The 144,179-nt window shown below is 41.6% G+C and overlaps 2 protein-coding genes across 2 annotated transcripts; both read right to left on the bottom strand.

Annotated features, from left to right (window-relative positions):
- Positions 1-35,057: 35,057 nt before the first annotated feature.
- On the bottom strand, positions 35,058-89,579 carry ALOX5 (arachidonate 5-lipoxygenase). Its single transcript, XM_075841505.1, has 14 exons — positions 89,348-89,579; positions 69,307-69,505; positions 63,769-63,850; positions 62,463-62,585; positions 59,188-59,294; positions 58,538-58,710; positions 57,598-57,744; positions 56,119-56,322; positions 51,248-51,334; positions 48,723-48,901; positions 42,131-42,252; positions 39,916-40,016; positions 37,834-38,004; positions 35,058-35,963 (listed from the first exon to the last, which is right to left on the bottom strand). The coding sequence occupies exons 1-14, from the start codon at positions 89,495-89,497 to the stop codon at positions 35,784-35,786; spliced, it is 2,025 nt and encodes a 674-aa protein (XP_075697620.1). The 5' UTR covers positions 89,498-89,579; the 3' UTR covers positions 35,058-35,783.
- A 14,039-nt stretch (positions 89,580-103,618) lies between these two features.
- Positions 103,619-133,021, bottom strand: LOC142663150 (uncharacterized). The gene is made up of 5 exons (XM_075841506.1): positions 132,853-133,021; positions 130,991-131,130; positions 130,298-130,402; positions 111,996-112,099; positions 103,619-104,495 (listed from the first exon to the last, which is right to left on the bottom strand). The coding sequence occupies exons 1-5, from the start codon at positions 132,976-132,978 to the stop codon at positions 104,323-104,325; spliced, it is 648 nt and encodes a 215-aa protein (XP_075697621.1). The 5' UTR covers positions 132,979-133,021; the 3' UTR covers positions 103,619-104,322.
- Between the last annotated feature and the right edge of the window lie 11,158 nt (positions 133,022-144,179).

Genomic DNA, 144,179 nt, shown 5'->3' with positions numbered 1-144,179 from the left:
TCCAATATGTTTTCTGTTTTAATTCCTCATGGTTTTCAAGATCTCTGCTTGTTGTTATTCAGTAGGAACATTAAGGGCATGACCACACGTGGCGGATTTCCTCCGCAACTGTCCGCATCAATGCCGCACAGAATCTGCGTTGCAGATTCTGCTGCGGATCTGCACAAAATGTGCAGTACATTGATGCGGACTAGCTGCTGCGGACTGCGGGAAAAGTGCTTCCCTTCTCCCTATCAGTGCAGGATAGAGAGAAGGGACAGCACTTTCCCTAGTGAAAGTAAACGATTTTCATACTTACCGGCCGTTGTCTTGGTGACGCGTCCCTCTTTCGGCATCCAGCCCGACCTCCCTGGATGACGCGCCAGTCCATGTGACCGCTGCAGCCTGTGCTTGGCCTGTGATTGGCTGCAGCCGTCACTTAGACTCAAACGTCATCCTGGGAGGCCGGACTGGAGACAGACGCAGGGAGTTCTCGGTAAGTATGAACTTATATATTTTTTTACAGATACATGTATATTGAGATCGGTAGTCACTGTCCCGGGTGCAGAAACAGTTACTGCCGATCGCTTAACTCTTTCAGCACCCTGGACAGTGACTATTTACAGACGTCTCCTAGCAACGCTCCCGTCATTACGGGAGCCCCATTGACTTCCTCAGTCTGGCTGTAGACCTAGAAATACATAGGTCCAGCCAGAATGAAGAAATGTCAAGTTACGCTCCGCACCACATATAACATCTGCGGACTTCATTGCGGAATTTCGATTCTCCATTGAAGTGAATGGAGAACTTCCGCAATGAGTCCGCAACCAGTCCGCCACTGCTCCGCAACAGACAGAGCATGCTGCGGAAACCACATTCCGCTCCGCAGCCTATGCTCCGCAGCGGAATTGTACGCATCGTGTAAACGAACACTGCTAAATTAAAGTGAAAGTCAATGGAGAAACGGCTCCGCTGCGGATTAACGCTGCGGAGTGTCCGCAGCGGAATTTAAGTGAAATTCCGCCACGTGTGAACGTGCCCTTATGGTTTACTTCCAGTGGATAAAATTCTGTCCATGGTCATGTGATGCACACAGGTGCTGGGATTGTTAGAAGACACAGCTCTGATACACATACTGTAACGAGCCGTGCACCTGTGTGTCCATCACATGACCATGGACAGAATTTTATCCACTGGAAGTAAACCATAAGGGTATGTTCACACGCACTGTTTTCAGACGTAATTCGGGCGTTTTAGGGTATGTTCACACGCACTGTTTTCAGACGTAATTCGGGCGTTTTAGGGTATGTTCACACGCACTGTTTTCAGACGTAATTCGGGCGTTTTAGGGTATGTTCACACGCACTGTTTTCAGACATAATTCGGGCGTTTTACGCCTCGAATTAAGCCTGAAAAAACGGCTCCTTTAGGCCTACAAACATCTGCCCATTGCTTTCAATGGGTTTTACGATGTTCTGTTCCCACGAGGTGTTATTTTACGCGTCGCTGTCAAAATACGGCGCGTAAAAAGTCGCCCGCGAAAAAGAAGTGCATGTCACTTCTTGGGATGTTTTTGGAGCCGTTTTTCATTGACTCCATTGAAAAACAGCTCCAATAACATCCGTAAAATACGCCGCGAAAAACACGAGTTGCTCCAAAAACGTCTGAAAATCAGGAGCTGTTTTCGCCTGAAAACAGCTCCGTATTTTCAGACGTATTTTGCTAAGCCTTGTGAACATACCCTAAATGTTCCTACTGAATAACAACAAGCACAGATCTTGAAATCCATGAGGTACTAATACAGAAAGTATATTGGAAAATTAGATAACTTTTAATTATACAAAAAATAACATCATTTGTTGAAAGTGGGCAACCCCTTTAATAGGAGCAAAAGATGGTAGACCTGGGGACCTACATTAGGCCCCCATGCTGCCATTAGAACCATTGGCTTCTCACAATTTCATTGCAAGTGGGGCGATTGGAAATCAGAGGGGGCCACCCTCTGTTTCTAACGGCTAGATGCCGTCATTGCTATTGACGGTGCCGTCTAAGGGGTTAAACGAGCAGGGTCCCTCTCGTTGCAGTGAAGCGTGGGCTGTTTCATACAGCCGACATGATCATCTTTTGGAGCTTTAACCCCTGGCCTCCACAGTATATATATATATATATACACTACCGTTCAAAAGTTTAGGGTCACTTAGAAACTTCCTTATTTTTGCAAGAAAAGCACAGTTTTTTTCAATGAAGATAACATTAAATTAATCAGAAATGCACTCTATACATTGTTAATGTGGTAAATGACTATTCTAGCTGCAAACGTCTGGTTTTTAATGCAATATCTACATAGGTGTATAGAGGCCCATTTCCAGCAACCATCACTCCAGTGTTCTAATGGTACATTGTGTTTGCTAACTGTGTTAGAAGGCTAATGGATGATTAGAAAACACTTGAAAACCCTTGTGCAATTATGTTAGCACCGCTGTAAACAGTTTTGCTGTTTAGAGGAGCTATAAAACTGACCTTCCTTTGAGCTAGTTGAGAATCTGGAGCATTACATTTGTGGGTTCGATTAAACTCTCCAAATGGCTAGAAAAAGAGAGCTTTCATGTGAAACTCGACAGTCTATTCTTGTTCTTAGAAATTAAGGCTATTCCTTGCGAGAAATTGCCAAGAAACTGAAGATTTCCTACAACGGTGTGTACTACTCCCTTCAGAGGACAGCACACACAGGCTCTAACCAGAATAGAAAGAGAAGTGGGAGGCCCCGCTGCACAACTGAGCAACAAGACAAGTACATTAGAGTCTCTAGTTTGAGAAATAGACGCCTCACAGGTCCTCAACTGGCAGCTTCATTAAATAGTACCCGCAAAACGCCAGTGTCAATGTCTACAGTGAAGAGGCGACTCCGGGATGCTGGCCTTCAGGGCAGAGTGGCAAAGAAAAAGCCATATCTGAGACTGGCTAATAAAAGGAAAAGATTAATATGGGCAAAAGCACACAGACATTGGACAAAGGAAGATTGGAAAAAAGGGTTATGGACAGACGAATAGAAGTTTGAGGTGTTTGGATCACACAGAAGAACATTTGTGAGACACAGAACAACTGAAAAGATGCTGGAAGAGTGCCTGACGCCATCTGTCAAGCATGGTGGAGGTAATGTGATGGTCTGGGGTTGCTTTGGTGCTGGTAAAGTGGTAGATTTGTACAAGGTAAAAGGGATTTTGAATAAGGAAGGCTATCACTCCATTTTGCAACGCCATGCCATACCCTGTGGACAGCGCTTGATTGGAGGCAATTTCATCCTACAACAGGACAATGACTTAAAGCACACCTCCAAATTATGCAAGAACTATTTAGGGAAGAAGCAGGCAGCTGGTATTCTATCTGTAATGGAGTGGCCAGCGCAGTCACCAGATCTCAACCCCATAGAGCTGTTGTGGGAGCAGCTTGACCGTATGGTACGCAAGAAGTGCCCATCAAGCCAATCCAACTTGTGGGATGGGCTTCTGGAAGCATGGGGTGAAATTTCTCCCGATTACCTCAGCAGATTAACAGCTAGAATGCCAAAGGTCTGCAATGCTGTAATTGCTGCAAATGGAGCATTCTTTGACGAAAGCAAAGTTTGAAGGAGAAAATTATTATTTCAAATAAAAATCATTATTTCTAACCTTGTCAATGTCTGGACTATATTTTCTAGTCATTTTGCAACTCATTTGATAAATATAAGTGTGAGTTTTCATGGAAAACACAAAATGTCTGGGTGACCCCAAACTTTTGAACGGTAGTGTATATATGTGTGCACGGTTGATTTCAGGAAGGGGTTAAGATGAGGACAGTAAATGTCCAGCAGAAAAATTTGTAAACTCTGTGCTTGCTTTTTAGGAGTTGTGATGGCAGTGTCTTTGCTGTGCATAGACTGTGCTATTAACGTGAATATAAACCCCCTAGAGATCAATGGTGTTACTTGCAAATTAATAACAATTGTATGTTTTTTATATTTTATATTTTTTCTCCTGAGGTTACAACTCATCCCACCAATGAATATCATAACTCTTCAGCTAATAATAGGGAATCGGTTTAAACGTAATATAATCTTTAACATGCGCACAAACTAGAGCTTTAGGGCATGACCACACGTGGCGGATTTCCTCCGCAACTGTCCGCATCAATGCCGCACCTAATCCGGGTTGCGGATTACGGCTGCGGATCTGCACAAAATGTGCAGAAAATTGATGCGGACTAGCTGCTGCGGACTGCGGGAAAAGTGCTTCCCTTCTCCCTATCAGTGCAGGATAGAGAGAAGGGACAGCACTTTCCCTAGTGAAAGTGAACGAATTTCATACTTACCGGCCGTTGTCTTGGTGACGCGTCCCTCTTTCGGCATCCAGCCCGACCTCCTTGGATGACGCGCCAGTCCATGTGACCGCTGCAGCCTGTGCTTGGCCTGTGATTGGCTGCAGTCGTCACTTAGACTCAAACGTCATCCTGGGAGGCCGGACTGGAGACAGAAGCAGGGAGTTCTCGGTAAGTACGAACTTCATTTTTTTTTACAGATACATCTATATTGGGATCGGTAGTCACTGTCCCGGGTGCAGAAACAGTTACTGCCGATCGCTTAACTCTTTCAGCACCCTGGACAGTGACTATTTACTGACGTCTCCTAGCAACGCTCCCGTCATTACGGGAGCCCCATTGACTTCCTCAGTCTGGCTGTAGACCTAGAAATACATAGGTCCAGCCAGAATGAAGAAATGTCATGGCAAAAAAGCAAGACGCATCCGCAGCACACATGACATGTGCATGACAGCTGCGGACTTCATTGCGGAACTTTGAATCTCCATTGAAGTCAATGGAGAAATTCCGCCATGAGTCCGCCACTGCTCCGCAACAGACAGAGCATGCTGCGGACACCAAATTCCGCTCCCCAGCCTATGCTCCGCAGCGGAATTTTACGCCTCGTCTAAACGAACACTGCTAAATTAAAGTGTAAGTCAATGGACAAACGGCTCCGCTGCGGATTAACGCTGCGGAGTGTCCGCAGCGGAATTTAAGTGAAATTCCGCCACGTGTGGTCATGCCCTTAGTTGGAAAATAAAAACTCCAGTAAATAATGTGCAATAAAATGAGGTATATTGTCATTTCTCAATAATTTTTCCCTTTTTAGGAAACAGCGGTGTTCGGCCAACCAGCTCCGGAAGCACAATCTCTGATAACATCAAGAGGAGATTATTATTCCATCATGTGCTCGGCCGAGGAAGTTTTGGAAAGGTCCTGCTGGCGGAAGATCCATCTACCCACAAGCATTTTGCTGTTAAGATCATCAGCAAAAGAGCCCTGCTTGCTGAAGGTGATGAGGAGTACGTGATGGTGGAGCGACGCGTTTTACAGCTGGCATCTGGGTGCCCCTTCCTTGTCCACGCAGACTTTGCATTCCAGACCAAGGTACAATAGTGACTACATAATATTAGGAAATGCCATTTTGTGGACCACAAACGTCACTGCCTCATGGACCCCACTGGTGTCATCTTCTGACATTTATTCAACAAGACAGAAGATGATGTTCAATTTTCTCATTGACTGAATCAAAAAATGTAATTTGCAACACTGCTGATGTCAGGGGTGCATATATATCTTCACAAGCTACTGAAAGGGTGTGACACTTAGGTCAGATTCATGTGAACGAGTGAAAACTTGGATGTGAAAAACGTCAGTTTTTCACGTCCAAGTTGCACCCTTGTGGGACCTGTTCCCCTTAGGCCCTGTTCACACAGAGTTTTTTGCAGGCAGAAATATTTTACCTGCCTGCACGCTGTTTGCCTTGTTTTCCGCTGCATTTTTCGTCCTCAACCATTGAGCGCTGTGCGCAAAAGATGATGTGAAAAATGCTTTCTCTGCTTCCCATTGATGTCAATGGGAGGTCAGAGACGGAAATGCCCAAAGAAAAAGCATGTCGCTTCTTTTTGCCGCGAGCGTTTTTTCTGCTCACGGGAAAAAAACGCCTCCGTCTCCCATTGAAATCAATGGGAGACGATTTTGGCAGTTTTTTGCCGCGGTTTCCGCTGCATAATCTGCGGCAAAAAAACCTCTGTGTGAACAGGGCCTTACTGTGAAATTTCAGAAGTGCATACTGTAACTTTGAACCCCAGTGTCTTATTAGAGGTGTCTCATATATTCATCAAATGAACAGTGTTTTGCAGTCCAAATAGAGTCCTTGTTACATGGAAAATGTAGACAATAAAACATCCATTTACCATGTAGCCTATACTTATACTGAACTATTCTGCAATAAATGTGTAGATATTAGGATGGCTTTACCATGTACACATATATACTTATATGTCTCTACTATATAACAGATGTATGTGCTACTTGGGCTGGAATACGTGAGCTGCGGGAACTTTAACAACTTCTTGCTGATGAAGGGGCAGCTTGATATCTCCAGTGCAAGGTAAAGTTTGATGTCAATTACAAATCTGATAATAACGGTAAATAAATGAGATATAAGATCTGCGTTGTTTTATGTTCTTTATGAATTTCTTAGCGTTTCTTGTGTTATTATCAGAATACTACAATCCTTCGTTGTTTTTTTGCCAGATTCTATGCCGCTGAACTCGTCTGTGGTATCCAGTTCCTCCACTCTAAAGGCATCATCCACAGGTTATTACATTTGAATTGTTTTTTATTGGATTCACACTCAAGTCTGACCTAAAATCAGCCATTTTCCAAAGTTAACTCATTGTTGGATAAACTTTGCAAACAATATTTTTGTTTTACATATTCGACAGAGACCTTAAGCCCGAGAACATCTTGGTGGCTGAAACGGGCCACATTAAGATCACAGATTTCGGTCTCGCAATTGACAACATGCATGGAGACCGAACAGCCACCGAATACGCTGGAACACCAGGCTACATGGCTCCTGAGGTGAGAAGAATAGAGATTTCCTATTTTTTCCACAAATTAACGCACATTACAATCCCACTGCAGTGAATGGGAAATTCAGAAAACAGACTTATAGATCCAAAGAACTGCTGAGAATCAGATAACAAAGGGGCACGGTGCTTAGCGGAGCGCTGTGACCCCTTTTTTGAGTGATTAGTGGGAGTCATCAGCTAGATAGCCCTTTAGTGTTATACAAACTGATTATATAGAGCGATATATATTAGCATGGTGATATAACAGTCGTGGGACTTCTTCACCAACTTAGTAACTATTCTCTTTTTCATGATAGATTCTGGCTGGGAAGGAGTATAACGCCGGGGTGGACTGGTATTCTTTTGGTGTCATCTTAAAAGATATGGTTACCAGCGAGTGTACGTACCATCATGCACTAGTTGATGAGACATACTCCGGCATTGAGAACATCATTAAACAGGTCAGTAGTCTCACAAGTTATTAGTACTATGGTTTCTACAGTTTTATAGTAGTTTACACTGTGATAGTACATGGGCTGACGACTGCTTTATACATACATGACAGCTGTACGAGTTTATAAGAGGAAACAGATTTTCTCCAATTCTCCCACCAACATTTGAAATCTCCCTACCGGGGCTGGATAAAAAGGTGCTAGCTTAACCTCTTGAAGACGACTGCCTTCCAATGCCTGAATGTCCACAACAAAATATCAATTTTTGCAATGCCACATTTTAAGGGTGAATACTTTTTTTATTTTATACTTTGGGCAAATATTTTTATTATCTTTTTTTGTCTTCTTTTTTTTTTGGGACAGATGGGGCTTTAATGTGGTACCAAGATAGAACTGGTGTCTTTTCATTTTTTACATTTTTTTTAGGGGAAATTGGAAAAAATTGGAGAAAAAGTATACATTTCCTTAATGTTTTTCTTCTGTAATTTAACATAATTAGTTTAAATAGACAAATTCATATCACAAAATAATCCCGCCCTCACCTGTCTATAACAATACCAAATATGTGCACTTTACCCAAACTACGTTATCGCTATAACACCCAAGATCAAAGGTTACCATTTTTTTCTGTGCGCCTCCTACCTTTAGATGAGGGGTGGGGAACCTTTTTTCTGCCAAGGGCCATTTGGATATATAACATCATTCGCGGGCCGTACAAAATTATGAACTTAATAATGCCCCCCCATAGCTGCCCCCACACAGTATAATGCCCCAATAGCTGCCCCACAGTATAATGCCCCCATAGCTGCCCCACAGTATAATGCCCCCATAGCTGCCTCCACGGTATATTGCCACCCATAGCTGCCACATACAGTATAATGCCCCCATACAGTATAATGTCCCCCATAGCTGCCCCATACAGTATAATGCCCCCTTATAGTATAATTCCCCCCATACAGTATAATGCCCCCCATAGCTGCCCCATACATTATAATGCCCCCATACAGTATAATGCCCCCCATACAGTGTAATGCTCCCTATAGCTGCCCCATACAGTATAATGCCCCCATACAGTATAATGCCCCCATATATTATAATGCCCCCATATAGTATAATGTTCCCCATAGCTACCCCATACAGTATAATGCCCCCATACAGTATAATGCCCTCCATAGCTGTCCCATACAGTATAATGCCCCCATGCAGTATAATGCCCCCCATAGCTGACCCATACAGTATAATGCCCCCATAGCTGTCCCATACAGTATAATGCCTCCCTTAGCTGTCCAATACCCAGTATAATGCACCCTTAGCAACTACCATGTGAGCTCCCCTCCCATACCCAGTATAATGCCCTCCATAGCTGTCCCATGCAGTATAATGCTCCCCACGTAGTATAATGCCCCCCATAGCTGCCCCATACAGTATAATGCCCCCCATAGCGGTCCCAAACAGTATAATGCCCCCATAGCTGTCCCAAACAGTATAATGCCCCATAGCTGCCCCATACAGTATAATGTCCCCATAGCTGTCCCATACAGTATAATGCCCCCCTTAGCTGTCCCATACCCAGTATAATGCCCCACCAGCAGCTGCCATATGAGCACCCACTCCCGTACCCAGTATAATGCCCCCAATATGTTCATACCTAATAGAAAAGCAATAACATAACTACTTACCTATCCCCACGACAGGTTGCAACCCCTATAGCTACTCCACTGGCCGGCCCGGGAGTGGACCAGTCCGGTCACCTGACCTCACATCACTAACTCAGGTCTGGTGACTGGACTGATTCACTCTTGGGCTGTCACGCACTGATGTCACTCAGACGGCCGCCGCATTGCTTGGCTCCTAAATGTGAGTGAGTAGGGCGGAATCACGGCGGCAGCGGGGGTCAGAGTGAGGTCGCGCCTGTCCATGGCCCGCGGGCTGGACGTTCCCCACCCCTGCTTTAGATTGTATGTGGGATCTGTAAATGGGTGCAAGGCCTGTATTCACACAGAGTTTTTTTTGCAGGCAGAAAAATCGAGGTCGATTTTGACCTGCCTGCACACTTTTTGCCACGTTTTTTGCCCACGGCCATTGAGCACTGCTGGCAAAAAACGCTGCAAAAACGGCTTTCTCTGCCTCCCATTGATGTCGATGTGAGGTCAGAGGTGGAAACGCCTGAAGAGAGGGCATGCCGCTTCTTTTTCCCACAAGCATTTTTTTCTGCTCGTGGGAAAAAAACCCTCCGCATCCCATTGAAATCAATGTGTAAACTAGGCCTATGAGTAGATAGGGGCAGGCTAAGGAGACAGAAACTAGTGGCAGGTAATAATTTGTGTGGATTTGAGATAACAGATTCTGCGATATGGACGCATAATATATGCGTCTATGTAAAATGCTTCCATGTCACAGATTTTTTATTTTTTTATCATTTATTTATTTTTAATTTTAATATATTTTTTAATTGATCCATATATATTTTTTTTATTCTTGTCTGGTGTAAGCTGGAATAACATGATGTGTGTCATCCCAGCATTTCTCTGAATGCAGATCACAGATTGTAGTGATTTAATACCTGCTCGCTACTAGATCACTATTAGCACATCATGTTCTCCCAGCTTGCTCTTCCTTCCCATCAGACTGTTGTAAGCCGTGATGCCATCGAGCCACCTGGTTTTTATGGCAGCAGCCCGATTGCAGGAAGGAAGCATTCTGCATTTGGTCCCCATTACAGAACATCATTCACTTTGAGCGCTCTGTTTAGCGTATTTTGTTACAAAGAGCTAATAATTTCAGCTCCCTGTCACTTCAGGAGGATCGGGCTGACACTCTATAATAGCACTTTAATAGAGCGCTAAGCAGCGTGATCTGCCATTAAAGGGGATCACATTTAATTACGTCGCTGCAACTTCAGATAAATGCTTCAGCGACGTAAATATTTAGATTAGCGACGTGAGGGGGTTAAATTACGTCTTCCCTCTGTCTGACCTGGCAGGAATGTTCAGTAATAGTCCTCCTGATGGTCTCTTGACAGGCAATTTATGCGTTCTAGGACTGCACCCTGAGTCCAGAATTCAGGAAAATAGTGATCGCTGTGATCAGGTCTTATTGTCTTTACTGTTTACAGTGATTAGTTTTTGCTTTCTCACTTTTAGCTCCTTCAGAAAGATCCTACCAGCCGCTTAGGAGCCATCGGTAACATCAGAGAGCACAGATTCTTTCAGCGTATTGACTGGGTCTCAGTGGAAGCCCTAAAACTGCGTCCACCATACATACCTGTAGTAAGTATATGGGGAGATATTGTTCCAGGTCCTAGAGAATCTTTATATACATTATATGTTGCTGAATTGATAGTACATAAGCGCGTCACTGGAAGTAAAGGAACATTTATTCTGATCTTAAAGGGGTATTACCTTAGCCATGTGATATGCCAGAAATGCATGATAGGTTGTGTCCCTAAGGATATGCCATAAATGTTTTTTTATGGGAATAACCCTTTAAAGCCAATTGAGCAAGGGTATCACTGGTTACTCAACACTGAAAACGCAACTCCATCCAGATCTTCTGCTCCGCAGATATTGCCCCTAATGTGTAGGTACATATTTTAGGACTATATTTTTACGGGCTTTTTAGGAAAAAAACACTTATACAGATTCCATCTTTCCCAAGAAAGTCTGATTATATTATAAAGGGAGTTTCTTACAATCCTATTACATTAGTATTATACATTTAGTATTTGTCCTTTTAGTATTAATCAGCATCATCAGCTGTAAATTAGGACTGTGATAATTCATCATAATCCTCATATCATAATGTTCTTTTGTGTTTTTTTTTACAGCCAACTAAACCTCGTCACCGTCCTAGACCATTCCAACTGGACAAAATAGCAGCGGCAGAGGCTAGAAAGACGCCTATATCACCGAAGGACCAGGCCGTGTTTAAAGGGTTTTCTTTCATCAACTGGGAAACCCTTGACAAGACACCAGCTCCATAGTCACCAGAGCAAGTTGTCCTCCTGAGCCTCTGGAAGACCATCAAGTGAAGGACAGAAGAATGAACGTCTTTTCCAGCATTAACCATCAAATACTGCAAAAATGAAGGTGACGATCGAGACGCAGAGGGACCCCGAGAGAAGACACTGAGTATGGAGTAGCCAGCAGATCCTCTCAGACGCTGGCGGTAAGTATAAGAGACTAAATATCTGCTCTATTATAATCATAGGCATGTGCAGTACTTTTTATCGTTACCGGTAACTGGATTTCCTCATGCCCATTAACAGCACAAGCTTTTGGTGCTGTCCTGGGCAAAGGGGAAATAACAAGGTGTGTGATGGCCGGCTATTAAGGGGTGGAGGAGGCCGGATTTTTTTTTTTTTTTTTCAAATTAACATCTTAACATGCCTATGATAATTTTACCATTACCGGTAATTGCATTTCCTCAAACTTATGACACTGCTATCATGGGAATGGGGAAAAAGGTGCGTGATGGCCGGCTATTAAGGGGTGGAGGAGGCCGGATTTTTTTTTTTTTTTATTAACATCTTAGCACATCCCTATGATAATTCTACCATTATTAATAATTGGATTTCCTCTCACTCATGACGGTGCTGTCATGGATGATAGGAAAAAAAGGTTTGTAATGGCTGACTATTAAGGAGTGGAGGAGGCCAGAGTTTTTATTTCTTAATATAGATATAACGCTGTCCCGGACACCACAAGACGTAGTAGCCTGCAGAACTGCACAGCCCCAGATGTAAGTGGAAGTCTCAGAGCAGCAGTGTTGCTTAACAAGCACATTACATTAGAAAGACACTGAGGATGGAGACGCAGATCCTCTCAGACGATTACGGTATGTTTAAGCGCCAAAATATCTGCGCTCTATTATAATCATAGGCATGTGCAGTACTTTTTATAGTTACCGGTAACTGGATTTCCTCATGCCCATTAACAGCACCAGCTTTTGGTGCTGTCCTGGGCAAAGGGGAAATAACAAGGTGTGTGATTGCCGGCTATTAAGGGGTGGAGTAGGCCGGATTTATTTATTTATTTATTTATTTCAATTATCATCTGAACATGCCTATGATAATTTTACCTTACCGGTAATTGCATTTCCTCATACTTATGACATTGCTGTTATGGGAATGGGGGAAAAGGTATGAGATGGCGGCTATTAAGGGGTGGAGGAGGCCGGACCTTTTATTTTTTTTAAATTATTATTATTAACAACTTAGCACTTAACATGTCTATGCTAATTTTTCCCAATATTAGTAATTGGATTTTCTCACACTCATAATGGTGCTATCACATAGGATAAGAAAAAAGGTGTGTGATGACTGACTATTAAGGAGTGGAGGAGGCCAGAGTTTTTTTTTTCTTAAAGAGGCTATGTCACCAGTTTATAACTTCTCTATCTCCTACCTAATCTAATAGGCGCTTTGATGTAGATAACTACTGTTTTGTCTTTTTTTAAAATAAAAAACGTTTATTATTATTATTATTAAGTGATGAACATTTTTCGATGAATGCAAATTTTTTCTAAATGCCCAACTGGGTGTTTTTTTTCCATTCACCAAGTGGGCGTTGTATAGAAAAGTGTATGTCGCTGACCAATCAGTGTCATATACTTCTCTTCATTCCAGCCCAGCTTGATTCACAGCACAGCGAGATCACGCTGTGACTTGACTTCCTCCCGCAAGTCCTTCACCGTAATGATGGAAGACTGAACAGACATCGCCTCCAGCCGCTGCAGATTCGGATAAACGTCCTGGCACGGCTGGAGCCGATGTCTGTTCAGTCTTCCGTCGCTCCAGTGAAGGACCTGCGGGAGGAAGTCACATCACAGCGTGATCTCGCGAGATCGCGCTGTGCTGTGAATCAAGCTGGGGTGGAATGAAGAGAAGTGTATGACGCTGATTGGTCAAAAAAACAGTAGTTATCTACATCAAATCGCCTATTATATTAAGTATGAGATAGGGAAGTTATAAACTGGTGACAGAGCCTCTTTAATATAGACATAGTGCTGTTCCAGATCAGCACAAGACGTAGCAGCCAGCAGACCTACACAGCCCCAGACGTAAGTGGAAGACTTAACTAACACATTTCATTAGAAAGACACACAGGATGGAGAAACAGATCCTCTCAGATGCTGGCGGTAAGTATAAGCGCCGAAAAAGCAGCTGAGTAGTGTTGGAAAGTTGCTGGGCTTGGTGCCGGCAGAACTTGCTGGACTGGCTGGTTATATGGCAGTGCCTACAAAGCTCCTCATTACATCAAGTATCCTCTAACAGTGCAGAGCGTGGAATCCTAGCGTGAATTCGTGGGTAAAGAGCAGGACAATTTGGGGGCTTTATATCAGACCACCTTGCACTGCGCTCTTCCCATCTTCTAATTGTTGAGCAGAGGAGGCAGTGTCACGACCAAAGTACTGCTTGAAAATTATGCCACCTGGGGTGTGAGCAGAGAATAGGGAAATAGGCATCTACCAAAAAAATTAAGCTAATCGGTAGGGGTGGCAGCGCAAATGGGAGGTAGGACAAAGCAGCCTGGAAGCACCCAATTTAGAGAGGAGAATGAATGTGCCCAGTGCAGCCTTAAAGCGTAACTAAATGTTCGATCAACTTTTTATTTTCTAGCAGCATGTGTAATATAAATATGTTTTGTAATATACTTTATTAATGAATTTGGGCTCCTTTTTGTGTTATATGTGTTTTAAATGGCCACTCTGACACTTTTCTACCACATTTTATTTCTTGTATTTCTCCTGTTGCTAGCAGAAATCCGTAGTAATACACCGTTTGAATGTATCAGTGTACAAATTCTGCTGCCTATGAGTACGGGTGGGTGGTTGCCCCATCCTGACGTCAGATGTGCACGCCACCATCGTGACGTCTGAAAGGTCTCTCTGCTTCTATACACTACACAGTTCTCTAGCAGCAGAGCGCATAGAAGAGACTGTGTGCACTGGTCTCTGTGCCTGCATGATTCTCCCCCTTCCCTCCGGCAAAGAGTCTCAGGACACTAATCTGAGCTGCTAATTAGCATCAGATAAGACTAGGACTGCTCCGTCCATCCGTCCGTCCCCCCAATCACCCTGCCATCCTGTCTTGTCTTCCCTGCACTTGCCAGGGAAAGTGAAAAGAAAAACTCTGATTACTTTCTTCTTGAGTGTGTATAGATATTTCCATCTCTGTATATAATGTGTTGTGCTTTACATAGCTCAGTGCTCGCTCACAGTATTATAGCTCAGTGTACGCTCACAGTATTATAGCTCAGTGCTCGCTCACAGTATTATAGCTCAGTGCTCACTCACAGTATTATAGCTCAGTGCTCGCTCACAGTATTGTTGTGATCACCTCAGAGTTCACTGCCCATGATAGATACAGACAAATCGTAACATCACACACAGTAAGACACGCCCCTAGACACGCCCCTAGCAACTTGCCAGAACCAGGAAGTGTGAGAAAATACATGTGGACGGTTTCACAAGAAAAAAGGTACTTTGAAGTGAAAAAAATTGCTAGGAGTAATGTATTCACATAGAGGGACATTATAGCAGTTTCAATTTTTTTTTTTGCGAAAGTTTAGCTACGCTTTAACTATATGTACACGAAAATGATGCCTAACAAATCTACAACTCGTCCTGAAAAAAACAAGTCTACATATATCTACATAGACGTAAAAATAGAAATTTAATGACTGATAGAATCATGTAATGCGGCAAAACTAAAAATAGCACCTTAAAGCGTACCACCAATTATACAGACATTATTTAGAAAAACGATTACCGTACATCGCAGGAGTTCACAATAATTTCTAAATAACTTGCATTTTATAGTCCATGCTGCCGGTGGCTCATAGCTCTGCGTTAAGAGACAGAGTGGCTTCTCGTCTCCATGGGTCCCGTATCCAGAATCGCCACCAGCGCTGTAGAAAGTAATGTGAGCCTTCAGCGCTGGAGGCCGTTCTGGATTTGGGAGCCATGGAGATGAGCAGTACACTCTGTCTCTTAATGCAGAGTAATGAGCCGATGGCAGCACGAACTATGCACGGTCTGTGCCGCTCTAGAAGAAAAATCAGTAATATAAGTTATATAGAAAAACTATTATTGTGCACATTCCCGCACTATTATAATTTCTCTAAATAATGTCTGTGTAATTGGAGGGAAACTTTAAGGAAAATGAAACACAATTAGATGCTGTGTGTTTTATTTTTTTTCTATCTCCAAAATCTTTCCTTTGATCATTTTCTTTATTTAAAGAATCACTCCACTTTTTTCTTTTATTGAACCCTCCATTTGTACATTGGTGTTTCAGTGGGGTGCTGTGTGCATAAATACTTGCCGATCCGTTCATCTCGTAGTTTTCGGGTCCAGCGAAGCCCACGTGATCTTCACTCTGACCTGTCTGGAGTCACTGTGCTTTTCAGTAAACCGGAACTCAGGCTCTCAATGCATTCCTATGGATCCTTGTTCTGTCTCCCATAGGAATGCATTGAGAGCCTGAGTTCCGATTTTCTGAAAAGCACAGTGACTCCAGACAGATCAGAGTGAGGATCATGTGGGCGGCATTGGACCCGAAAACGACACGATACGGAGATCGGTAAGTATTTCTGCAAACAGCAATCCACTGAAACACCAATGTACAGATGGAGGGTGCAATAAAAGAAAAAAGTGGAGTGCTTCTTAAAGTTACGTATCCTATATATTCACTGAGAAAGATGAAATACATATGACTCTACACCCATTGCACCACCAGATGACAGTACTAGAGCATGTTGTAAGCAATGTTTCTTTTTAGATTTTGAAGTTATGAGGTTGAATATAGATTTATTTTTTTGCAGAAAGATCTAATTTCTCAAAATATTTGCCAAAGGGGTAAAATAATATACATACTGTGCATACCCCATGGTGTACAGATTTTGGTGATATAGTAACGGTACCATTTGCACCATCAATGTTTGTACTCTTCCTGGTACCCCTGGTGGCGGTGGGTAGCGGCATAATAATGGAGGGCTACTTCGGCCTTTTCAACGCCTAACATTAAGCCCCGCCTTAGTATTGGACGCTGTCAATAAAGTTTAAAAAAATACAAGGACATAGAAAAAATATTTTATTGAAATAAAAACAAACCACACAAACCATTTAATTGAGAATAAAAAAACAGCTGTAATCGAAGTAGTCCAACAACCGAACCTGTAAAAAAACACAAACACACCTTTCCGGGGTCCAGCGCTGGAACCACAATGTCAGCGAGCTGGACCCTATATCTAAGCCTATCGTGTGTAATACTGTCTGCTGAGCCTCTGTATCTAAGCCTATCATGTGTGATAAAGTCTGCTGAGACTATCCAGCGGTGTAGCTATAGGGACCTTTGTCTTATAGATATGCTATCTCCGATGTGTAAATTAAATATATGTCTTGGGTCTTGTGCTCCTGATCTTTTAAGACCCTAGCAGCGCCCCTGGTGTGGCATCTCTTCTCTCTGCAGGCAAACGCTCCTTCATCGGCTGATCGCATTGTTCATGCAGCAGAAAACATTATCATTGTCGGCAGCACTTCTCCTTATGTTAACAGTGAAACGTGCTGCCGACATGATAGAAATGTATGGGGACGAGCCATCATAGTAACAAACGCTTGTCCCTATACATAGCTCCTTGTGAAAGGAGCACACGAGAGACGATCAATGAGCTGTCTCGTTGATCTGCGCTCATTTACACGGCCCACGTCGGCCCGTGTAAGGGCACGTTCAGACATGGCGGAAATGTACCGCTGTGGATTTTGCTGCAAATTCGTGGCAATTACGCAACACATCTGCAACAAAATTTGCATATTTGCCAGTTTGTTTAGACATGGTGTATTTTGCAGTGGACTTGCCATAAATTTCAGTCTGTGCATTGCAAAGACTGAAATCCACAGTGAAAATCTGCTGCTTCTCCGCAACAGACTATGCATGCATGAGAGTGTAAATTCTTCACCGCAAGCTAGTTTCTGCAGTTCCGCAACATCTGCACTAAGTTACCTAAAAAACAATAGAAACCAAAGAAAGAAAGGTCTGCTGCAGATTTCTACTGAGGCATGTCTGCAGCGGAATTCCACAGCAAATCTGCCACGGCGGACCCTAAACAAGGGGAGTTGCTGCATGTAATCTTGCCCTGTATTATCTTCTATTTGTTATCTGCATGGCCATGGTTTTCAAGCTTTCATACTGTACTTCAAAACTAATTGCTAATGCGCTGTCTTTACAACTAATTGTGTAATTCTGAAACCACACACGTTGTACTTTTAAACCATACAGTGGTCGGGGTGAGGAAGTCAAAGGAGACAGAATTAAACATAAAAAAAACTGTTATTGCAAATAAAGTAAGAAGAGTAAAAGCCGATTGTAATTGTGTACGGGCCCATAGACTTTCTATTGAGTCCGTACACCTTCCATCATCTTTCCGACAAAAGCCGATCAGAAACCAAGCGGCTCAACGCTCATCCGAGCTCTTCTGCCGCTTAGTTTTAGCTGGGGGCCTCAGTCCTCCTACCCCCACCAATCAAAATTTTTAACATGTCAGCACCGGATGGATCAAAACATGAAGTTTATTACTCACTTTATGATCATGTGTTTCATGCTTTCAAGCTAAGTCACTTGGTGACTTTTAAGATTCTTCTAACTACAATTTTATAAAAATATGTAATGTTGCCAAAATATAAAGTTCTAAAAACAGTACAAAATTAAAGGGGTTGTCTAGTTTGTAAAACCCATTTTCATATACCCTGTTAGGGAATTCTTATTGATTTGAATGAGAACTCTGTAATGCTTAATTTTCCATGTGATGGCGCTGCAGGGAAAATAAACACTCACTTAGGTTTCCCCACAGATTATAGCTGATCGCTGGGGGTCCCAATAGGTGGACACTCTGTGATCATCTTATAGTCAAGGGACTATTTTTTTCCCCAATTTAGTTTTTATTGAAAATTTTTCAATAAGTAAAGAGTTTTATTTTATCCGATCAAAACAAGTGAAACTAGATTACAAGTAGAAAAGGTTATTAACTGAAAGCGGGTTAGGAAACGGCATTTGGATGGTGTTGACCATGAATAATATAGGGGTTATCATCCTTTATCAGTGTCGTGGGAACTACCTGGAGGTTGGGTGGGGTTGTTTTATATACCATGAGAGCCGCTGATTCGTCAAGGTACTCTTCTAACAAGTAGTGATTGCCCAAAGCGGAGAACCCTTTAGGGACTTTCCTGATATCCTAAAACACCTAATTTATCTTATTTATACCCTCATTTATATAGAACCATGCATCTTTCTCAAGGCGCAAGACCTTTTGGAGTCGGCTTTATATAGGACCATGCACCTTTCTGAAGGAATAAGCCCTTTTGGAGTTGACAGAAGTGGTTTCCACTGTATTTATGTTTAGTAGGTCTGTATTGTGATAATCAGGGGTTGGTTTTGAATAATCAGGGGTAGGTCTTGTCCCACCCCTGCCTAATTTGTTTATAAAAATTAATCTTCAATCTTTTTGTTTGCTTACCTTCCTCAGCAGTTAGTGATGATACACTTTCCATTTTGTCCAATGTACAAATTGCATAAGATCTTGTCAGTCACAAATAGTAGTGACACTGCAGTAAGGAAGCATGTATGAACAGTTGTATGTCCTGTTTAGTTATTTTCCTAAGGCCAGTATCATACACACAATTTTGATGCTGTTTTTATTGCAGATTTTGGCTTCGTTTTTTGAGCCAGAAGTGGATACAAAAGGAAGGAAATGTATAAAGAAAATACTGATGCATCTCCTTTTTTTTGTGTCCACTCATATGTTTGGCACAAAAACTGATCCAAAAACTGCCACAAAAAATGGGATCATAACTGTGTGTGTGATTCTGGCCTTAACGTGGAACATAGAATGTGGAATGTTCAGTAGAACAGTATATAGATTTTCTTTTCTCTGCAAACAAGACCTTAATACATTTATGATTCACACGTAGCATACAATGCCTCATGCAAATAAATTACCATCAGCCTTTATTTATGACTAGTGTAACCTTGGATAGGTACTATTGCACCTGTGGATAGGTAAATTATAAGCAAATGCAGAGAATTAAACCAGGATGACTTTTACTAGAACAGTGTTAACATGTGGAGTTTATATAATGGATACAGCCACTCATTAAAACAATAAAACGTCATGCATTAAGGCATATGTGCCATTGACAAAGGCCCTTGTAGAGCGGGTTTGCTCAGCTCCTTTTAGGCTCATCCTCCTTCCACTTGAGCAATATAAACCTGTGCAAAGATCTCACTTCAGTGACACCCCAATGTTAGAAAACAAGAGAGGGAGGACTAGATTGAGTCTCCATCCCTCTCTCTCTCCTTTAAGATATGAGATCAGGAGGGAGATAAAAGTTCCAGACTGTTCTGCCTCAAATGAAGCTTTATAGTAGCATCAGATAATACCAAATGGGTGGGGGCATTGTATTTTGCTCCATTCAGTCCGCTCTAAGAACCTGGCATTGATTGATTGATTGATTGATTGATTGATTGATTGATTGATTGACTGACAGTGATGTCAGGGGTTCCCTCTAGGAGCGGAATCCTCTGCCAGAGCGTAGGCAATCCTCTGGTAGGGGATTCCGCTCCAGAGGAGACCCTGAAGTCACTGTCCATATATGGACAGTGACGTCAGGGGTTCCCTCTAGGAGAGAAATCCCCGGCCAGAGCGTCGGCAACACTCTGACCGGTAATTCCGCTTAAAGAGGAGCCACTGACGCCACTGTCCATAAATGGACAGTGATGTCAAGGGCTTCCCCAGTCTCAGCACTTAATGCTTCAGCATTCGATTCAACTGTATCTGCATCCTGAGGACACATATACAGTTGACACCGGGACATGCCACCTGCCGCCCGGGAAAGCGTGACACTGCCCGGAATTCGCGACTGTCCCGTTGAATCCAGGACGGTTGAGAGGTATGTGTTTGTTATATATGGGAGAATAGATGCTAATCCAACTTGTCACGGTCCCAGGGTATGTTGACCCACTAGGCCGCTCCGCCGTAGCGGAGAGGCAGCTGACCAGGTCACAGTCTATACGAAAGTCTATAGTAGTAGTAACACTTGGATAACTGAACTAGTCCAGACAGTGGCTGTGGCTTCAGTACGGATGGAGGTTGGTTCAGCAGGTAGCACCAGAAGTTGCGGGCAGTATCCGATGTGGCAGAAGACACTGGACGTGGCAGAAGACACTGGATGCGGCAGAAGACACTGGACGTGGTAGAAGACACGGGACGTGGCAAACGACAGCAGGTGCAGAAGACACAACTCTGTCACTAGTAGGCACAGGAACAAGAATAGCACGGGATACAGGAACAGGTAAGGCCCCATGCCCACTTCAGTTTTTTCCTTCAGGGTGCTAGCCATTTTTCTGACGGCTAGCACACTGACCCATTCATTTCAATGGGGCCATGCACACTTCAGTTTTTTTGACGGTCCCGTTGCTCCATTCCGATCCAAAGTAGAGCATGTCCTACTTTGGTCCGAGATTCCGTGACCGTGAGGCCCATGCAAGTCAATGGGGCCATCAAAAAAACTGAAGGCACACGGAAGGCATCCGTGTGCCGTCTGTGTGTGACGGAGCCTTTGCCTAGCAACGGCCGGGCAGGCAGAAAAACATTACAGAAATATTACACTAATCAGCAGCCACTTGTATCTATCAATCACTGATAGAGAAAAGAGGCTGCTGATTAAAAATAAAATAAAAAGCAGTTGATACGTACCCGGTCGTTGTCTTGGTGACGAGTCCCTCTTCTTCTTCCAGTCCGACCTTCCTGAATGACGCGGCCGCCTGTGATTGGCTGCAGAGGCGGTCACGTGGGATGAAGCGTCATCCCTGGAGGCCGGCCTTCTGACGTCATCCTGACGTGTGTGACCGCCACTACAGCCTGTGATTGGCTGCAGCAGCGACATAGATGAAATGTCATGGCTGAGGGCCGGACAGGAGGAATGTAAGTATGAACTTTTAAAAAAAAAAAAATGTATTACATTAAAACTGTATTTTCCGAGCGCCGAGCATGGTACTGTCCAGGGTGCTGAAAGAGTTACCGCCGATCAGCGCAGCCCATTAACTCTTTCAGCACCCTGGACAGTACCATGCTCGGCGCTCGGAAACGGAAACACGGAATGAAAACGGCCGTTAAACCGGGCACACGGATCCATCAAAAACGGCCGTGTAAACGGTGTCGGAAGTGTGCACGAGGCATTACAGGGCACGGGAAACAACTGGAGCGGGAAACACTAAGGGACCATTTGCAAGACAGACTTGGGATAACTAACAACGCTCAGGCAAGGATCAGAAGGTCTGGGGCCTTCTTATGGACCAGGATATCGTGGGCAGTTGATGATTATGATTTCCTCTTGTGTGCGCGCACCCTACGGGATACAGCAGACCAGAGCGGAAGTGAGCGCTGGCGTCTCCTAGGAAGGAGATGGGGACCAGCGCTCACGGATCCATGGCTGCGGGCGTCAAGAGGTGAGTAAACCCGACAGCCGGTGGCCATGGACGCTACACAACTCCTTCACCTGTCCTCAAGCAACTGGAGTGTTCATACTTCGGTCCCAGTGAGCTGATGCTCTCTCAGGAGCACAATATGTGCATACTTCTTTAACACAGTCACCACAATTGCCTATACAACTATAGCCTTAGAAAAATATGGCCTTGTTCACACAATACAGATTTGCTGTAGTTTTGCATGTATTTTTAAAGGCAAAACCAGGAACGGAACCTAAACAGAAGAAATATATAAAGGGAGGCCTTATGGGTCTGCTCTCCTGGATGTAATTCTGGTTTTAAAAAATGCAAACAAAAGCTGCACTGTGAGAACAAGGCCTAAAGCTAAACTGCATAAGGCTTTGTTCACATCTGCGTCAGGGCTCCGTTTATGGGTTCCGTTGGAGGTTTCTGTCAAGAGAACCCATGAACGGAACCCTGACTGAAACAAACAGAAATCATAGGTTTCCATTTGCATCACCATTGAGTTCAATGGTGACAGCTCCGGTGCAAATGGTTTCCATTTGTCATCGTTGTTTAAGGGTTCAATCGTTTTGACGGAATGAATAACGCAGTTGACTATGGTATTGATTTTGTCAAAACGACTTAACCCTTAAACAACGGTGACAAACAGAAACCATTTGCACCGGATCCGTCACCGTTTAAATCAATGGTGATGCAAACGGAAACCTATGGTTTCTGTTTGTTTCAGTCGGGGTTCCGTTCATGGGTTCCCCTGACAGAAAGCTTTACTTTTTACACTTTTTTTAAACCTGCAGCACTAATCGCTGCTAGAATACATTACACTATCTAGTAGTGTAATGTATTCCAACTGTCAGTGTGACGTCACTGTCACTCTGACAGTAAGCCTATGAGGTCCTCATAGGCTTTCATACTTGGCAGACATGGAGGCCTCCGGATGCCATTACAACCATCGGCAACCCCCACAATTGCATGGGGAATACCAATGTGCTACAAACCACCTAAATGCGGCGATCGCCGCATTTAAGGGGTTAATTGCCTAAATCAGCGGTGATGAGCCGCTAATCGGCAACAGTGGAGTGTAGGCTGTCGTGGTTAACAGTGGAGTGTCAGCTGTCGCCATGCTAACCATCGGCAAACCTCGCAATTTCATTGTGAGGTCTGCCGATGTGCTAAAAACCCCTAAAATGCGGCGATTGCAATAGATCGCCACATTTAAGGAGTTAATTGCCAAAATCAGCAGCGATGAGTCGCTGATCGTCAACAGTGGAGTGTCAGCTGTCGTGGCTAACAGTGGAGTGTCAGCTGTCGCCATGCTAACCATCGACAAACCTCACGATTTCATTGTGAGGTCTGCCGATGTGCTAGAAACCACTTAGATGCGGCGACTGCAATCGATCGCCGCATTTAAGGGGTTAAGTGCCGAAATCGGCGAAAATAAGCCGATGATCGGCAACAGTGAAAATATGGATTAGGGAAGGGAAAAGAGGGATATGGATCCTTATCCCTCTTTTCCCTTCCCTAATCAATATTTGTACATTACTGGTGGTATACACCCTTGTGGTTCTCATTACCCACTCTATACAATATAAATGAGAGGGTATTTGCAAAATCTCCTATTTCGGCAACAGTGGAGTGTCAGCTGTCGGGGAGAACTGGCCTCCCGGTTCTCGGTGCACACTGTCTCCGGCAGTGTGCACCGGGAACCGCGCAGTAACTTTACGTCCTGGTGCTCTAAGACACTGGCCAACAGGACGTAGAGTTGTGTCGTGGTGCGCCTAGGGGTTAAAATTGGTGTTTCAAATTCCAGTCTGAAATGTATTTACTTTGGTGGGAGATGGGTACACCTCTTAATACGTTTGGCGAATCTTTGGCTGTCCGTGTGGCAGAAATGCAAATCTACGCCTGCTATGAGCAGGTGTGGATTTGAACCATAGCTTGCAACACTTCTAGTGTAAATTCTTATAAATCTGTCATTCCGACAGAGGCCCCACCCCCTCCTGCTAAATTCCACCCCTTTTCTCACCACTTTTGTAAAGTGTCGCGAAAAGTAAAAAGTCATTAATTTTTCGACTTTTTTTAAAATGAAACCTTATGATATATTCCCCCACTTTGTGTTCCCTCTCTTTTTGAAGTAAAGGTTCTTCAATGGCCACACTGCGTAATATACAATTCGGTGTCCTAGCGGTTGAAGAACATCCTTATCCACACCTCAGATGCTGCAGACTGTTAATAGAAAAGTCTTTTATTTCGAAAAGTGTGAGGACATTTCATACTAATCCATTTGTAGAGAGTTAGCTCCTCTCCTTATACGGTAGAAAGAGGTTCTGCAGCAGCACACGTGTGTATATTTCAAGCTCTGTATAAATGCAGCTTCTTACTTTTACATGGTCCTAGAACACCTTAGTGACACTAGGGGGTCCATTATCCTATGTAAAATATCATCATAAGTTTGGAAAACAGTAGAATGGATGTAAACTTTCAAAACATAATATACAGTAAATAGTGTCTTATATTATTTATTTGTTACCGTATATCACAATCAGCTTAGTTCTAATGAATGTATTACAGATAAGATTTCTGAAGAAATCTGTTAATCTTTTGCAAGACAGAGTTGGCTGCTGTGTATTTAAGTTGTGTAATTACAGATTGCTGCATCTGACCACAGTAAAGTTCTAACTAAAGGTCCTTTTACACGACCCAATATAGGCCGTGAAAACGAGCGCCGATGAATGAGACAGCTCGTTGATTGGTACTCGTTTCCTGTTTTCACAAGGAGCTAGTATGGGGACAAGCGCTTGTTAATACGATCGCTCGTCCCCATGCTTTTCCGGCAATTATAGTAATGTAATATTGTTAGGGCATGACCACACGTGGCGGATTTCCTCCGCAACTGTCCGCATCAATGCCGCACAGAATCTGCGTTGCAGATTCTGCTGCGGATCTGCACAAAATGTGCAGTACATTGATGCGGACTAGCTGCTGCGGACTGCGGGAAAAGTGCTTCCCTTCTCCCTATCAGTGCAGGATAGAGAGAAGGGACAGCACTTTCCCTAGTGAAAGTAAACGATTTTCATACTTACCGGCCGTTGTCTTGGTGACGCGTCCCTCTTTCGGCATCCAGCCCGACCTCCCTGGATGACGCGCCAGTCCATGTGACCGCTGCAGCCTGTGCTTGGCCTGTGATTGGCTGCAGCCGTCACTTAGACTGAAACGTCATCCTGGGAGGCCGGACTGGAGACAGACGCAGGGAGTTCTCGGTAAAGTATGAACTTATATGTTTTTTACAGATCCATGTATATTGAGATCGGTAGTCACTGTCCCGGGTGCAGAAACAGTTACTGCCGATCGCTTAACTCTTTCAGCACCCTGGACAGTGACTATTTACAGACGTCTCCTAGCAACGCTCCCGTCATTACGGGAGCCCCATTGACTTCCTCAGTCTGGCTGTAGACCTAGAAATACATAGGTCCAGCCAGAATGAAGAAATGTCATGGTAGTAAAAACAATACGCTCCGCAGCACACATAAGATCTGCGGACTTCATTGCGGAATTTTGACTCTCCATTGAAGTCAATGGAGAAATTCCGCCATGAGTCCGCCACGGCTCCGCAACAGACAGAGCATGCTGCGGACACCAAATTCCGCTCCGCAGCCTATGCTCCGCAGCGGAATTTTACGCCTCGTCTAAACGAACACTGCTAAATTAAAGTGTAAGTCAATGGACAAACGGCACCGCTGCGGATTAACGCTGCGGAGTGTCCGCAGCGGAATTTAAGTGAAATTCCGCCACGTGTGAACCCGCCCTAATAGTGACGTAATGTAGTATTGTTATAGTAATGTAATATTATTATAGTAATGTAATATTGTTATAGTAATGTAGTATTATAGTAATGTAGTATTGTTATAGTAATGTAGTATTATTATAGTAATGTATTATTATTATTATTATTATTATAGTAATATAGTATTGTTATAGTAATATAGTATTGTTATAGTAATGTAATATTATTATAGTAATGTAATATTGTTATAGTAATGTAGTATTATAGTAATGTAGTATTATAGTAATGTAGTAGTGTTATAGTAATGTAATATTGTTATAGTAATGTAGTATTGTTATAGTAATGTGGTATTAGTATAGTAATGTAGTATTATTATAGTAATGTAGTATATTATTATTATTATTATTATTATAGTAATGTAATGTAGTATTGTTATAGTAATGTAGTATTATTATAGTAATATAGTATTATAGTAATGTAGTATTATTGTTATAGTAATGTAGTATTATTATAGTAATGTAGTATTATTATAGTAATGTATTATTATTATTATTATTATTATAGTAATATAGTATTGTTATAGTAATATAGTATTGTTATAGTAATGTAATATTATTATAGTAATGTAACATTGTTATAGTAATGTAGTATTATAGTAATGTAGTATTATAGTAATGTAGTAGTGTTATAGTAATGTAATATTGTTATAGTAATGTAGTATTGTTATAGTAATGTGGTATTAGTATAGTAATGTAGTATTATTATAGTAATGTAGTATATTATTATTATTATTATTATTATAGTAATGTAATGTAGTATTGTTATAGTAATGTAGTATTATTATAGTAATATAGTATTATAGTAATGTAGTATTATTGTTATAGTAATGTAGTATTATTATAGTAATGTAGTATTATTATAGTAATGTATTATTATTATTATTATTATTATAGTAATATAGTATTGTTATAGTAATATAGTATTGTTATAGTAATGTAATATTATTATAGTAATGTAACATTGTTATAGTAATGTAGTATTATAGTAATGTAGTATTATAGTAATGTAGTAGTGTTATAGTAATGTAATATTGTTATAGTAATGTAGTATTGTTATAGTAATGTGGTATTAGTATAGTAATGTAGTATTATTATAGTAATGTAGTATATTATTATTATTATTATTATTATAGTAATGTAATGTAGTATTGTTATAGTAATGTAGTATTATTATAGTAATATAGTATTATAGTAATGTAGTATTATTGTTATAGTAATGTAGTATTATTATAGTAATGTAGTATTGTTATAGTAATGTATTATTATTATAGTAATGTAGTATTATCGTAATGTAGTATTATTATAGTAATGTAGTATTATCGTAATGTAGTATTATTATAGTAATGTAGTATTATCGTAATGTAGTATTATTATAGTAATATAGTATTGTTATAGTAATGTAGTATTATTATAGTAATGTAGTATTGTTATAGTAATATAGTATTGTTATAGTAATGTAGTATTATAGTAATGTAGTATTATTGTTATAGTAATGTAGTATTATTGTTATAGTAATGTAGTATTGTTATAGTAATATAGTATTGTTATAGTAATGTAGTATTATTGTTATAGTAATGTAATGTAGTATTGTTATAGTAATGTAGTATTATTGTTATAGTAATGTAATGTAGTATTGTTATAGTAATGTGGTATTGTTAGGCTGGGTTCACACGAGCACATTAACGTCCGTAATGGACGGACGTATTTCGGCCGGAAGTCCCGGACCGAACACATTGCAGGGAGCCGGGCTCCTAGCATCATAGTTATGTACGATGCTAGGAGTCCATGTCTCTCCGTGGAACTACTGTCCCGTACTGAAAACATGATTACAGTACGGGACAGTTGTCCTGCAGAGAGGCAGGGACTCCTAGCGTTGTACATAACTATGATTCTTGGAGCCCGGCTCCCTGCACTGAGTTCGGTCCGGGACTTCCGGACGAAATACGTCCGTCCATTACGGACATTAATGTGGTTGTGTGAACTCAGCCTTATAGTAATGTAATGTAGTATTGTTATAGTAATGTAGTATTATTGTTATAGTAATGTAATGTAGTATTGTTATAGTAATGTAGTATTGTTATTGTAATGTAATATAGTATTGTTATAGTAATGTAGTATTATTGTTATAGTAATGTAATATAGTATTGTTATAGTAATGTAGTATTATTGTTATAGTAATGTAATGTAGTATTGTTATAGTAATGTAGTGTCGTTATAGTAATGTGGTATTGTTATAGTAATGTAGTATTGTCATAGTAATATAGTATTGTTATAGTAATGTAGTATTATAGTAATGTAGTATTATTATAGTAATATAGTATTGTTATAGTGATGTAGTTTTGTTATAGTAATGTAGTATTATTGTTATAGTAATGTAATGTGGTATTGTTATAGTAATGTGGTATTATTATAGTAATATAGTATTGTTATAGTAATGTAGTATTGTTATAGTAATGTAGTATTGTTATAGTAATATAGTATTGTTATAGTAATGTAGTATTATTATAGTAATGTAGTATTATTATAGTAATATAGTAATATAGTATTATTATAGTAATGTAGTATTGTTATAGTAATATAGTATTATAGTAATGTAGTATTATTATTATTATAGTAATATAGTATTGTTATAGTAATGTAGTATTATTATAGTAATGTAGTATTGTTATAGTAATGTGGTATTATTATAGTAATATAGTATTGTTATAGTATTGTAGTATTATTATAGTAATGTAGTATTATTATAGTAATATAGTATTGTTATAGTAATGTGGTATTATTATAGTAATGTAGTATTGTTATAGTAATATACTATTATTATAGTAATGTAGTATTATCATAGTAATATAGTAGTGTTATAGTAATGTAGTATTGTTATAGCAATATAGTATTGTTATAGTAATGTAGTATTATTATAGTAATGTAGTATTATTATTATTATTATTATAGTAATATAGTATTTTTATAGTAATGTAGTATTATTATTATAGTAATATAGTATTGTTATAGTAATGTAGTATTATTATTATTATAGTAATGTAGTATTGTTATAGTAATATAGTATTGTTATAGTAATGTAGTATTATTATAGTAATGTAGTATTATTATAGTAATATAGTAATATAGTATTATTATAGTAATGTAGTATTTTTATAGTAATATAGTATTATAGTAATGTAGTATTGTTATAGTAATATACTATTATTATAGTAATGTAGTATTATTATAGTAATATAGTATTGTTATAGTAATGTAGTATTATTATAGTAATGTAGTATTGTTATAGTAATGTAGTATTATTATAGTAATGTAGTATTATTATTATTATTATTATTATAGTAATATAGTATTTTTTATAGTAATGTATTATTATTATTATAGTAATATAGTATTGTTATAGTAATGTAGTATTATTATAGTAATGTAGTATTATTATTATTATTATTATTATAGTAATATAGTATTGTTATAGTAATATAGTATTATTATAGTAATGTAGTATTATTATAGTAATGTAGTATTATTATTATTATTATAGTAATATAGTATTGTTATAGTAATGTAGTATTATTATAGTAATGTAGTATTATTATAGTAAAGTAGTATTATTATTATAGTAATATAGTATTGTTATAGTAATGTAGTATTATTATTATTATAGTAATATAGTATTGTTATAGTAATGTAGTATTATTATTATTATTATTATTATTATTATTATAGTAATGTAGTATTGTTATAGTAATGTAGTATTATTATAGTAATGTAGTATTATTATTATTATTATTATTATTATTATAGTAATATAGTATTGTTATAGTAATGTAGTATTATTATTATAGTAACATAGTATTGTTATAGTAATGTAGTATTATTATAGTAATGTAGTATTATTATAGTAATGCAGTATTATTATTATTATAGTAATATAGTATTTTTTATAGTAATGTAGTATTATTATTATTATTAATATAGTAATATAGTATTGTTATAGTAATGTAGTATTATTATAGTAATGTAGTATTATTATTATTATTATTATTATAGTAATATAGTATTGTTATAGTAATGTAGTATTATTATTATTATTATTATAGTAATATAGTATTGTTATAGTAATATAGTATTATTATAGTAATGTAGTATTATTATAGTAATGTAGTATTATTATTATTATTATTATAGTAATATAGTATTGTTATAGTAATATAGTATTATTATAGTAATGTAGTATTATTGTTATAGTAATGTAGTATTATTGTTATAGTAATGTTATAGTAATATAGTATTATAGTAATGAGGTATTATTGTTATAGTAATGTAGTATTACTGTTATAGTAATGTAGTATTATTATAGTAATGTAGTATTGTTATAGTAATGTAGTATTATTATAGTAATGTAGTATTGTTATAGTAGTTCAGATAACTAATTGATTTGATTTTGAAGTAATGCAGCCCGTCAACTTCAAATTTTTTCTATGTGCGGCGCATTTACCCGGCCGAGCTTGAGACCCCTGATCTAAACAGAACTTAAGCACATCCATTTTTAATTTAACCCCTTAATGACCGGGCATGTTTGTACCTTAATGACCAAGCCAGATTTGTCAAATCTGGTATGTCTGACTTTATCAGAGAATAACTCTGTGAAAGTTTTGAATATCCAAGTAATTCTGACATTGTTTTTTCGTCACATGTTGTACTTTATTTTAGTGGTAAAAGTAGACTGATACGATTTGCGGAAATTAATAAAAAAATAGAAAAATTGAAGAAATTTTGTAAAAATTACCATTTTCCCCTATTTTTAACTGCAATATGTCACATATGTACACACATACTGTACAATTTTTTTAATTAAATATATATTTCTATCTCTTTACTCCATTTTGGCAGCACTTTTGAAAAAATAAAATAAATTTTCAGCAATTTAGAGGACTTACAAATTGAATAATAATTTTATAAATTTTGAAGTACATTTTGTTTTCCGGCACCAAGCCAGGTTTTTAGAGGCTCATAGGTCTCAGAGTGATGGAAACCCCCACAAATGACCCCATTTAGAAAACTAGACCCCTTAAGGTATTTACCTAAGGGTATAGTAAGTATTTTGACGCCACAGTTTTTTGCTAAATTTAATACATAGCAGGTGAAAAAAAAATAAAATTCACTTTTTTCATAAAAGTATCAGTTTGAAGACCAATTTCTTTGTAAAGCGACCATGAGAATGAAGAAACACACCCCAAAATCTATCACCCTGTTTCTCCTGTTTTCAAAAATACCAACATTGTGGCCCTAATGCGCTGCCTGGACACACGGCAGGACCCAAAATGAAGGGAGCACCCGGAGGCTTTTAGGACTCATATTTTGCTTGAAAATGTTTTAGGCCTCACTGTACATTTGGAGAGGCTTTGAGCTGCCAAAACGATAGAAACTCCCCATAAACGACCCCATTTAGAAAACTAGACCCCATAAGGTATTTATTTAGGGGTATAGTAATTATTTTGACCACACAGTTCTTTGCTAAATTTAATGCATAGCAGGTGAAAAAAATAATAATTTCACTTTTTTCATAAAAGTATTTGTTTGAAGACCGATTTCTTTGTAAAGCGACCATGAAAATGAAGAAACACACCCCAAAATCTATCACCCTCTTTCTTCTGTTTTCAAAAATACCCACATTGTGGCCCTAATGCGTTGTTTGGACACACGGCAGGGCCCCAAAGGAAGGGAACACCCGGAGGCTTTCAGGACTCATATCTTGCTTGAAAATGTTTTAGGCCCCAATGTACATTTGGAGAGGCTTTGAGCTGCCAGAATGATAGAAACTCCCCATAAACGACCCCATTTCGAAAACTAGACCCCTTAAGGTATTTATCTAGGGGTATAGTTAGCATTTTGACCACACAGGTTTTTCGCTAAATATATTGAAATTAGTCTGTAAGAATTAAAATGTACTTTTTTTCTGAAACAACATAGACATTTTTATTATTTACAAGGAATAACGAAGAAATTGCACCCCAACATTTGTAAAGCAATGTCTCCCGATTACGACAATACCCCATATGTGGTAATAAACTGCTGTTTGGACCCACAGCAGGGCTCAGAAGGGAAGGAGCGCCATTTGGATTTATGATTTTGCTGGAATGGTTTTCGGTGCCATGTCGCATTTGCAATGCACTGGAGGGACCAAAACAGTGGAAACCCACCAAAAGTGACCCCATTTTGGAAAAACCTTCAAGGAATTTTTCTAGGGGTATAGTGAGCATTTACACCCCACGGGTCTTTTGCAGAGTTTATTAGAATTAGGGCGCGAAAATTAATATCAAAATTTTTTCCACTAAAATGTTGCATTTTCTCATTTTCACAAGGGATAAAGGAGGAAAAAAACAACCATTTTTTTATAAAGCAATTTCTCCCGAGTACGGAAATACCGCACATGTGGTCATACGTTTTTTCATTAGAAATGAATTAACCCTTTCAGGACTGATCCATTTTTTGCTTTCATATTTTAGATTTTCACTCCCCGCTTTCCAAGAGCCATAACTTTTTTATTTTTCCATCAATAGAGTGGTGTGAAGGCTTATTTGTTGCGGGACAATCTGTAGTTTTCATTGGTACCATTTTGGGGTACATGCGATTTTTTTTTGATCACTTTTTATTAAATTTTTTTGCAATCCTGAGCAAAAAACAGGAATTCTGACACCGTTTTTTTAGTTTTTTTTTTTGCGGCGCTCACCGTACGCAATAAATGACATTTTTAATTTATTCTGCGGGTTGGTACGATTACGGCGATACCATATGTATATAGGTTTGGTCCTTTTTTTTAGCGTTTGCGCAATAAAATGACTTATTTATAAATAAAAAAAATTCTGTGTCACCATATTCTGAGAGCCATAATTTTTTAATTTTTTAGTCAAAAAAGCTGTGTAAGGGCTTGTTTTTTGCGGGACGGATAGAAGTTTTTATTGGTACTATTTTCGGGTACATGCGACTTTTTGATCACTTTTTATTCTTTATTTAGGGAGCGGTGGTGACCCAAAAAATTGCGATTCTGTCGTAGTTTTTTATTGATTTTTTTTGGGGTGTTCATCGTGCGGGAAAAATAACATTATAGTTTTATAGTTGGGGTCGTTACGAACGCGGTGATACCAAATATGTGTACTTTTTTAACGTGTTCATTTTTTTTCTATAATAAAAGTCTTATTATAGGAAAAAAAGCATTTAGTGTTTATAGAACTTATAACTTTTATTTTTACACTTTTTTTAAAACATTTTTATTACTTTTTTTTACTTTTTTCACTTGTCCCACTAGGGGACACTTAGTCTTGCAGCTTTGATCGCTGCTAGAGTACATTACACTACACACGTAGTGTAATGTACTCTAACTGTCATTGTGACGTGACTGTCACACTGACAGGAAGCAGAGGAGGAACGGCCGGAGGCTGTTCCTCCGAGGCTTCCGTGCATGGCAACCCGGAGGTCATTATCTGACCTCCGATTGCCGTGACAAGCATCGGTAGCCCCCACGATCACTTCGTGGGGGCTGCTGATGTGCTTCAAACCACTTAAATGCGGCGACGGCAATCCGTCGCCGCACTTAAGGGGTTAACTGCCGAAATCAGCGGCGATGGTCCGCTGTCCGGCAAGACTGATGTCTCAGCTGTCTAGGACAGCTGTCAGCGCGGGTCTGTCACTCTGTGTTTACACAGAGTGACAGTTTGAAATGCGGACGAAAATGTACGTCATGGTGCGGGAACTAGCAGCCGACCATGACGTACATTTTCGTCCTTGGTCGTTAAGGGGTTAATCACAATCTTTGTTGTTACCATTGCACACACAGGATTTATAATCAATAAGGTCTATTTGTGTATCAACCTTTAAGAAATAGACCCTAGTGGAAAGTGATTGGCTTGGGGTTGTCTTACTGCTGGACCTTTGGGGCCCAGCCTGGGCCCACCGGAGGATCCTCTGGGGGGCCAGTCCGCCCCTGTAAGTCATAAAAGTTAATAAGCCACGGCTTCCCTTTCATACAAAACCAGAGATATAAAAGCGGCTTGTGTTGCCCCTGCCATTGCATTCTACCCGCTTGCAGACAAGGAAATGTTGCCACGTAGCCCAAACGAAACTATGACACGCTTTAATCATTTTATGTGTAAGGGCGGGTTCACACATAGCGGAATTTCACTTAAATTCCGCTGCGGACACTCCGCAGCGTTAATCCGCAGCGGAGCCGTTTCTCCATTGACTTTCACTTTAATTTAGCAGTGTTCGTTTACACGATGCGTACAATTCCGCTGCGGAGCATAGGCTGCGGAGCGGAATTTGGTGTCCGCAGCATGCTCTGTCTGTTGCGGAGCAGTGGCGGACTCATGGCGGAATTTCTCCATTGACTTCAATGGAGATTCAAAGTTCCGCAATGAAGTCCGCAGCTGTCATGCACATGTCATGTGTGCTGCGGATGCGTCTTGCTTTTTTAACTTGACATTTCTTCATTCTGGCTGGACCTATGTATTTCTAGGTCTACAGCCAGACTGAGGAAGTCAATGGGGCTCCCGTAATGACGGGAGCGTTGCTAGGAGACGTCTGTAAATAGTCACTGTCCAGGGTGCTGAAAGAGTTACGCGATCGGCAGTAACTGTTTCTGCACCCGGGACAGTGACTACCGATCTCAATATACATGTATCTGTAAAAAAATATATAAGTTCATACTTACCGAGAACTCCCTGGGTCTGTCTACAGTCCGGCCTCCCAGGATGACGTTTCATTCTAAGTGACGGCTGCAGCCAATCACAGGCCAAGCACAGGCTGCAGCGGTCACATGGACTGGCGCGTCATCCAGGGAGGTCGGGCTGGATGCCGAAAGAGGGACGCGTCACCAAGACAACGGCCGGTAAGTATGAAAGTCGTTTACTTTCACTAGGGAAAGTGCTGTCCCTTCTCTCTATCCTGCACTGATAGGGAGAAGGGAAGCACTTTTCCCGCAGTCCGCAGCAGCTAGTCCGCATCAATGTACTGCACATTTTGTGCAGATCCGCAGCAGAATCTGCAACGCAGATTCTGTGCGGCATGGATGCGGACAGTTGCGGAGGAATTCCGCCATGTGTGGTCATGCCCTAAAGTATATGTGGCGAGGATATGAATGGAAGAAGAGAGCAGCATTTCTCATGTCTAACAAGCACATATTTGACTGTTCTGTGATTGGAAAAGCTCATAGAAAGCTGTGCATAGAGCTATAGATAGTCCGGATGACCTGTACTTACAGAAGTCACAAGAGCTTTCCAAGACAAAGCAAAACTCACTTCAGAAAAGTAAATTCAAGAAAGTTCAGAGAGCGGGAATTGCACCATATAAGAATTGGAGATGGGCATGATATTTTACGTTAAATTTTTTATTTCAAGTGAAAATCGACATATATAAAGACACTTTACACAATATATGAGATGAAGTTATGGGATGTTATTCATGTTTTCTGCCTATAAGATATAGAAACAAAGGAGCAACTAGTTGGTGCCTTGCATAGATAGAATTTGATTCCACAGAACATTACGTCATCTGATGTCATGAAGCATCTCGTCCTGTCAGTCACCTGTATAGTCTTTGCTTTATGTAAAACTATTAACCTGTTACCTATTTGTATTTGTAGTATCATTGTTGTTTTTCTATTACTAATATGTTGGTGAGTGACATGATTTACATCTTATGGCACTATGCAAATACTTGTTAACATTTATTTGTTCTTTGTATTCCCAACATGAAAAGTCTAGTTTAATGCAGCAGATGTAGCAGAGCTGTGTGTGTTATTCACGGAATGTGCCATGATATCAAGGTGTGTTGTCTATCATAAGACTGCAGATAAACCTACCTACAGCGTAGTTATCGCGATGTACAATATAAAAGTTAAATGAGAATTTACAGCTACATCTGTATTGTATAAAACTTGAATGCAGTTTTCTCACCTATGCAGAACATGGAGTATACTGTAAGTACTGCAAATAAAATGAAAACTTTCTGCACTTGGTTAGACCGCGGTTTAACTCCAAAGTCGTTGTTACACAATCGTGTTTTAAACTGCTGATCCAGCAAGTATCTCCAGTAAACTTAAACAGCAACACTGTTAGGGATCTTGTCTGGAGACATATAATAATATGGCAGCTTCTTATTCTTGTTGCGGTCAAGAATGAAACTAGTGATGTCCTCAAGGTTCTTCCTGAATTTGGCCATTGCTTTCTTCACAGATTTTTCAATAAAATGTTCATCAGGATACATCCCTAGAAACAACTAGATATACAACATAGCATAAGATAAAAGATAGTGGAGTACTATCATACAGTAGCAACGGGGAGAAAGTCAAAAACACCATTGATGTTTGGATTTCTCAGAATAGAGACACATATAGGCTATCCTACACAATGGCTAGTGAAAGCACTAATCAGTATTTGTAATGTATGATCTGATTTCTGGAGTAAAACTATTTTTCATTCTTAAAAAGAGTAACTGTACTTTCCCAAAACTTTTGATATGTCATAGAGACATACAGTATCAGAAGTTCTGATTGGTGGGGGTTTTGATGCTAGGCTGAAGGAGGCTTACTGTAAAAACCCATGGCCACGGACCATCAGGATTACTCACCTCCTGACAGCCGCAGCCATGGATCAGTGAGCGCTGGCCCTCATCTCCTCAGGAGATGCCAGCGCTCACTTCCGCTTTACTCTGCTGTGTCCCATAGGGTGAGCGTGCATGCTTGTTCTCGGTCTTAAAGGGCCAGCGCACACACTTCAATTAGATACCAAATTAGCCCATGATCACCCTGGACTATAAGAAGGGCCCTGCCCCTTCCTGCATTCCCTCAACGTTGTTGTCGTTTACCTATGTTCGTCTCTGCAAATGGTCCCTTAAGTGTTTTCCCATGCCCAGTGTTCCCATTCCTGCTACCTGTATCCCGTGCTATCTTGACCCAAGTGCCATTTACAGTTGGAGTCGTGTTGTGCTGTGTACTACGCCTTCCTTGTTACGCCACGCTTGGCGTCTGCCTGCTGCCAAGGTTCCATCCGAGCCTATCTTCGCTGCTGTCTGAAGTTACCACAGGTACATCTATCTGATCAATAGACTTTGACTTTGGTATCCTGTTGGCCAGCTGCTATACCGTCAAGGCGGTACGTCCCAGTGGGTCCATGCACCCAATGTGACTCTTACATAAAATGTCTATGTCAGCCATCTTCAGCCAAACAGAAAGAAACAATGACAGCTTTATTTCAGTGATGGTGGGGGACCAATCCAAACTTGTGATTTGTCTCAATGACATATTAAAGTTTTGAGAAAGTGCAGTTACTCGTTAAAGCATACCTAACCTTTAAGATGACTTTTCAGAATAAGCTGTCACATGATTGTACATGAGGAATAACACTATTTCTGGCCATTAGATGATTTGTATGTGGCATTTTCTTTTGCCTTTTTCCCCTCTTCAGGCTCTATATCTAATTCTCAGTTTCCTCTGAGCTAGTGGGTGTAGCCCAACTACTATTATGTCTTCTATATGCTGCCCGCATAGAGCAGAGAACACCCTGGTTCATAATCTCTCTGTAGCACACCCTTAGAAGTAGGGAGCCGTGTAGCTGGGAATCCAGCTCTGGGGTGTTAGTAGCCTGTGTCTCGTCTCATGCTCCCTCCTCCTACTCCCCCTTCTCTCTCTACATAGACTTCTATGGGCAGCATCTGTGTGTCTCTCTATGCTCTTGCTGCTGCCTCCTCCTGCTCCCACCTCCCCTCTCCATAGACTTCTATGGGCAGCAAAATCTGTGTCTCTTTCTTTGCTCCTGCTGCCTCCTCTGCTCGTTCCTCCACTCTCTATAGACTTTTGTGGGCAGTGTTTTGTGTCTCTCTCTCTTTTACTCTACTCCCTTCTCATGCTCCCCCTCCCTTCTCCATAGACTTCTCTGGACAGGCTGTCTCCTCTGCTCTGTAACTAGAGACAGATTTTGCTTAAAAACGGGGCGGACAGCAGATTACAGGAAGGGAGACACCTAGGGACAGTAACTTTACACAGCATTTTATCACCTGTCAAAACTGGAAATGTGCTAAGTTCCCTCTTCATACAAAACTCATGGATTTATTCAGGGCATATGGTAGTTCTAGTTACTTAGTTGCTTACCTCATTGTCTTGAAACTGACTCAAAGCCCATACAGCTCCAAGATGCCAGCATGATCGACCTCTGTCAGGTAAGCTTTCAATGATATATTGTATTGTTACTACTCCTTTCTCTGTGGGCGGAGGACAACGCATGGTAGGAGGAGCATTGGGAATCCAAGAACACCAATCATACTGCAGGGACAATGTTCCAATATATTAGGTATGAGAAGTCAGGACTATTTAAAAAATTATATCGTATTCATTAGTCATCTACACATGATATTATGTGCTTGAACAATGGGATACAAAGTGTTACAAAGTGTTTTTCATGATCATTTTATTTCATTTAGTTTCTAACCGACTCGGACCAGTAGAGTCAGTTTATTGTTCAGTGACACTTTCACCTTACAACTAATTTTAAATAAATATGTGTGAATAAAATTGCTTGAGTTTGTTTGTGTAATAAACTCCATGTACACTTTTGCAACCATTTACTTTTGCTACAGTGCATCTAAAATAAAAAAATGAAGTACCGTATTTTTCGGACTATAAGACACAGTTTTTAGCAAGAATAAATCATGCTAAAAAGTCCCTGCGTCTTATAGTCAGCAGTCAAGGGACCCGGCAGTGCTGGGCCCCCTGACCACTTCTTACTTAACCCCTTCCAGACTCATGATGTCCCGGCACATCATGGAGCGGGGAGGGGGGGATGTGCGGAGCGGGCTCACGCGCTAGCCCGCTCCATACACTGCAGGTGTCAGTTGCGATGGCACTCTTCTTGCCCGTTTAACTAGTTAAATGCTGTGGTCAATAGTGACCGCTGCATTTATAGGGGTCTTCCCATAATGGTCATTTATGGCATATCCACAGGATATGTCATAAATGTCAGATAGATGTGGGCCCCACCTCTGGGACCCGCACCCATCTCTAGAACGGGGCCCCTTAAATCCCATTCTAGTTTACTAGCTCCGCTGTCTCTCAGCCACTTCTTGGTTAGGTGGTCGGGAGTTACGTAAACAGTCGAGTGCTCGCTGAGCTACGGTGTTTCCGTAACTCCCATAGAAGTGAATGGGAGTTACGTTAACAGTGTAGCACCGCGAGCTACGCTGTTTCCGGAACTCGGTAGCTCTAAAAACAGCGTACATGGTCGAGTTACGGAAACAGTGTAGCATGCGAGCTATGCTGCTTCTGTAACTGCCATTCACTACTATGGGACTTACAGAAACAGCGTAGCTCAACGAGTTACGCTGTTTCCCTAACTCATCTATGTATTGCAGTGTATTGTACCAGCGATCTAATGATCGCTGGTTTAAGTCCCCTAGGGGAACTAATAAAATTGGTAAAAAAAAAAGTTGGATACATTTTCAGGAGTGTAAAAAAATATTAAAAGTGAAAAAAACAAACACCTTTCCCCTTTTTTCCCCAAGCACAATGTAAAAAATAAAAAAAAAGGAATGAAATAAAAAGTGATAAAAAAAATCTTATGCACCAAAAAATGCCTCTCAGAATGTGGTGAAACAGAACAAATAATTTTTTTTAACAAATAGTTTTTGCTTTGTAAAACTAGTTTTTTTCCTATTTTCTGTTGTCTAAAGCCTGGGTGCGTATTATAGTCAGGTGCGTCTTATAGTCCGAAAAATACGGTAACTTTGTTAATAGTCTTAACTAAAAATAATCTACCGTTTTGTGTCTACAGCACCTATGCAGACTTATGCATCTCCATGGTTACTATAAACAAAACATGTGTAGTCAGATATACATTGAGTAGGTAATGGTTTACTAATTGCAAATAAATTAGAAGATTTTGCAGATTCTCATAATAGGGAAAATACTCAAGTTGTCACTTAAACCATTTTTCTTTCTGCTTATATGAGATTTAACCCCTTTCTTAATAATCCTATTTATCGCAATACATCATAACCCAATCTGTTAATTTGTAACAAATTCTAAATCCTGCTGGACTCTTACCCAGTTGACCACCAGTATAGCCATACCCCAGATCAGTAATATGATATAAATATAATTTATTTTACACTTTTGCATACATTAAATATTTTGTTTGGTATTTCAATTATTTCGACATTACAGTTATTACAGACTAACCTGACCAAAGTTCACAGCAGCATGTTGACCAGATGCAGTGAACATGGCAACCGTAAGGTATTCCACTAACTTCTCTTTAGTCTTGATAGTTTTGGGAAAACCTATAAAAAGCAGTAATAACAGTTTTATGTTACTAATCTGATCAACAGAGCAGCTGCCACTCACCTCTGGTTTCACCTATCTCTTGGTTGAGCAAGGATCGTGAATGGTAATATCCAACATGTTTTATCCAACAGTAGACATGGAGGGGACATAAGGGCTGCAAAGGAGCTTGAATGGAGAGGGGGTCGAGCATGACGGAAACAGTCAAGCGCTGTTTCCGACCACCACTCTATTCAATGTCTATGAGAATAACAGAAACAGTCAAGCGCTGTTTCCGACCACCACTCTATTCAATGTCTATGAGAATGACAGAAACAGTCAAGCGCTGTTTCCGACCACCCCTCTATTCAATGTCTATGAGAATGACAGAAACAGTCAAGCGCTGTTTCCGACCACCCCTCTATTCAATGTCTATGAGAATGACAGAAACAGTCAAGCGCTGTTTCCGACCACCCCTCTATTCAATGTCTATGAGAATGACAGAAACAGTCAAGCGCTGTTTCCGACCACCCCTCTATTCAATGTCTATGAGAATGACAGAAACAGTCAAGCGCTGTTTCCGACCACCCCTCTATTCAATGTCTATGAGAATGACAGAAAAAGTCAAGCGCTGTTTCCGAGCACCACTCTATTCAATGTCTATGAGAATGACGGAAACAGTCAAGCGCTGTTTCCGACCACCCCTCTATTCAAAGTCTAGGAGAATGACAGAAACAGTCGAGCGCTGTTTCCGACCACCACTCTATTCAATGTTCTCCAATCAAGTAGTGAGAAGGATGAAGGAGAACCTTGCTATATGGGCACACCTACTGTATCTTGTGGATAGGTGATCATTTTTTAATCTGGAATAACGTCTTTAAAAATATATCCATTTAAAAGTAAGGCAAACACTATATCTGCTTTATACACAACCTTTTAAGGTCGAGTTGCTTTGCTGTACATGGGGCTGTGCCTGATATTGTAGCTCAGCGGCCCCTTTATGACAGTATAAAAATGTATAAATCTTTTAAAAGACTAGAAGAGTGGATAACTGTAGTGTAGGGGGGCAAGAGGGCATGAGAACACCTCCACGTGCTACAAGGCCAGCTAGCTCTGCAGGTTAAATAGTGCATGGTCCTAATAATATCATGGTTGCGGGCTCGATCCCTGTATGGGCCACATTCACACCTATTTGCTGTCATTTTCTGCAGAAGCTTCTGTGTAAAATAAGGAAAGGCAAGTTTGTAGATATTTTTGTGCTTTCTAGGGAAGGGATTGCAGCTAAAGAGGAGGGCATGGGGAGCAATAAGAAATTTAGAATGATCATGGATTAGGTAAATGGATTCTAGGTCTATTTTAGTGTTGTGATTGAGGAAAGAAGGAAACAGTGTGTTATGCTGCTCTGGTGAATGGATTATATTGTAAACGCGGGGTCCTTCTATAGGGGGTTAGGCCGGAGTAAGTATAATTAGAGCCTTAAAATTGAAAATGGTGGTGACAAAGGTGTTCAGCTTTGGTCAGAAGGATTTAGATTTGTGGTCAAAGATTATGAGCAGAATGTTGAATGGCAAGTGTTCAAACTGGCAAGATTGCAATGCCAAGCAGTAAGGAAAAGTTGGTTTGCGATGCCTGCAAGTCTGGCATGTGTGCAGTAAGTGTGTGTATGGGAGGTGGCATCCGCAGATAGAACGTGGGGTCAAGGAGGGTGATGGTAAGCCGGTGGCGTTCGGTTCAGAGGCAGGGATGTGTGGACTGCCGGAGGACAAGGTGGAAGATCTTAACTGGAAAGGTGAGGCGCCAAGAGTGCAAAGTAAGGCGTCACCGAGGAAGCTTTGCTGGGGTCCCTAAATTCCATGTGTAGAAATATCCTGATGGATTTGTCTTTTTTACCGGCGGTCGAAGCAGAAAGCAGATAAGACTTATGAGAGGACAAGGCAGATTTGTCATGTAACATGACATTTGTTTCCTATTGTAGGAGGGCTGAAGCTTTGGGTTATGGATCTTCACAATATATTTGAAGAATTATTAGGTATAATTGATATATACCATATAACAAGGTTTTGTTGTCTTATTTCTGAAATAGTTTCAGAATCTCTTTGATGTTTCACAGTAATAAAAGTAATAATTATGTTACCAGAGGCTTCATTGTCCCGAAGTCCAAAAACGAAAACATCTTTTACAAAGGCTTGAAGCTCAGTGTCTTCACAAACGGTCTTGTCACTTTCATAATAGATGTCCACCACATCACCCACAAACCTGTAAAAAACAGTAAGATCCATGCATTACATACATACCGAGTCATTTCTATCTTTAATACTAAGCCAAATATTGACCATTTTCCTTTTTACATTCATATGATTTTCCCACTTTTTTCCTCCATTAATGCACAACCATAAAAATCACGTAACACTGTGACAAACTCTCAGGTATTATAGCTTTAGATTACCGCCATCAGTCATGACGTTTACATTTTTTAATTAAAGGGATTGTATGAGATTAGATAAAAAGGCCTGCTCTTTATTTTTTTTCCTACAGAAACAGCACCACTTTTGTCCAAAGGCTGTATCTGGTATTGCAGCTCAGCCCCACTCAGATCTTTTTTTTTCTAGTATAGTAATTCAAAACCTATTACTTTTGATCACATTACCCCAGACTGGATAAATGAAATGATCATAGTCATCTTGTTATATTGGAAAACAAAGGACATACAAACTGCAACTGTTAGGGCGGGTTCACACATAGCGGAATTTCACTTAAATTCCGCTGCGGACACTCCGCAGCGTTAATCCGCAGCGGAGCCGTTTCTCCATTGACTTTCACTTTAATTTAGCAGTGTTCGTTTACACGATGCGTACAATTCCGCTGCGGAGCATAGGCTGCGGAGCGGAATTTGGTGTCCGCAGCATGCTCTGTCTGTTGCGGAGCAGTGGCGGACTCATGGCGGAATTTCTCCATTGACTTCAATGGAGATTCAAAGTTCCGCAATGAAGTCCGCAGCTGTCATGCACATGTTATGTGTGCTGCGGATGCGTCTTGCTTTTTTAACTTGACATTTCTTCATTCTGGCTGGACCTATGTATTTCTAGGTCTACAGCCAGACTGAGGAAGTCAATGGGGCTCCCGTAATGACGGGAGCGTTGCTAGGAGACGTCAGTAAATAGTCACTGTCCAGGGTGCTGAAAGAGTTAAGCGATCGGCAGTAACTGTTTCTGCACCCGGGACAGTGACTACCGATCTCAATATACATGTATCTGTAAAAAAATATATAAGTTCATACTTACCGAGAACTCCCTGGGTCTGTCTCCAGTCCGGCCTCCCAGGATGACGATTCAGTGTAAGTGACGGCTGCAGCCAATCACAGGCCAAGCACAGGCTGCAGCGGTCACATGGACTGGCGCGTCATCCAGGGAGGTCGGGCTGGATGCCGAAAGAGGGACGCGTCACCAAGACAACGGCCGGTAAGTATGAAAGTCGTTTACTTTCACTAGGGAAAGTGCTGTCCCTTCTCTCTATCCTGCACTGATAGGGAGAAGGGAAGCACTTTTCCCGCAGTCCGCAGCAGCTAGTCCGCATCAATGTACTGCACATTTTGTGCAGATCCGCAGCAGAATCTGCAACGCAGATTCTGTGCGGCATGGATGCGGACAGTTGCGGAGGAATTCCGCCATGTGTGGTCATGCCCTTAATCTTGTCTTTGCTTGTTACGTGCCTTGAGGAAGGAGATACACAGGATGCAACAGAAACAGGAAGAATTGTTATTGTAGTTGGCGTGATCTTGTGAAAGTACCGTACTAGCTGCAATTCCATATATACTCGTATATTATACACGCAGAATATTAGGAACTGAAACACTGTGTGTGTATGTATGTGTATATATCTATATATATATATATATATATTGATATATATATACATATATATATGTCTAGATAGATAGATAGATAGATAGATAGATAGATAGATAGATAGATAGATAGATAGATAGATAGATAGATAGATAGATAGATAGATAGATATACACACAGTATATAAACCGTTCAGGCATTACATTAAAACTAATGACGGGTGATGTGAATAGCACTGATTATCTGGATGCAATGGCGCCTGACAAGGGGTGGGATATAATCGTCAGCAAGTGAACAGTCAGTTCTTAAAGTTGATGTGTTGGAAGCAGGAAAAATCGACAAGCGTAAGGATCTGAGCGACTTTGACAAGGGCCAAATAGTGATATCTAGACAACTGGGCCAGGGCATCTCCAAACTGGCAGGTCTTGTGGGGTGTCCCTGGTATGCAGTGGTTAGTACCTACCAATAGTTGTTCTAGGAAGGAGAACTGGTGACAGGGTCATGGATACCCAAGGCTCAATGATGCACATGTGGAGGGAAGGCTAGTCCATCTGGTCCAATCACGCAGAAGAGCTACTGCAGCACTAATTGCTGAAACAGTTAATGCTAGTTAGAGTATGATAGAAAGGTGTCAGAGCACACAGTGCATTGCATCTTGCGGAGTATAGGGCGGCAAAGCTGCATACCGCTCAGAGTGCTCATGTCGAACTCTGTTTACTCCACCAAAAGCACCTACAATGGCCATGTGAGCATCAGAACCGGATCATGGACCTTGAAGTTGGCCTGGTCTGGTCTGATGATGCATTAAGTGGATGGCCGGTTGTGTAGCATACCTGGGGTAGAGATGGCACCAGGATGCACTATGGAAAGAAGGCAAGCTGGCGGAAACAGTGTGATGCTCTTGGCAATGTTCTGCTGGTAAACCTTGGCTCCTGGTATTCATGTGGATGGTACGTTGACATGTACCGCCTATCTAAACATTGTTTTAAACAGTGGTCACTTTTAGCAGGACAATGGAACACTGCAAAATTTGTTCAGGAACATGACAAAGATTTCATGGTGTTGACAGAGCCTCCAAATGACAAAGATCTCAATCTGATCAAGCATCTGTGGGATTCTGCTGGAAAAACAAGTCCGATGCATGGAGGCCCTACCTCGTAAGTTACTAACATCTTGGTGCCAGATACTTATGGACAACTTTAGAGGTCTTGTGGAGTCCATACCTTGAAGAGCAGGTTTGGCAGCACGAGGGGGACCTACACAATATTAGGTAGTTTAATGTTATGGCTGAATGGTGTTACAGTTACAATAATATATTTTATTACACTGTAAATGTAGTGATTCTTGGATGTCATAAGACTACTTGAATTTCCAGTTATCATAAACGATCAATGTGGAGCATAATACCAGTGAAGTGACTACATCAAACTGTACTTCCTCTATAATAATGTGATTTAATTAGAATGCATTATAATTGAAAATTGTGTCTTTATTAGTTTGTTCCTCTCAGAATGTAATGGTTCTCATGGTAGAGATTCAGCTGGTAGGGAGTATTTAGGGCAATGCTCCCTGTGAAAAAGAATGCAAAATAGCCCTCCTATAGGTGGCTACCATGTAAGGCAATGTCCGACTCTTTATATGGCCTTCAAACATGACTCGGGTTATTAGCCAAAACAGTTACCCATCTGTAGACGGCTTAGTATAGAGTAGGGCTTGAGATGTCTTGTGTACGGTCATGGAAAGTAATGAAGTGACTCTGAAATCACCAAGGATTGACCTGCATTTCAGGAAGGATTTAGTCCCCAAAGTTTGACTAACTGAATGTCATTGTTCCAAACATCCCCCGCTCTACTAGGCCAAAACTTATGCCTCTGCTGGTCATGACAACCTAGAAGTGTTTTCATGTGCGGCCCTGTTCAAGTAATTGAAACTTTCTGAGTATATTGACCTCCATAACTCTAGCCAAAAGCTTCTTCTTCTGGAGGCAGTGGCATACAGATGTGGAGGGAGGGCTATGCTGTCAATAATCATGTGCACTTGGTGTTGTACACCAGATCCTCGAGGTGGTCCAAGGTCCAGTTCTGACATGGCCTTGTGCATGCCGGATAGTGGGTGATGGGGGTCGTTGGCTGGATGCAACATTGCAGTCCTCAAGTTACTTTTGGCTTATGCTAAAAAATGCTGCAATAATCATGTCAATTGTCCAACAAATAAAAACGTTATAGCCATAAAACGAACGCATAAAAGAAATGGCTAAACATACACGTCCTGAAGACTCAAAATACCCTGGATCTGAACCAGTTAAGCAACAGTGCCAACTAGCGTGCAGGAGCGTCTCTCTACGTCCCATGTTAGTTTGGGCAGGAAAGTATAACTGGACTGACGCTTTAAAGCACTGAATAATGACAGGCTCATAGTAAAGCTTCAGAGAATATCAGATGACTAAGGATATTTCTGTAACCTGTATTCTGCAGAAAGTCTCAGAGGGCAATGATGGGGGATCTTCTTTGCCTGCTGTTGTCCTGATCTATTATGGGATCTCTCCTGCTCATAAACATTGTACTTTTCAAACATGTTTTCTTGCTATTTATGTTCTCAAAGCCCATTAACATTTATCTACACTTAAATGGAAGTCAAGTGTATTGTACTTATTAGTTACAGCACGTGCACCATATCTATTAACTGTTTAAGACACTTTTCTTTTTTTTCGACAAGGGACGTGGCATATCTGGAAATGGGGCGTGGTTTAGTGGAAAATGACGTGGCTAAAAATGTGACATCGTGCTCCAAAAATACGCCAACATTTTTTCCATATACTGAACAATGTGCTTTGTATGGAGTTGTGATGCACATTTTTGATATTTGTTTTTGCTGTTTTTGCTTTGGTCCTTGACCTTGTTTGTGGTTCGTCCGTTTATTGTGTGGAGGCCTTCCCTCCAAATAAAAAAAAAAAAAAAAACGAAGAAAAAAAATCTGTTGTGAACTAATCCACCTAATAGGTAGCAAGTCTAGCAAGATGCACCACATTTGTCATACAGCATGCACCACGATGATAAATGAAAAGCATTTTCTAACCGTTCTGTCTACGTTTATGCTGCCCAAAACTTGTAAATCTGCCCCATTGTCTATTGAGGTTGGGTTTCCTTGTAAACAGTCTAATGCTTAATTAAAGTGTGTCCAACCTATAGAAATATACCTTTAGGCTTCCTGCACACACACTTTTTGTGTAGCACTTCTTTGGGGGCAAAAAAGAAGCATTTAACCCATAAGGACACGGACAATCTTCATTTTATCATTTTCGTTTTTTCATCCCTGCCTTCCAAAAGCAATAACTTTTTTATTTTTTAGTCAACATGGCCGTGTGGGGGCTTGTTTTTTGAGGGACAAGTTCTAGTTTTTCATAGCACCATTTATTGTACTGCATAATGTATTTAGAAGCTGAAAAAGAATTATTTGTGGAGTGAAATGGGCAAAAGACAGCAATTACGGCATTTTTTGGGAGGTTTTTTCTACGGCGTTCATCGGGTGGTAAAAACGTAATGTTCATCTGATTCTACGGGTTGATACGATTATGACGATACCAAATTTATATGTTTTTTTTTAAATGTTTTACCACTTTTAGAAAAAAAAAGTATTTGCTAAAAAAAAAAAAGTTGTTTTGTGTCGCCATATTCTTTTTCTGCCAATTGAGCGATGTGAGAGCTTATTTTTTGCGGGGCGAGCTGTAGTTTTCACCAATGCGATTTTGGGGTGCATGCGACTTTTTGATCACTTTTTCTTTCAATTGAAATTTTTGGGGAAAGCTAAGCTGACCAAAAAAACAGCAATTTGCGTGTTTTTATATATATATATATATTTTTACGGCATTCACCGAGCAGGATAAGCAGCACTATTTTGTGATAGTTCAGACTTTTATGGATGCGGCGATACCAGTTATGTTAACTTTTATTTTTTTAACATTGCTTTAGGGGAAAAAATGGGAAAAAGGTTTTAATATTTATTTATTTTTGGAACATTAATAAAAGCTTTTTCTTACTTTCTTTTTATTAGTGCCCCTAGGGGACTTGAGCCAGTGATCATTGGATCGCTTGCATGATATAGTGCAATACTAATGTACAGTATTTCAGTATATAGGTATACTGAAAGTCAGGCAGGGCTTGAAAAGAGTACAAAGATGGCAGACCTGGTGGCCTTCATTGGGCCCCCAGGCTGCCATGATGAAAATTGACACCCTGCAATCGCGTCGTGGGACCGGGTGAGATGGTATGTCGGAGGAAGCTGTTCCCCTGATTCTAACTATTTAAATGCCGCAGTCACAATTGACCGTGGCATTTAAGGTGTTAATTGGACAGAGTCCAAATGATCTTTGATTTCGCCCATTGAAGTGAGGTGTCCCCCGTGAGCCCGCTCCAAACTTCCCTTTACTGGCTGCACATGTACGTGTAACGACTGCACATGCACGTGGCATGTTGCCAAGGGATTAAAAAGCTACATTTTTAGGGAAAATGGTACATGCGATGGTCATGGTGTTTATTACAACACATGATTTATTAAAAAAAAAAAAAAAACGCCACTGAAAACGCCATATAAAAAGCCACACATGCTGACACATGCATTTTTGAGGTTGATGGGAGAAGACGTAAATAAATGCTAGAGAAAACGGCAAAACTAAACTTGATGACATTTTGGAAAAAACGCCACTGACCCCAAAAAGGCAAAACAAAAGTCGAAAAAAAACGCCAAATACAAAAAAAGTTTGTAGTGCATTCTATATTTCCCCATTGACTTCCAGCTAGCATCTAGCCGCAGCGAAAAACGCTGCTAGACCCCCATTCTCAATGAAAAGACAAATAAACAGACAGGGAGATGCAATTCTCTTACGTAAGTGTTGCTTCCCAGATTTTCATTCCATCATCTCTGTAGTAATAATAGGGAATTTCCTCTTTGCTTTCCATGCCCCTCAACTTGATTGCATCTGGAAAGCAAAAACTCTCGTATGTAAACTCCTTCATTGCCCTTAGCAACAACTCCACGTGTCCTCCTCCGCCTGTTGCATTGGCCTACAACATAAATTATTTACAATGAGATCAAATCAATTGAAGCTATTTGCATGTGCAGAGAGTTATTTCCTGTACAGATTCTCGGCAGCTCATGACAATCACTTCTCCGGACCTGAACAGGCAGCCGTGACGAAGGAGCCTTCTGTAGGAAAACCCTTATGGATCTCCGTAACTGTGTGGACTTGGTAAGCATAACTTTGGTGGTGGGGTCCGTATGCACCTTCTGGGAAAAAGCTGCATTTCCAGCTTTTTAAAGAGGCACTGTCGCCAGTTTAGAACTTTAGTTCTTAGGGTATGTTCACACGATGAGAGGCATTTACGTGTGAAAAGACAGACTGTTTACAGCTGCCTCGTTTCACACGTAAATGCTCCTCCTCGTAATTTACGAGGCGTCTGAGACGCTCTGAGACGCTCGTAAATCTTGAGCTGTGCTTCATTGAGTTCAATGAAGAACAGCTCAAATTACGTGGCAAAGAAGTGCCCTGCACTTCTTTGCCGAGGCAGTCCATTTACGCGTCGTCGTTTGACAGCTGTCAAATGACGACGCGTAAATTACAGGTTGTCTGCACAGTACGTCGGCAAACCCATTCAAATGAATGGGCAGATGTTTGCCGACGTATTGGAGCCCTATTTTCAGACGTAAAACGAGGCATAATACGCCTCGTTTACGTCTGAAAATAGGTTGTGTGAACCCAGCCTTAATGCCCAACTGGGAATTTTTTTGCTTTTCACCAAGTGGAAGTTGTAAAGAGAAGTGTATGATGCTGACCAATCAGTGACCAATCAGCGTCATACACTTCTCTTCATTCCAGCCCAGCTTGATTCACAGCACTTCACCACTTCATCCCGCGAGTCCTTCACTGGAGCGATGGAAGACTGAACAGACATCGCCTCCAGCCGCTGCAGATTCGGATAAACGTCCTGACACGGCTGGAGGCGATGTATGTTCACTCTTCCGTCGCTCCGGTTAAGGATCTGCAAGAGGGAGTGACGTCACAGCGTGATCTCGCGAGATCGCGCTGTGCTGTGGATCAAGCTGGGCTGGAATGAAAAGAAGTCTATGATGCTAATTGGTCAGCGTCTTTTCTTGGCAACGCCCACTTGGTGAAAAGTCAATTAAAAAAAGCCCAGTTGGGCATTAAGAACAAATTTGCATAAATCTTAAAATGTTCATAACTTGGTCAAAAATAAACGTTGAAAGAAACAAAAACAGTAGTTACCTACATTAAAGCGCCTATTAGATTAGGTAGGAGATAGGGCACTTATAAACTGGTTACAGAACCTCTTTAAGCTTGGAGGGTAACTTGGAGTCTGTGCTTTATCAGAAATGCTGGGGTAGAATCCTGCAGGGGACTTATACTGGCCATAGATTGGCCTACGAATAAGGTCTACCATCAGGGAAAGCAGGGATCGGATAATTAACATGCTGATCCTATTCTTTCCCGCGAGAAAAGTGGTGGCATATGCTACTTATCTCAGTCTAAGCACAAAAATAAAACGCTCATTCATTTTACCCAAATTGGTATATTTAGGGAACATCCACACGTAGCGTAAACACTGCAGAATTTTCAACCGGATTTTCTGTGCAGACGCTCCGCAGCATTTTCGCAAGAGAAATTGACATGATGCAGAATCCGCACCGCAAGTCAATTTCCACAAGTTTTTTTTGCAATTTGTTTCCGCAGTGCGTGGATGAGATTTGTTTAAATCTCATCTACTCTGCTGCTACTGTAATGCACTGTGGATTTTCTGTATGGAGATTCCGGTTGGAAATTCTGCAGTGTTTACTCTACGTGTGGACTTCCCCTTAGGCCCCATGCACACAACCGTATTTTCATCTATCCCGAAATACTGTCTGTAAATACGGATCCGTAGGCATCCGTATTTCATCCGTATATACGGAAGGGTTTCAGTAAATACGGTCCATATTACATCCATATTCCATCCGTCTATACGGATTAGTAAAAAAGAGGGAGGATGCAAATGATGTCATAAGCATGTTGCATAGCGGGGCCGTGATTACGGGCATGGCCGTGTGCATGAGGCCTTATAGTGGATTGGCAGAGATAGCTGTCGGATGACAGTAATCTTTATCTCTATGGAACCCGCCTATTAGAATTTTCTTTACATTTTTAAACTTTCATTCCATAAAATATCACATTCTTCCACTTCACAACAAGTATCTTCAACATAGAAAACCATATGCAAGACTATATTACAATGATACAGCTCTTGTAGAAGTCATGTACAACATTGAATATATTTTTCCTTCAAACTACATAATATATGTTTACATAATTATCAGGAAAGAAAAAGTTTCAGAATAAGCTACATATGAGTCCAAACCTTATCAAAGAGGCCACATTCACAAATGAGCTGTTCCCGTGCCTTCGTGTTGATTGCTATGGTGAATCTTACATGTGGTATCAGAAGCTGAAACATAAAATCAATTTTTAATTTGAGAAAGCTGAACATTAAAGCATATTGAGGGAGATTTATTAAAACCAGTACAAAAGGAAAAGTGGAGGAGCTGCCAATAGCAACCAATCAGATAGCGAGCTGCTCAACTTTTCCTTTGCTCTACTTTTGATATACATTCCATATATATAGCTATATATATATTTATATTGACAATGATTAATTTATTTTCTGAACATTGGTGACAATACATTTTTATGATTCATATAGTATCAGCATAAAAGACGGCTGGATAACCCACTCATCCAACTATGCTGACTGCTTTGATCAAGGTAAGGTTCTGTTCACACTTTTGTTAGTTCTAGTTCTACTGGAGTATGCTACATATGTAGACCAAATAGGATTAGTATTCATATGTTGGACATTTTATCCAATTGCTGATAAGATTAAATTTTTACGGTACACATGCTTAAATAATAACTCCACTCCAAAAATATAACTCCTTTTTACTTTTATGATGTCCACATTCCGAAGTAACAGAGTTAGATTGAAAAAAGACACAAGTCCTTCAAGTTCAAAATACAATCCTACAGTGTTGATCCAGAGAAAGAATTTTTACCGGTTATCAGTTACAAGTTGCCTCATATTAGGGGAAAAAAATCTCCCAACTCCAAATATGAGAAAATAAATATAAAAATCTAAATAAATCCCTGGATAAACATCCCATCCCCAGTAATTTAGTGCCCATAACTTGCGATATTATTTCTTTCAAGAAAGGAATCAAGGCCACTCGAACTCCTTCAATGAATTAACCACGATCAGTAGAAAGAAGAGGTAGTGGCGCTCCTTTACTGCAGTACCCAACAGAGCAACATCCTAAATGTGGTTTTGTCTGGTACTGCAGCTCAGTCTATTCAAATGAATAGAGAAAAAGTGGTACAGATGCTTTTTAAATATGGCCTTTGAAATGAGGAATGGAGCCCCCCGGATGCCCACAGGCTGCCACATTAGTTGCTGTCCGGCGTCAGGATGCTGTATGCGACCCGGCACACAATGTCCTAATGCTGGACGGTTATATGTTGTAAACAATGTCCTGATGCTGCTTGGCGTCAGGACCTTCTATGCGCCTTGGCACAGGCCTTGTGAAGAAGCTAGGGGTGGATGGGCCCTGAAGAAAAGCCAAGGGTGGTGATTCATTTTTTGTTTTTTTATATATATGGTGTGGTGAAAAAGTATTTGCAAATTTCCCAATTTCTTTATTTTTGCATATTTGTCACACTTGAATGTTTTTGTTAATCAAATTACTTTTAATATCAGACAAAGATATGTGTTGAAGTATAAATGCTGTTCAGCCTTACCTGACCCTATGTGAAAAGGTAATTGCCCCCTTAGCTACTAAATCAACCAGTTAACCAAATTCAATTAACAATTGGGTTCAATTGCACTAGCTACACCCAGTCATGATTACTGCCAGACCTGTTGCATCTAAAAATCACTTACATAGAATCTGTCTGGCAATGTGAAGCAGGCTATATGCTATCAAAAGCAGCACAAGATACAAAGTTATATAGGGATTCAAATACAGATGCCAAACAAAGTTATTGATATCTATCAGTCTGGAAAGTGTTACAAAGTCATGGCTAAGACTCTGGGACTCCAGCAAACCACAGTGAGAGCCATTATCCACAAATGGAGAAGACTTGGAAAAGTGGTGAACCTTCCCAGGAATGGCTACCAACCAAAATATCACCAAGAGCGCATCAATGACTTATCCAGGCGGTCCGAATAGAACCCAGATCTAAAAGAACATCTAAAGAACTGAAGACCACACTTGCCTCAGTCAATGTACACGATTCCACAATAAGAAAGACACAGGGAAAAAATGGCATCCATGGGAGAGTTGCAAGTCGCAAACCACTGCTGACCACAAAGAACACAAGGGCTCGTCTTCTATTTGCCAAAAAAACATCTAGATGACCCCCCAAGACTTTTGGGATAATATTTTGTGGAATGATGAATGTGAAACTTTTTGTAAGACATGGGTCTTATTACATCTGGCGTAAAGCTTACATTGCATTCCACCCTAAGAACAACATACCAAAAACAGATGTTTTTTCTTTTGAATGAATACTTGGGCACAATATTTTTTTGACTACCGAATTAGATTCTGTTGCTTCTACTACTGTTCTAGCACTATACACATGTCTTATCTGGCGAGGGGTCCATATTTGGGGGGCCCTTACTAGGGGAAACCCCATTTAAAAGTGTGGCATGGGGCCCTGCACCCTCTAGTTACACCCTTGCTGGTGACTAATACATGTGAAAATATATTTAGGAAAGAAGGAAGAAAAAACACTTATAATGTCTGAAAAGATAAAAATTAAGAGTTCTCAGTAGTTGATACTTTTTAATGGCTAACTGAAAAGATAATGACTAATAGTAAGCTGTTGAGACTTAAGGCCCTTTTACACGGACCAATTATCGGACAAACGATCGTTCATAGAACGCTCGTTGCCAATAATTGCCCTGTGTAAACAGCGCAGAGATTAGCAGACAAAAGAGCAAACGCTTGTTCATCAGCTGATCGTTTCGTTTTAAAAAAGTATAATATTATCGTTGTCGGCAGCACATCCCCCTGTGTAAACAGGGAGACGTGCTGCCGACATGATAATAATGTATGGGGACGAGCGACATGAATAACAAGCGCTCGTCCCCATACTAGGGCCTTGTGAAAGGAGCAAACGAGCGCCGATCAACGAGCTGTCTCATAGATCAGCGATCGCTTACACGGCCCAGGACGGGCCGTGGAAGAGGTCTCTTCATAGTAAGGCTTCGTTCACATCTGCGTCAGGGTATTGTTCAGGGGTTCCGTCTGAGCTTTCCATCGGGGGAACCCATGAACGGGAGCCTGACTGAAACAAATGAAAACCATAGGTTCTCGTTTGCATCACCATTGATTTCAAAGGTGACGGGTCCGGTGCAAATGGTTTCCGTTTGTCTCAGTTGCGCAAGGGTTCCCTCGTTTTGACAGAATGAATAGCGAAGTCGACTATGGTAGTGATTCCATCAAAACGACGGAACCCTTGCGCAACTGAGACAAACGGAAACCATTTGCACCGGATCCTTCACCTTTGAAATCAATGGTGATGCAACGGTTTCCGTTTTTTTCAGTCAGGGTTCCGTTCTGACGGCAATCTCCGACAGATCGCCGGAACAGAGCCCTGATGCAGATGTGAACGAAGCCTAATGCCTGCTAAGAAATAACTATAACCTCTCTGGTCTTATCACATCTATCTTTTAGCCTAGTTTAATAATTAGGTGTGAAGAAATTTTATTCTGGAAAAGTTGTGCAGTTTTTTTTTTTAGACGAGCTTTGGCAAATAGGCTTATGTTCAATGAATACAGTGTACATAACAGTTGTATACTTCGCTAGGATCTATTAGCCAAACTGCACAACATTTTTGTGCCATTTAGGCTAATAGTGTAGTGGATCTTAAAGGGAATATATCACCTATATTTTCTTTTTACTAATTAAAAATAGATAATGAAATATATATTTTTTTCTAGTTTGGTTTTATTTTATCTGATTGTAATTTTTTTGTACATAATTATGGGAGGGTTTTCAAGGGTTTTCTATATAACCAGTGTTGGAACAGACTGCATTACAACACTTTGTAGGGCAGGATTTGGACAGTTTTGCTCTTCAGGACAGAGCACATTGATATCATAATGGCAAGAAAAGGGCAATTAACAAAGGACAGACAATTATAACCCTTAGAAGTAACCCTTAGCCAGTAACCCACTTGCACACTGGACAAGAGGGGCTACCACAGCATTTTTCTGTACCCTCTGGTGTACACCTACTTGGTCAGGGGTTCATATTACAGCACGACAATGATCCAAAACATACTTCTAGGTTATGTCAGAACTACCTAAGAAGACAAGAAGGAGCCGGTAGGCTTTAAGGAATGGAATGGCCTGCACAGTTTCCAGACTTAAACCCCATTGAGCTTGTTTGGGGTGAACTGGACAGAAGGATTTGTGGGAACTTCTGCAACAGTGTTTTTGAAGAAATTTCTGAACAATATCTGAATGCAATTGTAGAAATAACCCCTCGATTGTGTAAATCTGTTATATCAGCTAGAGGTGGCTACTTTGAAGAGTCCAAAATCTAGATTTTATTTGTTGAAACAAAATTAATAAATTATTTTTATTCATCTTAACTAGTTTATTTCTTCTATTCTTTCATTTCAAAGTACATTTGAGACATTAAACTCTGTAAATATCCATAAAAACTGGAAAGATTGGGGAGTTCTAAAACTTTTGACTGGTAGTGTAGGTCAGCAAAATATATTCTGACAATGCCTAGAATGTGTTACTGTTATTTCGATATTTTAATATTTCCAATCTAGCACACTTTAGCAATACACAAGACTTAATCTTAAAATAATTGTTGCTCAACACATCCAAGTTTTTGTTGAATGACAAAATAGTTTTCACATGGATTAGGGAACCCATATGTCTTTACAATCGGTTATTTTACGTATGTTAAAGCCGCCAATAAACTGCAGTGGGAGAAAAGGAGATTGAGTTTTCAATTGAAGCAACATTTCAAAATAGTCTATTGAAATATTTCCCTATGTAACACAACATGTATGTATGTATGTATGTATGTATGTATGTATGTATGTATGTATGTATGTATATATGTATGTATGTATGTAGGGAATATGACATAGTTGTTGGAAACCAATATTAATGTGCAATATTAAAGTAACACATAGAATGAGAAAAAGTACCTTAAAAATAGGGTGAACAGCAGGTAACTGACGGTACATAGCAATTGCAAAAACTTCAGTAACAAGATGGGTCCTCAGGAGATGGGAAACCGTCTGATGAATGTGGAAGTCGGATGATCTGGCCCAAATCTTAGCCAACAACCAGTCATGCTTAGCATCAGATGGCAGAAATATTGGATTTTCTGGTCCTGGTGTTTGGTTCAGCTATACAGTATAAAGCAACGAAAATTGGTTATAGACATATGAATTAATAATTAAGCCTATATCATAATCCTTTATATGGAACCAGCTTCAGATAATCTCCCTTGTTTAACGTTTCATGTTTTTAGTATTACAAAAAAGTGGTTATAACTATATTCAGATTTCGCAAAGCTCCAACTATTTGCTTATTTTAATTGTCTTCTGAGAGTAAAAATATAAGGCTGTGTTCACATTCGCATTGGTTTTCCGTTCATTGGTTCCGTTGCAGCTTTCCATCGGCGGAACCCATGAAACTAAAGCGTTGAACCATTCAGTTGTTCTGCTCCGTCAGAGGAGCAGAACAGGGGAATAACGGAACCAACGGGTCCGTTGCATAACGGACACGACCGGTTGCCGATGGAACCCATTGACTTTAATAGGTTCCGTCTGCTTTCCGTCGGGGCTGTCCGTGATTTTACCAGACAGAATGGCGCAGCATGCTGTGCTATTGTCTTCGGAAAACCTCGGTAAACTCTGCTGGATCTGCGACGTAAACTCCTAATGGAGCCTCCGACTCAGATGTGAACAAAGCCTAAACTGCATTTTATCTATATTTTTTTCAGAGAGTTCCAGCATATGCTTAAGAGAATGAAACAAGCCTAACACTCGCTAGAGCTCAGACAGCTAACCTATTGAAAGGGTTAACCATGATTACAAAAAAGGATCTGCTTTTTTTTCCCCCAGAAACAGCGACACACTTGTATATGGGCTGTGTTTAGTATTCCAGCATTCACTTGAATGGGGATGAATTGCAATACAAGACACCAACCATGGACAAAAGAGGCGCTGTTTCAAGGGGAAAAAAAAAGCAGAGGCTGTTTTGGCAAGTGGAAGGGAATGGAGTATCCAGAGGAAGCCAAAATGAATACGGTCATACCATTCAATCTCCGTGCATATTTTAACACATGGATCTAGTGCAAACCAGTGAGCCACTTTTTGTTAAGTAAAATACTAATGACATAATGTCTCCAATATTCAATACTACTGGTCTGTAAACTAAGTATGACCTTTAAACTTGATACGGCTCCATGACCACTGAAAAACAATTTGACATCAGTTGCCTAGAAGTGACAACATATTAAGTTGCCTTTCACAAATCTCATTATTGATCCAGACATATGATATGCCTCAATAGTACCATACCTCAATTTAAGCTATTGGAATTTGCAGACCATTTATTTTAAATCGATAGAAATGTACTGAAATAATTCAACAGTGTAAACTTCCCACTCACAATACCTGTATAGCAATTGGTACAATTTTGTTCTCAAGATTTTTGTACAATAAACAGATGGGTGCAGCAATGTACTGGATGGTGCATGGATCCGTTTTGTTTGCAGAGATGCCATCAAGAAGTTGAAAATCAACAATGAAAATGTTATCTTGCTGTAAAAAAAAAAAATTAGGAAAAAGAACATATTCTGTTAGCTATAGCATTTGGTTGTTATTCTCCAGACCATCATATTTTTCTCATAAAGTGGATATTCATAATTGTTAAAATCGACATACTAGGGTTATTTAACATATCAGGGCCATTCATTATTTCACTCTAGTCAACCAAATGCAAGTTTCCAAAGTGATTTGTACACTATAGTTCTTTGACACCATAGGCAATAAGAACTATTGCTGCATGTTACGGGGCTATGCAGCAAAAATGGTCAAAACGACTACCCCTTCTCTGAAATTACTTCCTGTTCTGCAGCGATTGGCTGAAGCTTCACCTCACAGTCTTCCTTCTCTGCCCACCCACTGGATGCACTCTGCACATAATATTGGACATACTGAGAGCTCTCTGCTCTATTTCTAGTTATTATCACTGCTTTCTGGTCCAAATGCAGGAGAAAGCAGCTAAAATGGAGCAGAATATACCAATATTAGGCGCAGAGTGCATGCAGGGTCCAGACAGAGCAGGATGTGGTGCTATAGAACGGGCGTCGTTTTGACACCTTCTCCTACACAATCCAATAACATGCAGCAGCAGTAGTTATTCTGGTGTTAAGGATCTAAAGCGTACAGAGTACCTTGAAAACGTATAAACTGCACAAAAAACACAATTTGGGTTACCAGAGTGAAAGAATTAACAGACCTGTTATGTTAAAGGTCCCTCGTAGGTCCATTTTACCAATTATGACAGTTTTCCGGGAGTTGCACTTTAAGGTAACTATTCCTTTACATTTACCTCCATTTCTTTCTCAAGTGTAATTTTCCGTTCAAGACTGCATTCCACCATTTCATGGGTTACTGGGAAATTTTCTGGTAATTGTTTGCATTTTTTTATTAAAACTGGATTGCACCCATTGAGAAACTGATATCCAAACATGAAGTCTTCCTGCCAGTGCTGCATTACATATTCTACAAGATAAAAGAAAGATTATTCACATTGTTCCTTACATTGTGCCCACATAGTCCACAACACTGTCCAGAAATTATCATCACTCACATCAGTCCATTTCCCCGAAATCTAAAGTTTCTAGGCTGTACACAGTGGGGTAAATTTCATAACATGGCAATTAACTTATTTGTATGTTTTTTGGAGCTTGGTAGGAAATTAGGGCACCTGGAGGATACCCACTCAAACACCAGTGCTGCAAGCAACCAGCGCTAACCACTGAGCCACTGTGCTGCCATCCTAAATTTGTTGATTACTCTGGATTGTGTTTACCTTTGTAATTATGATAACTAGTGTGAATTCTATTTAATTCACATTGTTTATAATCTATAATATTCTATGGCATGTTTTGTCATGGCATTTAGTATTTCTATTATAATCCGGCGAACTGTTCCCAGAAATTGTAGTCTTTGGAAACTTTTGACTGGTCTGAAACACACCTGATATTGTATTACTAATTCTGACAAAAATACTTTCAAAATCAGCAAAATCACTCCACGAGGATTGGAACATATGCATAAAACTGTTCACAAAGAGGTTTTCCATCCTGGAAGATATAAAAATGAATAGCATTAATGTAAATTTTTGCCATTTCACATACAGTACATCCTTTAAATACTAAGGTCGCTTTAGATTTAACCAACCAACTACATAACTTCTAAAAGTAGAAATGTTAGACCCCTTTCACGCTGCATTTTTTTTAGAGATAGATCTGCTGTGCGGGTAGGCAGGGCAGCCTCTACATCAGTGGAGCTTCCCAACGCATACGTTCAATGGAGGCCTGTGATGGATGCTATACAGTGGTCTCCCATGTTAATAAAACAATCACGTGGTATCCGGTTTTTTGATGGGTTCGGCAGGATGGAAAAGTGTAGTCCACTATGATAAAAAGGTATACTGACATATAACAGGCCGACAGAGACCAAAAGGACACCTTCGGGTTTATGGAGCCCTATGGACACGTTTAGCACGTACGTCGGGAGCTTTCCTGATGTACACACTAAACGTAGGGCAGAAACACAGCACTTACATTATTTACATTACAATTCTTTAGCCTTTAAATAACTCTAAAAGTCTGCGAAAGACCTGCTTATTAAATGTTTTTCCCATGTTTAGTTATCATCTGATAATTCATTGATATGTCATTATTTGCCATGATAACAGATAAGTGAAGGTTATTGAAATCTCAGGCATGGAGACAAAACCCATTAGAGCACACACATTTTTGGACCCTGAAAAGGAATAACATTGTGCTTCTTTACTCCCAGTTAGGTATTTTGGAGGTGGCAGGATCCACAGTAAATCACTCTACTCAAAGGCCACTGACTGTAGTGCTATACAGTCCTACTACTAATACTTTAATTCTGAGCCTACAATGTCATGGATATGTCATATCAGAATGCCCTAAAGTCACATAAAACACTGTAATGCTGCCCATGCACATTCGATTAGCTGAATGCACTGAAAATCTATGCATGAATGAGGGCTTCTCAACAGTCCCTAACCCTGACTGCAGATGCCTTTGTTTTGCAAGGAGAAATCTGCTGGCTGTGACTTGTCTCCCTTTGTCTATTAAAATAAACAGAAGTTGGAGAGATATCTTATGTTGTATGCCTAGCTTAAAGCAGGGGGGGCAGGCGGGACATGTGCCCCGAGGGCAAATTAGAGGGCGCCAGGGCCGCACCGTCCATGACGGCGGCCTGCTGCCTCTCTGAGGGGTCAGCGGCGCCACTGAAACCAGCCGCCGCCACCCCCTCCTGCACTATAATTGTACCTGCGTTTATAGGACACAGGTACAATTAGCATTGAATGGCCGGGTACGTTCCGTGCCCGGCCATTTAGCGCCTTTCTACGAGTGAAGCCGCGCGTTACTTTGTGCCACTTGCATCACTGAAAGGGGCTAATTGACAGGGAAAGTCCTTCTGCCCTGCCAATCAGCGCATTTCATAGACGCAAGCGGCGCGAGCATGTCATCGCGCTGCTTGCGTTGTTCAACCCCAGGAGGCTGGCGCAGAAGACAGCAGGTCTCCGTTGCCGCCGGATGGAGCGGGAACGGGATTAAGGTGAGTTTGTATAGTTTGTTTTTTTATCCTAATAAAAAAGTGTGTGGCATTATCTACGGGGGGTGGCTTTATCTATGGGGGTGGCTTTATCTACAGGGGGGCTTTATCTACAGGGGGGGGCTATATACTGGGCTGGGTTATATGTGGAGCACTATATACAGGGGTGGGCTATATGTGGAGCACTATATACAGGGGTGGGTTATATCTACAGGGGGGGCTATATACAGGGGTGGGCTATCTGTGGAGCACTATACACAGGTGTGGGCTATCTGTGGAGCACTATAGGGGGAGCTATATGTGAGGCACTATATACAGGGGTGGGCTATATGTGGAGCACTATTTATAGGGGGAGATATATGTAGGGCACTACAGGGGGCTCTATGGCAGGCACCATCTACAGGGCGCACGGTGTGTGTGTGGGACACAGTGTATGGTGCTATTATAATTAGAGGTGCAGTGTATTTCGCTATTATATTTAGGGGCGTAGTGTGTGGTATAATGAGAACTTTATCTTTGTATATAAGTGTAGAAATGTTTAAAAAGTGAGAAGCTGAAGACATCTGAGCGGCAAACTGCAGAAATCGTCTGTGACCGGGAGAAGTCATCATAGAGGTCTGGACCGGATGGAGAAAAAGAACTAGAGAGGTCACCGGTGAGTCACTTAATGTAAATGTTTATTCTGCCTCTAATCAGTACTGTATGATCTGTAGCGAGATGATGGGTGGTATGATTATGATATGATTTTTTTTTTGTGAAAAAGCAACTCCCAGCATATCCTTACCATTGTTCGGACCATGCTGGGAGCTAGAAACAATTTAGTGCAAATCTATACAGCAGGAGTTGCACTAAATTGAGTTGTATTTGTGCTGGTGTTGTATATATGTACTTAGCTTGGTTCTGGTGCTGTATATATGTAATTATCTTGGTTCTGGAGCTGTATTTATGTACTGAGCTTTGTTCTGGTACTGTATATATGTAATTTGCTGGGTTCTGGTGCTGTATATATGTAATGAGCTTTGTTCTGGTGCTGTATATATGTACTGAGCTTGGTTCTGATGCTGTATTTATGTAATGAGCTTTGTTCTGGTGTTGTGTATAGAACTATATTGCTTGTAAAATGTACAAATCTTTTTATGCTCGAGTTAAATAAAAAAAATGTGGGAAAGAAAGGACACGTCATTGATTGGTAGAGAAAACAAACATGGCGAGGGGGAAGGAGATGTCGGGAAAGAGGTTGGGGGGCGCCAAGCTGAATCTTTGCCCCGGGTGCTGGAGAACCTAGCTACGCCTCTGATTAAAGGGGTATTCCTATCTCAGAAAATTATGGCGTATCCACAGGATTGGACATGTCCTGTGGACATGCCATAAATGTTCGAGGTGGAAATACCCCTTTAAGAGTCTACATCTAGTTTTGAGTCGTCATGTTATGTGATATATCATAATACCCTACAATAATACAAAGTACTACATAATTATTTAATCACAAAATTTGTAATTATTATGATATAATCGATTTGCATGAATTGCTGCTGCTCGGTGAGGTGCATTGTGTGATCAATGCAACATTTACATTGTCAAAATTTATTTTCTGAACCACTAGATGAAGGTTTAACCAGAAATGTGAATAAATGCATAATGTTTTTTATACTTACGCTTTTGTGTAGTTCAGGATAAAGTCCACTCCCTTTTCGCTATCAAACTGTATGTCACTTGGCAATTCATTATAACAGTGAGCATCGATACTTAATGGGAAGCCTGGGTGCCACTCCTTCCATCTGTGGAACATAAGGTCACTTTCAACACTAGAACATTTGTGATGGTTTCAGCAAGTTTTGAATGAAAAAGTTTATAAGCAAAATCCAAATGCTAAAAGCTACAATGGTAAACATCTAGTGATGTTTCGATAATGTCAAGTTACTGTATCATGCCCGTAGATGTTATTTTTTGGGCCTTCATCAAGTCTAGCAGAGTTCTAGATGCATGGTGGGACCTAAAAAGTCACCCAGTAAAAGCACCCAAAAAAATCAGAACTCAAAAGAATGAATCACACATTGGACAAGCACTGGAACCCAACAATCTTCACATCTATGCTCATGATATGTATGGGTTCATCAAGAACCCCAAAAGCTATACTCAGTCCATATTCATGAGGCGTTGTTGTTTTATTTCACCTTTCTGTACAGTTTTGTTGACAAAAATGTGTGCATTCCATGTCAACATAAACACTATGAGGGGAGTATATTAATACTAGAGTTTCAAAAGCCAGTCTTAAACTAATTTACGTTGGCAGAAAATGCGCCAAGTATATTAAGAGGTGCACACCTATTTATATATTTGGTGCATCTTTGGGTGTCCGTGTGAGAAAAAAGCAAATCCACGCCTGCTCTGAGCAGATGTAGATTTATTCCATATCTGATGCCAGTTTCTGGCATAAATTATGATAAATCTGTCATTCCGGCGGAGGTCCATCCCTTTTGTCTGAGCTGAGTTTACCATCAGATCCTAAGACGCTTGTTCACAGGTGACAAATAATATTCCTGCACTTATTGTTGTCAAATCTTTGCCCATCTTAAAAAAAAAGAAACATGCCAATATTTCTGTCTATGACATGCTTACCATACTTTGGCTATCCCTGCAACTAATTTACTATATATGGGTAATCTTGGTATAAATCCTCTTAAGGGCACGCTTATTGTAAAATATAAACCAGAAAATCCTAACAATACTTACATAACATCCTCCAATATTTAAAATGTTTTTTTTTCATGTATTTCAATAAAAGTAAAAGAAAGTCTCCCAAGAGTCCCCCATTTTTTCTCTCCTTGTCACATGCCTCTAATCAGACCAATGTTATGCACGTCTGTCACTATTCTAGGACATCTTTAGATACGCCCTGCCATCAATAGCTCCACTAGCCGAAATAGAATGTATTCGGGGCAAATTGACCCTTTAGAATACCTGTACTCTTTTTGTCGTTCTTCCAACTCCTTTCTTCTGTGTTGCTTGTGAATTTGTGTTACATCCTGTGTAACTAATTTTGCTGTTTTAGAAATGGAATACAAAAAAGTAATAGTTAAAGTATGATATGTTATAATAAGTTATTATGGGCAATTTAAAAAAATAAAATGTTCTTGTTTAAACCTTTCAAACATCTAAGGGCCTGTTCACATCAGCGTTAGGTTCCGTTTATGGGTTCCGTCAGACCTTTCCGTCAGGGGAACCCATCAACGGAAAGGCAAACGGAAACCATAGCTTTCCGTTAGCATTATCATTGATTTCAATGGTAATGCTTCCGTTGCTAATGGTTTCCGTTTGTCTCCATCCCATAAGGTTTTCTTTTTTTTGGGAGGAAACAATAGTGCAGAATTTGAACATGTAACTATGGCCCCCTGTACAAGCTGCAGATTCTTTTGCAAAAATTTCTGCAACTAAAAATCTTGTTCTTTTCTGTGTATGGATTTCTGACACAAAATCTGCAGCGTGTACAGCGGGGTCATAGTTACATGTTCAAATTCTATTGCATAGGGATTAATACAGCTATTATTGAACTCAATGATAAATCCATATCCAGCGAATTCCCAATAGTGGTGGCAGAGTGAATAGTGAATTTGTACTTTTTAACAAAATGTTTTCTCCTGAACTCCTTTGTCTATGTGAAGGGAAGCAGGGCATTTTGAACTCCGCATCAGGAAACCATTGCTCCAATTCCTATAAATAATTCTGAAATAAAATTAAATAATTGATACACTTTCCTGCCCTAGACCACCACCACTTCACCATCCTAAACCATACTGTATAATACCATACACTGTAATTGCATTGTTTTACAATATTGAGTATTTTCCTCTAAGCCACCCTAGACCTTCACGGACATTAGATGTTAATCCAAAACCACCATAGAGCACCATGTATTATATTAACAGCTAAGATGTTAAGGATGGGCCTGATGACGAGCTTCTTCACGGTTTCTAACTGTGAATGCCGCTCTGGGATATAATGCAGGCTATAGCATAGGATAAGTACAATATAATTAAAGTTATATATTTACAAAGTAACTCTTTTTTTTATGCATATAAACCATAAAATAGTGTTCAACAGTTCAACATTTGTGAGTATTATTGGGTCATGTCCAAGTAAGTGCTCTTCTACTTCTTTATCTTTTTGGTTAACACCTGTTCGCTGTTTTTTTGTAACTGGGATAATGGACAGCAAGATTGGAGGTTTTCTTCAGTGCACAGTTTGCCATATGTATGCACGACTGGAGCCGGAGTTCCAGGGTGAATATCTCTGTGGCAGATGTGAGCATATTGTTCACCTGGAAGCTCGTATTAGAGATCTGGAGGAGCAGAATGCAACACTGAGGAGGATAGACAATTTTGAACGGAGCTTGCTGCTCACAGAGCATGCAGTTAGTGGGTTACAACTGGAGGGTGAAGACATGGGTGAGCAGGATCAGGTAAGTAGCTGGGTTAATGTAGTTAGGGGCAGTAGAAAGGGGTCAAAGACAAGGAAGGCCGATCCGGTTTCTGACATTCCAGGCAAAATTGCCAAGTTGGGTGATGATGCGAGGGTGTCAGTCTCAGAAATGGCAGCCCTAGTGGATACTGATCTCCCTAACAGCCGGGAGAACAGCCCAGCTAGTAGTCGGCGGGATGGTAATGCAGGTAAGCCAAGACAATTGATAGTCGTAGGGGATTCTATAATCAGGAAGACGGATAGAATTATTTGTCGCCAAGACCACCTCAACCGAATGGTTTGCTGTCTCCCTGGTGCCAGGGTTCGGCATGTGGTGGAACGGGTGGACAAATTGCTGGGAGGGGCTGGTGATGATCCAGCTGTCGTGGTCCATGTCGGTACCAACGACAGAATAAATGGTAGGTGGAGGAGCCTTAAGAATAATTTTAAAGAACTAGGCTACAAGCTGAAGGGAAGGACCTCCAAGGTTGTATTCTCAGGAATACTGCCTGTGCCATGCGCATCACAGGAAAGACAGCGGGAGCTTAGGGAGTTAAATGCATGGCTGAAGTCTTGGTGTAGAGGAGAAGGATTTGGGTTCCTAGAGCACTGGGCTGACTTTTCATTGGGGTACAAACTGTATTCTGCAGATGATTTGCACCTAAATGGAAGGGGGTCCGCTGTGCTGGGGGAGAGAATTCTAGCTGGGGTGGCGGAGTATTTAAACTAGGGCTGAGGAGGGAGGTCAATGTAGAAAAAAAAGGGGTAGCCAGGTTAGAGAGGGGTCAGACTATATTGGTGGGGGGAGAAACAGAATGTGGGGAGAGGACTGGACAACAGGATAAGGAGATCCTTTCGTTACAAAACATCAGTGTAAATAAAAAGGACCGATTAATGTCAAATCACATTTCTGATAATAAAAGTGAAAAACTGACAGGCAAGTTAAAGTGTATGTTCACAAATGCCAGAAGTCTAGCAAGTAAAATGGGGGAGCTGGAGGCCTTGATACTGGAAGAAAATATAGATATAGTTGGTGTTGCTGAAACATGGCTGGACTCTTCACATGACTGGGCTGTAAATCTACAGGGTTTTACACTTTTTCGTAAAGACAGGACAAATAGGAAAGGTGGTGGTGTATGTCTGTATGTGAGAAGTGATATGAAGGCGAGTGTGAAAGAGACAATAGTGGGTGAAGACTGTGAGGAGGTTGAAACCTTGTGGGTGGAACTAGAAAGGGAGGTAAACACTGAAAAAATTACTTTTGGTGTAATCTATAGACCCCCCAATATAACTGAGGAGATGGAAGTTCAGCTATATAAACAGATGGAGCGGGCTGCACAGGCGGGTACTGTAGTGATAATGGGAGATTTTAATTTCCGGGATATTAATTGGTGTCATGGTTCGGCTTCAACTGCAAAGGGGAGACATTTCCTCAACCTGTTGCAGGAAAATTTTATGGGCCAGTTTGTGGAAGACCCGACTAGAGGTGAAGCTCTGTTGGATCTGGTCATTTCTAATAATGCAGATCTTGTTGGGAATGTCAATGTTCGTGAAAACCTCGGTAACAGTGATCACAATATAGTTACATTTTACCTATACTGTAAAAAACAAACGCAGGCTGGGAGGGCAAAAACATTTAATTTTAAGAAAGCCAATTTCCCCAGGATGAGGGCTGCAATTCAGGATATGGACTGGGAAGAACTAATGTCAAATAATGGAACAAATGATAAATGGGAGATTTTCAAATCTACTTTGAGTTATTATAGTGCAAAATTTATTCCTACAGGTAATAAGTATAAACGACTCAAATTAAACCCCACATGGCTTACACCTTCTGTGAAAGGGGCAATACATGACAAAAAAAGGGCATTTAAAAAATACAAATCTGAGGGTACAGCTGTAGCCTTTGTAAAATATAAAGAGCTTAATAAAATCTGTAAAAATGTAATAAAATTAGCAAAAATACAAAATGAAAGGCAGGTGGCCAAGGATAGTAAAACAAATCCTAAAAAATTCTTCAAGCATATAAATGCAAAAAAGCCAAGGTCTGAACATGTAGGACCCCTAGATAATGGTAATGGGGAGTTGATCACAGGGGATCAAGAGAAGGCAGAGTTACTAAATGGGTTCTTTAGCTCTGTATATACAACTGAAGAAAGAGCAGCTGATGTAGCCGGTGCCAGTGCTGTTAATATATCGGCTGATATACTGAATTGGATGAATGTAGATATGGTGCAAGCTAAATTAAATAAAATAAATGTGCACAAGGCTCCGGGACCAGATGGGTTACACCCTAGAATTCTTAAAGAGCTTAGTTCAGTTATTTCTGTCCCCCTTTTCATAATATTCAGAGAATCTCTAGTGACTGGTATAGTGCCAAGGGACTGGCGCAGGGCAAATGTGGTGCCTATTTTCAAAAAGGGCTCTAGGTCTTCCCCGGGTAATTATAGACCAGTAAGCTTAACATCCATCGTGGGGAAAATGTTTGAGGGGCTATTGAGGGACTATATACAGGATTATGTGACAATAAATAGCATTATAAGTGACAGCCAGCATGGTTTTACTAAGGACAGAAGTTGTCAAACTAACCTAATCTGTTTTTATGAAGAGGTAAGCAGAAGTCTAGACAGAGGGGCCGCTGTGGATTTAGTGTTTTTGGACTTTGCAAAGGCATTTGACACTGTCCCCCATAGACGCCTAATGGGTAAATTAAGGACTATAGGTTTAGAAAATATAGTTTGTAATTGGATTGAGAATTGGCTCAAGGACCGTATCCAGAGAGTTGTGGTCAATGATTCCTACTCTGAATGGTCCCCGGTTATAAGTGGTGTACCCCAGGGTTCAGTGCTGGGACCACTATTATTCAACTTATTTATTAATGATATAGAGGATGGGATTAATAGCACTATTTCTATTTTTGCAGATGACACCAAGCTATGTAATATAGTTCAGACTATGGAAGATGTTTGTGAATTGCAGGCAGATTTAAACAAACTAAGTGTTTGGGCGTCCACTTGGCAAATGAAGTTTAATGTAGATAAATGTAAAGTTATGCATCTGGGTACCAACAACCTGCATGCATCATATGTCCTAGGGGGAGCTACACTGGCGGATTCACTTGTTGAGAAGGATCTGGGTGTTCTTGTAAATCATAAACTCAATAACAGCATGCAGTGTCAATCAGCTGCTTCAAAGGCCAGCAAGATATTGTCGTGTATTAAAAGAGGCATGGACTCGCGGGACAGAGATGTAATATTGCCACTTTACAAAGCATTAGTGAGGCCCCATCTAGAATATGCAGTTCAGTTCTGGGCTCCAGTTCATAGAAAGGATGCCCTGGAGTTGGAAAAAATACAAAGAAGAGCAACGAAGCTAATAAGGGGCATGGAGAATTTAAGTTATGAGGAAAGATTGAAAGAATTAAACCTATTTAGCCTTGAAAAAAGACGACTAAGGGGGGACATGATTAACTTATATAAATATATTAATGGCACATACAAAAAATATGGTGATATCCTGTTCCTTGTAAAACCCCCTCAAAAAACAAGGGGGCACTCCCTCCGTCTGGAGAAAAAAAGGTTCAAGCTGCAGAGGCGACAAGGCTTCTTTACAGTAAGAACGGTGAATTTATGGAATAGCCTACCACAGGAGCTGTCACAGCAGGGACAGTAGATGGCTTTAAAAAAGGGTTAGATAATTTCCTAGAACAAAAAAATATTAGCTCCTATGTGTAGAAATTTTTCCTTCCCTTTTCCCTTCCCTTGGTTGGACTTGATGGACATGTGTCTTTTTTCAGCCGTACTAACTATGTAACTATGTAACTATGTAACTATGTCTAAATTATGTACCCATTTTTTTAATTTTAAATTATCAGAATTTTTTAGTTCCAGTTGTCTGTACAACCGCTGTGAAAGCGCAATGCCACTTCTGACGGTTTCCCCGGGATGCCACCTAGTCTGCTATTATAGTACCCATACTCTTTAGTTCCTTATATATTCTTTCAGAAAACAAAATTGCTAGTAGTGTCATAGCAGAACTAACCTGCTCCTTCCCGAAGAATAATTTCCTTATCGGTGTTAATCCATCTGTAGCAGGGGAACTCCAAATAGTCTCCTGTGGGAGTTTTAAGGGTAATGTGCCGACAATACCAGTCGTCTTTATACCAGTATTTATGTTTTTCAATTTTTATTAACTGGATCTCTCCAACATCTTCGGATACGGTAAAATCATAGGAGTCAATCTAAAGATGACAGAAATAAATAAATAACTAAAATGATTTTCTAGGACAGAAATATATTTTCACAAGCCTTATTTATCACCATTCCAGTGCCAATGTCTGTATCCCCCAACAGTCCTCTGTGTATGCAGGAACGTGGTGAGGTGTCGTCCATGCTGAGGACATGTGACATGACCACAGTGGTGACATGACTATGGCCAAAACATCACCATTTTCTGTGTACACGGACGGTTGATGAGGGATCTAAAAAAAACGACGTTTAAACCATGACTCATTGGTGTTCCTTCCTTCGAAGCGAACCATGCAACCTTTATCGGGGCCCATGAACTATAGGGGGTGCAGAGGTTACAGTCACATGAGTATACCCGTCAAAGCTGTCAGTGTGAGGGGGTAGGGCCCATTCTAAGTGCCTTATAATTTCTGTGTATGCCCCCGACAGTGACATATATTATGGTCAGTGGAGTTTGTATGTACCCTTGCCCCAAAAACATACAGATAGGGACTCGAGATTGTGAGGGACACTTGAGACAGAGACTTTATGTAAGTTATGACAATATCTGTACAGCGCTGTGGAATATGTTGGCGAAAAATATAAATTAATAAAATAAATAATGACTAAAATATTAGAATATGGCAAACTTTTTTTACGTTGTAAAATATGGGAGGATAAGTCCCCAAGTTTAAAGGAGACATTATGTTACCTTACATACTATTGTATTTTGTAATATTTGCACTGTATCTTTAATAAGTGCTGTTGTCTGCTGTTATCTGAGGGTTATGTGTCTTTTTCCGCACTAGGTGGCGTACCAGTAGAGTGGCTAGTGCAGCCACTGTGATGATTGCGTCTAAGTTATGAGGCCAGTCCGGCCTGTGTATATTATGTTACACTAAAATGGTTAAAGTGTTCCTTTGCAGATAATGCAAGGGATGGTTGGCTTGCTGGCTCTTTCAATTTTAGGCCCGATTGCCATTTTGGCTTTGATAAGATGTCATTTACATGGTTACGTGTAGGGCACCACGCTGGCTAGCAGTATATTGGTAATGCCCATACTATCCGATAAATTGGGAACAATACCAGTTTAAGCAGCCCTTTTAGAAACAGGGGAGCTATGTTAGGGTAAATCCATCATATACTACATGAACCAAAGTATGTGAACCGCCCTACTAAATGGTGGGTCCAGCCATTTCAGCCAAATACATTGCAAACTATACCATAAAATTAAGCATATTACCAGGTTATAGACAAAGATTAGTAGTAGGAATTGGCAATGGGTTGTACTTCAAACACAAATAAAATATCAATGACTTTCAACGTGATCCTGCCATAGGATCTGTCCTCTTTTGTGCCTGCGCTCGCTCTCTCATTGCATTGCAAAAGACCAATGTCTTCCAAAAAGTTGCACCTTTGACTCTTCAGTCCACAAATAATATCCCAAAATACTAGGGGGTGATCTAGATATTCTTTGGCATTTTCGAGACGAGCCTTTGTGTTCTTTTTGGTCAGCAGTGGTTTACGATGTGTTCTTATTAGATGCTATTTTTCCCAGGGTTTTTCTTATTGTGGAATCGTGTACAATGACATTAACTGAGGCAAGTGAGGCCTGCAGTTCTTTAGATGTTTATCTGGGTTCTTTTGTGACCTTCTGGATGCATCGTTGATGCGTTTATGGTGACATTTTGGTAAGCCGGCCACTCCTGCGAAGAATCACCACTGTTCGAAATTTCCTTTGTTTGTGGATGGCTCCCACATTGGTTCACTGGAGTCCCAGAGTCTTAGCCATGGCTTTGTAACACTTTCCAGACTGGTAGATTTCAATGTTTGTTTGACATCTGTATTTGAATCTCTTTAGAACATGGCATCATGTGCGGCTTTTTGAGATTTTCTAGCCTGCTTCACATTGCCAGACATTTAAGTAATGTTTAGATTCATAAAGTCTGGCAGTAATCATGCCTGGGCTGGCTAGTGAAATGCAATCCAATTGTCAATTGCATTGTTGGTTAACTGGTTGATTTAGGGGCCAATTACTTTTTCACATAGGGCCAGGCAGGGCTGAAGAGCATTTTTCCTTCAATAAATTATATAATTTATAAACAGTATTTTGTGTTTGCATGGGTTATCTTTGATTATCTTAAAAGTAGTTTGATGATCTAAAACACTCAAGTGTGACAAATATGCAAAAATAGAAGAAATTGGAAAGAGGGCAAATCCTTTTTCACAGCACTTGTAAGCGATGTGTGAATCAACCCTTAGGAGCAGCAACATCTGAGCTGTGAAGCAGAATCCCACACAGGCTCTCAGAACGAAACCACCAAGTGTTGAATTGTTCAATGTGTTATAACACAATACAGAGTTTCATACTCTCCCTGAACACATGGCCATAACAACAACTGTTCGCTTTATGGCGTGTGTAGGCAAGACCAAGCCACATACAAGTGTGAGATCGCCATGAGCAATGCAATAAGGCTGTTTTTCACAGTTTAATTTGGGACCTTAGCTGCAATGAAGGGAAGTCTTGATGCTACAGAATATATTGAAATTCTAGATGACAATTGCGTACTTATAATTTGTGGAAACAGTGCAGAAGGCATGGTAGCAAGGCAGCGTCCACAAACCACAAAGAAAGGTCTATGAAAGAAGGGTTTGTTGAGTTTTGTGTCAAGTGAGAATTTAACTGGAGTGCCCAGACCTCAACCCTGTACTTTGTAATATATAACTATTGTATCACTACTATACTATGTGTAGCAATTTGTTACCCAAGAGCACAGATGCTGCTGTGTATGTTAATGATTCAACTCGCAAACATTGTGGGCTTCTTGCGGCAGAACATTGGGCAGATGGAGGAGTACGTCAACAGGATGTATTATCTAGGAAGTACTTATGCAGAAGTGCCTATGTTATAGAATAAGCAGTTTTCTTTACATGGGAGACCACTTCCTGCATAAGAAATCTCTAAATCTCCTTCAAAAGTTCCATCATTTGTGCAGGGAGGCAGAATTGGGACTGGGTGCACGCTGTACAAGTTGTTGCCTTAGAGGAATCTATTTATGTAGGACCCCTTTAACTGCATCTACATAGTTCATGGTACCCAAAAGGACACACAAACTGTAATTGTAGTTACAGTTAACTTGGTGTACAGTATATCCAGCTAAGACATCTGTAATTAATGAATATATTAATGATTAGGACAGCCATCAGGGCAGTACACATGATACTGTAGTCAGGGGTCCAGGCTAATATGTTAAAAAGAAGGGGCACAAACTAGCCCGTGGGCCCCTGCTACAAGCAACCTAGTCTCAATATAAATTTAGTGGCCAGAGAATATGCAATAGTAAATCTCATCCAATTAATAAACATTTTTTACAATGTAAATGGAAATATGTGGATGGATTCCCACATCACGTATTTGTTGCAGATTTTGATGTAAATTTTTGAGCCAAAGCCAGAAATGGATCCAGTCTGAAGGAGTAATGGTTCTTCCTTTATATTTCCTATTCCTTGTGAACGACTTCTGGCTTTGGCTCAAAAAATCTGCATTAAAATCTGCAACAAATACCCAAGGTGTGAATTCAGCCTAAGGGCAGATTTGCTGCGGAATTCTTCTTCAGATAGGCCACAGTGGAAATCCACAGCAGACCTTTTTTTCTTTGGTTTCCATAGCTTTGTATTTGCAGAAAACAATGGTGCAGAAGACTAGCTCGCATGTGGAATTTACATTCTACAGCATGCACAATCTTTTGTGGAGAAGCAGCAGATATTCACTGCACTGCAAAGGCTGAAATCTCCGGCAAGTCTGCTGCGAAAACCTGGATGAACCCTCAAATATGCAAATTTTGCTGCAGATTCTTGGCGTAATTGCTGTGAATTAGTGGCAAAATCTGCAGTGGAAAATTTCCACCACATCTGAACATGCCCTTATCCCACTACTTCAATCATCTTCTTCGCTACCCATTGAAAATAAAATAATCTCATGAACAAAATTGAGGAACTTTAAATAGGAATCAAAACCCTCCTAAAGGCGCTATATAAATACTGTAAAAGTATGTGGTATTGACAAGCCAGTGGTTTTCAGCTGCAATGTTTGCTTGTTAGGCTAGAACAAATTCTTCTTCTTCAGACCTGGATAGTAAACATTTTAGCTTTTACCACAAAGCAAAAATTTCCAAAAACTACAGCAAACAATCATACGTTTTTGCCAGCTTTGTCTGTTGTGATACAACTACACCATTAATACTATTGTAGCTTGTGCAAGGGATCGTTCGAGACTAGAAAAGAGGTCTGCTCTTTCTCCATAGATAGCGTTACTCTTGTGTATAGGCTGTGTCTAGTATAGCAGCTCAGTCTTATTTAAGTGAATAGGTCTGACCCGCAATGCCATATTCAGCCAATGGACAAGCATGGCACTATTTCCGGGGAAAAAATAAATAAAGGTAGACCTTAGAAATTTCCTAATCCCGTATAACCTCTCATTGCAAATACCTCTGTCCGTATGCCCTTGAGCCCCCTCTTCTACTCAGTGTCAAGAGCCACTGCAACAGCAGCTCTTACCCTGGAAGCCCTAAATTTCCACTGAGCATTTCAGGAGATACACCCAGGCTTTCCTTGCAAAGAGTAAGCCGGTTATCCTAGGTACCAGATTAAATGTGTTGGGTGTCCAGCTGCTGGTCTAGCGAGAAGGAGAAAACAGTTTTCAATGAGCATTGTATATATATCATTATCAGCATACCGGAAGTTGTAGTTTCAACACCAGCGTAGACCCAAATCTTGAAGACGGCTGGTGTATGTAATACGGGAAGTGGAATTTCTGCTTTCTGTATTAGTCCGAACAATCATGATTCATTCCCTGTCTGAACGGATTGACCTTTTTGGACCAAGATCAACTCCGACGTTTAAATAGAGGGCTATTTTGGAGCAAGAGCTATAGAGGATATAGCTGGGAAAATGCAGCAATGTAATATAACAAAATGTTTGATGCATTGCTGCTCCACTGAACATTATATTTTTTTTTATTAAACATGTTATATTCATTTATATATATATTTTTTTTTCCAAAATATAACATATATTTAGTCATAAGTGGACAATCACATCAACACAATTGCCATGACATTGGCAAACAATACAATACAAATGTATATTTTATGTAATAGTACCCAAATTACAAAGAATTAAAAGAGGAAACAAAAACATACAAAAACAGAACAAAAATCAAAAATTCTAAATTTGGCTGCTGATTAGGCTGTCAAAAGTTTATCAAATGTCATTAGCATCGACACCCCCATTGGATCCCATGAAGACATTATTAATGCCATCCCCTAATTCCCGGGCACCAACAGATTAACAATAGCTCCCAGTGTTTATAGCACTATGGATGAGAACATCTCCTCCTTATTAAACATGTTATAGAACCTTTTAATTGTGACATTCGAGCTCCTTTGTACAATTCTATTGTATTGTATTGACAGTTAATGTTCTTTGGTAGGAGCCATTATCTGCTAACTATCGTTAAACAGACCCGCTGCAGTGTATACAGGTCTAATAATTGTTTTCGTGCATCTCCATATCCTTCAATAGATTTTAATTTCCCTTAAAAAATCAGGTAAATTTACGAGAAACTCATAAGCCAAATGGCAAAGTATGTAGAAATATGCAGTAAGGAACTGGACGGGCACTTACTGTATTTCTACAATTTATGACAGTAGAGTCTAAAACAGGAATCTACCTCTAAGCCTCTATTTGTCTAAAGCCTCGTGCATACGACAGAGCCATGTGTAGGAGCCTGAAAGGGGCACGTGCCGCTGCATGATTCTCCATCGGGTGTCGTATGTAAAAATTGAGCAGTGATATAGCTGTGTGCATGAGGCCAAAAATGAGTCAAATAGAGTCCTGAAAAGGCTCGGGATTTGACTCATCGCTACTTTGGAAGTAAATTATACTTCAGTTTGCATGTTTTATACTTGAAGCTTTCAACATGTGTGGTGCAACTTCTTGTAAGAAACGTCTTAGGGCATGACCACACATGGCGGAATTCCTCCGCAACTGTCCGCATCCATGCCGCACAGAATCTGCGTTGCAGATTCTGCTGCGGATCTGCACAAAATGTGCAGTACATTGATGCGGACTAGCTGCTGCGGACTGCGGGAAAAGTGCTTCCCTTCTCCCTATCAGTGCAGGATAGAGAGAAGAGACAGCACTTTCCCTAGTGAAAGTAAACGACTTTCATACTTACCGGCCGTTGTCTTGGTGACGCGTCCCTCTTTCGGCATCCAGCCCGACCTCCCTGGATGACGCGCCAGTCCATGTGACCGCTGCAGCCTGTGCTTGGCCTGTGATTGGCTGCAGCCGTCACTTACACTGAATCGTCATCCTGGGAGGCCGGACTGGAGACAGACCCAGGGAGTTCTCGGTAAGTATGAACTTATATATTTTTTTACAGATACATGTATATTGAGATCGGTAGTCACTGTCCCGGGTGCAGAAACAGTTACTGCCGATCGCTTAACTCTTTCAGCACCCTGGACAGTGACTATTTACTGACGTCTCCTAGCAACGCTCCCGTCATTACGGGAGCCCCATTGACTTCCTCAGTCTGGCTGTAGACCTAGAAATACATAGGTCCAGCCAGAATGAAGAAATGTCAAGTTAAAAAAGCAAGACGCATCCGCAGCACACATGACATGTGCATGACAGCTGCGGACTTCATTGCGGAACTTTGAATCTCCATTGAAGTCAATGGAGAAATTCCGCCATGAGTCCGCCACTGCTCCGCAACAGACAGAGCATGCTGCGGACACCAAATTCCGCTCCGCAGCCTATGCTCCGCAGCGGAATTGTACGCATCGTGTAAACGAACACTGCTAAATTAAAGTGAAAGTCAATGGAGAAACGGCTCCGCTGCGGATTAACGCTGCGGAGTGTCCGCAGCGGAATTTAAGTGAAATTCCGCTATGTGTGAACCCGCCCTTATTACCAATTCTTCCTATTATGTTACATAATTCTTCCCCAAGTGAACGAAGCACTAATAAGAATCAAAAGAAAAATAATGTATTTTTCTGCTTTTCCTCTAGCTTTTTGCTATTTTTCTGTTTTCTTAAAAAATTTTAGTAACAGAAAAAAGTTACGTTGATACCTTGAAGTCTTGTTGCAAGGGTAGTGACTTTTTGTGATATAATTTTTTTTCGTTTAACTCAGCAGTAAATGTCATTTAAAGAGGCTCTGTCACCACATTATAAGTGCCCTATCTCCTACATAATCTGATTGGCGCTGTAATGTAGAGAACAGCAGTGGTTTTTATTTTGAAAAATGATCATTTTTGAGCAAGTTATGAGCTAGTTTAGATTTATGCTAATGAGTTTCTCAATGAACAACTGGGCATGTTTTTCCTTTTTACCAACTGGGTGTTGTACAGAGGAGAGTATGAGGCTGACCAATCAGTGACCAATCAGAGTCATACACTTCTCATTGTTCCAGCCCAGCATGATCCACAGCACAGTGTGATTTTGCAGTGAAAGAAGTAAACACGCCCAGTTGCTAAAAACACAATACACGCCCAGTTGGAAATAAGAGAAAACACGCCCAGTTGTCCATTAGAAAGGCTCATTTGCATAAATATAAAATTGCTCATAACTTGGCCAAAAATGATCGTTTTAAAAAACAAAACAAAAACGTTACTGTAATCTACATTGCAGCGCCGATCACATGCAATAGGAGATAGGGATTTGATAATCTGGTGACAGAGCCTCTTTAAGTTTGTAATCTACTGTTATATGATGTTAAAGGGATTTTCCTGGTTTAGATAACTAAACCTTAAAGTGTCACTATCATTTCATTATCTCTCCCGATACATTGGGTATTGGGAGGGGAAAGAAGCACACTGAGTGGTACAGCTGGTAACCATTCAACGCCTGTGTACAGGTCCTATTCTAATTAATGGGAGCCCTGCACGAGACTCTTCAGGTGTTAGAGTTGCCATCCAGTGTGCACCCTGCCACTTTCCATACCCAATGTACTATCTGGTGGAATATCAGAATAATAGTGGGACTTTAATCAATGTAGAATGAAAAGTTTATGTGAAAAACTCATTGTCGAGGAGGGGGGGGGGGGTTATTTCATTGGAAGAGCTTTTCCAAAGCAGCCCCCTCCTTTAAATTAAAGTACCGTCAATTATATAGACTTAAAGAGGCTCTGTCACCAGATTTTGCAACCCCTATCTCCTATTGCAGCAGATCGGCGCTGCAATGTAGATAAGAGTAACGTTTTTTTTTTTTAAAAAACGAGCATTTTTGGCCAAGTTATGACCATTTTTATATTTATGCAAATGAGGCTTTCTAAAGTACAACTGGGCGTGTTTAAAGTTATGTACAACTGGGCGTGTATTATGTGTATGTACATCTGGGCGTTTTTACTTCTTTTACTAGCTGGGCGTTGTGACTAGAAGTGTATGATGCCGACGAATCGGCATCATCCACTTCTCTTCACAACGCCCAGTTTCTGCCAGTGTACAGACACACAGCGTGTCCTCGCGAGATCACGCTGTGACGTCACTTCCTGCCCCAGGTCCTGCATCGTGTCGGACGAGCGAGGACACATCGGCACCAGAGGCTACATTTGATTCTGCAGCAGCATCAGCGTTTGCAGGTAAGTCGATGTAGCTACTTACCTGCAAACGCTGATGCTGCTGCTGAATCAACTGTAGCCTCTGGTGCCGATGTGTCCTCGCTCGTCCGACACGATGCAGGACCTGGGGCAGGAAGTGACGTCACAGCGTGATCTCTCGAGAACACGCTGTGTGTCTGTGCACTGCCAGAAGCTGGGCGTTGTGAAGAGAAGTGGATGATGCCGATTCGTCAGCATCATACACTTCTAGTCACAACGCCCAGCTAGTAAAAGAAGTAAAAACGCCCAGATGTAACACACAATACACGCCCAGTTGTACATAACTTTAAACACGCCCAGTTGTACTTTAGAAAGCCTCATTTGCATAAATATAAAAATGGTCATAACTTGGCCAAAAATGCTCGTTTTAAAAAAAAACAAAAAAAATGCTCGTTACTCTTATCTACATTGCAGCGCCGATCTGCTGCAATAGGAGATAGGGGTTGCAAAATTTGGTGACAGAGCCTCTTTAAGTTTAGTTTTAATTTTTTTCGGAAAAAGTATTTTATAGTTTAACAACAAACCGGTAATAAAGTCATCCTAATATAAAGTAGATCTGCATTTTAAATGTCCAGTGTTGCGGTTGCGGGTTTGAAAAAAACCTAGTTTTAAAAACCCTATTAGTGAAATCTGAGGTAATAGCGGGTCCTACGTTCAGGACTCTCATCTATTAGCAGGAGCTAATGGTGGCTTCAAAAAACTTCTCTCACTCTGGAGGACCCACCACGTCTGTGCATTAGATAGACAGCCTATATGGAAAATGTATATTTTCCCTTCTTTCCAGAACTGTACACTTGCTGCCAGGTTCCTTTGAAAATAACAGCTGATCTCAGCAGCCTGACACCCTATGATCAGCTTATCATTGGGAGATCCATCTAAAAAGGGATTGTTCAATGCCATGTACCAATCAGTAAGAATTAATTTAGCAATTTTCTTCTTCATAAACTGTAATTTTTAAAGGCCATGTAAACCATTGAAAGTAATTTATTTATTTTTTTTATATAAAAATGTCAGTCGAGTTTGGTGCAAGTTTCAAATTAGTTTTTATTAAAAAAATCTTTTTACTTTTTAAGATACAGCTGCACTGTATCCTGTATACAGAGCAGCTATATCTTTCGCTCAATCCTGTACCCGTCAGGTCTGTGAGACTGGCGGCTTCAGTGAAGGCGGGTCCACACAGGATCCACCTGTTATCCATCACATCTAAGTTCATAACTTAGATGTGATAGATTACAGGTGGATCCTGCGTGTCAGAGACACGCAGAACCCGCTGACACTTAACCTGTCAGGTCTGCGGGACTGATGGATTCACGTCTTAGTGGAAGATACAGCTGCTCTGTATACAGGATAAAGAGGAGCTATATCTCAAAAAGTAATATAAACTAATTTGAAAGTTGCACCAAACAGACTGACTGACATTTTTATTAAAAAAATAAAAATAAAAAATCAATCACTTTCATAGGTTTACATAGCCTTTAAGGGACCAATCGCTGTTGAGCGCTTGTTATCATTTGGATTCAACCAATAATCTCACTGTTTAAATGGGCCTTTAAATACATATTGTAACTGTAGCAACACTAATTAAAGGGACACTCCAGGCAAAATTTTATACATTATGCTATGCCGAGTGGAGGGCCTGAGGGGTTGGTGCGTGGCACAGGGATTCTGAATTTCATTGAATCCCTTTGTCATGGACTGTCCACACAGGTCTTGCACAAGGCATAAAACAATGTATCAACAACAGTGTATATGTTTTGCTCAGACTGTTCCTTTAACACGTTCCTACCCTATGACATCATGAGAACTAAGTAGTGTAGTTCCCGCAAGTTGAGGTGATAGTACATCATGGGGCAGTTCCTGTGCCCGCTCTATCACTTGCGGGTGCTGACTGTCTTATACAGCCAACACCTCGCTCTAACGGTATGTTCACACGGTCTATTTTCGGCCGTTTTTCGGGGCATAAACGCCCAAAAACGGCCGAAGATTTGGAAGCAGAATGCCTCCAAACATCTGCCCATTGATTTCAATGGGAAAAACTGAGTTTTTTTACGCGGCCGTTTTTCCTGGGACATTTTTGGAGCCGTTTTTCGTAGACTCTATTGAAAAAAGCTCCAAAAACGACTGTAAAAAAACGCTGCGAAAAATACAGCGAAAATTGCAAGTAGCTTAAAAGAAGTCTGAAAATCATGAGCTGTTTTCCCCTGAAAACAGCTGAGTATTTTCAGACGTTTTTGACTCAGCATGTGAACATACCCTAAGATAGCTGGAATTGGAGATAACTCAGAATCCGGCTGTTTAACCCGTAAGATGCCGTGGTCAACAGCGACCGTGGTATCTAAGTGGTTTCAGTGACATAGGGCTCCCTCTGTCAGCCAATCTCCCATCCGAAACGCGATTGTTGGATGCCGATGGGCTGCTATGGCAGCCGGAGGCCTATCAATCACCCCAAGGTCTGACCTTTATTAGGCCCTGAAGTATTGCAGTGTATTATGTGAGCGATCAATTGATCACACAGTCTAATCTCTAGAAGGACTGCCATATTTTTTGTGACATAAAATGTTTGAAAATATTAATTAAGGAAACCCCCATTAAAAATGGTTTAATATGTCAAAAGAGAAAAGAAAGTACACATAATTGGTATCGCTGCATCCATAGCAACCTGAACTATAAAATGATCATGTTATTTTACCCGCAACGACGTAAAAATGCCAAAATTGCTGTTTTTGTAGTATGTCGTATATACCCCAAAATGGTACAAATTAAAACGTTAGCTTGTCCTGCAAAAAACAATCCCTTGCACAGCTCAGAGGACGGAAAACTAAGTTATCGCTCGCAGAGTATGGCAACACAAAAACAAATGATTTTTACAAAAAAATAAGTGTTTTTATTGTGCAAAAGTAGTAAAAGCATAAAGAAACTATACAAAATTGGTCTCGTTGTATTTGTACTGACCCGCAGAAATATAGTTAATAACTCCTTTATACCGCACTGTGAAAGCAATGCAACAAAAAATGCAACTCGTCCCATAAAAAACAAGCCCATATGTGCCTATGTTGATGGAAAAATAAAAAAAAGTGATTGTTTTTGGAATGCAATGACACAAAAACAAAAGACTTTCTAAAAAAAAATATGCTCTAAAAAATAAATGTATATTTGGAATCGTTGGAATCGCTCTGACCCCAGAGTAAAGTTAACATGTAATTTATACAATACGGTGAACATCGTAAAAAAAAAAAAAACATTGGCGAAATTTCAGTTTTTTTTCTACACTTCAAAAAACATATAAAAATTATACAATACAATATGTGCACCCCAAAATGGTTCCACTAAAAAATACAAGACCGCCCAACAAAAAAACAAGCTCTCATGAGGCAACGTCGACAGAAAATTAAAAAGGGGTTTACATCATAATGTTTTATGTTTTAATTTTAATATCAGAGCAATGTAGCAGCTTCATATTCTGTATCTCAGAGATCTTCGATTATCTACCAAACCCACTGTGGGACATTCAAATCATTTTTTTTCCCAACGATAAGAATGAAGCACGGAAGTTACATGACCTGTGGTTACTACCATTTTATCACACTATCATATATCCTGTAAACTTACTTCCTCAACCCAGAATAATGTTTTCATGTGGATCATTTTCTGCAGAGTAACTCGGAAAATATTGGTAAGTGTTAGGCTCTGTTCACAACTGCATCGGAGGCTCCGTTCAGTCAAATTTGATGGAAAAAATAGCACTTCTTTTCCCACCAAAAAGATGGACAACGCCTCGGAATTCAACAGACCCCATTGTAAGACAACGGCAAGTCAATGACAGATCTGTATTCTCAGACGGATCTGCTACAGGGGCCCCTAATGGAGTCTCCAACACAGATGTGAACGAGGCGTGAAATCGTGCATGTCAATGGAAATGTTCTTTTTTTTAATATTTTCATTTTGTATTGAGTTTCATTCATATGGTAGAGAACCAAAGTAGAATACTGTCACAAAACCTTTACAAAGCGGTGTTACACAAGTGAAGTACAGGACAAATGTCAGGCAGTATAGTCATTTCACAACACATACGGAGATTGAGCAACAAAAAAGTTTAACCAGATAGAAGTATAGGGACACTTCAGGGATATCATTGTTCCGAGACATAGGTTGTAAGTGGCGCTAGCGACATTTTAAGAGTCTGTAGGAAGGTATAGATATGTCATTCATAGATATGATACTGAAGAGTCATCCCTGTCAATACTGATACTGTTAGTAGTGAAATGTTCATAAATTTAATGGAACATCGGAAAACAATGCAAATAGTCGTCCAGCTGCGCCAAACGTGTCTCAACAGAGAAAAATTTATCTTCCAGTGGCAGAGTGTTCCGGCACTGGTACGGTATAAGTATCGGCTGCCATTTAGGGGTTGTTGGGATTTTCAATTATCCCATATACAGTCACACATATTTATATATTCAGTATATATATATATACATACTGTATATATAGATGCTACGTTCACTAAAGTGCTGGAGCCCTTTTATTCTGCGGATCGGCGGGATCCTCCTGAAAACTCCTTAGGCTAGAATCACACGAGCGTGTCTGTTTTGTGCGTGTAAAAAATGCAGCATTTTTCTTGCATTGCGGTTCCGTGTGTGCATCTGCATTTTTTACACGCGTATTTCATCCATACGTCACGCATTTTTTACATCAGCAAAAAAAAACTGAAGGAGGGTTTTTTTTCCCCTCATAATTTCTTTAGCACCTGTTGCGTGAATCACGGACAGCACACGGCTGACGTCCGTGTGCTGTCCGTTTTTTTCATGCACCCATTGACTTCAAAACGCACCAAAATAGGACATGCAGTGAGTGTCACGCAACGGACACATGCTGCGTGAAAAACAACGCATTTCTGAATAGCCCCATTGATTTTCATAGGTCCGTGTGGTGTCTGTGAAAAAAATGGGCAGTACACGGACGTGAAATACACTCGTGTGAATAAGGGCTTAAAGTGAACTACACAACCACACTGCACATAAAACTATGACTAAAGATAACAAGCCGCATCTCATCTGTAAAAAATGTACATGATTACTGACCACATGAAAGGAGTACGGACACAGCCATGCACCACTATCTGAGAATTTATTTTTATCGTCTTTTATAATTATCTCTTGTTTATTTTTCATGGAATATTTTTTTGTAGGTTGATAGCTACACTGCATTCTTCTAATCAGAGTACATATAAAATGTAAAATAAATATGTTTTCACGTAAAAGAACCAGTACAAGAACAGTGTTCATGAGGAAGAAAGAGTATTCCTTTTTCCATTTTATTTTTGTGATAATGAGGATGATATTTTTCTATTAAAACACAGGGTATTGTAGCTGAGTAGTGTAGTACCCACATATTGTAATAAGGTTGCTGTGTGGGTTATTGTTGGCCTGATCTTATTGGTTATTCAGCTGCCATGGGCATCGCTACAGTCATGGCAGCTTCTATGGGGCAATTCAAGAAATATTGTTTTTTTTTTGTGGGGGAGACTATGGTGACTTTCTGATGTCTAGCTCTACTATTTTTGTTCTCCTTTAAGTAGAACATCTAATATATGACACTTATCTTCATTCTTTGGTTGGTTCCAGCTTCTGACAACTGATGACCAATCCACCAGATAGGTCATCAGTACATGATCTGTAGGGTTCCGACACCCGAACCCCGCACAGATTAGCTGGTCCGGTGCCTCCGTGCACCGGACGCACAAGCCGGTAGCAGTTAGCTCCGGCCACGGAATAGCGGCCGAGCTGCAGTAAGGCAGCTCTGCTCCTATTCAAGAGAATAGGAGAAGACCTGCAGTTCTGCAGCAAGGCCACTATGCTATGTACGGGGCCAACTGCTTCCGGGCTCCGTACATAGCATTGTGTGCCACAACATCCGGGGCCCGCAGGCCACCGGAGCGGCTTATCTGTGCAGGGTCCAGGTGTCGGACCCGCACCGATGACATACTGATGACCTATCCAGGGGATATTAAAGGGATATTCCCATCTTAGACATTTATGGTATATCTGCAGGATATCCCATAAATGTCTGATGGATGCAGGTCCCAGGGACTCGTACCTATATTGAAAACGAGGGTTACCTGACCCCTGCTTCACCTGATGCATCGACTGCTGGCCGCAGATTCCAGGATTAGTGGGCACTCTCAATTCTGTTGTGTGAGACTTACGGAAACAGCCGAGCAGTGCTTGTTCAGCTGTTTCTGTAACTCCAAATGAACAGAATATTGTTCACACTCCTGAAACTTCAGTAAAGTTTCTCTGGGACTTACTCACAACACAGCGTGATCTCACGAGATCACGCTGTGCTGTGAGTACAGCTGAACATGAATGACAGCACAGCGTGATCTCGCGAGGACTTCTTATCAGTCGGTTAACTTAGGGCAGGTTCACACCTGCATTGGTTTTTCCGTTGGTCTGCTTCTTCAGAGGAGCAGAACAATGAAAACACTGGAAGCGCCAGTACCGTTATACAATGTAAACTGTTGTGGCGCGACGGAGCCCATTGACTTTAATAGGTTCTGTCAGGTTTCTGTTAGGGTGTCCGTGGTTTTTCCAGAAACAATAGCGCAGCATTCTGTTCTATTGTTTCTGGTATCTTTGGCTGGATCTGTAGCGGAGGCCCCTAACTGAGGCTCCAACGCAGATGTGAACAGGCCCTTATCCCTTCAGTGAAAGTATTAAGGAAAATATTTGTTGACTTGGATACTAAATCTATGTGTTTGTGGCAATATTATTGTTCTACATTCCTGTTAACTAGTAAAACAGATAAAACCTCTGTGCGGAATGGAATTTTTCCATAAAACCAGAATGTTCTTTGGTATACAGAAAATAAAAATAAATCCAAAGACTAAAAGATATTTACTTGTGGAAACATGATAAAATATCATTGGCAAACACAGATGAATATTTTTAGTTACTTTAGCTACTATCGGCTTTGCTGAGACGATTCATCTACAAGAAGAGTAACTTAGTGGATGCGTCAGGTCCCATCTATCTGAGGACAGTATAGGATAGCGAGGGAGACGCTGAGCTTGGGGATTTATAGTTTTCATTGATTCTGTATTGTCATGTAAAAACCGTTTAACCCCTTAATGACCAGCCTATTTTAAACCTTAATGACCAGGCCATTTTTTACGTTTTTCCATCGTCGCATTCCAAGAGCTATAACTTTTTTATTTTTGCATCGACATAGCTGTATAAGGTCTTGTTTTTTGCGGGACAAGTTGTATTTTTTTAATAGCACTATTTTGAGGTACATATTATTTATTGATTAACTTTTATGAACTTTTTTTTGGGGGGGGGGATTAGAAAAAAACCTGAAATTTCAACACTCTTTTTCGCGTCTTAAATCTACGCCGTTTACCGTGTGATATAAATAACACAATAACTTTATTCAGCGGGTTGTTATGATTGCAACGATACCAAATTTGTATAGTTTTTGTATGTTTTACTACTTACACAGTAAAAACGCTTTTTTTTCAAAATCATTCGTTTTTGTGTCTCCACCGTCTTTTTCCGCCGATGCAGTTGTATGAGGGCTTCTTTTTTGCGGGAAGACTTGTAGTTTTTATTGGTACCATTTTGGAGTAGATGCGACTTTTTGATCACTTTTTATCACATTTTTTTTAAGTCTGGATTCACAGAAAATAGCAATTTTTCCATAGTTTTTTCTTACATTTTTTACGGCGTTCACCGTGCGGGTTAAATAATGTTATAGATTTATAGTCGGGGTCGTTACGGACGCGATGATACCAAATATGTGTAACTTGTTTACTTTATTTTGGTTTTATAATAGTAAAGCATTTTGTAAGGGGAAAAGGTGGGTTTTTCATTTTTTTTCACATTTTTTTTTAAATTAACTTTATTAAACTTTTTTTTCACTTTTTTACTAGTCCCACTAGGGGACTTTAATATGCGATTCTCCGATCGCTATTATAATACACTGCAATACTTTTGTATTGCAGTGTATTACTTCTTGTCCGTTTAAAACAGACAGGCATCTGCTAGGTCATGCCTCCGGCATGATCTAGCAGGCATTCGCTCCAGGCAGACCTGGGGGCCTTTATTAGGCCCTTGGCTGCCATTGGAGACACAGACACTCGGCGATCGTATCGCCGGGTGTCGGAGCTCCCTCTCTCCAAAACCACTCAGATGCGGTGCACGCTATTACGCACAGCATCTGAGGGGTTAAACGGGTGAGATCGATACTAATATCGATCTCACACGGCAGAGCAGGGACGCCCCCAGCCCTCAGCTACATCTGGCAGCTGAGAGCAGGGAGATCTGACGGCTCCCTGCTCTGTTTACTCATCCTGATGCAGTGCCGTAAAAAGGCATATGCATCAGAATAAAGCCCGTTAGTGGCCGCCGTTAAAAGGCGTATTGACGGTCACTAACGGGTTAAATGCTAGCAGAACTTATAAAGAAAGCCTGTGAGTCCTGCTCCCCCGCCCACACACAGTGATTGACAGCTCTATATATAAACTTGGGCCCCATGCACACAACCGTATATTTGAACCTTAATTACGGACCCATTCACTTCTATTGGCCACGGACACCTTTCTGTATTTTTACTGATGGGTGTCCGTGCTGAAAAAATGATAGAACCTGTCCTATTCTTGTGCGTAATTACGGCAAGGACTCTCCCATAGAAGCCTATGGTCGCTTCCGTAAATCCAAACGGCTACTGATGTACATCCATATACCGTCTGTATTTACGGAAGTGTTGCTATGCAACATGTTGGTGACATCATTTGCAGCCTCCCTGTTTTTTTACGGATTAAATACGACGGCAATATGGACCGTGTTCACGGACACCCTTCCGTATATACGGATGAATTACGAATGACTAGAGATCCATATTCACGGACAGTATTTACGGATAAATGAAAATACGGTCGTGTGCATGGGGCCTAATTCAGCAGAAGCGGTCAATAAATGGAGAAAACAAGCATAAACAGTCCCATGAGAACCGGTAATATGTGGATGATTTGTTGCCAAAATTTCTGAATGAAGTTTGTAAGAATCCATTCACATGCTGCAGAACAACCTTAAAAAACAACCCCATTCAGACGTATGTAGATGATTGACTGTGAACATAGTCCTACAAAGACTAGTGCAGACAGATGGGTAACCTAAAGCTTCTGGGTAGCAATGCAAAATCTGGGCCCACCACCTACCATGTGCCAAAAAAAGTTTGTGTCTTTTAATGTGGCAGATGGGCATTCAACCCCCTAAAGCACCAAGGCCCAGGTGTGACTGCTACCGCTACACCCTCTATGCCAACTAACGCAGAAATTAAGTTGGGCAGTTAATCACAGCAACCAATCTTTTCTTACTTTTCTCTATGTGCTAGAACCGTGACAGCAGGAATATAAATGGCCGCTATGGGAAACGATTCCACTTTTTGCACTTATACATGAGGCCAGCAGGTTACAGTATAAATAATGTTACAATAAACTAGACTTTTTCAAATGTACATGAAATGCTTTAACCCCGTATAAACTGTGTCGGCAAGAAACAGTTCACGCCTGTAAAGATGATCAGAGCAAAGGTTTATCATGTGCACAACATTTGCATATTGGGATCATTTGCCTAGATATATTAAAAATGTTTGTATTCTATGAACAAACTGATCAACAGTGTCACCCTATGTATGTGTACTGTCATTGTCATAAAAAGTAAAAATAGCATGGAAATCATATCAGTTTAGGGGCTTATCAAGCATATGCAAAGTACTTTAGAAACATAGATAAAAAACCACTAGAAGCCATTTGTGATATGAAAATTGCAAAAGTACAGCACAATGTTTCCATTTTTATAGATGTCAACCTAGAAGGATGGCCTACGAGGGAACGGAGTACTGATACTCAGCGTGCTGCCGCAGAGCGTCAGCTTATTTTGACTGACAGGGGGGTGGCTTAGAGAGAGTGGGATAGTACAGCACTTCCCTAATAATGTCAGAGTCCACATATTATATCATTATACAGTATATAGGTTGTGGCAAAAGTCGTAACCGAAAGGATTTGATGGATCAATATTAATCAGTTTTTTATCTGTTCAATAAGGATCTGTTTTTGACAGGATCTAAAAACAGCATGCTACTTTCTCAATATAGAAACAGATCTAAACATATTTAAAAAACATATTTTATGCATCAGTTATCCAATCAGTTTAGATCAGTTCAACATAAAAACAGAAAGCAATATGACACTCGTGTGAACATACCCTGGTGAAGTGCTCAAAAGTAACATCTTAGGGTATGTTCACACGGCGGGGGTCCGTAACGGCTGAAATTACGGGGATGTTTCAGCCTGAAAACATCCCCGTAATTTCAGCCGTACCGGCATGTGCGGGCGCTTGAACGCCGCGTCAATTACGGCCGTAATTAGCGCTGCTATTCATTGGAGTCAATGAATAGCGGCTCCAATTACGGCCAAAGAAGTGACAGGTCACTTCTTTGACGCGGGCGTCTATTTGCGCGCCGTCATTTGACAGCGGCGCGTAAATATACGCCTCGTGTGAACAGACAAACGTCTGCCCATTGCTTTCAATGGGCAGATGTTTGTCAGCGCTATTGAGGCGCTATTTTCAGACGTAATTCGGGGCAAAAACGCCCGAATTACGTCCGTAAATAGGCCGTGTGAACATACCCTTACAGTGCCCAAATAAGCATCCCATACAAAAATGTCGCCATACAGTGTCTGCAATACAGCACCCAAAGTGCTATATAGGTCCCAAATAATACTTCTATACAGTGCATAACTTCTACCACCATGCCTGCTGAAATAACAGCGCCATGCATACTCACACACTGAAATATGGGGGTTTGCTTTGCATGGTTTCCACACTGGAAAGATGGTGATTATTACTACATTGAGGTCGGATCACACACACAATTTTGATGATGTTTTTGGGGCAGGAAAGTTATAAATACAAGACTGGTTACATTTTTTTTTTGTGTCCACTCCTGTTTGCCTCAAAAAATGTAGCCAAAAACGGACCCAAAAACGGCATCAAAACTGTGTATATCTGTGTGTGGTATGTATGGTGTGTGTGTGGTGTGTATGGTGTGTGTGCGTGTGTGTGTGCGTGTGCGTGTGCGTGTGCATGTGTGTGTGTCGTCTATGCATGTATGAGATTAGCCATACTTACCGCCCCCCTCTCAAAATCATTGTAGAAAGGTTTATCCAGCAGATTCTTTTCACTGTAGCCTTCTGACCCAACTAGTGTTATATAGATATAATCATCTGTGCCAGCAAACCACTGACTGCCTGTAGCCACCGTGATGGTGTAGGAAGGCATCTTGGGGTACCAAGGAGATAACTGTATGCCTTAGAGATCAGCCTTGCAGGAGCTGTCAGGTTATATCTAGAGACAGACAGATGGTTATATTTTGAGCAGACTCCCCCAGTTGCTGAGCCCTCCCTTTATATTTTCACTGAATGCTCTCCTTACCCAGTGGTTTTGACTTTTTACTTCCCTTTTGTTGCAATGGCTTCTGTGCTGTATTCATGAAGGTGTTCTTATCTCTGGCTTACGGTTAGGGATTTTATAACCCTGCTAGGTACAGTAGACCTTTTTATGTCATTTACTTACTTTTTTGTCTACTTTTCCCGGGCATCAGTACTACTCAGTATTATCACAATCATGAAGAGTTTTACAATACTTGTTTTTTTTAGTACAGCTGTTTTAGTTGCACCAAGTACAATTTTGCAGTTTATATATAGATATAGGGTATGTCCACACTTAGCGTAAATACTGCAGATTATATGCAACGGGTTTCGTTGCGGAAAATCTGCAGCGTAATACAGTAGCAGCAGAATGGATGACATTTAAACAAATCTCATCCACACGCTGCGTAAAAAAACAGCCGAAAAAACATTCATAAATTGACCTGTTGTACTTTTTTTTTTATATCCGCAGCATGTCAATTTATGCTGCGGAAACTCTGGTTTTCTGTTGTGGGTTTTCCCCATTGAATTCAATGCAGAGGTAAAACCAGCAACAAATAGCATATGTTGCGATTTTTGCAGCAGAAAATCTGCGTTTCCCCCGCAAAAGTTGGAAAAAAGCTTATACTTATACTTGTCCAGAATTCTATACTTCTGCATCCAGCCCGGCCTCCAGGGATGACGTTTCACAGGCTGCAGTGGTCACATGGGATGAAACGTCATCCTAGGAGGCCGGGTTGCAGGACGTCAGAGGGACGCGTCACCGTGGCTAAGGGAAGTGTAAGCTTTTTCTTTACCTGCTATTTTCCACAGCGGACATTCCGGCCGAAAAGCTGCACCACAATTTGCTGCGATCTTTCGGCCGGAATTCCCTGCGTGGACCGGGGCGAATACGCTGTGTGCTTATATGTGGACATACCCATACTGTGCATAAAACGTTTAGGCTGGATTCACACGAGCACATTACGTCCGTAATGGACGGAACGTATTTCGGCCGCAAGTCCCAGTCCGAACACACTGCAGGGAGCCGGGCTCCTAGCATCATAGTTATGTACGACGCTAGGAGTCCCTGCCTCTCCGTGGAACTACTGTCCCGTACTGAAAACATGATTACAGTACGGGACAGTTGTCCTGCAGCGAGGCAGGGACTCCTAGCATCGTACATAACTATGATGCTAGGAGCCCGGCTCCCTGCAGTGTGTTCGGTCCGGGACTTGCGGCCGAAATACGTTCCGTCCATTACGCATGTAATGTGCTCGTGTGAATCCAGCCGTAGAGACAATAGATTGTCTAACTTATCTTGGACCGATCCAGAGTAAACCCCTCAAGGACCCGACCTAGTTTAACTCTGTTTTTTTTTCTTTTTTTATCTCCACATTCTGAAATTCGCATGAGGGCTCGTTTTTGCAGGACCACTTGTGTTCTTTAATGCCACTAATTTGGGGTACATATAAAAGACTGCATAGCTTTTATTAGTTTGATTTCAATGGTGACGGATCCGGTGCCAATGGTTTCCATTTGCCTCAGTTGTGCAAGGGCTCCATCGTTTTGACGGAAGCAATACCGTAGTCGACTACACTATTTATTCCATCAAAATGACGGAACCCTAGCACAACTGAGAGAAATGGAAACCATTGGCACCGGATCCGTCACCATTGAACTCAATGGTGCTGGAAACGGAAACCTATGGTTTCCATTTGTGTCAGTCAGGGCTCCGTTCTGACGAAAACCTCAGACAGAACGTCGGAATAGAGCCCTGACGCAGATGTGACCAAAGCCTAACACCCAGCATTACCTGCATGTGACTAAACCTAAATGGAGGGCGTGCCGGGTTGATGCACTTGATTAATGGCAGGTGAGGCAGAGCTGCAGCCAAACAAAGGATATTCATCTACCTTTTGTATGATTTGGTTATGTGTATATAAATTGTAAGATATTTTTCACTTTAATAGGAGACATGTCTGAAGTTTTTTGACTGTTTAGTTAGCCTTTAAAACAAGGGATAATACCACATATTGATCACTATACAAAGATAATAAGCAGACAATCACTCAAAATCATGGACTGACCTGGGTTAGACATGTCCGTAGTAACTTCTGTTCGTCCACCACCTCACCTTAGTACGAATTTATTCAATACTGTGTTTTTATCATGAACTTTGCATGGTACTGAACTGCAGTACTAGGTACACAGAATAACTCTATGTACAGTGCTGTGTTCGTGTAAATAATAAAGGGGTCTATTTTGCTGCTTGGTGGAAGTCCCAGGAGTCCGACGCACACCAATGAAATATTGATGGCCTATTTTATGGATAGGCCATATATATTAACCCCTTAAGGACGCAGCCTAGTTTGGGCCTTAAGGCTCAGAGCCCATTTTTTAAATCTGACATATTTCACTTTATGTGGTAATAACGTCGGAATGCTTAAACCTATCCAAGCGATTCCGAGATTGTTTTCTCGTGACACTTTGGGCTTCATGTTCGTGGTAAAATTTGGTCGATATATTCAGTCTTTATTTGAGAAAAATTGCAAAATTTAGAGAAAATTTAGAAAAAATAGCATTTTTCAGAATTTAAATGCATCTGCTTGAAAAACAGACGGTTATACCACCCACAATGGTCACTAGTTCACATTTCCCATATGTCTACTTTAGATTGGCATCGTTTTTTGAACATTATTTTATTTTTCTTGGACGTTACAAGGCTTAGAACATAAACAGCAATTTCTCATATTTTTAAGAAAATTTCAAAAGCCTTTTTTTTAAGGTACCTGTTTTTAAGTGGCTTTGAGGGGCCTATGTATTAGAAACCCCCATAAAGCACCCCATTTTAAAAACTAGACCCCTCAAAGTATTCAAAACAGCAGTTATAAAGTTTTTTAACCCTTCAGGCATTTCACAGGAATTAAAGCAAAGTGGAGGTGAAATTTGCAAATTTCGTTTTTATTTCTGAATTTCAATTTTATTCTATTTTTTTTCTGTAACAAAGAAGGTTTTACCAGAGAAACACTACTAAATATGTATTGTCCAGATTCTTCAGTTTTTAGAAATGTCCCACATGTGGCTCTAGTGCGCTCGTGGACTAAAACACAAGCCCCAGAAGCAAAGAAGCACCTAGTGCATTTTGGTGGTGCTTTTTTATTAGCATATATTTTAGGCAGCATGCCAGGTTTGGAGAGGTGTTGAGGTGCCAAAACAGTAGGAATCCCCCAAAACTGACCCCATTTTGGAAACTGCACCCCTCAAGGAATTAATTTATGGTTATTGTTACCATTTTGACCCCGTAGTTTTTTCACAGCGCGTATTTGAATTGGGCTGTGAAATTAAAAGAATGACAATTTTTCCAATAAGATGTCATTTTTGATCAGAATTTCTTATTTTCACAGGGAACAAAATGCCCCATTTTGTTGCCCAATTTGTCCTGAGTGCGGCAATACCCCATTTGTGGTGATAAACTGCTGTTTGGGCCCATGGGAGGCCTCAGAAGGAAAGGAGCGCTATGTGTTTGTTGGAGTCCAGATTTTGCTGGATTGGTTTTCGGGTGCCATGTCGCATTTGCAGAGCCTCAGAGGTATCAAAGCAATGGAAACCCACCAAAAGTGACCCCATTTTGGAAACAAAACCCCTCAAGGAATTTATTTATGGGTGTTGTGACCATTTAGACCCCAGAGTTTTTTCACAGAACTTATTTGAATTGGGCTGTGAATTTAAAAAAAAAAACTTTTTTCCAATAAGATGTAGTTTTGGCTCAAAATGTCTTATTTTCACAACGAATAAAATACCCCATTTTGTTGCCAAATTTGTCCTGAGTGCGGCAATACCCTATTTGTGGCCATAAACTGCCGTTTGGGCCCATGGGAGGTATTAGAAGGAAAGGAGCGCTAAGTGTTCTTTGGAGCCCAGATTTTGCTGGATTGGTTTTCGGGTGCCATGTCGCATTTGCAGAGCCCCAAAGGTATCAAAGCAATGGAAACCCACCAGAAGTGACCCCATTTTGGAAACTACAGCCCTCAAGGAATTCATTTATGGGTGTTGTGACCATTTAGACTCCACAGTTTTTTCACAGAATTTATTTGAATTGGGCTGTGAATTCAAAAAAATGTAATTTTTTCCAATAAGATGTAGTTTTGGCTCAAAATTTCTTATTTTCACAAGGAATAAAATACCGCATTTTGTTGCCCAATTTGTCCTGAGTGTGGCAATACCCTATTTGTGGTGATAAACTGCCGTTTGGGCCCATGGGAGGGCTCAGAAGGAAAGGACCACCATGTGGCCTACTGGGAATTTTCTGGTGCTAAGTCGTGTGTGCAGAAGCCCCTGAGGTATCAGTACAGTTGAAACCCCCGAGAAGTGACCCCGTTTTAAAAACGACACCCCTTAAGGAATTCATCTAGAGGTGTAGTGAGCATTTTGACCCCACAGGTATTGTGTAAAAGATAATGTGCAGCAGTTGGTGCAGAGTGAAATTTGCAATTTTCTATACATATATGCCAATTCAGTGTCCGATATATTGTGCCCAGCATGCGCCACCGGAGATATACACCTCATAAACTGTAATGTTGGCTCTCCCGGGTACGGCAATACCCTACATGTGGCTGTTATCAGCTGCCTGGGCACGCAGCAGGGCTCAGAGGGGAAAGATGAGGAGGGGTAAGCTGTGCGAAGTGGATCAGAGCGAGTAAAACTGGGGTAAATTAAAAATAAAGGGATGGATGATAAATTTGAAAACACTCTTTCATACAGAGCTCTGGTTTTTCGGGACACGCGTCACATTGATATATTGTGTCCTTCCTTATCCCCCTCTTATAGCAGACTCTGCACCTCTTTTGACTTTTTCCCTTCTTGCCAGTTTGGGGAACTTCCCCTAAAAAGTGTTGCCCTGGTACGATGCCTGTGGCCCCGCTTCCAGAAGTACTGTAAGGCTTCAGGACTTGATCTGACAAGTCCACCCCTCCCATGTACCTATTGTAGTCCAGGATGCAGTCTAGTTTGGGGGTCCCTGTACTGGTACCTTGTACAGGTACATGGGTACTGGTGTGGCATCTCCCTGGTCTTGTACTTGACCCACAATATGTTGCTGCTAGATTGTGCCCTGCTCTCACCCCTTCTGAGTGTTTGCCCAAGCAGAGTCGTAGGGAGGCCTCTCAGGTTTCTTCTAGCAGTGCCGCATGCCGCAGGACTTCTGGAAGCGAGGCAGTTGAAGAGTGGGACGCTGGTATAAAAATTATCCAGGTAGAGGTGGTAACCCTGGTCCAGCAGTGGGTGCACCAAATCCCACACAATTTTTGTATTAACTCCCAGAAAGGGGGGGCATTCTGGGGGCTGAGAACTGGTGTCCTTCCCTTCATATATCCTAAATTTGTAGGTATACCCTGATGCACTCTCGCAGCTTATACATCTTCACGCCATACCTTGCCCTCTTACCCGGCAGGTACTCGCGGAATTGAAGCCTCCCTTTCAAATGTACCAGGGATTCATCTATAGAAATACACTTCTCGGGGGTGAATGCTTGGGAAAACCGGGCACTGAAATGGTCTAATAGGGGTCTCCGTTTATACAAACGGTCAAAACTGGGGTCATCTCGGGGTGGGCACGGCTCATTATCAGTATAATGTAAGAAGCGAAGTATTGCCTCATTTTTATTTTATTTTTTAGTTTCCAGCTCAGTTCTGAAGTTGCTTTGAGGGGCCAATATATTAGACACCCTTATCAAACACCCCATTTCAGAAACTAGACCCCTCAAAGTATTCACAACAGCATTTAAAAAGTTTATTAACCCTTTAGGCGTTTCACAGGAATTTAGAGCAAAGTAGAGGTGACATTTAATTAATTTAATTTATTAGGCACCATGTCCGGTTTGAAGAGGTCTTGTGGTGCTAAAACAGTGGAAACCACCCAAAAGTGACCCTTTTTGGAAACTAGAGACCTTGAGGAATCCATTGTAGTTTTCTTGGGGTGCATGCGACTTTTTGATCAGTTTTTATTCTAATTTTAGGTGGCGTGGTGACTAAAAAAACAGCAATTCTACTATTGTTTTTTATTCAATTTTTTTTACAGCGTTCACCGTGCGCTATAAATGACATATTCACTTTATTCTGCGGGGCGATACGATTACGGCGATACCAGATGTTTATAGTTTTATTTTATGTCTTGTGGCGTTTGCACAATAAAATACATTTTGTAAAATATAATTAATTTTTTGTGTTACCTTATTCTAAGAGCCATAACTGTTTTATTTTTCCATCAGGAAAGTCGTGCGAGGACTTATTTTTTGCGTAACGAACTGTAGTTTTGATCAGTACCATTTTTAGGTACATGCGACTTTTTGATCTCTTTTTATTCCATTTTTTGGGAGGTGAAGTGACCAAACAATTGTGATTGTGGTACGGTTTATTATTATTTTCTCTTACGGCGTTCACCGCGCGGGATAAATAACGACATCGTTTCGTAGTTCAGGCCGTTACGGACGCGGCGATACCAATTATGTATAGTTTATTTGTTTATTTATATATTTTTATTAATAATAAAGAACTGATAAGGGAAAAAGGGGGACTTTTACTTTTATTACATTTAAATCTTTTATTTTCTTATTTTTACACAACTTTTTTTTACTTTTTTACACTTTTTTTACTTTGTCCCACTAGGGGACATGAGGGCAGGAGGCTCTGATCGCTATTCTAATACACTGCACTACATGCCTAGTGCAGTGTATTAGAGCTGTCAGCTGTTCGCTGACAGCAAGCATAGTGGGTCCTGATTTTGTCGGGACCCACTAGGCTTCCGTCGATGGCGTAGCCAGAGTCCATTGTTAGGATTCTGGTTGCCATAGTAGCCATCACGGCCCGCTATCGTGTAGCAGGCCGGCGATGGCAGCTTAACCCCTAAGAAGCCGCGATCGCTATTGAACGCGGCTTCTAATGGGTTAATCGGCGGGGACCACCGCGATCGGTCCCTGCACACTAAGCTGTGATAGCCTGCTGTCGGAAACAGCAGGTATCACAGCTCAGACACGCGCCGGGATTAAATGGCGCCGTGTTTACTCAGGTCAGTAATAGTACTGACCTGAGCGCGAACGTTCTACTTAGCAGGACGTACTATTACTGACCTGAGCGCGAAGGGGTTAAAGTCCCAGGAACCCCCTTTAAGGCATGAATAAGGCTTCCAAGCTAGCAGTCTCGGGTTAGTAGAAAAGAGAGTCCTTAAAAAGGAGGAAAGCCTAGAGAATTGGTTGAAAGTCCCAGATTCGTTACTATTTTTATATCAACATTAATAAGCGAAATAGGCCTATAATTCTGACAACAGGAGGGGTCTTTTCCTGGTTCTGGGATCACTGAAATATAAGCTTTGAGTGCTTCGGGGCCAGGAGACCCTCTGTCGCGATCCGTGGGTATGTGGACCCAATGGGCCGTACAGCCGTAGCGGGATAGCAGCTGACCAACAGAGTACCAAGTCAAGTTATAAATAGTCCAAGTACAAGGGTACCTGTAGTGGTTCAGACAGTAGCAACGGCTAGGCACAGATGGGACCTTGACAGCAGATACCAGACGTGGTGTAACACAGCAGGCGGAACCGGTGGCACAACACAGTTTTAAGGCAGGTTTAAGGCACAGAAACAAATAACACGGGATACATGGTACGGGTAGCAGGGCATGGGAACAACGGGAACAGGATAACACTAAGGGACCATTTGCAAGATTAACATAGGAAAACACAACAACGCTAAGGCAATGAGCAAAGGGGCAGGGCCCTTCTTATAGTCCATGGTGATCATGGGCTAATTAGTGATAATTCCTATGTGCGTGAGCTGGCCCTTTAAGGCCGGGCACGAGCGTGCGCACGCACCATATGGGACACAGCGGATCAGAGCGGAAGTGAGCGCTGGCGTCTCCTGGGGAGGAGATGCGGGCCAGCGCTCACAGATCCATGGCTGCGGCCGCCGGGAGGTGAGTAATCCTGACGATCCGCGGCCATGGACGCTACACCCTCCCCTCGGCCACTTTTATACGGCAGGCTGCTAGCACTCTTATAATTCATAAATTTAAGTCCCTCATGGCCCTCTACACAATGGCAATGCCTATCATCAGGGGCTGGCTGGCAAATTTTATCCTGGGGGGCAAGCAAACAGCACTGGCCCATGAGTAGGGGCCTACTCTAAAACTGTTTACCTCCGCCTGCCGTATAAAAGTGGCAAAGGGGAGGGTCTCCTGGCCCCAAAGCACTCAAAGCTTATATTTCAGTGATCCCAGAACCAGGAAAAGACCCCTTGTCTTGTCAGAATTATAGGCCTATTTTGCTTATTAATGTTGATATAAAAATTTTGGCCACAGGGATTAATGCCTTCTTGGAACAGTATGTTCATCTTGAACAGGTGGAATTCCAGAGGAATTATTGATCTTATATCCCTTGTTCGTTCACACTGGGACAGTTCACTGAAAACAGGAGCGTTGTGTCTATCTTTAGACCTACACAAAGCTTTCGAATCCCTGACGTGGGACTATTTGTTCTTTAGTGGTGGGGGTTTGGCAATACATTTCTCACACTGTTACGGATTCTATACTCTACCCCATCCACCCAGGTAATGATCAAGGGGCTGGGCCTTGCTAAAGGCGCATGGGTCCAGGTGCAAAAGTTCAGCTTGGGGCACCTTCCACGCAACTTCTCTTTACAGATGCCAGTTGCGACTCATTTTTTACTTTTAGCTGCATTGCGGTATCGCTAAAGTAACCCCTCGATGCAGCAGTAGCAGCCGCAGATGTTGTTAGTTTTAAAAGATCATGGACACAAGTCCCAACTTATATGTTTTGCCCCCCTCAAAACAAAAATATACAAAAGTGTACTTTTATAACACAGCAGGCTAAAATACAGCCGTGCAGCTCAATGTATCATAGTATACCTAATAATTCACCAAATAATGGTCATATACCCGTTCTACACAGTGGAAAGTGAAAACACTACAGTTATATCAAGCGACTCACAGTTGACATCTGCTCAGATTGTAGTCGTTGGCTTTCCCTTTTCTTCTCTATTCAGATCCAGACCGCTATGATGACTTCTTTCAGCCACAACTTGTCTCTGCACACAAAGAGCGCATTATGCTGCTACCCGCAATGGTACTCTTAGTGTCCCTATACAGTAATAGTGGCCCCATTTGTTCCCCACACAGTAATATGGCGCCCCCTGTACCTCAGACTGTACTAGTGACATACAAAGTAAGATTGCTCCCACCACAAAATAATAGTGCACCCACCACAAGTTTTTCCAGAATCATAAATTATCACTTATCCACAGGATAGGTGATAATTTTCTGATCGCTGGGGGCCCCACCGATCGTGAGAACAGGGGTCCCAAACACCCAGATCCTACTCACTGCACCCGTAGCTGTTCATATTATATGCAGGCTAGGGATTATTCCCCTCCCCCACAGAGCCCTCTGCTGTCAGCAAGATGCTCAGTAACCCTCCCTTGCAGTATAATACCTGCCCCCCCAGCGTCGGCCGATCACTTTTAAATTAGTGGGGGCAGGAGTCTGAGCGCAATATTACCCTTCTCCATAGAGCCCTCAGCAGTCAGTCAGATGCTCAGCCCCCCTCCCCCGCAGCATAATCCCCCTCCATAGAGCCCTCAGTAGTTGTTATACTACAAGGGAGGGAGTCAGAGCATCTGACTGACTGCTGAAAGCCCCACAGAGCCATCAGTCAGACGCTCAGACCCCCCTTGCAGTATAATTTCCCCCATAGTGCACTCAGTAGTCATTATACTGCAACGTGGGGAGGGGGGTCTGACTGTTTTAACTGTAACTACACTTTTAAAAAACTTCTGACTTGCTATAGGGACACAGTGTATGTTAGCATTATTCATGTGTACAGTATATATAGCAGATTAATCATTTGTACAATATATATGACGACATTGTTAGTGTACACTATATGTTAGCATTATTCATGTGTACAGTATATATAGCAGATTAATAATTTGTACAATATATATGACGGCATTGTTAGTGTACACACTATATGTTAGCATTATTCATGTGTACAGTATATATAGCAGATTAATAATTTGTACAATATATATGATGGCATTGTTAGTGAACACTATATGTTAGCATTATTCATGTGTACAGTATATATAGCAGATTAATAATTTGTACAATATATATGATGGCATTGTTAGTGCACACTATATGTTAGCATTATTCATGTGTACAGTATATATAGCAGATTAATCATTTGTACAATATATATGACGGCATTGTTAGTGTACACTATATGTTAGCATTATTCATGTGTACAGTATATATAGCAGATTAATAATTTGTACAATATATATGACGGCATTGTTAGTGTACACACTATATGTTAGCATTATTCATGTGTACAGTATATATAGCAGATTAATAATTTGTACAATATATATGATGGCATTGTTAGTGCACACTATATGTTAGCATTATTCATGTGTACAGTATATATAGCAGATTAATCATTTGTACAATATATATGACGGCATTGTTAGTGTACACTATATGTTAGCATTATTCATGTGTACAGTATATATAGCAGATTAATCATTTGTACAATATATATGACGGCATTGTTAGTGTACACACTATATGTTAGCATTATTCATGTGTACAGTATATATAGCAGATTAATCATTTGTACAATATATATGATGGCATTGTTAGTGCACACTATATGTTAGCATTATTCATGTGTACAGTATATATAGCAGATTAATCATTTGTACAATATATATGACGGCATTGTTAGTGTACACACTATATGTTAGCATTATTCATGTGTGCAGTATATATAGCAGATTAATAATTTGTACAATATATATGACGGCATTGTTAGTGTACACACTATATGTTAGCATTATTCATGTGTGCAGTATATATAGCAGATTAATCATTTGTACAATATATATGACGGCATTGTTAGTGTACACACTATATGTTAGCATTATTCATGTGTGCAGTATATATAGCAGATTAATCATTTGTACAATATATATGACGGCATTGTTAGTGTACACTATATGTTAGCATTATTCATGTGTGCAGTATATATAGCAGATTAATCATTTGTACAATATATATGACGGCATTGTTAGTGTACACACTATATGTTAGCATTATTCATGTTGGGGACATTCAGAAGTACAGTATAAATTATCACAATATTCATGTGTGTAGTATATATGATGGCATTATTCGCGTGTGTACACTATATGTGATTGCATTACAGGCATACAGTATATACCATCATTAAGATGATATGATACATTTAGGTAGTAAGTATAATTAAAATATTAATTTCATCCACCTTCTAATTAAACTAATATCCCATTTATACTTACTGACCAAAATTTATTCCATTCATAAACATACGCTACATTCTATATCCTGGTGATATATAAAGATATATTTATTGCACACATATATTCTTAATATTTCTCTAATATTTTATTTATTACTAGAGATTGAACTATGATTGGGGAGTCCATTTCTGGATATCGGCCTCATTGATCTCCTTTGAGTCCCCATTCCTGCTTCATTCCTTCTGTGCTGCTCAAACGTTTCAGAACGGATAATCAGACGCCGTTCCTGTGTGAGAGTTGTGACCGGTGTATACATTTAGCCCATAATATGTTGCTGCCATTATGCAGTTGTGTGGCATTTACTGATTAATGAAATCTGAGTAGCACAAAAGGAAGGCAACAAGGGGCACCAGAAACAATGTACAATGTTTTTGTATAGCTAGAGGGTGGGCCTGTGTGCACATTGTATGGACAGCAGGTGGACCTGTGTGCTTTAAAATACCAGGGTTAATTTTATGTCCCATTCCGGCCCTGATTCCTATGCCTTTTTCAGGCATAATATTACCCAATAATAAACTATTTTCAACGTATAAAAATATCTTCTATAATATATGCCCAAAAGTACTTTAAATACTCATATACTGTATGAATGCCTCAGAAGCAGGGGCGTTGCTAGGGTCTTAAAAGATCAGGGGCAAAAGCCCCGAGATATTTACCCCCCCCCTCAAAAAATAAATACACTTTTACATATATATCGGAGATAGCATATCTATAAGGCTAAGGCTCCTATAGCTACACCACTGGGTAGAATTAGATGCATTGTCTCAGCAGACAGTATCACACATGATAGGCTTAGACACAGGGCCCCAGCAGACAGTATCACACATGATAGACTTAGATGCATGACCCCAGCAGACAGTATCACACATGATAGGCTTAGACACAGGGCCCCAGCAGACAGTATCACGTATCACACATGATAGACTTAGATGCATGGCCCCAGCAGACAGTATCACACATGATAGACTTCGATACATGGCCCCAGCAGACAGTATCACACATGATAGACTTAGATGCATGGCCCCAGCAGACAGTATCACACATGATAGACTTAGATACATGGCCCCAGCAGACAGTATCACACATGATAGACTTAGATACATGGCCCCAGCAGACAGTATCACACATGATAGACTTAGATGCATGGCCCCAGCAGACAGTATCACACATGATAGGCTTAGGGCTCATCAGACGAGCGTGATTCTCGTCCGCGTGCTGTGCATTGAAACAACACATTTTTTTGGTGTATTTGTGTTTTTTTTTACAGGTTCGGTTGTTGGACTACGTCAGATTCGAGGACTGCTTCCCTTACGGCTTTTTTAATTTTCAATAAAATGGATACTGAGGGTTTTGTGCGTTTTTTTTTTATTTCAATAAAATATTTTTCCTATGTCCTTGTTTTTTTTTAAACTTTATTACTACTGCCTTATTAATAGCCACTGACAATCAGCCAACGTCCATTACTAAGGCGGGGCTCTTCAATCAGCCAGCGTCCATTACTAAGGTGAGGCTTGTCAATCAACCAGCGTCCATTACTAAGGTGAGGCTTGTCAATCAGCCAGCGTCCATTACTAAGGTGAGGCTTGTCAATCAGCCAGCAGCCATTACTAAGGTGAGGCTTGTCAATCAGCCAGCTAAGGCGGTAGTAATGAAGTTTAAAAGAAAATACAAAGACATAGAAAAAATATATTTTATTGAAATAAACTCCCCCCACACACAACCCTCATTAACCATCAGCCGTCATCGTAGTAGTCCTCGAATCCGACGTAGTCCAACGACCAAACCTGTAAAAACGCACAATCACAAAAAAAAACATTAGTAACACATGCGGTAGGATTAGATACAGGGTCCGACAGAAAGCATCACACATGGGCTTAGATACAGGGCCCATGTGTGATACGGTCTGTTGGACCATGTATCTAAGCTTACCACAAGGCAGACTTAAATACAGGACCCCAGTAGGCAGCAATGATGTTACACTTACCTAGCTCTTTGGTACAGAGGATGTCCCGACACCATCCAGCGTCGTGACGTCATGCACAGCGCACAGCGTCATGATGCGAGAAGACGTCAGGACTTCCGCTGCGCTCGGGAAGGAGGGTAAGTATGTATGGTTACTATAGTAACAGGGGCCCATGTATTTTATGACATAGCCCCAGTTACTATAGTAAATTTCTATAGCGGTGCGCAGGTCGTAGCCCTGTAGCGTCAGTTGTCCGGTGCTAGCGACGCCCCTGCTCAGAAGAGATTTAGCTTCTTTTCTATTGATCAGTAAATCCTACAACCCTTAAAGGGGTTTTCCCATGAGGGACATTTATGACATATCCTGTGGATATGTCATAAATGTCCTTCATGGGAAGACCCCTTTAACTTTAGCTCTCTTGTATTTATAGTGGTTCTCTCTTTTACACCCGAGACAACTTTGAGGCCAACATTATCAGCTACTTAGTACAGTTTTTTTTTTTTGTAATGGCGCTGTGTGTTGCTGAAAATAACTTTATTTGCACAAAGTATTTGTAGAAATAAAAAAGTGTATTCTTGTGTATGCTGGGAGGTAGATACAGATGCAGATATCAGTTACTTACAACACAGTTGGGTGCATTCGGAGCAATTTTTAATTGTATTGTGATTAACATTGAAACCAATTCTTTAATAGAAAGCAATGCATCAAATTATTAACAGCTTCCATATCAGCCTTGGATTGCTTTAAGTAGAAAGGAAGAAATTGGTTGTTGATGACTTCTTGGGAAGTGGGAAAACTCCATTAAAGGGGTTTTCACAAAACAAATATTTATCCACTATCCACCACTGGGACGCCACTGCAAGGACCCTCATTAATTACTAGCATATGTTTCCCAAATCCCTATTCTTTGTCACAAACATGACCATGATGAGGAGTCTGTATGGAGCGATGGTTAAACACTCTCATTGGACAGTATAGAGAAGCAGTTCGCATTCTCGACCAGCACGCCCCATGCAACCATCTCCTCACCGCGTCCATGCTGATGAGGGATAACTTGAGACCCTGTACTAGTGATTGGTGGGGGGTAGATAGGTGATACATGTTTATTGTAGAAAGACTCCTTTAATGTAAATGTTTCTCCATAAAAAGTATTTTACAAGAAGAAAATGCTACATAACAAGTATTTTTTTTTTATAAAGGCAATAACTGTAATTTGAAATGAGTTAAAAAAAAATCCGTAAGTCATTCTACAAATGCTGATCTTGTTAATACTTCAGATGATCCTCCTGTATCACAAGGAAGAAATGAGAATTGATAAATTCATGCCTCTAAAACAGGTTGGTTTTTAACATTATCTCAATAAATTCAGCCATATCCACCGCATGGTCTCCATTCTTGTCTGCTACTTGAAGCATCTCGTCCAGCTCTTTGTTTGAAAACTGAATGCCAGCTAATTTGGAGGCTTCCCGTAAATCTGCAGATGTTATTTTACCATCTTTATCTGCCAAACGGAATATGAGTAGAATTGTTATTTATATAATAGCGCACTAAAAGGTGAAACCTTAAAATATACTTTTCATTGAAATTTAGTTCCCAAAGCAAAATAGTTACACACATGTCCATACTGTGACTATGTATACATAAACTCAATGGGCCAGATGTACATTAGGCTTCGTTCACATCTGCGTCAGGACACCGTTCATGGGTCCCATGTGAGCTTTCTGTCACGAGAACCCATGAAGAGAAACCTGCCATAGGTTTCCGTTAGCATCACCAATGATTTCTATGGTAACGGATCCAGTGCAAATGGTTTCCGTTGTTCTTAGCCTTGTAAGGGTTCAGTCATTTTGATGGAATCAATACCATAGTCGACTGCGCTATTTATTCTGTCAAAATAACAAAACCCTTAAACAACGGTGACAAACGGAAACCATTTGCACCGAATCTGTCACCATTGACATCAATGGTGATGCAAACGGAAACCTATGTTTTCCATTTGTTTCAGTCAGGCTCCTGTTCATGGGTTCCCCTGACAGAAAGCTCAGACGGAACCCACGAACGAAGCCCTGACGCAGATGTGATTGAAGCTGAAGGCTGTGTTCACATCAGCGTTGCTTTCTTTTGAGGGGTTCTGTCGGAGCTTTCCGTCGGGGGAACCCCTCAACGGAAAGGCAAACAGAAAGCTTAGCTTCCGTTTGCATCACCATTGATCTCAATGGTGAAAGGAATCTTTGCTTATGGTTTCGGTTTGTCACCGTTGTGAAAGTGTTCCGTTGTTTAGACTGAATCAATATCATAATATCGACTGCGCTTTATCATTTAGTCAAAACAACAGATGTTTAATTTGCAACTATTTTCATCATTAAAGCGGCATGTTTGAAGTTGTATGGATGTGTGCATGTATCAGCACAATATTAGCATAAACCTCTATTATACAAACCTCTATTATCTATCCACTTTCTAGATGTACATAACGGAGACACAAGGCATCTACAGGCAATAGAAAGCTTGTGCAAACCACAAAGAGGAGGAGACTGGCATAAATTACTACCTAATCCCTTCCATCCGCAGCCATTTAAAAAGTTTTAATTTTTGCTTTTTCCTCCCAACCTTCCATAACTTTTTTTTATTGTTCCGTCAATACAGCCGTACGAGGACTTGTTTTTTGCGGTACCATTTATTTTACCATATATTGTACTGGAAACTGGAGAATTTTTTTTGTGGAATAGGAAAAAAAAAAGTGATTCATCCATAGTTTGGTCAGGTTTTGTTTTTACGGCGTTCACCGTGCATTAAAAATAAAAAAACATGTCAACTTTATTCTGCGGGTCATAACAAAGATGGCATACCTGGGGGCCATCATTAGGCCCCTAGGTTACCATGACAACCATCACCACCTTGCTATCGCGTCGCGAATGGTGTAGCGATGCATCGAAGTGGGCCACCTCCCTCTTTCTAGTGGCTTAGATGCCACAGCCGCTATTGACCATGGCATCTAAGGGGTTAAACGAGTGGGATTCTGGTCGCTGTTGTAACAGTAACATACAGTCGACACACACAACTTATAGAGCGGGCTCAGGCCGTGAGCCCGCATCATACTTCCCCTTCTGGCCTCCGTCGCATATATACAGCGGAAGCCATGTCGGGAAAGGGTTAATATGGAAGCATTGCAGATTTTAAATCTTGACACCAGATTCCCCAGGTGTCTGAACTTTAAATCGGATCCTATGTATATTTACTAAACATACATTTGTGTAGGCAATAATGAATCACATAGGCAGCTGAGACGAAGGAATCGCTGGGGTTAAATTTCTCCCATAGACATATGTGATCCTCTCAGATATTTTAAATTGAAAGTATGATATGGGAACTTTAGCTATGTCTAGGAACCTCTCATTTGATAAGCATAAGCGTGCATCCGAGTATTGTTTTGACTTGTTTTTTAATCAGATGAAATATAGAATTTAATTTTTATTTGATTTTGGAAGAGTGCTGGATATAATTTTTTTTCTATGATGCAATTGCCTAGGGACATAGGGACCATCCAACTTCCTACAGCCCTTCTCAGATACCCACAACAAGAACATATGGGAGTTTTACATGGGAGTTTGTACCTACAACAATATAATAGATTTTGCAGCTTTTACTAATATTAATTATTACGCTTCGGAGCTCCATTCTTCTGCCTGCACTGCTTACTAGAAGATGTCTGGTGGTCCAGTATAGATGTTTATTACCATCAGTGGCTGATTAAGTAGATCACAGGCCCTGGGCTGTTACCCAAACTTGAGCCCCCCTTCTCCACCGCCGCCCTGCCGTGCCATAACTATTGTTAACACTACCTTTTTGTGCAAGCATTAACAAATGGTTGTTAGAATTCCCCTTGTCAAAGGGTTGTGTCCCTACATACTGACAGTCTTCAAAAATTGTTGACTGTATCACACTGTGCAGGGACACATCCTCATGACAAGGGGAATGGTAACAACCATTTGTTTATCAGTCCTGGGCTGCACAAAGACTTTTTGTGAAATACAAGGATTTCCTATAATAAACATGTCAGGAGAGGTGACAGATGCTCTTTAAATCCAGTGACTCACAGGTGACTTCTCAGATTCTAGTAGATTTTTTTTTTCCTCTTTTTCTTCTCCATCCAGTCCAGACTTCATGACGACTTCTCACGGCCATGAACCATTTCTGAAGAATTTGCAATCTCCCACGTCTTCGGCTCCTCACTTTTCCAACATTTCCACACCTATAAACGAAGATAAAATTCTCATGGTGCCACACACTGTACCCCTAAATATAATAGCACCATACAATGCGCCCCTGAATAAAATGGTACCAAACACTGTGTGCCTGAATTTAATTGTCAAACACTGTAATATAAAGCACCATGTACACAGTGCCCCCTGTAGACATCGCCACACACAACCCCTGTAGATAGTGCCACACAGCCCCAGTAGATAGCATCACATACACCCCAAATAGATAGCGCCACACACACACTCCCCCCGTGGATAGCATCCCACACAGGCCCCCCATAAATAGCGCCACAAAGCCCCCCTGTAGCTATCTCCACACACAGCCCCCTGTAGACAGCATCACACAAAGCCCCCCCTGTAGATAGCACCCCACACACACCCCTGTAGACAGCATCACACACAGGCCCCCCTATAGATAGCGCAACATAGACCCCCTGTAGATAGTGCCCCACACACCCTCTGTAAATACAGTAGCATCTCTTCTGACCAGGCCGCATCCAGCGGAACTACACAAGCATGGGCGATGACGTCATTGCGCCGCCTGCATAAAAAAAAGTCTAAATGGCAGGGAAAGGAACCGACGGTTCGCTGGCCTTGCCAGCGATATCCTTTGGACGGGGATACAATTGATTCCAGGGGCCTTCGGTTTTGTATTGTTTTTTTTCCGCTATTCACTGCAAAAACGTAACAAAACAGCGATGTGGTCTTTGGGCGTCAATGGGTCCTCCCCCCGGGAGCCTCGGGCTCTGGGCGACCGCCCATAACAGACCTATGGGGATCCATTACTCATTACCATAGGGAGGTGGCAGCTACCGGATACAGTACTTCTGGTTGCAGTTTTGTGGCTAGAAGTGGAACAAAGGATCAACCACCCACTGGAAGTTTTATGACGCTGAAGTATGGCAGATGGACAAGTGGTTCAAATGCAGCAACTCGAACTTTTACTCATTACTCAAGCAATACAAGTTTGACAGTTTCAAATATCTACACAGTTTTTAACAAGCTTACGGTTACAGTCTCTCACACAGAGGGCACAAAGGTGAACATTTGCAGACTTTTATACAGTACATGTGGTGGTTGGCAGATTGGTGGTGTTTATTCACTTATGCACAATAGGCTTGCTGAAAAGTTATGCAATGGACACAAATCTTGATTACAGTCTCTGCAAACAACTATTTACAGTGGTTGGCTGTGGGGGTTTTCTATTTAAAGAGGCTCTGTCACCAGATTTTGCAACCCCTATCTGCTATTGCAACAGATCGGCGCTGCAATGGAGATAAGAGTAACGTTTTTATTTTTAAAAAACGAGCATTTTTGGCCAAGTTATGACCATTTTTGTATTTATGCAAATGAGGCTTGCAAAAGTCCAACTGGGCGTGTATTATGTGTGTACATCGGGGCGTTTTTACTTCTTTTACTAGCTGGGCGTTAGGAATGGGAGTGTATGATGCTGACGAATCAGCATCATCCACTTCTGTTCGTTAACACCCAGCTTCTGGCAGTGCAGACACACAGCGTGTTCTCGAGAGATCACGCTGTGACGTCACTCACTTCCTGCCCCAGGTCCTGCATCGTGTCGGCCACATCGGCACCAGAGGCTACAGTTGATTCTGCAGCAGCATCAGGGTTTGCAGGTAAGTAGCTACATCGGCTTACCTGCAAACGCTGATGCTGCTGCAGAATCAACTGTAGCCTCTGGTGCCGATGTGTCCTCGCTCGTCCGACACGATGCAGGACCTGGGGCAGGAAGTGAGTGACGACACAGCGTGATCTCTCGAGAACACGCTGTGTCTGCACTGCCAGAAGCTGGGCGTTCTGAAGAGAAGTGGATGATACTTCTCGTCGGAACGCCCAGTTAGTAAAAGTAGTAAACACGCCCAGATGTAACACACATAATACACGCCCAGTTGGACTTTTACTTTAAACACGCCCAGTTGGACTTTAGCAAGCCTCATTTACATAAATACAAAAATGGTCATAACTTGGCCAAAAATGCTCGTTTTTTAAAAATAAAAACGTTACTCTTATCTACATTGCAGCGCCGATCTGCTGCAATAGCAGATAGGGGTTGCAAAATCTGGTGACAGAGCCTCTTTAAATGCTCTCACAGTCTCTGGCTGTGGTTTGTCAGCGCGATGCACACACACTGTCTAGGTAGGGATAGGATGGTTCTCTTGCACGGCATGATACCTCCTTAGGTCTCCAACACACTCTTACTTGCGGTGACTTTCTGCAGCCAATCAGTTGTAGCTTACTCATCGCAGCCCAAGATCGTTGTATTTAGCCTCCGTCAGTCTGCCGTCAGGTCACGTGGCCCTCCCTACACTACTGCGGCCTCAGACCTCATTCATAAAACAATGTAACTAGGATTTATAGGGCCTCATAGCAATGGGCCCCCACTACCTAGCTGATCAGAGATAGAGAGATAGATAGTAGTGTCATATATCAGAGGAGAACCCACATGAGACAGAAAATAGAAGGTCATTAAAACGTAATGATGTTCTTGCACTTGACTGGGCCTGCTCAGGCTCTTGGCCCTATAGCAGCTGCTATGGCTGCTAGGGCTATAGTTAAGCCCATGTCCCTAGCCCACTCTTGACCTGCTCTGTTCCACTGCATCAACACTTGTGACCTGGTCACTGACCGGTATCTCCTTCCCTCACACAAGTTATACCCCCAACAGTGCTTGGCGCCAAGGGCACTTACTGAACGTGTGTTAGTGGCATATCCACAACTCAACATTCCACAAATTGTGTAGTTTAACTTCAAAGGACCTGCCTCCATAGTGGCCGAGGCCACACTTCCCTGCCGCCAAGGGAGCACCACCACAGCCTTCCCATTTCCGCATCTTTGGTATAACATAGACTTGTGGACCTGCACATCCTGGTTATGTGACCACAGGTCCTATCTACATAACACACAACAGAACAATATAAAATACTGTTCTAGCTTGGCCAATAGGTGTCAGAAACACACTAAAATTACATAAAACTCCATCTAAGATCAACATTTCCAGACATATGCTTGGTCTTGAACCCGCTAAGAAACGAAATAAATAAGTCCAGTCACATTCTAACTAAAATATTTTTTACTTAACTACACATGGCCTGCCCACAGTATGCTTCAGCATCCATATTTCCCAGGAAATCTCTGAGACCCAGCATTTCTAAAGGGGCTTTTTCCACACCTTGCAGGCTTTCACCAACCTATCACATGGGACAATATAAAAGTTAACAAAATATAGTCAGCTCACCCAGCGAAACATTTTTACCATTGGTGTAGATTTCTGGATATATTGGGGGTGTACAGACAACATTGTGGACCCCAGGCCACGGTGATATCCAAGGAGTGAAACGGTAAAGTCCAGAACATTCTCAAAACAATTAATCACTTTATATCCTAATTTAAATGTTGTCGGCACCGGTATCACATGGGACACTACTCAAAAACAGCCCTTGACTTCACAGATGAGACTTGAAACTCCTAGGCCCCAATGGAAAATATTTAAAAGGGCCCACATCTTTCAGGTGCCATTTATAGTCCTGGTGTTATCTTATTTGGCAGTGGGGCCACTAGTACTTCAACGCCTGTAGTTACACCTCTGCTCCCCAAAATGTATTCAGTAAGGGTTGGTTAGGATAAGATAGAGGATGTAGCAATGACTTTAGGTTGACCACAACCTCTGGGCAGCAGGTGAATGTTCAGTGGAATTTAAAGAGGCTCTGTCACCAGATTTTCAAACCCTTATCTCGTATTGCAGCAGATCGGCGCTGCAATGTAGATTACAGTAACGTGTTTTTTTTTTTAAAAATGAGCATTTTTGGCCAAGTTATAAGCATTTTTATATTTATGCAAATGAGCCTTTCTTAAGTACAACTGGGCGTGTTTAAAGTTAAGTACAAGTGGGCGTGTATTGTGTGTGTACATCTGGGCGTTTTTACTTGTTTTACTAGCTGGGCGTTGTGAATGGAAGTGTATGATGCTGACGAATCAGCATCATCCACTTCTCTTCGTTACCACCCAGCTTCTGGCAGTGCACAGACACACAGCGTGTTCTCGAGAGATCACGCTGTGACGTCACTTCCTGCCCCAGGTCCTGCATCGTGTCGGACGAGCGAGGACACATCGGCACCAGGCGACAGAGGCTACAGTTGATTCTGCAGCAGCATCAGCGTTTGCAGGTAAGTCGATGTAGCCTCTGTCGCCTGGTGCCGATGTGTCCTCGCTCGTCCGACACGATGCAGGACCTGGGGCAGGAAGTGACGTCACAGCGTGATCTCTCGAGAACACGCTGTGTGTCTGTGCACTGCCAGAAGCTCGGTGTTAACGAAGAGAAGTGTATGATGCTGATTCGTCGGCATCATACACTTCCATTCACAACGCCCAGCTACTAAAACACGCCCAGTTGTACTTAAGAAAGGCTCATTTGCATAAAAATAAAAATGCTTATAACTTGGCCAAAAATGCTTGTTTTTAAAAAAAAACAAAAACGTTACTGTAATCTACATTGCAGCGCCGATCTGCTGCAATACGAGATAGGGGTTTGAAAATCTGGTGACAGAGCCTCTTTAATGTTAAATCAATTACTAACATTTTTCACACACCCAAGCTTTACCTGCAGCTCCTTCCCATTCTTGATGCCCACAACTGGTTGGGCATGACGCACATAGTAAAACACTGCTTTCTTCAAAAGTTTGTTGTTCTATAAATATTTAAAATATGTTGTATAATTTTCTCACCAAAATCAATAACCGAAAATCCTTTTTTGAGTTCTGTGCAGAAATCTCGGGTTACACCATACCAGTCTGTAATAAGCTTCTGGAATGCCTTGAAATTGAGATTCCTAAAGTGGGTTAGACAGTGGAAGAATTTAAAAAAAGATACAAAACTATCATAAAGCAGCATTCCATTAGCATAATAAGGCTGGCATTACCCACAGACTGTGTAGAGAATGCTGATAGCGATTGTTTAGTGCCAGCTTCCACAGCAGCACTCTCATGTGACATTAAAATAAACCCAACAAGTTTTACATATATCTTATTAACGGTATTATATACTGCTGGTCTCTGGCTTCAAGGCTACAGTTTGTAAGTAAACTGACAGAATAGCGCCACCAGGTGGATAGTCATAGTTCACTTAACATAATACGAATGTATAATAATTTTCCTACTTTCACCTTGCGTTCATTGCTGTTCTGTGGCTTATTAATGTTTGTGGTATGGTGTGGTTCATTTGATTGAAATACTAAAAAAAATATATTTACAATGTTCATTAGTTATTTCATGATTGTTTGTGATACAGTTATATTTGTGGCTACAGATGTGGATGCAGAGTAGTCACAAACACAATCTACATACGCAGCTCATTATACTTCTATACATCCTAAAATTCTGCGTACGCTACAATATACAGAACGCTCCCAACAAAACCCAAACTATAAACAAAAAAGAATTTACACTTTTATAATCCAATGTTGGACACACAAAGGGAAAATAACTTTTACCAGGCCTCAATGTTACAGATTTGCAATAAATAATTAGACATTAGTACCCCCAGAAGCTTGCCAATAAAATGTGCATCGGGGTCTGAAGTGGTGGTTGGGGGAACTTTTTTTGACAACTATGTCCTATTCTGGTTAGTATTGATATTTTGGTTGAGTTATAATATTTTGACCCACCTGAGTAATTGATATTTTTCATTGTATCCAATATTTGATTTGAGTCTGTGTGTGTGTAATGTGATAGTCCCACCCCTGCCCAACCACTGCCCTCTTTATGTCTATTTTAACTTGTTTTTATGGACATGATGGCCTTATTTGACATGTGTACTCAAAAAAGATATGTTTTTTATTACATATTATAGCGGTATCTTTTTGTGCTATTGTGTCTTTTTTAGGTTTCATATCTTGTAAATATCCACAACAGATGGATGTAATGAGGAATTAGGTGTTTGTAGGTTAATCACAAGCTCTTCTGTGGTCCAGGATGCAGTATTACAGATTAATAATAAATAATAAGACGTTGTTAGACTCCTGATAAGCTCTTCTGTGGTCCAGGATACAGTATTAGATTTATAATAAATAAAAAGACGTTGGATACACATGTGATAAGCTCGTCTGGGATCCTGGATACATTTTTTCAGATTCATAATAAATAAAACCTTAGATACACCAGTAATAAGCTCTTCTGTGGACCAGGATACAGTATTAGGACTCAGGCACACAGCCATTTACGGATTGTTGGATTTTGGATATGTTATATGTCGTCTATAGCTTGCTATAGGCCAATACCCCCTCCCCGTATGTTGCCTCTAATTATATATTCCATATGAATCTGTGAGAAGAAAATCATGGCGTGTTTCAATGCACGCCATATTCTCCCCTGAGAGCATTGTTTCTAGGGGATAATATGGTGCCTCAGAGAGGCACAATAAGGAGGCACCTGGAGTACCTATGGGTTCATGAAACACACCTGTAGGGACTATGTGCTGCGGTATGGCACAGGAGAAAGTATTACAAATGTTAGATACGCCAGTGATCAGCATGTCTTTGGTCCAGGATACAGTATTACAGATATTAAGAAGTTGGATACATCAGTGATAATCACTTTGATGCCCCAGGACACGGTATTACAGATGTGTAATAAAATATAGGCTGTTGGATTAGAGTAGTACGTTGGTATTTCTGGCGCCCAGAGCACAATATCTCAGATTTTTATGTCTTAAGCTAAAAGAAGCGACCCCAACAATCAGATGATCACTACTGAAAACTGTAAACATCAGCAGTTCTTATTGAGTGAAGCTACAGGCAACCACGTATTTCCCCTACATGTAGTATTACATGGCACCCATTTTTAAACGAATGGTCGACCATGTGCTATATGGTCACACCAAGTGCATCCGGGGGCCCACAATCGACCAACACAAAAAGTGGATTTCTACTTGGTAACCCGTTCTGTTATCATTGTACAAATTAGGTTATTTGTGAAACAATGCAAAAAAGTGCTGAACCTCAGCAGCAAGTAATCTGCTTCACTGTCAGCTTAAGATGGTATTTTCCTCTGTCAGACCATTTGTCGCTTACCTACTCACTTTGGGAACTCTGGCACTGCCTTCTTGCAGTCTCAGACATCTACGTTAGTCCCTTTGCCTTTGGAACACGGGACACCCTTCTTGCGGTCACGGCCCAGCTAGAGTCCCAACCACTGCTACTTCTCACTTCCTCCCCTGGCAATAATCTTTGCCACACCAGAGCTCTACAACCTTGGGTGGGAAAACCACCCGGTGTTATTGGCTCACTAACTCCAGCTCAATGGCCGCCTGCCTAAAGAACTACAGGGTCTCCTGATCAAGCCCCTACCTAGTAGGGCAACATGAGGCACGAGGGCAGTAACTTTCCAGCCGCCATATTACCAACTGCTTAGCAACTGCCTGCCTACAACATCAACATAAAATCTACAGTATAATGTTACATAACACATTCCCGCCGTCCATCATGTCTGCTCTTCTTTACAGAAAAAATACAGCTTATCACATATATAACATAACATGTCAACTAATAAACAGCTCAACGGCCATTCTTGTCATTCTCTTCCTGGGCACACCTTACAGTCACTGTGACCCCCCCCCCCCACGGCGCGTATGTCTTTGTCCGCAAAACAGGGAACCTGTTTTTAAAAATTTGAATCCCACCCCTGCTTACAGTCTGACCCTCTACATAACAGAGGAACAATTTGGACTTTCCCTCCAGTATCGTTCTTGACTATGACTTCATTTATCCAACAGCGCTGCTGACTTTTGCAGACATTACGAAGACAAGATGATTATTGGGCACATACCCTTGTAATGCCACAGAAGCAAAGAATGTGAAGACCCTAATTTTAATACGTGCATACACTGTGTAACCCTACTTGAGAACAATGGGCATTGATAGGATCATTTCCCTTTTCTAATTTGTCTTCACTGGTTTCCCTGTCCTGAATATATTTTCCTAGCAAATTATTAATGACTATTCATATGAAAAGGCTGTGTGTCAGCTTCTGCCTTCTCACCAAACACGGAAATTTTATAGAACACAATAATGAATATCAAAGTTATGAAATTAAGTATAAAATGGCAATAAAAGTCATATAGTTTAATAAAATACTCTTTGTGTATTGTAATCATTCTTTTCATGGGTTTAAGTCTGGTCAAGACCGTTACCGGAAGGTTTAGGGACTAGTGCTACAGAATCAGGCGTAGACATACCATATATGTAAACGCTAATAGCTTCCTAATGACTATTATATTGCATGCAAGTGACAGAGATAATAAATCTCATGACTTACGATTACCGGTGCATTGTTATAGAGACATAATGGGGTTGTTCTATGATGAGTTGAGAGCGAGGAGCATATATACTATTCTTGAACAGGGGCCCTCTGCTGTCTGAGTCTGCCCCAGCTCAGAATAGTAGGTTGGGGCATATATTGCCACTACATTACTTTTATCACATCTAAATGATGGATGTATCGTCTGCGGCCACAGACCGCAGACTCCTCTCATCCTGCCAATGCCTTCCTGCAGCGTGTTCGGTCCGGGACTTGCGACCGAAATACGTTCCGTCCATTACAGACGTAATGTGCTCGTGTGAATCTAGCCTTACACTAAGAGAGAGGGAGGGAATTGCATTCAAAGTTTGTAATTTAACTCTATCACTGATGGAAATTTGGGTGCTGTATTTGTTCAGACGGCAAGAGCAATTTATTTATGTTTTTGCCTTCCCACTTTCCAACAGTCAGAACTTTTGTATTTTTTATGTGCATGGCCTCATGTACACAACCGTAGTTGTTTTGCAGGCCGCAAAACCACGGATCCGTTGACATAATTTGCAGAATATGTACCTGTGGAAAAGGTTCCGCAGTTCATCCGTAGTATCACGTATCCGTAAAATGTGCGTAAGATAGAAAATTAATAATCTCCGTGTCCCAACCCCTTGAGATGGTCACATGATAAAAGTTTCAACCTCCTGATATGGTCACATGATTGCTCTGGCACCATTTCACTTGCGTTTTTGCCTTGTTGAGAGCCTGTCTGATTCCTCTGCTGATCTAGCTCTGGTTTCTGGTGATTCCTTCACTGCAAAAATGTCCTGCGATCCTGTGGATGATGTTCTCCTGAACTGGCTCCTCTCTCTGCAAATTTGGACAGCAAGCGCCAATGCTGCACGAAGTACCGAAGAGAAGGAGGAGGAGGTATTGGGTCCATCCTATTGTCTACCAACAAACTAGGAAGGGTCATTTCCACACCCTGTACTCTGACCTGCGGCAGCACCCGGACAAATTCCACAGTTACTGTCATCTGTCCGTCGCTGCCTTTGATAGTCTGCTGGCGGATCTGCGTCCTGGACTCTCCTTCCAGGACACCATGACATGATTTTTTTTCTTTTTCACAAATTCCTGGCAACCGGGAACTCTTTTGCATTGCTGCATTTCGAGTTTCTGCTGGGTTCCTCCACCATTTCGCGGATCAATGACTGACCTGCAAAGTGATCTGGCAGAGGCTGAGAGTGACAGGGTAACCGGAACAGGAGCTGAGGAGGCTGCAGCTTGCACATCCAGCTGCTGTGCAATAGTGTTCACAGATCTGCTTGCATGGATTGAGATGTCGACATGGTCTTGGGTTGACCAGCGGAGTCCATGGCCTGAGCGTACTGTCAAGTTGGGTGTGTGGACGGACTGGGCCGTGCCACCATAGCGGGATAGCAGCTGGCTAACAGGTTACCAAGTCAATGTCTATAGTTCAAATAAGGGTACCTGTGGTAATTACAGTAGCGATGGTAGGCTCGGATGGGACCTTGGCAACAGGCAGACACCAAGCACTGTGTAACACAGAAGGTGTAGTATACGGCACAACACGACTCCAACTCTCTATGGCACAAGAACAACGTAGTATGGGATACAGGTAGCAGGTACGGGAACACTGGGAACTGGAAAACGCTAAGGGACCATTTGCAAAGAATAACACGTGTAAACACAACAATGCTCAGGCAAAGAAGGAATGGGCAGGGCCCTTCATATAGTCCAGGGTGATCATGGGCTAATTTGACATACTATTCAGGTGCTCCAGGCAGGAGCGTGCACACTCTACGAGACACAGCAGAGTGAAGCGGAAGTGAGTGCTGGCATCTCCTGAGGAGGAGATGCGGCGCAGTGCTCACTGATCCATGGCCGCGGCCGTCAGGGGGTGAGTAATCCCGACGGTCCGCGGCCATGTGTGTCACACCCCCCAAGGTATTTATGGGTGTAGTGAGCATTATACCCCACAGGTCTTTTCCATAAATGATTGCGCTGCGGATGGTGCAAAGTAAAAATTGTAATATTTCGTTAGATATTTCAGTGGCAAATATGCCATGCCCAGCTTGTGCCACTTGAGACACATCGTTTTTTTAACAGCCCATGAATATTGTCAGTCAAAAAATAGGACATGTCCCATAGAAGTCAATGGATCCGTTTTTAATGGCTGTCAATACATGTTACAACTGTTAAAAACGGATCTGTGACGTGGGGATTGGCAAGGGTGCTACTAGTTCCCTTGCTGGCTATCGGCAGCATACTCACCGATGCAGCGATATCTTCTGCAGGTGTGGTCTCTCGTCTTCATGGATTCTGCGAAGGAGACGCGATTACGTCATCGCGGATCAGGTGCAGACGAGAGATCACACCTAAAGAAGATGAGAGACGGCGCTGCATCAGTGAGTATGTAGGGCAGCCGAAAGTTAAATGTAGTGTATTGTTGCGCTCACTACAAGGGTAGCGTGGCGCTAGTACAGGGGGCACTGTACATAGTGGTCAACTGTAGTGAATTTTCCGGGACTGTCCAGAATTTACAGAGACAGTCTCTGAAAATTCTTACAGGGAGGGGGGGATTGTGTGTGTGGCATCATCTACAGGGGGGCTGTGTGGCATCATCTACATCGGGGCTGTGTGGCATATACAGGGGTCCTTTGTGGCATAATTTACAGGGAGGCTATGTGGCATATACAGGTCTGTGTGTCATTATATACAGGGGGTCTGTAAAAATTTATATAAAATTAAACGATAATGTCAATGTACCAAAAAAATGACACCTACATTAAGTACAACTACTCCTGCAAAAAAACAAGGTCTCATACAGCTGCATCGAATAAAAAAATAAAAAAGTTATCCACGCCGGAATGCAAGGAGGAAATAAAATATAGGAATTGTTATGGGGCTAAAACCAATAATTTTTTCTCATCGTTATTATTTTTTTTTAGAAACGTGAACTTCACTGGAAAAATAATCAAAAATGTTTCGTACCATAAGGCAAATTTTACTTTTCATCTTTTTTTCCATACCTAAAATGTCCTGTATATCCGTATATTATGCCTATAATGAATGATAATAATATTGAGGCATTTAGGCAGAGACAATAAATATTTTGAAGGTAGTGCACCCTATTTTTCACAGCTAGTGTTTCTGCCTCCCATACACAAGGTCCTGATTGCGTTTGAGATCTGGCCGAGCGGAGGCGAAATAGGCGAAATAGGAACTTGAAAATGAATTAAATATATACAGGCAACCTCTCAGCATCAGAGAAGTGCTATAGAGCCCTCCCCCAATGGTAGGGATGTCCCGTGTGGTTTTTGTAACTGACGTTAAAACAACGGCCGACACACGGACTCATGTATTGTTTCAACGGAATGTGTGAAGGGTACATGAAGGAATAGGACATGTCTATCGTCTCTAGTCTATGGGGGATCCGTGACAATGCGTCCCTCACGGGTGCACCTCAGACGTGAAAAACTGCAGTTTTTTACATCCGAGGTTGGCTACGCTCATCTGAATGTAACCTAAACTGTAGCACAATAGCAGTGGGCCCCGGCATCTGCCCGGTCCTGCTCTTTGGGGACAGGGACTGATATGAATGAATACAGTCATGATACACTCGACATAGGTTACCAAAATGCATTTTAGGAGCACATACTGCCTGTATTTCCTGCATCTTTTTTGCACTCCGGTACTTTTAGTAGCGATGTATGATCAAGGGGCTATGGGGCCCTTCGGTCCATGGGCCCTTGGGCACAATAACAACTGATGCAAAGGTAAAGTGGAGTGGTTTCCCATTAGGTTGCTAAACTTCATTTAAAAGAGAGCCTCTGAGCAATGAGAGGTACACTCCGATTTGTTGCTAAGGGAAAATGCCATTCCGTAGGCCAGGATTACACACTCAAAGTTTTGATGTAATTTTTTACTCCGTTTTTTTTCGCCAAACACAGGACTGGATACAAAAAAAAAATAGATTAATCAGTCTTTCCCTCCTTTTGGATCCACTTCTGGCTTTGGTTTAAAAACTGCACCAAAAATTGCATCAAATCTGTGTGTGTGATACTGGCCTTATATTTAATACATTTGCCCCAATGTTCACAAACCAGGTACCATACATAGGGTCTCAGTACCATACTTGACAACAGCACCAATTTTGTTACGACCTCAGTGGGCGTTTCCATATGCTTTGGGGCATTCTTGGGTGGAACGAGGGCAGGGCTTAAAATGTCCCGATTTTGGGAATTTGAATGTTGGTAAGTATGCATTAGTAGAACGTTTTCTGGTCACTATTTATTATTTTCTTTAATAGCCAAAATGCTGTAGGCAGGTTTTTACAAATGTAAGCCTAGAGCAAAGACGTTATTGGCCCCTTCTAAAAAGAGATCAAATAATATGGCACCCAAGATTAAGCTTATCATGTTATTTAGCATGCTGCATGAATTTTTCTCATTGCCTTTTTTGTACTTCAACATTTTTAAAGGGTTATTTCCATTTTAGACATTCATGACAAATTATGCCAAATATGTCTGATATATGCGGGTCCTCACCTAAACATTCACGTCCTTTCTGTTCATTCTCTGCTTGGATGCGGCTGCCAGCAGATGCCTTATCAGGTGGTACGGGGTTCTGGGACCCGCACCTATTTCATATGTCCCAACTTTCAAGTAAAGGGACAACCAATGCAGTGCACACAGCGGTAATTTTTTTCCATTTAAACCACGCCTCTAACCCCGCACAATACCCGCCAATACACATCTGGTTCAGCCCACACAGTATCATGCTCCCATAGTGCCTGCCCACAGTATAATGCCACATAGAACCCCCACACAGTATAATGCCCCTATAGCTGCCCCCAAACAGTAAAATGCTCAATAGTGCCTCCCACAAGGTATAATGCCGAATAGCTGCCCCCTACACAGTATAATGCCCCCATACAGTATAATGCCCACACAGATGCCCCAATACAGTACAATGCCCACACAGATGCCCCCATACAGTATAATGCCCACACAGATGCCCCCATACAGTATCATACCCATACAGATGCCCCCATACCTGCCTCCATACAGTATTGTTCCTCATAGCTGCCCCATACATATATGGACAGTGACATCACGGGCTACTCCTGGGGCGTCGTCAATGCTCTTGCCGGGAATTCCGCTCCTGAAGGAGCCACTGATGTCACTGTCCATATATGGACAGTGACATCAAGGGCTTTCCCAACACAGGAGTCTATGGCCAGAGAGCTTGCGTTGCTCTGGCCAGGGACTTTATAGTTGAAAGCGCAACATCACTGTCCATATATGGACAGTGACGTTAAGGGCTTCCCCGCGCTCAGCACTTAAAGTAGCGCTGTGCCCAGGGAGTCATTGACAAGTGAAGGAGCTCCCTCTGCTTCTCTGCTCCATCTGCTTTGTACTAATGCTGGAGAAGGGAGTGCACGCCACAGCAGATGTACTCCAGAAATCAGCCTATGCTTACCTTCTTCACTGGGCTGGGCTTCTTTACTAAGTTTAAGTTTGAATAGTATTTTAGTGCTATTGAGTGGGTTGAACCCATCAGCACTCAATATAGCATATGTTGTACTTTTCTGTAAACCATGATAAAGCTATATACTTCTGACCGGAGATCTTTTATTCAAACTTAATAATAGGTTTGTTCATATTGACATAATATTCACAAACAGACAGGATTTATTGTTTTTCTAATGCAATTTTATTTAAGTATGATCACGTTAAGTAAATAATAACTCCATACCATTTGGAGACTTGCAAAAATAGGAAGGAAACTGTGGTCCGAGCGCTTACTAGCTTTGTGATTGCAAAGTAAATGGGGAAGTGTTACTCATGTGAGAAACTTTCAAAAAATGTCATCACTTTTAGGAATATGTTGTGCAGTAGGTTTTCTCTTATATGAGGCAAATGTGGAGTTTTTGACGGTGATTGATTTAGTTCACCAATAGCAAGATTTTCCCAAAATTCTCATTCTCATGTAAATAGCACTCAACATTCCTGTAACTGCCTACATCTCTTCATCTTTGTCAAGTTCCCTCCAATCTTCTAGTCTCCTCTTGTGAAATTTTCTTGCCACCTCTGCAGTGACGGTGGTGTCAGTAGCATCATCATTGCTATGATGAAACTCGGTCTGTTATGGGGCACTATGGACTTCCATAGCATCGGAAACATTTGTGTGTTAGAATTGCTGGAAAGTGGAGATTTCTTAGGTCAAATAGTGGGAAGCCCATGTCAGAGCTGTACTAGGCATTTCTTTACCTGGTGCAAAGTTTCAGTGTGTTGCCCCAATCGCCCCACATACAAACCAACACACGCACCCAGATCTCAGCTAAATTTGCCCCAATAAAATAACATAACATACATACCGCATAAATATATAGTGCTGCTATGTGTTACATACGTACATTGCTTATGCACACATACATTACCTACATATATACAGTGAAGGAAATAAGTATTTGATCCCTTGCTGATTTTGTAAGTTTGCCCACTGTCAAAGTCATGAACAGTCTAGAATTTTTAGGCTAGGTTAATTTTACCAGTGAGAGATAGATTATATAAAAAAAAAAAAGAAAATCACATAGTCAAAATTATATATATTTATTTGCATTGTGCACAGAGAAATAAGTATTTGATCCCAGGGGCGTAACTAGGAAAGACTGGGCCCCATAGCAAACTTTTGACTGGGGCCCCCCCTCCCCTGGGTGTCACACAACCCCCCCCCCCTTGTAGATAGTGCCTTTTTTACAAACCCCCCCTTTTGATAACGCCATACAGCCCCCCTGTAGATAACGCCATACAGCCCCCTTTGTAGATATCTACGGAGGGGGCTGTATGGCGCTATCTACAGAGGGGGCTGTATGGCGTTATCTACGGGGGGGCTGTATGGCGTTATCTACGGGGGGGCTGTATGGCGTTATCTACGGGGGGGCTGTATGGCGTTATCTACGGGGGGCTGTATGGCGTTATCTACAGGGGGGACTGTATGGCGTTATCTACAGAGGGGGCTGTATGGCGCTAGCTACAGAGGGGGCTGTATGGCGCTATCTACAGAGGGGGTTGTATGGCGCTATCTACAGAGGGGGTTGTATGGCGTTATCTACGGGGGGGCTGTATGGCGTTATCTACGGGGGGCTGTATGGCGTTATCTACGGGGGGCTGTATGGCGTTATCTACGGGGGGGCTGTATGGCGTTCCCTACAGGGGGGGTATATGGCGTTCCCTACAGGGGGGGTATATGGCGTTCCCTACAGGGGGGGTATATGGCGTTCCCTACAGGGGGGGACTGTATGGCGTTCCCTACAGGGGGGGACTGTATTGCGTTCCCTATAGGGGGGTATATGGAGTTCCCTACAGGGGGGGACTGTATGGCGTTCCCTACAGGGGGGGGGGACTGTATGGCGTTCCCTACAGGGGGGGGGGTTTATGGCACTAACTACAGGGGGGGCTGTATGGCGCTATCTACAGGGGGGCTGTATGGCGCCATCTACAGGGGGGCTGTATGGCGCTATCTACAGGGGGGCTGTATGGCGCTATCTACAGGGGGGGCTGTATGGCGCTATCTACAGAGGGGGCTGTATGGCGCTATCTACAGAGGGGACTGTATGGCGTGATCTACAGGGGGAACTGTATGGCGCTATCTACAGGGGGGCTGTATGGCGCTATCTACAGAGGGGGCTGTATGGCGTTATATAGAGGGGGGACTGTATGGCGTTATCTAGAGTGGGGGGCTGTATGGCGTTCCCTACAGAGGGGGCTGTCTGGCGTTATCGACAGGGGGGACTGTATGGCGTTACCTACAGGGAGTCTGTATGGCGTTCCCTACAGGGGGGGTCTGTAGGGAACGCCATACAGCCCCCCCTGTAGGGAACGCCATACAGCGTCCCCCCCTGTAGGGAACGCCATACAGCGTCCCCCCCTGTAGGGAACGCCATACAGCGTCCCCCCTGTAGGGAACGCCATACAGCGTCGTCGTCCCTGTAGGGAACGCCATACAGCGTCCCCCCCGTAGGGAACGCCATACAGCGTGTCCCCCCTGTAGGGAATGCCATGCAGCGTCGTCCCCCCTGTAGGGAACGCCATACAGCCCCCCCCCTGTAGGTAACGCCATACAGCGTCCCCCCTCGCAAAAAAATGCGACCTACACTGTGCTAATAAAAGACATGTATCCCCTATCCACAGGACAGGGGATACATGTGTGATCGCTGGCAGCGATAGGGAGAACGGGGGACTGAAAGTCCCCCCAAGTTCTCCATGACTAACCTCTGACATCCGGCGTCTGTGCAGCTCTGTAGAAATGAATGGAGTGTTGGTCACGCATGCGCACAAGCGGGACCGGCACTCCATTCATTTCTACGGAGCTGCCGACACAGACCCCAGAAGTCCGAGGTTTGTGATGGAGAACTTCAGGGGACTTTCAGTCCCCCGTTCTCCCTATCGCTGCCAGCGATCACACATGTATCCCCTATCCTGTGGATAGGGGATACATGTCTTTTGCTTAATGGCAGAGCGGGGAGATACCTCCCTGCTCTGCCGTACTGTTCAGTGGCGTCCCGCTGTAGCAGCCATAGCGGCTGCTAGCGGAGCCTCCGGCCAAGGTGGTGGCCCGTGCCGGCGGGCGACACGGGCCCCCTCATGCCGCGGGCCCAGTAGCAGCCGCTACTGCTGCTACGGCAGTAGTTACGCCACTGTTTGATCCCCTACCAACCATTAAGAGTTCAGCCTCCTCCAGACCAGTTACACTCTCCAAATCAACTTGGTGCCGGCATTAAAGACAGCTGTCTTACATGGTCACCTGTATAAAAGACTCCTGTCCACAGACTCAATTAATCAGTCTGACTCTAACCTCTACAACATGGGCAAGACCGAAGAGCTTTCTAAGGATGTCAGGGACAAGATCATAGACCTGCACAAGGCTGGAATGGGCTACAAAACTATAAGTAAGACGCTGGGTGAGAAGGAGACAACTGTTGGTGCAATAGTAAGAAAATGGAAGACATACAAAATGACTGTCAATCGACATCGATCTGGGGCTCCATGCAAAATCTCACCTCGTGGGGTATCCTTGATCCTGAGGAAGGTAAGAGCTCAGCCAAAAACTACACGGGGGGGAACTTGTTAATGATCTCAAGGCAGCTGGGACCACAGTCACCAAGAAAACCATTGGTAACACATTACGCCGTAATGGATTAAAATCCTGCAGTGCCCGCAAGGTCCCCCTGCTCAAGAAGGCACATGTACAGGCCCGTCTGAAGTTTGCAAATGAATATCTGGATGATTCTGAGAGTGATTGGGAGAAGGTGCTGTGGTCAGATGAGACTAAAATTGAGCTCTTTGGCATTAACTCAACTCGCCGTGTTTGGAGGAAGAGAAATGCTGCCTATGACCCAAAGAACACCGTCCCCACTGTCAAGCATGGAGGTGGAAACATTATGTTTTGGGGGTGTTTCTCTGCTAAGGGCACAGGACTACTTCACCGCATCAATGGGAGAATGGATGGAGCCATGTACCGTCAAATCCTGAGTGACAACCTCCTTCCCTCCACCAGGACATTAAAGGAACAGTGTCACCCCAAATTTTTTTTTAATATGTTAAAGATGTTAGTGCTTTATTAAAAACGTTTGGATTTGTGTGTTTGTGTGTTACTTTTTTTTATTTTTACACTTTTTCTTCCCTATGGGGGCTGCCATTTTTTTTTCCATTTCTGTATGTGTCGATTAACGACACATACAGACATGGAATACGGCAGCTCCAGTCCCATAGGGACTGCGAACGGGGCCCGTTCCATCCACTATCGTGTACGCCGCTGTGTGGGAACGGCGCATGCGCCGCTCCCACACAGTTCAATTTGAAATGCGCGCCGTCCGGCGCCATTTTCCTGTGGACCGGAAGTCGCGGCCGGACAGTAAGATTACTACTTCCGGTCGCGGCTTCCGGACTTGTGCACATGGAGCAGCGGCAGCAGACGGAGCGGATGGACCGGAGGGAGCAGGTAAGTTATTTCTATGTATGTTCGTGTTTCAGTGTGTTTACTACTGTATGTTAACCTTCTACACTGTGTGTTAGCTCAAAAAAATGGCGACACACAGTGTAGGAGGTTAGACCGTTCAAACCCCTCGTTTCTCCCGGCACTAGCCAGGATAAAGGAGGGGGGGATTCTGAGAGCTCACTAGAGCGAGGGATTTTTACCCAATTTTGCAGCATAAAGCAATGTGGTTGCTTTACCACATGCAATGCTGCAATTTTGGGAATGGCTCCATCTAGTGACCAGTGCTGGGAAATATTATAAATTGAATCCAATTTATAATATTTCCTGACTCGTGAAAAAAAAAAAAAAATTAGAACAATGTTTAATCACCTACACACTATCTGTTTAACTAAAAAAAAAACAAAACATGTTTTGCTGGCAACACATTCCCTTTAAAAATGGCTCGTGGCTGGGTCTTCCAGCATGACAATGACCCGAAACATACAGCCAAGACAACAAAGGAGTGGCTCAAAAAGAAGCACATTAAGGTCATGGAGTGGCCTAGCCAGTCTCCAGACCTTAATCCCATCGAAAACTTATGGAGGGAGCTGAAGATCCGAGTTACCAAGCGACAGCCTCGAAATCTTAATGATTTACAGATGATCTGCAAAGATGAGTGGGCCAAAATTCCATCTAACATGTGTGCAAACCTCATCATCAACTACAAAAAACATCTGACTGCTGTGCTTGCCAACAAGGGTTTTGCCACCAAGTATTAAGTCTTGTTTGCCAAAGGGATCAAATACTTATTTCTCTGTGCACAATGCAAATAAATATATATAATTTTGACAATGTGATTTTCTGTTTTTTTTATATATAATCTATCTCTTACTGGTAAAATTAACCTAGCCTAAAAATTCTAGACTGTTCATTTCTTTGACAGTGGGCAAACTTACAAAATCAGCAAGGGATCAAATACTTATTTCCTTCACTGTAAGTACACACGTATACACACACAAACACACATACATTCTGGGGACGGGGTACTGGTTCTCATTTAGGAAATCCAACGGGCGGCGAGGCTATAGGTATCGCCATTGCGACCAGGCCCCTATGCCTGGCGGGCCCGCAGGGCCTCTGTTGCCACACTGCGCTGCTCCCGCTTAAAACTATATTTGCGTGCTCAGGATGCAGTTACAGCCTTGCTCCAGGATTCTCTGTCTCGCCAGCGGCTTGGCACAGGCAGGCGGGTTGTAGTGACGTCATCGCGCCTGTCTGTCTGCGCCGAGTCACTCACAGCACAGTTCAGAGGATAAGGATCTCTTCCATCCGTCGTGGGAATGGGGATCGGTAAGTACTTATGTTATTATTTTTCTATTAGGTACGTACATAGGGGGGCATTATACTGGGTATGGAAGGGGGCTCATTTGGTAACTGCTCAGGGGGGCATTATACTGTATGATGGGCATTATAGTGTATGGGACAGCTAAGGGGGGCATTATACTGTATGGGGCAGCTATGGGGGAAGCATTATGCTGTATGGGGCAGCTATGGGGGCATTATATTGTATGGGAGGCATTATACTGTATGGGACAGCTGTGTGGGGCATTATACTGTATGAGGGGCATTATACTGTATGTGGCAGCTATGGGGCATTATACTGTATGGTGCAGCTATGGGGCATTATACTGTATGGGGCAGCTATGGGGGCATTATACTTTATGGGGCAGCTATGGGGGACATTATACTGTATGGGGGCATTATACTGTATGTGCCAGCTATGTCAGCATTATACTGTATGGGGGCATTATACTATATGGGGCAGCTATGGATGGCAATATACTATGGGGGCAGCTATGGAAGGAATTATACTGTGGGGGGCAGCTATGGGGGCATTATACTGTGGGGGCGGCTATGGGGGGCATTATACTGTGTGGGAGGCAGCTATGGGGGGCATTATACTGTGGGGGCATTCCTGGGGTCTGTCGGGCAAGGCAGCTGGGCATAGGCATGCGCAGTGGTCTAGCTGTGTTGGGGAGGGTTAGGGGGGCCCAAGCTGAATTCGTGCACCAGGGCCCATGAGCCTTTAGCTATGCCCCTGGATCCAACTGGTGTATGGACTTACATACAGGCAATGCTCCATGGGATAAATGTATGCAAATTAGCTCTCCTTCAGAAGGAAGAAAACTGTCTCATATCAGCTAAATCAGACACCCATTTGTAGACAGGTATTTTGGAAATTCTTGCCCCTCATCAATACAGAGCATGGTACTGGTTTGCTGGATGAGATGCCTTTGATGCCCTCATCCCGCACTCTCTCCAATGGAGGATCCCAATATGGACAGTTTGGGTAGCCGCCCCGGGGCCCGAGGCTCACAGGGGACCCATGGGATCCAGCCAGCTTCCCCCGATTCTCTAAAACCAACTGTTAAAATTACAGCCGGTTCAGAGAACCGTGGTGGCTCGGGACGCCCTGCACACAATTGATTTATCTAGTTCTGGTGATGCAAATAAACTATGTGTTCCTGTGCATCGCCATTTGGCACTTTACCAATGATGCAGGCGGCATGATGACTTCATTGCACCGCCTGCATCATTGCGCTGAATCAGGTCTGGTCTGTGACCAGGCCTGCATTGCTGGTGGACGGGGAAAAGGGACAGGTGAGCATGTCAAGTTATTTTTTTTCTTCAGGGGGCACTATCTACAGGGGGCACTATCTACATGGGACAATATCTACAGGTGGTTCAGTGGGGCACTATATAGAAGGGGTAATATCTACAGGGGGCACTATCTACAGTGAGCTCTATGGGGGCACTATCTACAGAAGACTCTATGGGGCACTATCTAAAGGAGGCAATATCTACAGGGGTATTATCTACAGGGGAGTCTATGGAGTACTCACTACAGGGGACTCTATGGAGTACTGACTACAGGGCACTCTATGGGGGCACTATCTACAGTAGACTCTATGGGGGCACCATCTACAGGGGACTCTATGGGGGGCACTACCTACAGGCGACTCTATGGTGGTATTATCTACAGGGGGCTCTATGGGGGCATTATCTACAGTGGGCTCCATGTGGGACACTATCCACACAGAGCTCTATATGGGGCATTATCTGAAGGAGGCATTGCGGATAGCACTATCTACAGGGGGCGTTGAGATTGGCACTATCTATGGGAACAATGTGTGTGTGTGGTGCTTTACTTTACAGTGTTTGACACAATTGTATTCAGGGGCGCAGTGTATGGTACTATTATATTTCCGGGGCACAGTGTATGGTGCTATTATATTTAGGGGCATAGTGTGTAGCACAATAAGAATTCTATCTTTGTTTATAGGTGCGGAAATGTTGAAAATGTGAGGAGCCGAAGACATGTGTGTGGCGAATTCTGCGCGACCTGGTCAGAAGTCGTCATGAGGGATGGACCAGATGGAGAAGAAAAGAAAAGACTAGAATGTGAGAAGATGTCCCCTGTGAGTCACTGGATTTATAGAGGATCTGTCACCTCTCCTGACATGTCTGTCATAGAAAATACTTGTATTCCACAAGTCTTTGTGTAACCCAATAGTAATAGACAAATGGGTGTTACCATTCCCCTTGTCAAGAGAATGTGTCTCTACACAGTGTAAGAAACAAACAAGATATAGGAGCTGCACCGCAGCATAAACCAAAAAATGGTGGGTGCTATCCCCAGAGGAATCTTGCGAAAAACCTAATGTAAACGTCAGACCACAATCCAAAGAAAGAGGCAACACTCCAGTATAATAGAAAAATCCAAAATTTAATTACCCAACATACAGGCAACGTTTCACCTTCCCATTGAAGGCATTCTCAAGCACACAGTGTGATACTGTCTGTGATGGTTGGAGACTGTCAGTATGTAGGGACACGGACCTTTGACAAGGGGAATCATAACACAATATTTGTAAATGCTCACACAAAGGTGGTGTTAATTATAGACATGGCGCTGCAAGGCACAGTACTGGAGAAGGGGGACCAAGTTTTGGGAAAATCCAGAGCCTATGATCTACTTAATATGCCACTGGCCCTCTCCAAATCTCTGACTGTGCCCGAGGCAAGTGCCCTATATGCCCTACTCAACCCAGCACGTCCTTTCAGATGTTCTTCAAAGAAGGAAGCCTTCATGGCGGTCTAAGCCATGGAGCAGAGAGGGAATGAAGAAGTTGACCATGAATTGTTGCATTCATATGTCGTTTCTTGTTCAGATGATTGTCCTTGATCAGTATTGCATTCCCCTAGCTGCTGCAGTGTGATGATGCCCTATAGACTGTTATGTGTTCACTCTACAGTGGTAATATTCACTCATCATTTGCAGGTAATATTGAGTCACTGTATTGTGGTATTGTCGTATTATTTAGTCATTGTATAGTAACATTCTGCATTCAGAGTAATATGGTATTACTAAGTCACTGCATGGTGCAGGTGCGTGGTACAAGGTAGCAATCACACCCTTCCCTTGGGCTTTAAGGGGACTAAAGGCCCTTTGCCTCATAAGAAGACACCAGTTTTATAAATGGCACATAGTAAGTAGTGGGCTCTGATAACTCTGTCAAGTTTTGCCTCTGGTTTGGTGGTTTAATTTGGTCATGGGGGGCAATGTTACTTTTTATCTATGGTGATCTAAGTTCAGTTCAATAGAACCACGGATATCATACAAATCTTTTTATAAATTACCTTGATTTTGTTCCTCTTGGCTACTGTAGACTTACCCTTCATTAGAATGAAGCAGTCTTCTTATATATTCTTTCTCTTCAATATTAAATACAAATCCAAGTAGTTGAAGAGCACTGCGCACTTCATTTTCATTAAGAAATCTAGAAAAATAGATGTATAATGAATTATATCTGTGATGAATACTGTAAAATGGTGTTTAAAAGTGAGCTGACACATTTGTTTGCGGTTTGTCCAATTCACTTTAATGGAGAGTGATGACAACACATGTGTGCCCACCTATCTACCTTTAATAAGGGAACCAGACTAACCCATTTATGGAAAACGCCTTAAATAGGAACACCCCAAAATCATGCCGATAGGGAATTTAGATTGTGAGCCCCAATGGGGATAACAGAGACAACAGCAGATGGCTAAAGGCACAGCGCCATCCCTTAAATAGGAACTCCCCAAAAACATGCCGGAATTTAGATTGTGAGCCCCAAACAGCAGATAACAGAGATAACAGCAGATGGCTAAAGGCACAGCGCACAAATTATCTCATCAGCAGCGGCACAATGCCACTAAGGGCCCAAAATACAATATATAATGTAAACTCCCCTTATGACTTGGGGAAACTATCCCCACACTTTACAGGAGCAACACTATTATTTCTGCAGTCACACATGTTTCTGAAGTTACTCTATTATTTATTTTTTTAATGTTTTTGTTTTGTAATGCAATAAACATACCCTTTATTTTCGGAATCAACACATTGAAAAACAAGTTTTAAGTCATTTTTGCTCCTTTCTGGCAGCTCCGTTTCACCTGCATGATTTGATAGATCAGCTTGTTGACTTCCATTCTTCCACTCTTGAAGAGCTGCTAGTAACTATAAAATGTAGAAAATGTGTATCACCGGCAGAATCCTATGGAGACTGATTATTTACATACAGTGAAAAGCAAACAATACATTTTACCTATCAGTATTTAGAAAATTAAGGGGGTTGTCCCAAGATTAAATGTTATCCCCTAACCACAGAATAGGTGATAACATGTTGATCAGTGGGGGTCCGGCTGCTAGGACCCCCACAGATCACGAGAACGAGGGTCCTTTTCCTCCGACTGAAAGAAGCGGCAGGTCACGTTTGTCCCCTGCTGCTCAATTCATTCTCTATGGCACCGCCGGAAATAGCCGAGTGCTGTACTCTGCTATCTCTGGCAGTCCCATAGACAGTGATAGAGCGGCAGTGGGAATGCACGACCTGCTACTCGAAAAATTTGGAGGTACGGGACCCACGTTCTTGTGATCAGTAGGGATCCCAGCAGTCGGACCCCCCACCGATCAGCATGTTATCCTGTGGTTAGGGGGATGACATTTAATCTTGTGACCCCTTTTAAGTCTCTTGCATGCTTTGACGTACAATATATACTGTATGTGTATATAAACACACACACACACACACACACACACACACACACACACACACACACACACACACACACACACACACACACACCTATATATAGTAAATATATATTTAGGAATATGCAAAGGGTGCATCAGCTGCCACTGTTGATTAGGGTTCGACTTAGGCTGTGTTCACACTTGAGTTGTAGCTTCCATTAATAACGGAAGCCACAATGCTCTACTGAATTCATGGAACCCCGATGCAGATGTGAACGGGCCCTATTTCTGCAATTGGGGACCCACTTTTAACTTTGCTCAGGGCCACACTTTGTCTAAAACCGGCTCTGCTGTGTGTACATCACATGACCATGGACAGAATTTTATCTACTGGAAGGAAACAATGAATATTCCTACTGAATAACAACAAGCAGAGATCTTTAATAGATGACTCAATAGAGAAAGTATATTTGAAAATTAGATAACTTGTAATTAAACAAAAAATATCATTAATTTGCTGAAACCGGACAATGGTTGAGATGCGCAAAAAGCTCCAAATTATAATATATCATATACAAGTGCACAATCACTGTCTAGTAATCAACCTGCCTATCATTTGGATACGTTTTATGAAACAATATATGCCAAGTGGAGAACTACTTCATGGCTGAACATTTAGCCATTACATTACCAGTATCAAATAACTTCATTATTATAATACAACCCTCGCAAGGGCACCATGAAAGTTAGTTTTTATGCACATTTTCACTTTTATTTCATTCTTTATATTTTTATGGGTATATTTGAACAAATATAATTTGTAGACTATTGCTATTCTGAATAAGCAAGAGCTAGCCTGTTTAGCAGTTTTCATTTCTGGTTCTATACATATATGGTGGTGTTGTCATACTTTACAGTATATTATATGTTTATATTATAAGTATGGTTTTTAACTAAATTTGTTTGATAAATTTAAGTTTTTTGGGGTTCTGGAAACCAGCCAGTGAGTGCACTCAACAATTTAACACTCAAAAAATCAGACGCAGGGTTGTACTCTGATCAACAAATTCTTGTTGTCGATCACCGATTATGTGGGTCCTGCTATAATTTTATGGGTGTATTTAATTTATTTTCTGTCCCTGCAGTCTATAATACACTGGAACATTTTAATGGATATTAAACAAATTACAAATAAATGATTCCTACCTTTTCACCTGGAACTGGTGGGGGTATTCGTGTAAACTGAATCACAGATTTTGGTATCTCAGTTTTTTCAATAGACGTGGATTTTTTAACAGTTTTTTTCTTTAGCTTTTTTTTAGATCCCAGCATTTCTGTTATCACTTGCAAGCTTTTGTTAGTCTCCTTAGTTGTACTGTTTGTTTGTGTTTCTATGAGCAACTGAATGATAGTGTAATTATATTTGCTGCCACTAGAGGGAGTGCTGAGGTTTTGTATCCGAAAATAGACAATTTGCAAATGTGTTTTTAGGCTCTGTTCACATCACTTTTGGCACATATGCTGGCAAAAGCTCCCAGTGTATACGCCAAACACATCCATAAGACTAGATTCATGCAGCAGAGGCCAAAAAAGTGTCCTTTTGGCCTCGTTTGGGTTGGTACGTTGGTATACTGTTTTGCTTTTTTTTTTTGTCATAGAAAGTGTAGTCGACTATGCTTGACTATGCTTTTCTATGCAGAGGCATCCGGCAAAAAAAATAAAAAAAACCCATACCGCACGGCATTGTTGTTTTTTGCGTCAGAGCATTTGGGCGATATACAGTATGCCACTATATCTCTATACGGTTGCATACGTCCAAGGTATATACAGGGTGGGCCATTTATATGGATACGCCTAAATAAAATGGGAATGGTTGGTGATATTAACTTCCTGTTTGTGGCACATTAGTATATGGAGGGGGGAAACTTTTCAAGCTGGGTGTTGACCATGGCGGCCATTTTGAAGTCGGCCATTTTGTATCCAACTTTAGTTTTTTCAATGGGAAGAGGGTCATGTGACACATCAAACTTATCGAGAATTTCACAAGAAAAACAATGGTGTGCTTGGTTTTAACGTTACTTTATTCTTTCATTAGTTATTTACAAGTTTCTGATAAAGATAGTGGGGCCATTCTTCATCAATGGAAACCTCAAGGCCACGGGATATCTGAAATTGCTACATGATGATGTGTTTCCCTCTTTATGCACTGAAGCTGGCACGTTCCCTGAGTTTTTCCAGCAAGATGGTGCACCACCACATTACGGGTGTCAGGTCCGAGCATTCCTAGATGAACAGTTTCCTGGAAAGTGGATTGGTCATCGTGGGCCAGTTGAATGGCCCCCTAGGTATCCCGATCTGACCCCCTTAGACTTTTATCTTTGGGGTCATCTGAAGGCAATTGTCTATGCTGTGAAGATACGAGATGTGCAGCAACTGAAACTACGGATACTGGAAGCCTGTTCTAGCATTTCTTCTGCGGTGTTGCTATCAGTGTGTGAAGAGTGGGAGAAGAGGGTTGCATTGACAATCCAACACAATGGGCAGCACTTTGAACACATTTTATAAGTGGCCAGAAACTTGTAAATAACTCATGAAAGAATAAAGTAACGTTAAAACCAAGCACACCATTGTTTTTTTTGTGAAATTCTCGATAAGTTTGATGTGTCACATGACCCTCTTCCCATTGAAAAAACTAAAGTTGGATACAAAATGTCCGACTTCAAAATGGCCGCCATGATCAACACCCAGCTTGAAAAGTTTCCCCCCTCCCATATACTAATGTGCCACAAACAGGAAGTTAATATCACCAACCATTCCCATTTTATTTAGGTGTATCCATATAAATGGCCCACCCTGTACATAGGGCAATAATCCCAGTGTATACATCTGACGGAAGCCTCAGACCTGATGTGAACAGACCCTAACTGACATAAAGAATAGACAGAAACAAGAAGAAAAAAACATCTAATGCTACATTGCTAGATTCTAAGTTAACAAAATAAAGTCTGGAGGAGACAGTACTATGTGGTCTATAAAAATAAACAAATAGGTTTACTTATTACATATTCATTTTTTTTTTAGGAGTTTGGATTGAATGGGGCCTCAGCAACAGTGTGTTTGGATTTCTTTCTTGTTAGATTTCAATTTCTATTTTTATTTGCCCTATGTTGATAGGTTAGGCTAAGTTCAGACGTGCAGAAAATGTCCACTGCAGATTTGCTGCTGATTTCACCCTTTAGAACCCTTTTCACTTGTATTGTACTTTGCCCTGGTGTGGATTGTAGTGCAGAATTCCATACCGCATATCTGTAACAATTATGTTATGTGTGAACACAGCCGTTTCCCCACTAGCTAGGTTCAAGAGCTGTGTAAATCATAACTCTCTTCTTTGGAGAACTCACTGTGTAGACTTGCCATTTTTTATCAGTTCCTTTGTGAGATGGGGGCCTGGGTGGTGTACGGTTCTTGAAGGTGTGTCGGAGCAAAAGATGATATGAAGCAGGAAATTGGTTACCAACTCTAATTTTACTATGCCGACATTCTCAGCAAATCCGGCCACAGCAGGGAAAATGCAAAGTTTGTTTCAAAATGAGAAGCACAGTCTAAGACAGGATTCAGGCAGATGATGGCTGTCGTCAACAGGGCAGAATGCGCCCCTCTCTGGTACAGGGGTTGGTCTGGCAATTCTAGGCCTAGCAGGCTGCAACTGGCTTACTGCTTGCTTGTTGCCTATCCACGTGGGAAAGATCCTGTTGGTATCCACCGCTGTTTGTACAACTCCACTCAACCACAGGAAGGCTTCTGGCCGTTAACCGCAACTAGCTCCAGGACCAAAGACTCAGGCCCAACGATAATGCCATTGTCACTGTGCAGCATGTCACACAGCTCTCCAACACTCCCCCAATTCTGCTACAGTTCTCTTTCTCAGTAGCACAGCCCAGACTCACACTCAATCTTCCATCCAATCATTGAACATTATTTGTCGGAAACACCATCACTTTATAGAATAGGTGCTGCCCCCAGCGTAGCGCGGCTGTGGTGTGGTAGTGCAGTAAAAAATTATAAGCTAAAACGACATATATCTGTATAAACTGCTCACTATACCCCTATATTAATTCTTTTGAGGGTCTTGTTTCCAAAATGGGGTCACATCTGGACATTCCAGCCAAAAACTATTCCAAAATCTGCGCTCCAAAAAAAATAATAATGGCGCTCCTTTCTTTTTGAGCATTGCCAGGTGTCCAAACAGCAGTTTACAACCACATATGGAGTATTTCTGTGCTCGGGAGAAAATGCTGTACAAATGTTGTGGTGCTTTTTTTTCTTATAGTCCTTGTGAAAATATTAATTTTTACCTAAAAATTTATATTATTGGAAAAAAAATGCTCACTTCACCCCTAGAAGAATTCCTTGCATCTAAAAAATTGGTATTAAGTTTATAAGCCTTATAGCGTCTTAATAAAATAAAACTACATTTAAAAAGATGACGCCTGCATGAAGAAAAGATATGATAAACCTTAATTATTTACAAATGTGTGTGGTATCATTATTCATTTTAGAAGAGGATTTCAAATTTAGGAAAATTCAAATTTTATCATAAAATTTCAAATTTTTTTAATAAATCAAAAGTAAACATATTGACCAAATTGTGCCACTAGCATAAAGTACAATTTGACACAAAAATAATCTCAGAATCGCTTGGAAAAGTAAAAGTATTTATATACTGTATAGCAACTACACAGCGTTAGGAACTCCCCTCTCTTAAGTGTAAGTCCGCCCATCCATCTATGTGTCCAGCCCAGCAGCATACATTTCAGTCATTTCCTATAACCTGTCCACGTCATCGTTAACCCAGGCATCGGTTAATTTACAATCAGTATTGTCCAATGAGATATCACCTCAAATCTGTCTGAATAAGTCTAACAGTGTATGCTTGGTTGCCTCTTCTATTGCCTACGTTTGCATCTTGACCCCATCTTGGTCAACACATGGACAGGTTTTCTAGGAAAAGTTGGCATCTTGTGACGCAGTCTTGTGATTGACTCATTATTAGTTTGTTTAGGAGCAAAAATTCATAAGACATATACTTCCCAAGACACTGTTGTAGCAAGATCATGTGTCTGGTTTCTCACAAAACCATTCAATCTCTAGATAGTGTGAATACATTGCGGACCCGGTGGCTAGTGCAACCAGAAGCTTAAACGGGAACAAAGCCTCCCGATCATAGCGTCAGATAATTCAAACTTATGTCTCTTTGTCTAGGCAACAGGACGCTAACTAGAAATTCCCAATCCTATAATTTTTATGGTCTAACGTCACATTATCCCATCACATGTCCAGTTGCTAGGATACATAGAATCTAGGAGAAACATTATATGTAATCCATTTTGTGAAAGTATAAGGGTTAATTCCTTGTTATTGAACTTACTGAGACTGAGTGGAATCCCCGGACACTGTGGATGGGGAGTCTGCTTCAGGAGTTGCCCCTGATGTCACTGTTCGGAATCCCCGGCCACAGGGGTATTCCACTCCTTGAGGGAGCTACAGTGGCGCTATCTACAGGGAGGGGGTTGCTACCTACAATGGGGATGTGTGGCACTACCTACAAGGGGGCTGTCAGGCACTACATACAGGGGGGCTGTGTGGCACTACCTACCAGGGGGCTATATGGCACTACCTACAGGTTGTCATGTGGGACTACCTACAAGGGGGCTTTGTGGCACTACCCACAGGGGGCTGTGTCGCATTACCTACAAGGGGGCTGTCTGGCACTACCTACAAGGGGCCGTGTGGCACTACCTACAGGGGGCTGTCTGGCACTACCTACAAGGGGGCTGTGTGGCACTACCTACAGGTTGTCGTGTGGGACTACCTACAAGGGGGCTGTGTGGCACTACCTACCAGGGGGCTGTGTGGCACTACCGACAAGGGGGCAGTGTGGCACTATCTACAGGGGGAATCTGTAAGTGGGGGGCTGATGGTCATTTTACTGTGAGTGGGGGCTGATAGTCTTCAAGTGGTTTCCAATTGTAATTAATAGGAGGCAGAAAATACCTGGTGTGCTTGTTTGGAGTGCTTTTTTGCCTGCGTCTTTTGCATTTGCTTCAACGGCTTAAAAAAAGACACAAAAGAAGCTCAAACAACGCTATCGAATCAAAATCTGATTCAAAATTCCTTAAGGAATTTTGAGTCAGATTTGTTCTGCCTTAAAAAACCGCTGTGTGAACATACCCCACGAGTGTAGTGCTTGTTTTTAGCCGTTTTCTGTCTTCCGCGAAACAATTTTTGGTAGGGGTGCTCTGAAGGAATTTTATTTTTCAAGTGGTGCCTCGAGTCCGAAAATGTTGGCAAACTCTGTACTAGGCTACAGGATCACTCCGACCTATGCAAGGATCCCGTCGTGGAGCAGCTCAGTTCATCATCATGGGCATGGGGCCTAGGTGAGTCAATTTTTTTTGGGGTGCACTGTCTACAAAGGGGAGGTGGCGGGCTTATGGCACTGTCTACATAGGTGTGGTGGGGGGCTGTATGGCACAATCTACAAGGAGGAAGTGGGGGGATTATGGCACTGCTATAGGGAGGCTGTATGGCACAATCGTACAGGGGTGCACTATCTACAAGGGGGGGGGGCTGTGTGTGGCAGCCAGGGGAGGGAGGAATTACACTGTGTGGGGGCCACTAAACGGACATTATACTGTGTAGGGCTACTATAGGAGGCAATATACTGTGTGTGGCACTTAGAAAGTGACAATGGTACACACTTCACTGGAGAAGTACTTCAAGAAATAATGACAGCCTTATGGATCACACAAGCATTCCATACACCATACCCCCCACAAAGCAGTGGCAAGGTTGGGAGATTAAATGGAACATTAAAGCTGAAAATTCAGAAAGCAATGACAGAGACAGAAAAGTCATCAACACTCCCACTCGTACTGTACTCAGTTAGAACTACATCTAACAGAAAGACTAAACTTAGCCCTTATTAATTGTTGTTTGGTCGACCACCAAAGACAGGTGTTATGGCAGGAAGGAGGGGAAGGGGACAAGTGATCCCTAATCTACCCACCGCCCTGTCCCTGCCTACTTGCAACAACCCGCCCTAGGCGACGGGGTACAACTGGGCGGCGGTCCCTACGCTGACTAAGTGCAAGGGAATACAAACAGGGAACAAGCAAGGGAAGGGGCAGTAGCCCACGGAACACCGTGAGGAAACCAGAGTGGTGAACGAGCCAGTCAGAATCAGGATGTCACGAAGTATACGAACGCAGAGCAAGGAGCAGGAAGCAAGCCGGGGGCAGAGCGAAGCAGGATAAGCGGAAGCTGTAGCAAGGCTGAAGCAAGGCAGAAGCAGGCTGGAGCAAGGCTGTAGCAGGGCCAGGAAACCAGGAAGAATCACAAGCAATGAGGAAGAGAAAACGGCAGGTATAAATGGACAGGGGGCGGAGCTAACTCCGACTGACCAGGCCGCGATAGGCTCTCCCACTCCTGAGCCTGCCACCCTGATTGGTGGGAGCCGGAGTCAGTCTAAGAGGTCCGGCCTCAGGTGTCGATTGATTAATCCTGGGAGTATCCACAGACGTAGTGCCTGGCAGATCCTTTACAACAGGATTATACTTTCCACAGCAGTTGGAGAATTTACATTCAGATTTGACTACATATGTGGGGGCATTACAAAAGAATTTACAAAAGGTGCATCACTTTGTTTTCAGTTCTGTTCCAGATCCAGAGTGCATGACAGGTACCCATTTCCTTGAGCCTGGAAATTGTGTGATTATTAAGGGGCACGTCAGATAAGCACTAGAACCCAGATTTGACGGTCTTCACCAAGTCCAGCTTATCACACCTACATCTGTAAAGGTAAAATACTTCTCAAAATGCCTCTCAGTGAACACACATGATCAAGTTGATTATATGGCTCTCTACCATTGGTTTTTGCTTTTTACACACACATTCATAGGCACCAGGATATACTTTAATAAATGTGACAAATACTGGTAGAGGCACATGGGGTTGGATAAACTCCACACATTAGTTAAATAGTTACATAGTTTGTACGGTTGAAAAAAGACACATGTCCATCAAGTTCAACCAAGGGATGGGAAAGGGGAAGTGGGATGGGAAAGGGGAAGTAAAAAATTTCTACACATAGCAGTTAATATTTTTTTGTTCTAGGAAATTATCTAAGCCTTTTTTAAAGCCATCTACTGTCCCTGCTGCGACCAGCTCCTGCGGTAGGCTATTCCATAGATTCACAGTTCTCACAGTAAAGAAGGCTTGTCGCCTCTGCAGGTTGAACCTTTTTTTCTCCAGACGGAGGGAGTGCCCCCTTGTTTTTTGAGGGGGTTTTACATGGAACAGGATTTCACCATATTTTTTGTATGCGCCATTCATATATTTATATAAGTTAATCATGTCCCCCCTTAGTCGTCTTTTCTCAAGGCTAAATAGGTTTAGTTCTTTTAATCTTTCCTCATAACTTAGATTCTCCATGCCCCTTATTAGCTTCGTTGCTCTTCTTTGTATTTTTCCCAACTCCAGGGCATCCTTTCTATGAACTGGAGCCCAGAACTGGACTGCATATTCTAGATGAGGCCTCACTAATGCTTTGTAAAGTGGTAATATTACATCCCTGTCCCGCGAGTCCATGCCTCTTTTGATACACGACAATATTTTGCTGGCCTTTGAAGCAGCTGATTGACACTGCATGCTGAAATTTAGTTTATGATTTACAAGTACACCCAGATCCTTCTCAACAATTGACTCCCCCAGTGTAGCTCCCCCTAGGACATATGATGCTTGCAGGTTTTTCGTACCCAGATGCATAACTTTACATTTATCTACATTAAACTTCATTTGCCAAGTGGACGCCCAAACACTTAGTTTGTTTAAATCTGCCTGCAATTCACAAACATCTTCCATAGTCTGAAATATATTGCATAGCTTGGTGTCATCTGCAAAAATAGAAATAGTGCTATTAATCCCATCCTCTATATCATTAATAAATAAGTTGAATAATAGTGGTCCCAGCACTGAACCCTGGGGTACACCACTTATAACTGGGGACCATTCAGAGTAGGAATCATTGACCACAACTCTCTGGATACGGTCCTTGAGCCAATTCTCAATCCAATTACAAACTATACTTTCTAAACCTATAGTCCTTAATTTACCCATTAGATGTCTATGAGGGACAGTGTCAAATGCCTTTGCAAAGTCCAAAAACACTATATCCACAGCGGCCCCTCTGTCTAGGCTTCTGCTTACCTCTTCATAAAAACAAATCAGGTTGGTTTGACAGCTTCTGTCCTTTGTAAAACCATGCTGGCTGTCACTTATAATACTATTTATTGTCACATAATTCTGTATATAGTCCCTCAATAGCCCCTCAAACATTTTCCCCACAATTGATGTTAAGCTTACTGGTCTATAATTACCTGGCGAAGACCTAGAGCCCTTTTTGAAAATAGGCACCACATTTGCCCTGCGCCAGTCCCTTGGCACTATACCACTCATGAGAGACTCTCTAAATATTATGAAGAGGGGGACAGAAATAACTGAACTAAGCTCTTTAAGAACTCTAGGGTGTAACCCATCTGGTCCCGGGGGCCTTGTGTACATTTATTTTATTTAATTTAGCTTGGACCATATCTACATTCATCCAATTCAGTATATCAACTGATATATTAACAGCACCGGCAGCGGCTACATCAGCTGCTCCTTCTTCTGTTGTATATACAGAGCGGAAGAACCCATTTAGTAACTCTGCCTTCTCTTGATCCCCTGTGACCAACTCCCCATTACCACTATCTAAGGGTCTACATGTTCAGACCTGGGCTTTTTTGCATTTATATGCATCCTTGGCCACCTGCCTTTCATTTTGTATTTTTGCTGATTTTATTACATTTTTACAGATTTTATTAAGCTCTTTATATTTTACAAAGGCTGCAGATGTACCCTCAGATTTGTATTTTTTAAATGCCCTTTTTTTGTCATGTATTGCCCCTTTCACAGAAGGTGTAAGCCATGTGGGGTTTAATTTGAGTCGTTTATACTTGTTACCTGTAGGAATACATTTTGCACTATAATTACCCAAAGTAGATTTGAAAATCTCCCATTTATCATTTGTCCCATTATTTGACATTAGTTCTTCCCAGTCCATATCCTGAATTGCAGCCCTCATCCTGGGGAAATTGGCTTTCTTAAAATTAAATGTTTTTGCCCTCCCAGCCTGCGTTTGTTTTTTACAGTATAGGTAAAATGTAACTATATTGTGATCACTGTTACCGTGGTTTTCACGAACATTGACATTCCCAACAAGCTCTGCATTATTAGAAATGACCAGATCCAACAGAGCTTCACCTCTAGTCGTGTCTTCCACAAACTGGCACATAAAATTTTCCTGCAACAGGTTGAGGAAATGTCTCCCCTTTGCAGTTGAAGCCGAACCATGACACCAATTAATATCCCGATAATTAAAATCTCCCAATATCACAACAGTACCCGCCTGTGCAGCCCGCTCCATTTGTTTATATATTTGACCTTCTATCTCTTCAGTTATATTGGGGGGTCTATAGATTACACCAAAAGTAATTTTTTCAGTGTTTACTTCCCTTTGTAATTCCACCCACAAGGTTTCAACCTCCTCACAGTCTTCACCCTCTAATGTCTCATTTACACTCACCTTTATATCGCTTCTCACATACAGACATACACCACCACCATTCCTATTTGCCCTGTCTTTCCGAAACAGTGTAAAACCCTGTAGATTTACAGCCCAGTCATGTGAAGAGTCCAGCCATGTTTCAGCAACACCAACTATATCTATATCTTCTTCCAGTATTAAGGCCTCCAGCTCCCCCATTTTGCTTGCTAGACTTCTGCCATTTGTGAACATACACTTTAACTTGCCTTTAAATGTTTCACTTTCACTATCAGAAATGTGATTATTTGACATTTGGGCCTTTTTATTTTCACTGCTGTTTTGTAACGAAAGGATCTCCTTATCTTGTTGTCTAGTCCTCTCCCCACCGTCTGTTTCTCCCCCCACCAATATAGTCTGACCCCTCTCTAACCTAACTACCCCTTTATTTCCTACATTGGCCTCCCTCCTCAGCCCTAGTTTAAACACTCCGCCACCCCAGCTAGAATTTTCTCTCCCCCAGCACAGCGGACCCCCTTCCATTTAGGTGCAAATCATCTGCAGAATACAGTTTGTACCCCAATGAAAAGTCAGCCCAGTGCTCTAGGAACCCAAATCCTTCTCCTCTACACCAAGACTTAAGCCATGCATTTAACTCCCTGAGCTCCCGCTGTCTTTCCTGTGATGCGCATGGCACAGGCAGTATTCCTGAGAATACAACCTTGGAGGTCCTTCCCTTCAGCTTGTAGCCTAGTTCTTTAAAATTATTCTTAAGGCTCCTCCACCTACCATTTATTCTGTCGTTGGTACCGACATGGACCACAACAGCTGGATCATCACCAGCCCCTCCCAGCAATTTGTCCACCCGTTCCACCACATGCCGAACCCTGGCACCAGGGAGACAGCAAACCATTCGGTTGAGGCGGTCTTGGCGACAAATTATTCTATCCGTCTTCCTGATTATAGAATCCCCTACAACTATCAATTGTCTTGGCTTACCTGCATTACCATCCCGCCGACTACTAGCTGGGCTGTTCTCCCGGCTGTTAGGGAGATCAGTATCCACTAGGGCTGCCTTTTCTGAGACTGACACCCTCGCATCATCACCCAAACTGGCAATTTTGCTTGGAATGCCAGAAACCGGATCGGCCTCCCTTGTCTTTGACCCCTTTCTACTGCCCCTAACTACATTAACCCAGCTACTTACCTGATCCTGCTCACCCATGTCTTCACCCTCCAGTTCTAACCCACTAACTGCATGCTCCGTGAGCAGCAAGCTCAGCTCAAGATTGTCTATCCTCCTCAGTGTTGCATTCTGCTCCTCCAGATCTCTAATACGAGCTTCCAGGTGACCAACATGCTCACATCTGCCACAGAGATATTTACCCTGGAACTCCGGCTCCAGTCGTGTATACATATGGCAAACTGTGCACTGAAGAAAACCTCCAATCTTGCTATCCATTATCCAAGTTACACCAAAACAGCGAACAATTGTCAATGTAAAAGAAAAGAAGAGTACTTACTGGGGCTTCAACTCCTCTTTTCAACTCCGGTTTTAGAACTCCACTTAGTTCACAAGCCACTTAAACCACCAAGCTCAGAAAGAACATGCCCGAACTCAAGACAATTTTACATGTTCAGCCAATTCCCTCTGCGCAGTAGTTAATGTTACTGTAACAGGGAGAAAGACCTTATGGAAGTCGGTAGAAAAAGGATTCCCGATTCTAGGAAGGATGTTGTTAGAACCCAAGGAAACTGGATTAAAGTGACATTACATAATAAAACTAGTATAAAATGTTGCATTTTTGACAATGGCCAGTTATCAAGGCGAGGGCACAGACAATCACAGGTTTATATCTGGTTGATAGATGCCAAAATAGTAGTAATGATT

This window comes from Rhinoderma darwinii, chromosome 11, assembly GCF_050947455.1.
Source record: "Rhinoderma darwinii isolate aRhiDar2 chromosome 11, aRhiDar2.hap1, whole genome shotgun sequence".
NCBI lineage: Eukaryota > Metazoa > Chordata > Amphibia > Anura > Rhinodermatidae > Rhinoderma > Rhinoderma darwinii.
This window is presented reverse-complemented; position numbering and strand designations above follow the sequence as displayed.

Bases quoted from the DNA above. Each gene is read 5' to 3' on its own strand.
- ALOX5 (XM_075841505.1), bottom strand. From the start codon at position 89,497: ATGCCTTCCTACACCATCACGGTGGCTACAGGCAGTCAGTGGTTTGCT. The intron at 42,253-48,722 runs GTAAGAGAATTG...TGTTTTTTACAG, and splicing joins ATCTGGGAAGCAACACTTAC to GTTTGTGGGTGATGTGGTGG. The intron at 38,005-39,915 runs GTTAGTCTGTAA...TTGTCCCTGCAG, and splicing joins CTGCTGTGAACTTTGGTCAG to TATGATTGGTGTTCTTGGAT.
- LOC142663150 (XM_075841506.1), bottom strand. From the start codon at position 132,978: ATGCTGGGATCTAAAAAAAAGCTAAAGAAAAAAACTGTTAAAAAATCC. The intron at 130,403-130,990 runs GTATGTTTATTG...CTATTTTTCTAG, and splicing joins GTTGATTCCGAAAATAAAGG to ATTTCTTAATGAAAATGAAG. The intron at 112,100-130,297 runs GTAAGTCTACAG...AACCCACTTTAG, and splicing joins CTGCTTCATTCTAATGAAGG to GAATCTCAATTTCAAGGCAT.